This window comes from Triplophysa dalaica, chromosome 16 (assembly GCF_015846415.1).
Source record: "Triplophysa dalaica isolate WHDGS20190420 chromosome 16, ASM1584641v1, whole genome shotgun sequence".
In the NCBI taxonomy this organism is placed as follows: domain Eukaryota; kingdom Metazoa; phylum Chordata; class Actinopteri; order Cypriniformes; family Nemacheilidae; genus Triplophysa; species Triplophysa dalaica.
In genome coordinates, this window is record NC_079557.1 from 9,546,853 (window position 1) to 9,660,363 (window position 113,511).

Consider the following 113,511-nt stretch of genomic DNA (forward strand, 5'->3'; position numbering starts at 1 on the left):
ACAATATATATGTGTTGTGGGATCTCCAGAAAGCTCTGGTCTAAAAGCACGTTACATAATCTCATTTTTCACTTTACCCCATTTACAGATTCGGTAAATATACACAGAGCAGGATCTTGCGGTGTATGTTAACAGCCACAGGAGTCAGGTATCTACAAACACATTCTCATGGGTTAATACATTCTGATATCAATAGGGATGAAAATTGAATTGAAAGCATTTATAAAATGTGGTCTTCATGTGATGGAGAGTTCGTATGCATGTAAACTTTTATTAAGATGAGAAGCATGATGACTTATAAACGTGTAGTCACTTTAATATCTACAACAATAAAAGATCACTCTGTTTGCATTATTCACCTTACATTTTTAGTTGTAGTGTCTGTTGATATTCCAAACATTGAGGCTGTCGGTCACTAACATACCAAAATGTCTTTTCTTTCTAATATAACTTTCTAATAAGTCATACATGGAACATAAAGGAGGGTAAAAGAAATTTAGGGATGAAAGATTTTCCTTTTATCCTAAAGAGATTTAGTTTACGCAAAACTGAAAAAAACAACGGCTGTAATCATTGACTTGCATTGTTTTTGTGTCCATACATAGAAGTGAATGGGTAGCACCATTGTTCGGTTACCAGTATCCTTTTCCACAAAATAATTTTTTGTGTTGTGCAGAAGAAAGTCATACATATATTAAAATACAAGAGGTAAATATATTATGACAGAATTTCATTTTTTGATGAACTCTATCTAATTCCACTGTGTCTAAAACTCTCTATATTCACATCCAGACACTTCAGCTTTGACTATCAGCAGTATCAATCAGAGTTAATCATGTAAAATTCATGATTCAGACCACCCAACCAAGAACCATACTTAGACTGACTGCTTTAGAAATGAGTTTCACAAGAGGGCACTAGTGTCAAAATGGTAAGCATAGTCACACAGTAAATACCGTATTGTGATTGTTTCATGCTTCTCTTTACAATTTGGCATTAATGAGAAAACACATTTCCATGATCTCCCATTCAAGCAGCAGTTCAACTCTGTAAATGGAAAATGATGTAAACAGTGTCTGTAAAGCACCTACAGTATGTGGCCATAAATAATAATGAAAGTCTGGCTTTTCGGTTGTTGAATAAAATAGTGGATTTACAGCATTGCATGATTCAGCGTGAACATTCATTTAATGCTTTTCACAGACCAATCTCCTGCCTTTGATCACTCAATGAGATTTTACACAGACAGCAATTATAAATGTAAGTTATTCATGTACCAACTATTGCCACAGCAGATGAAAGCGAGTTTTGATTTAAAATGTATTCACATGAGCTCTCATATCTTACTTCAAAGTCCTAGAAGTGTGACAAGAGAAGTAAATCACTATTGTTTTGCCTGGATGCAGACTTATGTTTTCCATTAAACGGGGTAATGGTGTATTATGTTTATACCGTTCTGGTTTGAGAACGAAAAAAAGCTTTAGAAATAAGTCATTTTATCGTTTATTTCTTTTTAAGTACAAACAATTTTCATAAATATTTTCATCGGGACCTGTAACCAAAAAAGCAAATATTTGCTTTTCATTTTAAAAATATACAGGTAAACACTCATTTACATAAGTACAGACATTTACATATTTTTTGTGCTGTGCTGCCATTTTATTCATTGTTTGTCCAGTTTATTCTGTTACCTTACGATGCACCAAAAATGGCTACAAATCAAACTTTTTCTGTCACTTTAAACGATGTTGTTTGTGACTTGAAAGTAAAACAGGTCAAACAAAATAATAAATAGCACAAAGACGTTTGTAAAGTCATATTTTAAGGGAGGTTTCGTTGCAAAGTACATGATTGCCAACAGACTTTTTCCTATTATGAATCTCATGAAACGTACACACAAAATAAGACAAATCTGAATAAATATAAAAATATTACAGTGTAAAGTTTATAGCTGGCTACAGTAGACCACCTGACATCATGTGTGGTGTTTTTGCAGTGGTACAGTAATATGCAGATGTAAACATTTTCCGTTTTCAAAGGGTACGACATTATATCTCTATAGGGAAATGTTTGAATAGTGCTTGTAAAATTGAACAATTAATAAATAGTTAAATAAAGAAATGAATATTTTTATGAATCAGGCTTGTGTCTTGACTCTTAAGTTCATAATTTCATTGTGCTCCGCAACAGTAGCCTTGTTAAGGCCTTTGAGAAAACACAATGATGTTTCACAACGCACAGCGTTGCTTTAATGGTCATTTTTCCCTACGCTGTTAGACCAAGAGTAGTTTCACAAACTCTCTGAAAATGTCACACATATGTCAAACCACAGCATGTCCCCCAATTAACTTGTTCTTTTATTTAAAAACCGCAGTGGAGAGTGATTGGTCTGTTCACTACCTTTTGCCGATCTCATTTTGTCTGAGGAACTGAATGTTGGTGACGCTGTCCGCTAGCTCAGGATACTGCTCTACTGAAAGCACGTAGTATCCATCATAGCCCTGCACCCGTCCACTGCTGAGAAGCTGCCTCTTCTCTCCCTCCGTCCACAGTCGAGATGCCTCCTCTCCGTTTCGTACCCGCTGCTGCTCATGCATCCATGAGTTAGCCAGAGCTCTCTGTCTGGCCAACTCTAAAACACGCACGCGTTCCTCATCAAGGGAAGCACCGTAGCGCACGTGAAGGGTGAGAGCCCCCCGCTGGAACTCCACATCTGCGAAGCGGCGGGTGCGGCCGCCCAGCACAGCTGTGGACTGTGACACCGTTACGTTCACAGAGTTCTCCAGCTCTTTCCGTCCGCTGGTGAGCCGTAGAGCTGCCAGGTCTGCTTCAGGAGAAGTCATTTTCACAAAGTAGTGCGTGTCTCTGCTGTCAATAATAAAGTGCAAGTCTTTTAAATAAAGGGCTCCGTTGAGGATGTTGGCAACCTTGACGCAGTCCTCGTTGGCCAGGCTTAGCGCTCGAGTTATCACAATACCCTTGTAGAGAGCCAACATGATCCCGCGACCTATCAGTGAATCGCTGGAGGCAAACCACAGCCAGGGTTTGTCAGCCCTTTGGCTATGACCAAACTCAAGCGTTGGCAGATTTCCAAATGTTAGAAATGCTTGAGCTTGTCGGATGATGTGCTGCTGGACAGCAAAGCTGGTCTGGAAAAGATGAACAGTCCCTGTTAGACTAAAGCTCTAGTTTCAGTTGATGGAAAAATAAACCAAAGGGAAGACTAAATACATGATTCCATTTGAAAGCCTAAATTGTAAAAATAAAGATTTTTTTGAGGCAAGACACTGAATGTGAAAAGGGTAATTTTGTTAACATGATGATAGTATTGTGACACTTTACCAACTAATTATTTACATTAGTATTTAGTAAGTATTTTTTTCAGTATTTTCTAAATCTTATTTTAAATAAAATATAAAACAATATAATGTTTGAAAATGTTATTTCATTTCAATAATATAGAGTTTTTGAATATCTGATTATTAATTAAAATTACTATGTATTGTACACAAAATTATATATTAAACATTGCTTTTTTAATTTAAAATGATATTAAATATGAAATAAGCTTCGTGTGAACAAATGCTTCTATAATAAAAATAAGAATCGATCAGTTTTCCTTTCTTTCAGTTTTATTCTATTTTAGCATCATTTAAAAAAAGAATTTTTCCTTTTTATTATTAATTTAAATTCTTAAGTACATGTGATTTTAAATAATTATCTTTTTAACAATTTCTTACGAATAATGTATCCTTTCTTGCTTTGTGAATCATTTCTAGGTAAAGCACTTTGAATTACCTGTGTGTATGAAATGTGGTCTATAAATAAACGTGAATGAACATGGAAAGTTTGGCTTATGTAAGTGCAACCCAAATTGATGTTTTTGACCCAAAGTGTTGAGAATATTTTTCTGGAAAAATTAGTCTTAAAGATATTGAGATTCTGTATATTGGCTTTCCTCGGCCTGCAGTTTTTTGTGATATGACAGAGAACAGAGACTGAGCTTTTCAACTGTATAAAACAAGAAATCGGCAAATGAAAGGTTAAAAAAACACAGGTTAATCTACACTGAAATATTTTAAATGTTAAATAAAATATAAAATAAAAATAACTAAAATCTGATAATTGACTGGTGTGCTTAAAATTACTTTTTTGCCTGTAGTCTTTCACCTTTAATTGAAAACAATGTTTACAAATTATATAAAAATAATATTATATTAGCAGATTTAAAAAATATATATTCTCATCTAAAAATAACTTACTGTTAGGTCATCCCACATTTGACTTTTGTCAAGTTCATAAGAGGCTTGGGTCATCTCAGATTTAGGAATTGGGAATCCAGGAATGCTATTATGGAGATGGAACCCAAACGTGACCAGCCAGCTGTTCACATCTGTAACAAATATCAATAATACAATTAAAGCATGCAAAACTTAGTTTAAGATGCTGTTATAATGTGGGCAATAAAACCATGCCATACCTGTTAAGTATTCCCAAACATGCTGCACTTTACTTATAGGGTTGTTGTTTCTGAACATGTACAGATTAAACGGGCCCGGCTCCTTGCCGATTTTCTCCCACAGCATGAAATCAGGTGCAGTCCAGCGACCTGACATGATGTCATAGTCCCGTACTCCAAAATGAAGTAGTTTTGTTACAGGGTCGTAAAGTCCACCGTGAAACCCAATCACCAGCTGAATATCAGTGTTTGAGTCAGAATACACCTCCCCATAAGCCGTATAATGAACCTGCTTGAGGAGAATGCCATCACTCCCAAAGACAGCCAACGGGGTACCAATATTATCACAGGCTATGTAGAACTCTGCCCCGTTGCTGATCTCCATGGCAAACAAGTGTCCCTGCAGGTCATAGTATAGAGAGGTAATATGTGAGCTCGAGTGGTTATACACATGTGTTATTCTACTTGGGTAACTCAAATCAGCATAGAAGAACTGCAGGTGCTGTCCCGTGCTGGATTTCGTGGAGACTCTTCTTCCCAAACCATCGTAACGGTACTGTACGCTCCAACCGCTGGTCTTGCTATAAACCCGTTCCAGGTGACCATTAGAGTTGTACCGAAAGATCTCAGATCCTCTCTGACAGAGAAACCCATCCTCGTCCAGCTCATACTGCAGGTCACCCAGGCGAGTTATACGGTCTCGTAAGTCGTAACGGAGAGGCATGATTCGCGCATTGTTTGCCGGACTCCGCAGATGTATGTTCCCATTTAAGTCATAGCCATAGCGCCATGTCATTTTGTCATTGAGGTACACAGCCTGCAGCTGCCCGTCCACGTCGTATTCGTAGCCGTACTTCGTAGCGTTAGCGAAAGGGCCGATTTTCATCTCTCTCTTAGTAACACGACCCACGTCATCATACTGGATGGTGATCCAGAACAGCAGAGCGCGGAAGAGCTCGTACTGAATTTCTCGTATCCGGCCGTGTCCGTCAAAGTGTTTTGTGTACGTCATAACCGAGGTGGAGATGATCTGGTTGATGTCATAATAGATGACGCCGAACTTCCCGAACTGTTCCACCTTCCCTGAGATGTCGTCGTACTGATAGAGGTCAATGGGCAGCGGAGTCTCATTGATAACACCTTGAATACTGGTCACGCGCAGGCTGCTGTCATAAGCGTAGTCGAAGCGGCCGTTTACCATCCCATCTTCGCTAAAGCGGTAGATTTGCCGGTCTATTAGTGGGCCAAGCTGCCTGTATCTAATGGTGCAAATGAAACCCTCGCTCTGCAGATTGACCGTTTTCAGGACACCTGCGGTCTCATCGTAGGTGAAGGTAACACGGGTGCTGTCGTACAGAACCTCTGACAGTTTGTTGTGCCAGCGGTAGCGGTAAATAACTCTGCGACCCGTGCCCAGTTGTGCCACTCTGAGGAGCCTCCCATCTTCACTGTAGTCCACAGCGACAGAGGCATTGCTTTCAGGCATACGGTAAAGGTTACGAAAGTAAGACACTGAGCGGATGGTCTCCATAGTGTAACGGGCCACACTGGGCATGGTGACTGCAGAGAGGCCTCCCTGAGGGTCATATTCAAAGACGTACTGCCGCTGACTCGCCATTATTAGCACTGTGGACTAGAATGTGAAAAAATACATTATTCTTAGAAAAAAAATACAAATACAGTAATAGAGAAAATGACAAACTGACAGAACATCAAGGGTTTTCTTGGCTTTACAAACATACAGTTGTGGCCAAAAGGGATGTCCAGATGGCATTATGTACAATATTTACTTTTAATGCTCCCTCAGATTAGATTCAGCCATAAAAATATAAGGTATATGGAACAAATGGAGAGAACAATAAACAAAGTATATACAAAAAAATGTTTGGCGGAGACCACAATGTATCATGGAGTGTGGGTTTCGAACATGTAAAAAAGGAAAGAAAAACAAAAACCCTTCCTGTCCTGTAGACATCAGTCTTGGCTACTTTTTCATTTATGTGAATATATCTAGTGGTTTTCTTTATTTTGTTAACATATATATCGTTGTTGTCCTTCTGAAACCAGGAGGTGCTATAGCAGTTTTTCAGGAAATGTAAAAAAACACTGTACTTCTAAAAATACTGTGTCGTCAAAGTAAATAAAATACTTTTTATTTATTACTTTTATAAAAGGTGAGTAACAATAATGATTTACGGCTAAAAATAAACAGCACGAAACACGGAGATACAAGGTTTCAGAAAGACGGCAGCAATATGTTACAGTAAATATGATATGTAATAAAAATAAATAAATTAATGCATGAATTGGACAAAATAATAAAGAAATAGCAACGAATAAAAGTCGAGTATAGATCAGCACTCTATTAACACTGTTTATGTATTTTATATAAAAATGAAGTTATTATAAATATGTTATTTAAATATGAAACATACTGTATACAGTATAAATATTTTTTTTGACCAACCCAAAACTAACAAGTGTTTTGTTCTGAATCTTAAAGCTGTTGATTTCTATAAATTTGTGTTTCTATAGCTGGTAAAGTACAATGCTTGCAATTTCAAGGTCATGGGTTTATTTACTAGGGAATTCAAGGACAAAGCAAAAAACATTTCCAGTAACAAGGATGACCATGTGACATTCACGCCTTTCAAGCATCATTAGGCTGAGTAAATGAAAATGCCATGTATTTTAGGGTTTTTAAGTGTGTCCTGATAGCATTATATATATTTTTTTACAGACTGCACGTTAACTAGCACTGGTGCTACATAGGTTTAAAGTTTTGTAGCACAGGCCAAACAGTTGTAGCACAAGTATAGAACGTCTGTTAAAAAATATAAAAATATTGATGTGTAGTTTAACACATAAATAGGCAGGTAACGGGTGAGACATTAATGTTACAGTTGGGAAAATTAAGGACGTATAATTTCGTTTTTCCAAAGTTCCTTAGAGTTCTTTGTTTCAATTCTTTTACCATACAATAATTACATATTTGTCCACATACTGTAGGATACTGTTATATTATTTACAATGGCAAACTGCAGTATATTTCCTCCAAGTTTAGTAAATATTAAATAACTCTAGTGTTTATAGTTTATCCATTTACTTTTAGTTTACAACAATTTATCATTATTGTTTATATGGTTCATGTTTACCAGACTTTTATTTTGACGGGTCGTCGCAAAGAGTGAGGTGTTAGATGATTTTACAGTGAAATGCTTATGAAATAAACTCTTAGCTCAACTCTGGAGATGAAGTTCATGTGTTCATGTCCTCATACTGAGATGCAGACAAATGCACGAGCTTCAAGTGCGTATAGTAATAGTTATGTTAAACTGAGCAGCTCATTCACGCAAAACCAGCAGGTGACATATTCAAAAGGCCGGATAGCGCCTCAACTATTCCTTCCCTGTTTCCACATTGAGGAAATCACAAGACTCTAGTTATGGACAAGTTTTTAATGCAAAAACAACTATAATAGCGGTGCACCGTTGATATACATCACACACAAAGACGACAAAAACATCTTGCATAAACAAGGGGCTCTATCTAAAACATGTGCAAAACTGTATGCATGCTACACTGGTAAATTTATCCTTAGCACAGACAGATTTTGTCATAGCATTTGCGATATATATGAACCCTCGCACGGTACTAGTACACATTTTTCAGTAGATGTTCTGTGAGGTCATAATTTTCATATACTTGTGGAAAGCAGTGAATATGTGAGAAATGACAAAAGCTCTGGACACTTACATACTGTATATCATAGTATATCATATCTATCATAGTATATGACACATAAATACAACATATCATATATCAATAAATCAATTTACACCGATCTTTACCTTCTCCAGATAAGTGTAGCTCCAGGTCTTCCCATCAGGGAATGTTCTAGACAGCAGTCGACCTTGTCCATCATACTCAACCCTCTCTGAGACCGAACCCCAGTGAATGGCACTCAACTGCCCATTGCTATTGCGTGTGAGGTTGACAGGCAGCAACTTGCTACTTGGCATCCAGAGACTGGGCTGACCTGCCATGTCATAACCAATCTTCAAAAGAAATTTACGGTGATCATCGTAGATCTTTTCAATCCTCAGCGCTCGGTCATAATCAACAGACAAAATGTTCCGTCCATTTACCTTCGAGCACAGGTGGAGAAACGACACAAAATTGGTACAGCAAAAGTAAAATGGCAGAAAATCGTCTACAAAATGATAGATTATTTTTTGCCTCCTGCCGGAGTCTTGGCCGATGCCAAAAATCGTTTGATTGATATTCTTTTTGTGAAAATGAGTCTCTTGATTAATAGTCTGTTCAAAACTTTATAAAACCAAGACACTCAGGCACTTGTTCAAACTATTAAATCATCTTCAAACCTAGTCAACATCAATTCTGAAACAGATTTGTTTTGCGGTAGTTAAACTGTCGTATATTCTTAGTACAGCTGGCTGATATCTTCATGCAAAATTTGACATCGCAATCATTTACAGTAATAAAATCCAGTATAGCAAGAAATCTTGCTTGATCATTTTAAATTATAAAAGTTAGAGTCATGTGCTCAATGTTAAAACAACGTGACATACCCAATTATGAAAAAATACTTTCTGGTTTCATTTTTAACCTTTATAATTCTGGCCTTTATTAATGTACCTTTTCAATATGATTAGAAAAAGATTTCTTTCATCTCCGTAATTAGATGTCAGTACGTACTCGTAACTTGCGTCCAAACACTGTGACCTTCGTTCGCGTCTGCTCTTTGCGAAAACGCCATTCCACCAGGTTCTGTCCGCTGTCGTCAGGTAGAGTCATGTTCCTGCAGGCCAGTGTCGGTGAGGAGGCACCTGACAGAATGTGTGGCTCTGTCTGGAAGTGTGTGCTCATCCCATTTGCATATAGGATCCAGAATGAATGGTCATAACCCAACACATATTTGTTCTTCAGCTGGTCTGCAAAACACAGACGACACATTTACATTTGGCATTAATGCATTTTCCAAAGCAACGTATACAGAACATATTGTCAATAGACACATTTTTTATTTTGCATTCAATGTAAAAAGGGTTACCTTGTTGTAACGTGAGCACACTTTGGATGGCTGATTGGTTTGAAGTCATAGTTGCAGCTTCATCTCGCTCAAAACTTTCGCGCTCTACTTTAGAGACAGTCTCCATGTCATATGCCAGGCTGGTCACCACTCCAGTAGGAAAAGTTACATTGGTCAGTCGCCCTTCTGAGTCATAGCTACGAGGAAGATTGAAAAGTAGAGAAAGATTATCTGTGCTGCACTGAATGAAATTCAATAAAAACAATGTTTCTGAGTTTTTTATTTTTTAAATCATTTACTTGGCTTAGCAGTCTTGTCACACATGCTTGAAATGAGAGAACCACAAACACTGGCAGACAGTAGACCTTATAAAATAACAATAGATTTTCACATTTTCTGAAGAAAATTATATATAGTGTTGCTAGAGCATTGGTTGCTATGCGGTTGCTAAGATGACTTGAGTGTTTTTGCTATTCTTGTAGTTGCAAGGAGGCTTCTATATGTTTCCTATGGTGTTCTGAGATGTGGGGTTTATGGATTTGTTGAAATCATATAAAGGGTAATTTCACCAAAAAATGAATAATCTTTCACCATTTACTCATCCTCATGTCTTTTCAAACTTGTGCTCTTAAAAAAAACATTAGAATTTTTGGTCTAAATCTTTCTATAAAGAACCTTTAATATCGGGAGAAAATTTATGTTTCACAAAAGGTTCTTTGTGGCGAAAATTGGTTCTTCAGATTAAATAAAGGTAAGAATGAGATTGACTGAATGGTTCTTTGTGGAACCAAAAAGGTTCGTCTCTGGCATCGCTGTGAAGAACATTTAAGAACCTTCATTTTTAAAAGTGTGTATGACTTCCTGGCCTCTGCAAAACACAAAAGAAGATATTTTCAAGGATGTTGGTTACAAAAAAACATTCTCATTTGACTTCAAAACACAAACCCACTTAGACCTTTCTCAAAATATCTTCTTTTGTGTTCCCCAAAATTTTAATTTTTAAGTGAATGAGTTTGTAGTAATATTAATGCTTATTGATCGGTAAGGAAATATGACTAAGAAGCTGAAACTCTTGAACATCCTTACTCATAGAATGTTGTCCATCCATTGGCAGCACTCTTGGTTGCCAAGAGACCGCTGTTGCCATGGTAAGTGAGCAGCACATGTTCACGCCCCTGTGTGCCCAGGGTCTTCAGCCCACCGCTCGAGCCTACAGTTAGCCATATAACCTGGTTGTCAGGTGCAACGATGCGGACGGGAAGTCGGCTGGTGTCCCTGCGAATTCGCAGAGTGTTTCCATAACTGTCAGATACTGAGGTCAGATCTCCCTCATTGCTATAGCTAAAGTTATACTTGTAGTCTCCAGTGATCAGATTGACTGTATGCTGATGCGTTCCGTTGACATCAAACATGTACAACTCCTGCTCCGCGGACGAAGCCACCTCATACAAGCCCATGCTGTTAAGCGTCGGCCTGTTTTTTCCAATCATGCGTATCCGTATGTTTCCCAGGTCGGCTATGTACAGAGTTCCATCCGGAGCAGCAACGAGAGAGGACGGCCCGTTGAGCCGAGCATCTTTAGCGAAGCCGTCTCCCGTTAGGTAACAATCGCAGTTGACGTCCGTCTTGCAGTCGCAGTCTGAAGGCGCTCCAGCCAGGTGAGTGATCTCGCCATCTGGTGCCACTCTGCGTATGCGACTCATCTTCCTCTCATCTGTCTCCACGATGTGCAGGACTCCACTGAAGGAGACAGCGATGGCGCTGGGGGATTCCAGATGGGTATGCGTGGCTCTCTGTGTTTCTGTCACTGAGATGTCTGTAGAAGGCATGGGGCAGTGCAGGGGTCTGCCTGCTGCCACGCTGACCTGCCCCTCTTCGGTGATCCGCAAAACCACACTGCCATCAAGCACGAAGAGAGAGTTATCCATCGGACTAACAGTCAAATCCGTCGGCCATTCTAAAGACACCTAAAGAGAGAGATGAATAAGCACAATAATGCCACTTTGAATAAGCAGTTGTTTGATTGTCTGATACGCAGCTGTTGTTCGTTACGTCTTCTTGTATAAATATAAATTTTCTAGTATGTTGTTTTATAAATGGGATTGGATTAAGTATCGTATAAACAAATAACAGCGTTGGATCTAACAGAGAAACACAGTCTAGAACACATTTGTCTTTAAAATCCTGTACAATTTTAAGTAAGAATTTCATTGCGGGGGAAACTTGTTTCCTCACTGGGCATATGACAATAAACACTTTGAGGATAAAATTGCATAATCTAATTGTGGGATTAGGAGCATCAATGTAGTCATAACTATAAAAATGACAAACATAAATCATGTGTTTATTGCTATATTATAAAGATTATAATTGTATAATTATATGACAGATGTTGAGATTTTTAATTTACAATACGATCAATGTTTTAATCATAAATGAATGATTTTATTGATACTGTTTTATTATTTTGGTAATAAATTCAAAATAAATTGATGTCCTAAACATTCATTTTAATCTTTGATGTGGTTTATGTCAGTATTAAAGATATTCACAGAATGATATTTGCATTCTATAAGATGATTTGATGTAGAAAACAGTAAAAAAAGATTCAATTTTTATGTTATCAGTAGTGCGGGATTCATATATTTGGTGTTTTTAAGCCATTTGACAATATATATATACTGTATTTATTTGCTCTTTAGCTTGTCAGAATTAATTTTCAATCGGTTAATGTGCAAGAATACTGCCAAAACAAGTTAAAATACATGTAGAAGGATATTTTCAGTATTCACTAAAGAAACAAAAGAAATAATGTTATCTAAATACTTTTTAATTTTATAACAAATGTGTATCAATTGAACATTTTCCATTGTCACCTGATGAATGTCCATAACTGAGTCACAGCTCAGGGGACGAGCAGACGCAAGGTCATTGGACCCCAGCAGGGTCGAGATAATGCCGTTCTGATCCACCTTCCGGATCACAGTCCCGTCCACGAAGTAGATCAGCCCGTTCCTGTCAATGCCGATCCCTGGAGGGAAAAGAGCAGAGGAACGAAATGTGCGGGTCACACAGCTGCGCTCTCCGCTCGCCTGATGCAGGCAGCGGGTACATGTGTCGTGTTTGGCTTCCCATTATTCAGGTCACTGCAGAAAGCATTGCCCTCAATTATTCACATCTTGCTTCCCACTGCTGAATTATTTCTTAAGGAGAAAGTGGAATAGGATGTATTAGAGCATCTCTCCCTCCCTCTACTTTTCTTCGCTCCTTGTCAGTTTGTCTGCTCCGGGTATCTGACAAAAGCTTGGAGTGGGAAAGCATCAAATCCACTTTTAAACCCAAATTATGAAAGTGAGGGTTGCTATAGTAACTGCTTCTTGGTAAATGTGTCCCCGGTGGAGTAGTAGCACGGAGGGGTTGTGTGTCTGATGAAAACACGAGTGAACTGACGGCCATGGCAGAAATCTCAGTCCCACCTGAGGAAAATGCACGAAGGCACCTTCGTATCGTGGTGACGTCCACGACGTGGATCGCCACTCGCTATAAAAACGTCCCATCAATTGGATGCATTTCATACCTGTCTACATTACGTTCGTGTGTGAAATATGAAATCTACATCTATCATGCCGTAGACCCATTCATGTGTAAATGATGGTTTATTAGAAAACTGTGAAAACTGATTTTTTTCCGCATGGAGAGTTGCATGGATGTTGCTGAAAAAAGTTGTCTATATTCTGCAGACAAGAGTGGCACTTTATAATTTATGTCGGTGGAGTCACAAATCATTCAAAGGAGCTTCATCAATCTATTGTGTCTGGCATAGTCAAATAATTTAGTGCCTATCCTGGGAACGTCAGTTCCCATTTCCCCGGTTGAAGCGCCAATCAAAAACCTCTCGACATAATACAGTGTTAAATTCTTACAGTGCTTTGGGATGATCTTTCATGTCAATCAAAGTGCATTCTGCGCCTCAGACACTTGAGTTCCTCAATTCGGTCCTGTTGCCAAGTTGGAACCACCACTGAGGAAATCACTCCACTGAATTTTTTACATTTAGTACTGACAATCCCACAATGCACTTTTGCAATACCTTTGGGTCCCGTGAGAAGTGCCTCCGTGGCCGGTCCTCCATCGCCGCACTGCGCTTCATCAAAAGGCAGACAGTGATCTCCCGTTCCTGCCACCACCTCTACGTTCTGCTGGGGCGCTGACGTACCCGAGAGCGCCCGCGGGCTGTAGATGCGTCTGGAGTTGGTGTCCGACACGTACAGCTGCCCCGTCACTGGATCCGTGGCCAGATAATACCGGTGAGCGGGGTTGTTGCTTGGGTAGAGACATATAAACAGTTGGAAATTATGAGAGAAGACATTTGATTGCTGTCAAGCCCGAGCAATGCGACTCATAAATTATTGGTTTGACATTGCAATTGGAGATGGCAGATGAAATGAGAGACTGATTAGAATATTAATATCATTAAAGACGTTGAGAGAATTGCGGAGTGTTTTTTCGTGTCTATCAAAAGCGAGCGAGCCCATGACAGATGGGGGGAAGAAAAAAGAACGCCCAAAAAGGAAATAAATGTGATGTGACTGGAACGTATTTGCTGAGGCTGTGATGACGACTTCAAGACAGCCAGATCATTTCAATCATTTTCCGTCCCTTGCGGGAAAAGGTTCTCTGAGATGCGGTGATGATGTGCACATCTTAATGACTGTCAACAACTGATGGCTTTTCATAACGCTATGCTTATTTGCATTCATTAATTCCGTCTTCCAATCAGTCGGCTCCTTTCTGAATGAGTTAGTGCAGCCTCTCCAGACGTGTCATTAGCGGCTAAATGACCACGCTGTGAGACTTCGCGCAGGACGGTGCAGAGATGTGTGACCTTCTCCTCGGGGATTAAATAAACCTTTTCACTTTTTATCAAAAGCGGTTTTAAGGGATGCCAAGTGTGAACTATTCAATCGATATCCTGTTTGAAATCCAATTGTCACTCGAAGGCACTGACCTGTGTCAAATCTTAATGTGAAAATGTAAAACAGTTTCAGCCCAGAGTGTTGGTCATCGCATCATAGTTCAGCGTGCACTTGGATGGCTCGAGCAAAACTTTTTTTCGTGGACGGTCATAAAAAGATGATGTATAAACATTTCACAGAAAATGCGCTTTGACATCTTCATGCGTTAATAACTGGACCGGGCACCCTTTAGACATAAAATTTCATTATTTGTAAATATTATAATAAAATTGCCCTAAGGGTCATGGGCTGAATGACAGTTCTGATAGGAAGAATTATGTTACACCATCTAAAATCTTGTATAAAACACATTCACGTCTCTCAAGAATCACTTCTGCATGTAGTAAATACGCATTGTTGTGTGACTTACCTATGCCTGAAATCCTTATTTCTTTGGTTAGTTTGAAAAAGGAAAGGAAAACACATTAGTTTAGGTAAAACAAAATACTATTCTACAAGCTTCGTACTAGTGTCTATCAACAGCCGTCTTTAATCAGCATTTCTGAGTGTATTATGGCAATTCCAGTCCAGTGTCTGTTGAATTTCATTTGAAAGAAACCTCAGGAAAGTCACGCAACAGCGACGTGAAAGACTGAGAGAATGCAAAGATGCATGAACATTGTGAAAAAATCAGCTTATTCCATCATTTATTCGTATTTTTAACTGATCCTAAAATTTGTGTAAAACATCGCTATTGTATGGTTTGAACATGAATATTAACTTGTTTTTTGCAAGCGCATGGTCTAAAGCGCAAGGCACAAGTGCACTTTGGGCATGTCTGAAACCACTTTTGCTAGTTTAAAGATGGGAAAAAAATTGTCTTAAAATGTTATCCCTTTTATCGTAATGAGCCATGGGTATGTTTTTGGCAAAACATACAGTAAACCAATCAGAGGCTCATCTCTCATTCCCTTAAAATGTCTGTTCGGATTCGCTATTTACATGGAGGAATTTTCAAAAGCAAAGACTGGACTTCTCCAGAAAGGAAACCTATCTACTTGTGCGAGAAGTTAAAGCACGCGAGCAGACCAACCATCTACAGGACAAGGCGGATTTTTATCTTTATTTCTACAATAATAATCTTTTAGATTGTAATCCATTTAATTGTAATATAAACGGGCGTAAATGCATTTGCTATTTAAAGTATGTAGTGCAGGACGTGAAAATGAAAACAGTGTCAGGCTGAAACTAGCAAAAAAACATTTGCATTGTGCCTGTGTATGATAGGGCCCTGCATCGTTTTTTGTTTATTTGGAATTTGAACTAGATCACTAGTTCACAGAATTTACTACCTAGAAACAGTAAATCCAGAAAACCTAAAAAAAATTCTTAATTTTTCAGCAGCTATAAACCTTTAAATCAGACCACATATTCAGTGCTTTATCTACACAATCCAACAAAGGATCCAACAGCAATTTCACAATGTTTTCTTAACAGTCTGTGTGATAGTTTGTGTTGAAAGATCAATGGATGACAAATAAAAATGGCAAAAAATATGTATAACTGAAAAAAGATACAAAAGTGATGACAGGGAAGAAGTCTAAAACTTCTAGCTGCTATACTGTTCAAAGAGTTTTTTACAATTTTACCTCAAAATCTCTCTACAGAAACAGAGAATTCTGAATAATGTTTATTATCGCCCCTCTGCTTCACTCACCTGAGCTCCATGACACTGCTCACATTGCCTGATGGATAGATGCGTCTAATGTAATTGAAGTCGCCGACGTACAGGCTGCCGTCAATGCCCCATGCGAGAGCCACGGGAGCCAGCAGTTTGTTGCCCTCTGCCTGGCCATTACAGCTCGGGCAGGAGATGCTCCTGCGTCTGCCATTGCCCATAATGGTACTGATGACGGGAGGAAGCTGGGAAAGGAACACATTCTCTCCATCTCCTTTATACAGAATACCTGAGGTAACGGAGAGAGACAGAAACAAACAACATTTTTCATCGTCTTGTCATTTCTGGATAATTTTCTTTCAATAATTTGTTTTATAGATTAAGTTACTGTGATGTCACACAACAGGAAGCCGTGATTTGGGTCCTTCAAGTGAACAGATGTTAGCGATGAGAGCGCCTGAGAAATGTGACATGTGAAAGTAATAAATAAAAACACCCCACAGATGAGTGATATTCATTTTTATTGTTAAAGAAGCAGTTGAAAAATGTACACGATGCTACGTTTCAAAGGAAATGCAAACATTTGATCTGCACCGCATGTTTTTATTCATATCCTTTTAATACAGGTTAGACGTGTATAACAGATAACTGATGGCTTTTTATTTGGCATTACTGTATACAGTATTTATCAAAAGTGTGCATATTGAGGTTAAAAATTTGCTGTTTTAGTCTAAAGTGTTTGTGTGATGCTTTAAAGTCCCACTGCATTTGATAATTTTAAATATATTTTAAGCATTAAAATAGCATATGTAAAAGTTTTTTTCTGAGATAATACTTTCTTCAAACGACTTGTACGTTGAACGTTACACCCTTGTTTCTTTTAGTATAGACCGTTTCATCAGAAGAATAGAATGCGTGCCTGACCCCAGTTAACTTCCGGTTTGTGTTTGGCTAGTGTTGATAATTTAACTATTTATATTTGATAAAATTTACGTAAATATTAATTTGTATTATTATTTTACTGTACACCAATTGCATTAAATAAACGATTTGTTGAATTCCATTGTATGTTCATTTTATTAAATATGCAATTTGTTGAATGGTCCTGTAGTTCGTTCCCATTTAAACTAACCGTAGGGTACATTCATTGACATTAAGCGTTTGAGTTTGGTATCGGAGTCTTAATTGGAAATATCCGAGAGACAAGTTTAGCCAAAAAACACCCCGGTTCATCTTGTTTTATTTTGATTCTTACCGGAAGTTCAGTTGGGGTCACATAAGTGCGCATGCAGAGTAACGTTTGTTTATGTTGTTAAGATGAAACCGTCTATATGCAGATGTATTAATATTCAAATGAATCCCCGCCTCCATTTGATCGGGTGAGCTTGGATCATATAGATGCCTCATTCGACATTTAAGAAGTGCATGCTCGTGTCACAGAAGCTAAGCTGAAACATCAGTGATCATTTCTGTACCGAGTCTATGCACCATCCTAACATATCCATGGCACAAATCTGTTAACATGATTGAATACAGGGTCATGATGTCATAAACAGAGGTGGTTTCAAACTACATTTTTAAACTCTTTTTGGTCAACTGCAGTTCTATAGAGAAAATACTCTGCAATGGTTTAAAATGACGAATTTGCACATGGTTTATTCCATTCCATTCCATTTTCTACCGCTTATCCGAACTACCTCGGGTCACGGGGAGCCTGTGCCTATCTCAGGAGTCATCGGGCATCAAGGCAGGATACACCCTGGATGGAGTACAAACCCATCGCAGGGCACCACATGGTTTATATTAAAGCATATTAAAAACACCAAATAGACATATGTGGCCCTGGACAACAAAACCAGTCCTTTGGGTCAATCTTTCGAAATAATCTGAAAACTGTATAAATAATTCTAGATATAAATAAGTTCTATTGATGTATGAGTTAATAGAATCGGACAATATATGGCTGAGATACAACCGTTTAAATCTATGAAATCTGAGAGTGCCATAAAAATCTAAATATTGAGAAAATTGCCTCTGAAGTTGTTAATCAAGGGCTCTGTGGCAGGCCATCCACTCACAATAATAAAGCTTTTATTATTTATCATAGGAAATTTATAAAATATCTTCATGGAACATGATCTTTACTTAATATCCTAATGATTTTTGGCTTAAAAGAAACCCATACCATGTATTTTTGGCTTTTACTAAAAATGTTCCCGTGCTACTTAAGACTGGTTTTGTGATCCAGGGTCACATTTAAACAACGTTAAAAGTTGATTTTCACCACAGGGTACTTTAATAAATTAAAAATCTATCAACACCAGCAGCAGGGGAAATCAGATCGTGTTAGGAAATAGATTATCTTGACGACAAAGATGTGGAAAACCCGGAGGGAAACAACATTTTGGAAATTACACAAGGTCTGCATGGGCCACTTTCAGTGTTTGGCAAAATTTGGAGAGCTAATTTAAACCTGCTCATTTCCACGATGTCTAAAGAACATTTAAGCATGTTTGTTCATGAAAAGCTATCTCCATCACAAGCAGGTTAAAAAATAAAATCATATTGTGTCCACAAATGTAACATATGCTTAGGTATGTCATTCATGTCTGACTCCACAACTTCTATATACTGTAGAAGAGAGCTATGGAAAAGGCTAGAAAGGTTTTCTTGTGTATAATAGGAGGGTCTTAGCGTATCACCAGACTGAAGATAGAAGTTCTTACAGTACCATGGACATCTTCACGAAAAGGGGCACTAAGAGCTGCAATCTTACCAAACTTTCGTCAGCAACTCCATTAATGTGAGCCTTAAACTAGCACTTTGAAATGGAAAGATTCAGAAAGAATAAAGCTTCTAAAGGCATGTGAGCTTCCATAATGAACATATTCATGAATATGGATGATTAGAGTTCAACTTTTAAGATGATTCAAGCACTTCAGCAGTCTAGTTTTAAGCAGAATGGCATTCTTTTGGTCTTGGTTACTATAACATTCCATTATCTTCACATAATTGAGATCTAAAACAGTCATCATGTTTGTGACATTTCAGCACATAAAAGCAACAAACTACAGCACATAAACATTCCTTTTGACCACACAATAGCAATGTTTTGCTTGCAAAAGTACAAAACATGATTGCATTTTATGTTTGAGGGTATTGTGTGATGTCTTGCAGACCATTAAAGAAGCTGTCAAAAACGACCCCCCCCCATAACCCCCCCAACGGTCCTCAAGCATTAAATGTAACAACTGGAGACACTCTGCTCACCTAAGAGCTGTCTACACTGGTGTGTGCTTTATTTTCCCGTCCGCACCCGGCCTAAAACCTTTGATCGCTTCAATCACTTGAACACCACTTTCAGTCCAAGATTGTGTAAGGAGCTCGGGTCATTACAGATAAATATTTCAGTCCTGTGAAAATTTAACTTGTTTCTTTTTGGGGCTGGCTTCAAAGAGGAACTTCAAAGGGATCTGCCATGCCCAAGGCCATAAATTATTCATACTGAGCAACATGTTAGACTTCCAACACTTGCTTTGGTCTATTAATCGCATCAATAACGCTGCACTGAACTGCGCTCTCATTGGCCGTCCGCCTTTATTTAGCTCAGTAACTAGCCGCCTCAGTGGCTCAGAGGTTGCGCATCATCAAAACTATACTCTACAGCTGTTCTATTTCAAATACATTGTCGCATCTCAGGCGTCTAGGATTTATTTATTTCAATTCGGCGGCGTAAACAAGACAGGAGCAGAAGCACGGCAGAGATCGTTTTTTTGACTGTCTGCTAAAGTGTGGTCTATTCAGAATTGGATAACAGTCTGTGTTTTCTACTAGACACTACGGCGCCGCTATAGCACACGCGTCCTGGCTGTCAAAGTAGAAACTAATCAAGTGCATCCTGTGCCAAGCCTCATTGAGCATTCTTCTTTAGTGTGATAACTGTCATTTCAGCTGCAAATGTGCTATACTGTCACCGGCTGATACCAGCCGTTAATTCGCACAGTGCTTAAATGGCCCAAAACCCTCTGCTATGCCGAAGCGTGCGCTAATGTCTTTGTGTGTGCGGCTAAGCGGGGTGCATAGCAATTTGTTCTTGCTTGATTAGGCCCTGCCATTGATTAATTGATTGAGAGGAGGACTGGAATGAAGACATGGTCAGAAGGGATCTTGCGCACGTCCGGCCCGATAGAAGTCTCTTTTCTCATTCAAAGCTCTACGATGTTCCGTTAAGTAAGATGAATTGGTCTGGGTTGCCACTTTTAAGTGTGACTCCAAGAAGCCATTGACCTTGATGACAAGACAAACCAATGACACTTCTTCTCACTTACTCTTACTGCATGATTGCTGCGTCGCATTGCTATAATCTCATTATGCACACAATGAGCTGCTGTTCAAATACACAGAAGACGATAATGAACCCTTCCTATTACAACTATATGCATTACGATTTGTCTGCAATTGGATGCACGCTGCATGCAGAAAAGTTTGACTGTGAGAAAATAATGTGGCTGTATTTCTTCATGTAAACAGTATTATGGCTATATCATCAGTTTTTTTCTAGGGCGCTGCTAAGATGTTCTGAGTGCTTGTTTTATGATAGACTGTTCCTTATGGAAATGTGATTTGTGTTAGCATTTTACACGTTTTAGTATGTTTTTTAGTAGAAGTCCAATTGCTTAGAAACGAGATAGTACCCCTCTTTTAAATAAGTTACTGCACACGGTTTTAATATTGAGACTTGAATACTTAGAGGTTTTGAAAATATCACAACTCTGTGTGCCTAGTGGTGCTATAATATGGAGACTAGCCCATGACAAGTTAATAATTACAAGAAGCAAAATGTAAAAAGTTTGAAAAGTTCAGTTCAGTTGCTGCCTTGAATTTTAAATTCCAATCCAATTGGAAGTATAAGTCATTTCAGCTCGCTCGAATTTAAAGGGTTAGTTCACACTAAAATAAATTTCATCATTTGCTCACCCTCACGCTCTTGTTTTTTATAACCTGTATGACTTTCTTCTGGAGAACACAAAAGAAGATATTTTGAAGAATGTTGGTAACCGATAAAATGGCCCTTATAGACTTAGACTTAAAGAAAAGACTAAAACTGGTTTTGTGTCTGTACAATAGTTGTGAATGGGTGCCACCATTGCTTGGCGTTCTTTGAAATACATTTTTTGCTAAAGTAAGTCATACAGGTTTAAAATGAATTGAGGTTGATAAATCCATCCATCCATTTTCTACCGCTTATCCGAACTACCTCGGGTCACGGGGAGCCTGTGCCTATCTCAGGAGTCATCGGGCATCAAGGCAGGATACACCCTGGATGGAGTGCCAACCCATCGCAGGGCACACACACTCACTCATTCACTCACGCACTCACACCCTACGGACAATTTTTCCAGAGGAGGTTGATAAATAAATGATAAAATAATAATAGTCATAAAAAATCTTGTATGATTAATAAAAAAGTTTTTTCTAAAGATTGATTAAATTATTTATTTATTATGGCTGAAGGTAAAACATGTTGACATGTCTTGGATCACACTAAGATGGACACAAAATATGAATCACATTAGAGCGAATAATTCATCCAAAACCAAAACTCCTATCATCATTTATTTACCCTCATGTTGTTCAAAACCTGTTTATGATTTTGTTCTGTGTAACACAAAAGAAGATTTTGAGAAATGTCACTTGGTTTTGTGTCCATACAGTAGAAGTCAATGTGGACAATGTTGTTTGTTTACCAACACTCTTCAAATTATTTTCTTTTGTGTTTCCAAAAGAAAGAAAATCCTACAGGAATAACATGAGTGTGAGAACATGATATCATTTTTTTATGTATTTTTTTCATTAGTAGCCTATTCCTTCACAGTAATTTAATTACATGGCATATTGACATTCACTGTGGCTTCATTAACCGGAGACTTAATTTAATTTATTTGAGTCATCCTCAGGTATATGTACTCAAGCATCTATGAAGTGCAACAAATTCCAGAAATGGATGTGATCTTTGGTAATGCAATGCTTATGATTATCGATTATTCATCGCGCAAATATGCTGATCAAATAGCAATGAGGTAAATAGCACTATTTGGTAAATGTCAAGCAAACAAGCTGAATATTCAATCCTCCAGGTGTTCTCCAGCATTTCTAAAGATGCTTCAGTCAAAGTACTCGCTTTATTGAAAACTTTACCTCGAAAAGTTTTGATACAGACGCTTATATAAGAGAGTGTGATTAATATTTAAAAGCCCCAAGAGTATGGTTGTGTTATAAGGACAGCTGAAAGCTCAGCAGTGGGAGTGAAATCACAGGGACATACATACTCATGCACACAGTGTGTTGACTACTAATCCGACGTGTAAGTCTATATGAACACATATGAGTGCCTCGGTAATATGAGGCAGTGAGACAAATGGGATTGTTCAATAGGGGTCCCCCTTTGGCAAACAGACTCAATTTCTCACATGTTCTTCATGCTTTTCTTAATCTTTGATTTCTATGCATGCTCTTTGATATACAGAAATGCACTATATCATAAAGGAGGTATAGGCAGCATGCCAAAATGTGCTAAAGCTTTCATCTAATTTATGTACCTCTGATTTACCGGTGGAGTCAGATTTATATCTTAAGCTTGTATAAGAGCTATTTTTCCTTCAATTTTTAAGAAGATTAACAGCTAAAGACAAATAATGAGTCTTTCAATATAAAATTAACCTTACCACAAACTAACAGGTAGTAGCTATGAATTAGAAGAAACAAAACAGCAGATCATGTTATGGATTTATATTTAAGAGTGTTGAAATCTTTAGGACAGATGCTCCATGGCTCAGTGCTCTCCATCAGAATATGCCATTCCTAGGCTTTTTGCTTCCGTTGCTTTTGACTGTGTCTGTGAGACTTTTGACAGATTTAGTTCACAAAACTGGCAAAAACAATGCAGTTAATCTTCAATTCAAAGTCTGTGAATTTAAGAAGCTAACCAAAAGGCATGAACAGTACAAACATCATCAAAATATAAAGTTTCATGAAAATGTAATGAAAGCATTACAAAAAATATAGAATGAAATAATTTCCACCCGCCGCATCCTATAAGATTTGGCAAAACAATTGAATGTGCTATAAACAGATGATGATCAGCATTAACTATTAAATAATACAAAGCCAACATCAAAGCGTCTAATAATGTTCTAATCTATAATAAAATAATGATATAATCCTCTGTATCTCAACAAATCTTCAATTATTTTCAAAGATGTAATCCATATGGCGCTGGAGGTGTAAAATAAGAACTTAAATCTTATTGAACAGGATTGGTGCTTGTAGATAAACTGTGTAGAGGTGCGAAAATAAGAGCTGAGCAGGCGGTCATGACAATTTGTTCGGCAGGTCGTGGGATTAAGGATGATGGAAATCCCAAGGCCGCCTGGCATTTACTCTGCAATCAAAAAAGGCTTAAAATCCTTGTAAAGCACTGGTTTAGGAAAGCAAAATCAGATGGTTTTACACTAACTAACTCCGGAGTAACAAGCTGAAACAACCGCACCTGTGTAAGTCTTATCTTGTGTTTGTAGGATGTTCAGCAGAGTGCACATTCAAAAAAGCCTGCTGGATCCGACTCAAAATTTGCACATCGTTTCCAAACAATAAAAAGATGCCATTATGTATGAGGATGTGAAGATTTAAGATGACAGAATGTGCTTCCCTGTCACCCCGTTTCATTATGATGACAAAGGAACAGGAACCGTCTGGTGGAATAATGCCACATTTCCATATTCACAGTTGTGTTTTAATGGCACTTTTATTGAATTAAGCTATAAGTATGCATTCTCTGCCTGAAAACTGGATAAAGTTCATTCAGCCAAATCATGTCCCCCCATAATGTTAGAGAGCACAGCTCTGACTTGGCACGCTGTGTTAATGGTTCCGATTTAATCTGTCACCACTGTGAGCGATTAGCCCTTTCAAACTCGCCTTTATTATGTGCAAATGAGGCAATGAACCATATTTCACTTTAAGATGAATATTTATGGAGATGAGTGTAGGTAGAGGCGCTGACCCCTGAGTTGGCGAGGGGACGTACGCCACCGGAACCACCATGCGGGGAATAATGAGCCATTCTCACCGTTCCACACATCCAAAATGTGATGCTTTTCCAGGGTCCAGCTGCCTAGGTTGGAGGCATCCAGCTCGTATCCCTGCAGGATGACAGTCCTCTTTTCCCATAGGATCACATTTAGACACGATTCATACTCAAAGCCGACGGACACTACGGCATAAAAAATCAAGCAAAATCTGTCAATTACACATAAATAATGATTTTCGATACATCCAAATGGATTCATGCTAAGCAATTTCAAAAAATATCCGACTGTATATCAAGTAATACTTTTTGAAGGGTATTATGTGTTTTGTGACACTTTATCTGCACAGCATGTGAGGCATTGACAAACAGCGTCATTTATCTTGTCTGGACTTTCCATTTTAATGGGAAAACGGGTGCAGTAACGATGTCAGATACAGAACGAAGGGAAGATATACTTTTGTCCGGTCATACAGAAGCAACAAATTCCAAAATGTGTGTGTGACCTTCTAAAGGCTGATATTTCTCAATCCGCTTCATTTGCACGGTAATTATACATGCAAATAGCAGTCAGCAATATACATATGATAGATTTGAAAAGTGTAGCTGCTTATAGATTTTATTTATTGCCTGAATATAACCCTGTGTTGGTTGAGCAAAAGATGGTTTAATTTAAAGATGGAAAACATTTGAGTTCATGCTGTATATTCAACACAGTCTCACAGGAATTTGTGAAATTGTGACCAACCGTAATCTATTAATTCGTGTTGATCAACACAAATTACCTCCTTTTTCGTGCAATTTTTGGGCGTCACCCAGCACGACTTTCCATTAAAAGTACTTTAATATGCAATATCTTTCATATGTATAAATATATATCAACCCCATTTGATGGGAATTCATACCTATTTTACAAGGTGGCCCGTTCATGTGAATTCCTATTTTTAACGATCTTATATGTATTTTTTTGTTAGGATTTTACTTTCCCTGTGACGTTAGGTTTAGGGGCGGGGTTAGGGGAGCGATTTATCACTGCTTTGTCACGTCGTGAAACTAGCATTTTTAGCTAAATTAGCCTTTGCATCTGTGATTTTAGGTTTTGAGTTGAGGTGCTGGTTAGCCAACTCTCAAAGTATTTGCGACTTCTGTGGATATTAAGTTAGAAATATATAAATATACATACACACCCGGTCTGTGTTATGAAAAATTGTTGCGCTGGTGACACGAAAAAAATAGGAAATTCATGTTGATGAACACAAATCAATAGATTTACATTTCGTGACAATTTTACAAATTCCTGTGAGACTTGGCTGGTATATTTAACCGGACAGAAGTTTAGCTTTCCCAAAAAACCTGTTTATTTTCAGCAAGGTCATGCATTTTGTGCAGGTATTAAAATACTTAAATCCCCTGTATTCATTTCCATTAACAACTACTTTAAAATTCCTAGTAAATGAAGTTGAAAATAAAATAAGGCATCATTGCGTAATCGTCTGGACTTTTACTATCAAGATTCATCTCGCAGGTGTCAGAATTATCTGGGTGGAAAGATGAATCATCTCTCTTTTTAAAATCAGTCCAAGTTAATAATATATTCATACATAGAAGGCTTTATATAGAGCTCAGTTTCCTCTCATTGTTCCTCTTCTTACCTACAGCCTCTGATAGTCCATATACTCTCTGGTTGTAAGCATCCGTCTTGTCCCAGATAAAGCTGTAGGACAGCCGTGGTGAAGACGGGAACTGCTTCTGAAACATTCTACCTTCCACAGCCACCAAAAGGTGGACCTTTGCCAAGCCGAAGGGCACGCTGGACTGGGTCATGATGACCTTCAGAACGGGTTTGTAGGCCGATGCACGTGAACTTAAGTATATTAAACGTAAATCACTTCCAGGAATGGCTGTCTGCTCATGAAGCACCTGTGATTAAAATGTGTGCAGGAGACAAAGTTAATAGCCTGCGGTATGAATATACTTGTTTTCCTTCTTTCTAATAAAGGTGGGGGAACATTTAGATAGTTTGTGATGCCAAATACTGGAGCTTTAATTCTTAATCTTTTTTAATATCAGCTGTGTCATTTTGCCGATGTAAAAATAATTCAATGGTCTGTCATCATTTACACATTCTCTGGTCATTTGAAACCTTTGTGATACTCTTTCTTCCGCAGAACACAAATTAAGATGTTTTAAAGAGAGTTGGTAACCGAACAGCACTGGAGCCCATTCACTTCTATTGTATGGACACAAAACCAAGTCAATGAGGGCCAGTTAACAATCCGTGTTCTGCGGATGAAAGGAAGTCATACAGGTTTGAAAAAACAAGAAGGTGAGTAAATGATGATAGGATTTTATTTTTGGGTGAACTATCAACCCTCATATTATCCTAGGGGTCAATTTGACCCTATTCAATCATTGATCATACATGATTGACATCATTTTTCTTGCTTCAGAATGAATGACTTTTCCTTATTTATTGGGGACATCTCAATAATCCAAAAAATTAACATGATGTGATTTTTTTATGTCCCGTTCACATTTTGTATCATCAGTGCTCTTTAGGGTCAATTTAACCCCAGGCTCTGCTAGCTGTATAAAAAAATACATTTTAAAATTTCACACATAATTAATTTTGGTAATATTGAGGTCACTATAACATGCTATAATTTCATAATATTTCCTATCATTTTATATTTTTCTGTAAAATATTCAAATAACCCAACATAGTTTTGCGAGAACCACTGATATTTCACATGACATGGGGTTAGTTGGAATTCGAATTCTCACAAGAACTTCCCGTGCCATGGGTGATGGAAAAACTAAATTCTTATGAGAACTTTTATATTTCCTTTATAGACTCCTAGTGTTGACCCTCCTGTGTTCTCTCAACCACCTGTAGACAAATGCCTTCCAAAAATATAAAGTTATTATGGTTCCGCTCCAAACTTAAACATCAGGGTAGACTTAGTGCTGCTAATGTCAAGAAAATGGTTCCAGGGCCCACCAGATATGCTGTCAGCTATGTTCAAGATGTAAAATCAGCATTTGAGCTTTTCACTACACCATCAATTGAAAAGGATATAATTGAAATGACAAACTTAGGGGGAAGGAGGGTATATGGGGACAGCTGGAATGACTTTGATGTGTCTGACTTGCAAGCCTACATTTGGTTGCTCATTTTGGCAGGAGTGTGCAAGTCATAAGGAGAATCAACAGCAAGCCTTTGGAATGCTGACACTGGGAGGTCAATATTTCCGGCCAAAATGTCTCTGAAGACATTTCATGTTTTCTCCCGTGTTATACGCTTTGAGGACAAAGAAGCAAGACAGGGCCGACGGGAGCGTGACACACTCGCAGCAATACAGGATGTAAGGGTCAAGTGGGTCCAGCGATTACCCTTTCTTTATAATCCAGGCACCGACATCACTGTGGTTCCATTGAATGGAAGCTGTCCCTTCAGACAATACATGCCAAGTAAACCAACCAACTATGGCATAAAAATATGGACCGCATGCGATGCACAGTTCAACTACGCCTGGAATATGGAGGTGTACACTGGTAAATCCCCTGGAGAAGCACCCGAAAAAAATCAGGGCATGAGGGTGGTCTAGACATGGCTGAGGGACTGAATGGCGATAACATTACATGACTCACCAAAGATACAAATTACCTGACACAAACATTTTTGGAAAAAAATCATAGTCTGGTGGTTTAAATTGCCAAGGGGTCAAATTGACCACAGTGGGTAAAAGATGTTATCAGATTTGAGGGTAACAGGAGGGTTAAAGGAATAGTTGACCCGAAAATAAAATTCAATCACCATACATACCCTCAAATTGTTCCAAATCTATGGTACCCAATGATTGCCAAGAACTGTTTGGTTAAAAGCATTCTTCCAAATATTTAAAATATTAAAAATAAAAGTGGAGATATGGAAACCCTGAGAGCAGCACAGATGCTCTACACATAGGAATTTAGAGTTTCATTTTCACTGGCTTTTCAAGGTCTTCCACAAGGTGGAATTATTTGTGCCACAGGAACAAGATATAGGAGACATTTTCATAATTAATTCAGAAGCAAAAGCAGTGCGCAGATGATAATGTCTGGTGTCCCTGACTCTACAGTATATGTGGAAAATCACAGAGTTCTCTCATATTTTGTAGTGTCATTCAATTATACAGCTGAGATAGGCTTAAGGCACACGGTTAAATTTATTTTGACCATACCGAGGCTTATTTTACTCTCGGATGACTCACCTGTGTCTCGGGAATGATGGGGCTGGCCTCGGGTCTGCTGCGGTAGAAAGTGGAGAGCGGTGACGCTGTGATTTGGGGAGAGGGTCTGTCGAGGCTATTGAACTCACAGGTTGGTGGCTCTCTCTCTTCTTTCCTCATCACCAGCGTGTCCATCACGTAGAAGACTCTCCACGACAACCACACCGTGCGATATACAGTGGGGTATGGGGCGCGTGCAAAACTTAACGTCAATGCCGTGCCGCCATTCACTAATAAATCAAACCTGTTGGCAGGTAAAAAGAGCACATTTATTCAGCGCACAGCCTATATGTGATTGAAAATACATTATTGACTTTAAAAAAATAAAAGGTTAGCGATAGAAATATTTGGTCATATGTATTACCACAGAATGATGTATGACCATACAGTTATATTCATGACCTGTGGTGTTTATGTTAGTCCAAGGAACCATAGTAGTACCATGATGCATGTACCAAGCATGACATTAAGTATTAACAATTTCCAAGCTACATGTCCTGAAAAAAAATGTTATTTTAAATATATACAGTATATATATATATTATATTTTATTTATTAGAACGATGCTAGTTTGTTTATAAACTAGTTGGCTTCGAGATAACTCTCGTAGACAATGTAGTTTCACTTGCTTAATATTTCATAAGGTTTTGCTTTCAGCCTATTTCACAATTTGTGTTTGTGCAAGACCATATGAAGGCAACAGGGTAACTGTTATTCGTAATTTCCTGTTATCATACCGACAAGCGCACGGGTCCTCTACAAATTACATGCTTTGTTAGCTTCATCACGCTTTAGTTAGTCTGCGTTCCATATCCATTGCTAAAACGTAGCCGCTTTATGCAGCGAATAACTTGAAAGTCAGATAAAAATAAAAGAGATGAATAACAGGGCAGGCAATCGCTTTTATCAGAAGTTCACTGGATCACTAAGATGTTCTATAAGTGGATGAGGGGAAGGGTAAAGATGCATGTCACTTTTTACATAAGGGGAAGTTGGATGAGAGATTTAGAGGTAGCGGTTAGCGCAGGACCTATTTTAATTAGCGCAGAGTAGTGAGGAGGTAGATACAGATTTGGAAATGAAGGGGCGTCTCTTTGAAGTTGTGCTCTATATGAGCGTCTGACTCCCCTGCCCGGAAGGGGAGAGATGAACGACGCAGTGACTTCACACACACACCAGAGATACACAGACACATTCACAAACATACACATCTGAGCAGCACTGCTATTTTAAAATTCGAGCTATGTCCACTGTTCAGTCTGGGCCACCGTTCCAGACCATCAGCCCTTGAAGCTGTTTCTTCTTCTCTGCTTCCCCTCCGACACGCTCGCCGACCAAACGCAGACACCAGCACTGAACAAGCACGATTATCTGAAGCCCGTTCCCCTGTGTGCAGGTTTTAAAAAAGGATTTGGAAATATCAGATAATCCCCAACATAGGCACCTATTCTTTAGAGATGTATAGCTATCTCTTGAGATTTTTTTCCTCTTTTCATTTAACTCTATTGGAGAGAATTTTCTTTAATGTATATGTGAGTGAAAGGCTGGCGGTAGCCACACACACACACACACATACGTGAACTTCCAGAAATACGTGACTGCGAGCAGATGACTCATATTAACTGCCGGTCTGTGTAATGATTGATAATGACTAAAGGGATTATTATAAAGGTACAAGGAGGTCAGTAAGACCCAGAATCAACTCGGAAGAAAAAGTTCAACTTTTACTGTTTGACTACTTTAATGACTGCTTTAAAGTAGCATTTCCAACAACGGAATATGAAGACGTTACATCCAATTTCAATCTTTTTGGATTATAAAAGGGCATTCTTAGGTCATGCTATCGTGTTCTGCCTGGGAGCTAGAGAAACATTAGCATGAGGTTTGGGGTGAAATTGTATGTGCGTGGGAAGTAGGAAGATGCACACAATTTGCATAAACTATGCAAAAGGCTTTCTCACTGACTAACTTAAGGATGGGTATTAGCATAATTATGTGTATGTACATATTGTGGGTATGTCAATGCCTGTCGACGTCTATGTAAAACATATTTATACGTACATGCCATCCTGTCTGGTGATGGTATAACCCTGTTGGGGATAATGCAGGAGGGACACGTTCACCCCAATCAGTGGCGTGCCGTCGGTGGTCACCACCTGTCCTCGCACGACTGACGCCAGGCTGTAAACACAAACAACAACACGGTCAATAGCATTTTTCAAGGTCAGCTGAAACCAAGTAGGACTGAAAGAGGGTAAATTTAGGTTTTCTCATTCTTCACTGTCTGATCAATGTGACCTCTGACACACCGGACCTTTCTCTGCTCTTCTGTTTTGATAGTCTTAACAGGCGTAATTACAGCACAAATTATTACACCAAGCACCATTTAGTGGCTGACCTGCAATCTTGTATCTTTAGACTAATTGCACGATCGTTCCTGAATGTGCGAACAAAAAGAACCCCAGGGCAGATGGGCGGGATGGGATGTTTCCTCATCAAGGCATAATCAAACGCTTCATCAACCAAACACCAGGAAAATCTAGCACATCTTTCTCAGCTGGTCCTACTCTAAGGAGTTAAGAACAAGCAGATATTGTTAACTTTGCCCGAGAAGAGCCAAAGGCCGTATTCACAAGAGAGTCCAACTTGAAGTCGCGAAGGGGATCCGCTCAATTTTTCCACTAGAAAAAGTAATCATTTCCGAAAGTGCATGCTTTGTTAGCTTTACGTACAGCCCTTGCCAATAGTGCGAATGACTTTTCTGTGTGATATGAAGGCAGAAGAAATTAGATAGGACAACACGAAGTCTTCAAAAGGGGAACATTCGGTTCTGAATTCTAATCAAAGGGGAAAAACCTGATTGTTTATTCTGTGAGAGTGTGAGAGGCTTGCTCTGTTTTCCCATGCTGTTAGATCTGTGACCCCAAAACGTTACAAAAAAACTGTTAGATTGTTGGAAATATTGTGAAATACATCAAACAGCTTCATAATAATGTGCAGAGCCCAAGGACTGTCTATGTATATATATATTTTAATATGTTGCATCATTCACAATAAATAAAATATGAATAGACACATAATCAGGAAAACAAGCCACGTAAGAGAGGCTTAATATTATATTATTTTTATTTTTTCACAGCTCGACAGTCAATCCAAGTATCAAAACACAGGTGAGTTTTCTTGTGCATCATCATACACTTACAGTAAGTGTTTAAATTGGCAAGGCTTGAATGAGTTTAGTTTAAACAGCAACATGTGCTGTTCAGGACTCACCTGCATTTGCGAGCTCAAACACCCGGGTCATGAAAGCATAAATGTCTGGTCATATTGCAGCATACATCAATCCTAATGAAATTTGTCTGTTTTTTTATTTGTTGTAGGTATTAAATGTGTATCCATCGACAAACATACTTAAGCTGAGTTTTGTCAATCTGTTTTACGCATTATAATTTTTGACGAACTATATTATAAATGCGTTGTCAGATTTAAGATGAGTCTCAAGCACATGCCAAACCGTTGGTGGAGAAAGGGAATTTTTTACCGAGAACCGTTACATCACTATTAAATACGATACAATAAGGGATGCACGATAAATTATCGGCCATATCGGTATCGGCCAATAAATGGTCATTTTAATGTTATCGGTATCAGCTGATGATTAAATTTAGGCCATAAATTATAGCCAATAAATGATAAATCATTTTCTCTGGTTAAATCACTTCAGCTGGAAGCTGCTCACAGTTAAACTCCAATACAGTCCTGTCTTTCAGTCATAATCATTCACTTACGGTTATTAGCAAAACATAGGTACAGTGTGTGGATATTTATTAATGTGTAAATTACAGGCTTTTTGAGCCGATTGGTGTCTGAATGCTTTCTCTCTTGACACCAGTTAGACATGTGGCTATTAAGAACACTTTTCTGGGTTGCTCTGTAAGAACATCAACAAATAGTTCATCAAATAAACCTACCAGAAAATAACCCTTAACTAGCGTAAAGTAGGCTTGGTACATGATTTTTATGGAAAAAAGAGAACTAGTGGTAACCTTGTTTTCCTTGTTTTTCAATCTCAGAAAATTTTATATTAATATTTATATACTACATATCGGCAAATATATCGACTATCGGCTACCAGTGTTAAAAATGATCAGTTATCATTATCGGCCAAAATTTACATATCGGTGCATCCCTAGATGCAATACATTTCAACATGAATATAAAACCTCTACAAAATGCAGGTTCTTAAATAAGGAAAAGATAAAACTGTAAAATTTCTTAGCTGGATTGTAAAAACCAAACAGCTCTCTATTCCACTGGAGGACAGGTCGTAATACCCTTCAGTCTTTCAAAATCAAAACCTAGTTGACCAATTTTGATCAGTTCAAGAGCTTCTAACCTGCTGTTAAAAGTGTTTTCTCCTGGCAGACTATGGGATCCCCCCGGCGCCACCAGAAAACTGATGCGTTGATAGAAACTCAGAGAATCTGCGGTATATGAGCTCCTGTGTTGCATTGTGTTGGGGTCTGGAGCTCCGCGGCAGTAGGTCTGACCCTGACAGCTGTTGTGAATACAACAGTCTGGGTCCATACAGTCCACCAAGCCATCTGAAAAAACATTACATTATTTAAAAGCTTTTGAAGTTATCTAGATGTATAATAGTATAGAATAGATGTATGTACATATATACAAGGACTTTTTCATTGTCCGTTAGAAGCATCTCTCTGAACACAAACAAGAAGTTCTCAATTTTCCTCACCCCCCTCGTTATCCTTCCCATCAGAACAAAGGGTTTCCATAGCGACATCACACCCGACCCCTCTCCATCCAGACTGGCAGAGGCAATGCCATCCGTTCTGGTCCAAAATGCACCTGCCGTTGTTGTTACACAGCCCTGGACAACTATCTACCGGGACAAATTCATCAGTTACACAGACTGACCAATCAGAGGCCGGGACGTGTCATGGATTGGGAAGCTTTTAAAATTTATGAAGGGGAAACATGGTGAATGTGTCTTAGTCAGTCAAACGTTTGGCACTTGACATTTTAAAGACATCGGACAGGACTCAGGGACAGCTGTAATTTCACATGAAACGGTTTGTGGTAACATAAGCTAAAAAAATCGAATGAATGATGAAACTACATTTCTATTCCTTTCTATGCTGTTTCTGGGAAAATAAGTCTACGCTAATTTTTTTTACGTGGAATGAAGCGTTTATTTTTTGAGGCAATTTTTTAAATCCTTTTGCTGAATAACATCAGATTAGCAGTGTCCATGTGAATCAACAGCATGCTGAGCTGAACAGCACAAGTGCGGAGAGAGTTTATCAGACAGTATACTGGGGTGCTCGATCATATCCTTTGTCACAGAATGTGTGAAGTCAAAGGAAATTAGAGAAGGAAATGCTTAACTAAAGGAGCTTAGCAGCTGTTAAATATTACATTAAGAGACAGTGAGATGCACGACAATGGGGATTCGGGACAGTATGTGAACGTATATACAGTATGTGCATGGACTGACTGATGATCGTGTGCGTGTGTCTGCCTACGGTTACACTTTACAAAACAGGAAACCTGGAATCGAATACACGGAGGGACACATTAATACACAGTACATAGACATAATGAATGTCATGCTTGAGAGACAGAGGGGTCAGAGCCACATGCTCTCTTCAGGGCAGCATGACCTTTACCTCTATATCCTATCCAGTCTGCTATCATGAAGAGACATTCAGGGAAAAGAATTAAACATGGGGTGTTATACTGCAAACGCGGTGATCTTAGTGTCAGTCATTTCTATCAGACAACCCAAGCATCCTCTGCTGGTTACACATCCTAATATGCCGCGCCGTATCCTCTCCTCGGCAAATATGACATTTTGTGATATTTGCATTGCACTGTTCAAGAGCTCGATTAGAGAAAACCAGGGATGATGGTTTTATTTCATTTTTATCAGAAGCAGAGTGCATGCCCAATAATCTGCTTTTTGTTTTAAAAGAGGTTTATTTCCACAAAAATGCCATTTAAACGGTATTTCAAATATAATTAAGACGGAATTATGTTTATTTCACAGGTCGCGTAGAAAGTAAAACATGATTGATGAAAGAAAACACTTTACCTTTTATTCTACTGTCCAGAAAGTGAGCTGAAGTGGTGAAAAACGTGAAAGAGAGAGAAGAAAACAAGTCATTTACATTTGCCACAATAGCTCTATACATTTTATTATTATTACATTATTATTAAAAACGCAGCTTTTCACAGCTAGCAAATTGCCGACCTGTCAGCTCACATAATAAATTCATGGAAATGCTGTACTTTATGTTGACAATGTGCTTGATTTTAAAATGATCAATATGATGACACTTTTCATTATAACTCTTTTCAAATCAATCCCAGCCAAATTTGTAACGTCACTCACCAATATTGCAGTTTTCGCCGGTCCAACCCTGGTAACACTCGCACTTTCCTTTTCGACACACACCGTGCTCCCCACACTGACAGAGCTCCTGTTCACACCTTGTCCCCGACCAGCCCTCCGCACACCGACACACACCTCCGACACATACGCCGTGAGGACTGCAATCCGTCGTACACATTTCTGAGAAAAAGGATGCGGCGTGTAAGTCAACAGACACGTGCGAAACCCATACTCATAAAAGCACATGGCCTCTAGCAATGTAGGTCATAATATTGTCTGTCAAAATCCAAACCTAGTTGGCTGTTTTTAGAGCTCCTAAAATGTGGTTTACCAAGAAGAGGGATTAAAAGCAACACTAGAGTATCGGAACATATCAGAACATCTGAAATCTTTGTGCTTCATCTACAGCAGGGGTCTTCTACCTATTTATTAAAACACACCAAATTATATTGTATTACTTTACAAAAGTTGCTGATAGAATTTATGTTCAAAAAACAATAATCGACGGTGTTGACCTCTCATCTACAGGTTTTCTGTTTTGGCAAAACAAATGTGAAACTTAATCTCTTTTACAACTTCACAGTGTTAAATTTTAAGCGCTAAGATTGACTGCATCTTTGGCATTTTAATTCTCACTGATGGATTGTACTTGAATGTTTGGGTATGAAATTGGCAGTAATCCGCTGATAGTTTTGTGCTAACGCCAATACACAATGGCTCTGAACTTGTCATCCTGCAAGCTGTGACTGCTAACATTCTCGAGCTCTCCGGAGCATCTATCAACAAATACTATACACTCGCGTGCGCAGACTCACTCATACAGGGCGTCTCAATGACTCGTACACATTTTCAAGGGCAAACTGTAATTTTTCAAAAATCAAAATGTGTGTCATGTTTCAATGCGTACCAAAAAATAAAAACTACAAGGTTCCTTGTAGAAATACTATAATAGAATTCAGCCATTTTCCATTCAGTTGGAGGGTTGAGGGTCAAGGGAGCATAAGGAAATTAATTTAATGAATATGGCGTTATGCCAAACAGTTTTTTTACATATTTAATAGATAATTACAACCATAAAGCATGGCCATATTCTGCAAATGTCAGCAAACACTGTGCATTCTGTTATCCTACAGAGACATTCAAATTGGAAAGAGTCCATAGATGGTGCTATAACAACTTCATTACTCAGTTTATATTATACATTCAATTTACCTTCAACTTAAAATTTCCCAGTGGGCTGCAGACCATTAATCTAAATGAATTAACATGCACAGTGTAGAATTACATCTGCATGTCTGCTTCCAAGTCAGACACCGATCTGCATGTATTTAAACAACCTACGGGTCAAGATTCCGAGCGTTTGTATTCCTGAGATTACATCTGCATGCGTCAAACGGCACATTGCGTCTGTGTTTCAAAAGTGCATTTAGACTTTTCATTATGTATTTTTTGCATAAATCCATATAAATCAGGTATTGTCTGAGTTAGAAATTCAGCTAGAATCATTAAGGGAAGAGAAGTTCTCCGGTAGCTTCAAAGTATGCTGCAACCAGACAGCAATGCGTAGGCCCATCTAAACATCCCGATGCTAGATAACAAAGGAAACAGAGCTGACTTGCCCCCATCCACCTTCATTTTGACTAATCATTATGTCCTTAGAACTATCACCTCGATGACTCCTTAAACCCTTTCGAAATAACACCGCCCAGGGCAATTTTGATTTTATAAGGCCATGCTGGAGCCAATTTATCATTGCGGAGATATTACACCTGTGTCTTTTTCAAACTTCTTCACTGGTGCCTTGAGCAACCTTTCAGGCAAGTTCAGAGCTGGTCTTCCATGAAGCCATTTAAATCTGTCAAGCAACTTTTGGAGTGAAAACAAGTCCTCCTAACAAAATCCAAATAAACAAATAGACCAAACTAAAACTGAGTGAAACGTAAGTGAAGTCGCTCTGACGTCTGTACGCCGGAGCTTTATTTGTCGAGAGGAATCTTTTCCTCAGTTGTGAGACCTTGGAGGGTCTGATTAGTCCGTGCTGGCTCTCTGGAATATTAAATTGTTCTAAAAGGGTGAAGGGGTGGTCGAATCATTCAATCCTTTATTTTTTTTAAACAGCCTTCTTTTCCACGCCAGTCGATGCAATCAATTTTTCATTAGCGGCAAGGTGTTTATCTGTTTTTAGCACTTCCAGGTTCCAGCGGGAGGCGGGTCGATCCACGCCACACACCCGTTAATTAAAGTTTATTTAATTGAGGTGGAACAGTGGAGGTAATGAAGAGACAAAACCCCAACTGTGCCAGCAACTGGACTCCTGTGGCTCTCATGACCAGACCTGCAACTTGAAGTGGTCCAAATCTAAGCCCACAATTACTCTTGGCAAGCATGTAGCAAAGCATCTTCGATATTTTATAATCAGTAAAAGTTTCAATTTCACGTTTAATAGAACATTTTTGCACAAAAACATTGTTAAGTTCATCATAAATTTATGCAATTCATTGCTAAGAAGAATCATTGATGGTAGTTTATAAAAAATGAATTCCTTTAATACTAACCAAATTTGAGCAGTTTACCAAATTATTGGTTAACTTTAATTGTATGTAAACCAATAAAAATGCTCATTGAACTTGAGGTAACACAAAAAATATACATTTAAACCAGATCAGACTGTAGCAGTCTGGAATATCAAGCACATCACACTGGATCTGTATTGCTCTCTATTTTACTAACACATTCTGATAACTGCAAGAATAACTGATCCCTTCAAATTTACAATTCACAAATTCCCATATATCCAGCGCCTTAGCCAGCACTTACATTGACATAATTCTCAAACCACTCTCTTAGGGAACAGCCTGACAGCTGCATTTCTCTTTCTTTTCACCAATTACTTATAGACATTAACCAGGGATTACAGCATGAGAAGATTCTCACCATTTCGGTAAAGATTGATGCGTTACATACAGATGTGTCACTGTCACGGGAACTGCAGAATGAAAGTTTACATACAGCTGGCACATAAGCATTTGTGCCCTTGACAACATTCACAGCCCACAAACAATTCCAATGTCAAGTCTCAATATTCATTTATGAATTTGCGGTATAATGACATAATGTAATAATATTCAGTTGTGTCCTTGTAACTACTCTTCTCCAATCAGATTCAAGGACTGGATCTAACGGCCGTATAATACAAAGCATAACAGGACTAATGTCAGTAATATTCAAAGGAATCAGTGTCGTACCTGTTGAGCAGTCGGGTCCAGTCCAGTTCACCTCACAGATGCAGGTGCTGGTGTCACTCTGGAACATGCCATGGCCAGAGCAGTGTTCTAGACAGACAGAAAGCTGTGTCTCACAGTTAGCTCCGGTCCAGCCTGAGTTACAGTGGCACTGGCCATGTAGACAAGTACCACGGCCTGAACATGATGGGTCCACACAGTCCACTGTAGAGAAATATATATTCTGTCTTTGAAAATGCATGTGAAAGAGCGCAAAATGTAACATTAAAATAAATTGTTACATTGAAAATGCTCAGCTATTGGCTAATATCATGACACTGCCCATAGCGACACATACATTTTTGAAAGTAACAAAATTTCAAACTAAATGGCATCAGATAATACAAAATAATATAATATATGTCAATACTGTTATATTGACACCGTTTAATGTCCAAATACTTGTTGGAGCCCAATATATATCTTTCAATGCATTTATATAATTTGATAACCTTTCCACAAAACATAAAACTATTCAGATAAAGAAAACATGTTTAAAGATAACATCTGTTCAATCATCTTTCTCTACTGCTCAGGGGCTGAGGTGTCATGCTCCTTATTCCTTTCTAGGTTATGCATTCATGTTCGCTGACCTTGAATACAACGCTTCTGAATTGTAGCCCTGCGATAAATTACAGCCTTAAGAAACTTGTGATGTACAGTTCTTGCTGAGAACGCCAGAGGTGCCGTGGCAGAGGTGCTGATTTTATTCTTACTGTTTTTTGAGGTTGCAATTTTGTGAGATTTAACAACTTTCCTCTCTGCGTGTTCCCGCAGGTTTAAAACTGCGACTACTGTTCCTCATTGCCTATGCAGTCACTTTGCAAAATGCAGTCCACTGTTCCTCTTAACACACTTTTTTTGTAACCTATCTGCTTGCTATCAAATCAGCAAATGTTTCAGCTTTGGTGAAATCAAAAAGTCAAGTGTGCGTCATGCTTGAAAACTCACATACTGTATCAACATGGTAACAAACTCCAGTCGCCAGGCGTATTTTATACCCACACAGATTTTTGATTGGCAATCAACATAATGTGACCACTGCAGCCACATTTGTGATTGTAATTGAGTTACTTTAGTTCAAAGCATCTTTTCACAGTAGTGTCCTTATTGCTTGTATGAACGTAAAAAATAACTAAATCACTTCCTTAAAAAAGGTATATGCATTTGTTCCTGAAAGCATTATAAACAATTCATACCAAGCCTTTCCATTTGGATCTCTCTCTGTCTTCTCAACCTCAAGGTGAGACACATTCAATTCAATGACAATTATAACATTGGTCAGGTGACCCGAACATAGACATCTAAAGAGTTCATTCCTGAGTCTATAGAATTCGGATCAATACACTCAATTGGATTGACCCAAAAAGAGCAAGAGGAAAAGAATCAAATAGCAGGACATTTTGTGCGCTGTCCTTAAAATGTGGGCTATTTTCTTGGCCGTCTGCCATTTTGCGTATTCCCGTATGTAAAATCCATTTCAGTCAATGGATGCTGTTAAATGATGTGGCTAATTTATCAAAACAAAAACCAGCCTTTAAGTCGGTACACTCATCCATGTAATTAGCTGCTTGGTGGTGTTGAAAAAGTGCTGGCCTCTACAATAATGAGCTTGATGTGTTGTGGTTTCTTTGCATTAACACTGACATCTGTCTAGTTACCTTGGTCGCAGTTGTCACCTCTGTAGCCTGGGTTACAAATGCAGGAGCCCGTAACGCACAGGCCGTGACCCCCGCACTGAGCATCCATACACTGAACGCTGGGCACATCGCATTCGATCCCCTTCCATCCGCTGTAGCACTGGCAGCGCCCCCCATTGTAATGACCATTGCCGCTGCACAGTACTGGGCACGCCGCTAATACAGGAGAAGAAAAAAGCTTGAATGTTTAAAGTCCCCCTGTGGTGAAAATCAAGCAATTAATGTCTGTTTGGTGTTTTATATGCTTTAAGATAAACCATGTGCAAGTGTTTAGTCATTTTAAACCATTGGGGAGAATTTCTCCATAAAACTGCAGTTTACCAAAGACAGTTTAAAAAAAATGTAAGCGGAGGCACGTATGTTAATATGATACACTGAGCGTGAAAAAAGCGTTGAACGCCGGCACTGAGACTGTGGGAGAAAACGGCAGCTGCTGGAAACAGCCCCAATCCGTTCCAGAACTTGCTTAGAAGGGATTGGCGCGATGGTGGAAAAGAACGTATCTATAATCAATGGAGCTCACATGATTTGAATGGAGGCGGGGACTAACTTGCATATTCATAAATCAACATATACTAAAAAAAGCAAGGGTGTAGTAGTTACTTTCAAGTCATTTAAAGGCATAAAGCAATTATTATCGCAGGAAAAAACTTTTACATATATTATTTAATGCTTATAGATGAGTTTTAAGTGATACAATGACTGAATGCAGTGCGTCTTCAAATAGGTGAGGAAATCTTATCAAACATGAACAGGTCACATCGCGCACAAAATGTATAAGATATTATGTTCAGCGTCAACCAAACACTTGTGCTTAATAATTTTTCTAAACCATTGTGACATCATTTTCATGGCCATTTAATCTCAAATTCTAAATACTGGATCATAAATTGGATACTGTACATGTTTTCTGTAATTTTCAAAATGTTTAATGGAAAACATTCTCGTGATGGTAATAATTAAATATTCAGCCAAAAGAAAGTGCAAGCATTACAACCAAGATATATAAATTACTTGGCAATTTGAGTAATGTAGCATTATACATTGTCGTTAAAGGAATATCATAATATTATTTTTGTCTGCTGATTATAGAGTGAAATATAACCTAGACATGACAGGTTTCAGGGGATTAAAACGTAACCACACACACCTCTCGAACAATACGGCCCAAGAAATCCAGGGAAGCAATTACACGTGCCTGAGACACATTCTCCATTGCCATAGCAATTGTGTGGGCATTCCATCACTGACTCTGCACAAAAAAACAGATAATACATTGATCCATTTTAACCACATTTGAACATGTAAATCACTTTATATTTGTGTTCTGACAGACAACAGTACAAAATAAGAAAAAACGTACAGTAGGAATTAAAGTCTCTTTATGTGTTGCCTTCACTGAATTCCCACTTACTGTAATAAATCTATAAATAATTTAGAAATGCTAGCACTTTCCTCAAAATCTTCTCCATGACTGCATACCAAAAATAAATTCATATTTGAAGATGAAAACAATCAGCACAGAAGAGCAGCTCTAGGCCTAGAGATTTAGTCTTTTGGCTTCCATATTCCCTGGCCTGACAGAAAGAGATAGCGGTCGAATCAAACTTATTGATTAGCCAACAACTCAGGGCATGCTTCTGCACGCCTCATTATCACTGCTGCACTATCTCAAGCACTTGAGTGCAAGACAGAAATATAAAAAAGGACATCATAAGGCACCTATATGTAGGCTGGCTCTAATGGCCTAGTTGTTCTGTCATCTGTCACATTACACAATAGTACACAATATGGAATGTAAAGTAATTTTTTGAGCAGAGCTCAACGCTAAAGATATTTTCTACTGGCCCAGTCAGGCAAATTATATAGATTTTTTCCTGGCCCTGCCAAAATTTCCACTGGCCCCAGCACAAAAAAAGTAAACAATATTGTCTAGAAGGGCTGGGCGATGTGACAATGTTATCGTATATCGCGATGTCTCGCAAATATCCCAGTGTCGATTACAACAGACAGATACCAGATAATAATTGATAATAATGGAAAATACGCGTTTAAACATTATCATGCGATGTAGGTTTTAGCGTGAACGTTCATGTTCATATATCCAGGCAGTCAGTAACAGTGACAGAATTTTGGAAACGCTGTTTTGATCGGTCAGTTGAATGAGCTGCTGTTTTCTGTCGGTCGCTGTACAAATAGACTGAGAGAAAGACGAGCTGCATCGGCAATGCAAAACCTCATGGTCTTCGAATTGTCCTACACTGTCAGATTTTCCTACCGCAGGGCAAAATTTTATATAATCTTACCCACATCGACAAAATAAACAGGTAAGATGATTGTACAATGCAAAATACACTGTCAGACTGTCCTACCACCTTAAAATAAACATGTAGGATTAATTTAAAGCGCAACGCCCAATCAAATTGTAATATAGGTATTAATTAATATGTAGAATGATTTGACAACGAAAATACACTATTACATTCACATATAAGTATAATATAAGAGCAAAAATGACGGAACATTGATGTGCGCATGCATGGTAGGATAATCTGATGGGTAGGATGATATTTCGGGACACCTGCAACATTTTTCTACTGCACAAAAGCTTTATGGTTTATCTACGCGCTTTACCTGATTAAAAAAGTAACCTCAACACTGGTTTGTGCGCGTGGCGCTCCTGTGTGTGTGAGCACACGTGCCTGCGCGTTTGTTTGTTTGGCACTTGGTGGGTCCAGAACAAATTCTCTCCCGGTCCGTATCCTCAGATTGATCTTCTGCGCAACATTGCATGAAGTCAAACACACCCGATATTATCGATATATTTTTTTAAACACATCGCCCAGCCCTATTGTCTAGTCATCTTAATGAAAAAGGTTATTATGCCATGAATACTATTAGCCACACAGTAATTTCAAACATTTTTGAAGACAACTAACCAGTAAGGGATAAATTAAAAACAAGTAATCCAAATATTTTGTAGAAAATATACAAATAATCAGTGTTTTGAATGAAATATAGATAAAAACGTATTATATCTTACTCTTAGTAAGTCTTCGTCATTTGTTGCTTGATGAAATACAAATATCTTTATTATGCTGCTGCCCCTTTAAGAGATTGCATGAATTCTATTTCCAAATTATTTACATTAATTTAAGACGTAATGGATTAATTTTACAAGGATACTTGCTAATATGGGCATTTTGGCATCATTTTATGTGCATTTGTCTGTTTGAAAGTAAGAAGACTTGAAAGAGAACTCAATTTAGTATCTTGCGCGTTGTGTGAGTTGTGGCTCTCAAACACCCTGTGAGAACAGATCGAGTTCTCTTTTGCGTCTTTTTGAGAATATTTAGATGGCAGTCCTGATTGTTGAGCCCTGTTTAAGCTTCATTTTGTGGAAAATACACAGAAAAACAAACTAATCAGCAATTCTCTGTGCCCAAAGACAAATGTGCACATAATTATCTACATATGGTTACATATTAAAACTACATTGTGGTAATCTGTGCTAACCCACCCAGTATTATAGTGTTGTATGAGACAGGCTCTACGGTGCGGCCATCATTATAAAAGGCCAGGTGCCACACACCAGCGTGCAGGTACTGTATAAAACCTGCTTGCTGAATGCTGACCGGAACCTCCAGCCTGTCCCTGATATCCGGATCCATCTGAACACGCTCTCGTGAGATAAGCCTACTGCCGTCCAGAAGCTCCACAAAGTCATACTAAAAAAAACATAATTAAATGTAAGTGCTTTGATTCAGCTGTCAAAAAACCCCAAGCATACTGGCAAAGAAAGCCCTGATAATAATGGAAACAAATGCAAATTCAGCATCCAGACACTATGACATTCAATTTACCATAACCCTGTCTGGTCCCAAAATATCTTCACAAGAAATCTTTTAAAACAGACAGGAACAAAGAAGTCTTCTTGCTTTTTTTGGCCTCCCAGAGTGTGCTTTTCACCACACTTAAAAAGGTAAAAATATTATTTGGTACTTCTGTCTTGTTTGCCGGTAAAAATATCTAAATAACCTTTGAATTGACTTAAGAAAATTAGAAAATATATCTTGAACTACACTTATTTCCCTGACCCACCTGTGAATGATTAATTCAAATCCTACCAACAAGGACCATTTATCTTAGAATAAGATTTGGGCTTTAAAAAGAGTATACAATTTGCCAGCTGGACAAGAAAAATAAACTTTATTTTGCATATATTCTTTGAAAACAAGTTTTATTATTGCATACTCGTTTGTTTCTCTAGTCTAGCTTATATTTTTCTTGTTTAATGATGTTAGATATTTTTACAAGCAAACAAGAAAAACACCTAGTAAGGAAATCATTTCTCGCAGTGCATAACTTCAAACAGAACATTAGACTAAACAGATAGATCTACTACTTAAACTCAAGACTCTAAATTAAACTTTCTGTAATTGATTTCCTACTGGGCAGGTACAAAAAAGCAATAAAGAGACGCACAGCAAATTGGAGGCAGGACTCAATACGCTTGCTTTAGTTTATTGTGTTGGCTTTGGGAACACATTGATTGAACATCTACAATAAGTTGGGCAGTTTTCTCAGCCCTTACGAAAGATGCTGCCTCTATTGACAGCTGTGATTGTTAAAGACCCGGCCAATCACGAGAGACAGAGAGAAGATGTCTTTCTGTTGACGCGCAGTTTGTTTTCTGTGATTAAAGCAGGATTTGTTCTTTCTTATGTACAACCTTTGAGAGCTGAGTCCTTCATCTCGTTTCAGTTTTTATAGAATAGCTTGTGTCAATACTTCCCAGACAAGAGCATTGTCTTTTGTTTGATAAAGACAAAAGAATAAAGCTGCTTCATTCCTTTCAGAAGACAAAAACAAATCATTTGACCTTAGCATTTATAGCTTTCAATTGCCAAACATCACTGTGACTCTGTGATCTAAGAAATCAATTAGTTTGTACACAAATCCCATTTTAAGTTGTTTTGTTGTATATCAAACCTGAGGACCTCGATATTGTATCACCTGGGTGTGCGAGGGTGGGAGTCCTCGTCTCCCATAGACTCCAATCAGGGCATTTTTCTGGATAGAAATGTTAAATTTGAGGAAGTGAGGTTCATCAAAGAGAAGCCTGGACCTCCAGAAGACCGCTGGTGGAATAGCCTGTGTGACCTGCTGACCCAACTCCACCAGTCCTGTGTCCAGTGTGGAGTTATACTGAAGCATCACACCTAGCCTTCCTGTGAACAGACACACATGACGATGATTGAGAAAAGCAATTAAATATGTAGGCCTGGTTTACATCATTTGGCCCCAGTTAAACTGACATGGCTTAAGGCTAGTCCCAGACTAAAATGAGTGTTTGACCTGTCTTTACTGAATATACAACTTGCCCAGAAATATCGTAAGACATAACAGTGCCATTGTTTTGTCTCGAGACACACACCAGTTGTGTATTCTTCTAAGGCATTTATATAAAAGCGCATAAATATCTTAATTCAACTAAGGTATAGTCCTGGCATAAGCTAAGCCATGTCTGTGAAACCGCGATATTAAGTTTATTCTAATTAGTCAGCGGATAAATGATACTGAGCCTAGAATCCCAGAAATATATGTCATTTATATCTATATAAGTGAACTATTGTTTAGCGCTGATGCAAATTATGGCTATTTATCATACGTTTGTTTGCCTCTGCCTACCCACAGTTTACTCCCAACAGCTGATCCAGTCAACTACAGCATCCTATCAATCTAGAAAAGACTCATTTTAGCCTGACTGAATTTGACAATCTCCATCTGACCTAGATAGCTAAGGAATTGTTTCTCTTTTCAAGTCTACAAAGGAAAATTCCATTAAAATAATTTTTAATGTTTCTCTCTATATACTCAGATATAAACAGTAGCTTCAGTGGTTTTCTCTGACGAGAGCCTTTAAATGTCAACCATTACCCTAAAATTTGCAGTAGCCATTTTCAATGCTCTTTAATACTCTCCAAAGGCTAATGGCCTATCATTCAGACAGACAAAACAATACTGACGTATCTTTATGCGGCCCCTCAGAGAGCCAAATAGAAGAACCATTCCAAAAACAATACGGTGAGGCAGGTTCCTACTTGCAAGGAGTCTTTTATAGACTTGCTTCATACCGATCCTTTTCTAAACTTGTTAATTAGCCATATTTAGAAGACAAACCTAGCACAGGTCTCACTGTCCTTTGGGGAGAGTAAGATACTATCACCGCTTATGATTCTCTTTCAGTAAAGTGTTTTTTTTGGTACTTCGACAATCTTTTAAGTCAACTTTATATGATATACGGAGCTAAGTAATAAGAAGCTGAAAAGGAAAGTCATTTCAGAGACAGATTAAGTTATTCAACTCTATTAAAAATGAATAAGACTAACTATTTAAAAGACAAAGCGCGCCCTGATGAATCTCACACAGAAAAATAAGGAACATATATTATGAATCCATTTTGATTTTAAGGTGACCATAACTCTGCTCGGCTGGTCAGGGCCGTGGTTTCAATATAGTGAACACCCTCAATAACTCAATCATTTCTTGCACTCCTTCACTGTAGTCTTTTATTAAAAAAATTCTGCTCGTTGTTTGGCGACGAATGTGTGTGGTGGGGCAATAAAAATTATACATATAAATGATAAAAATTCAATCGTGTCCTTGCGTAAATTTAACATTTTTGAAATATTACCGTCTGCAGAAATTGCAGTCACAGTGTTGGTCGGCAACGCCACTGGTTTGGCTCGTCCATTCTCAAAGGCGTGATTATCAGCATCCTTCAGTTTCCAGTTTAGGCCAAGAACATGCATGGCTGAGTAAGAAGGAAATTCAAGTCATGATTTAAAACAGCAAGCACCCTGCATGTACTCACTCCTTCTCATTTGCCTAATGATACTGTTTAAAAGCTGTTAAAATCCAAACCATCAGAAGATAATTTACACTTTCTGCATGTGTGAAACATACAGTAAGTGCTATAGATATGGTAAAAAGTAAACTCATTCCTCATAAGAACCTAAATTATACTTTGAACAGTGTGTGATGTCATGTTCTGCTTTTTGAAGACATTTGCTTTCGATTATCACTGCATGGGGCATACACACTGATTTGCATTTACACCAGATTAGTCTTTAGCTTGTCATTGAAAACATTTGTCGTGATAATATGCCATTGATTCATCGGATGCAATAACACAGAGCTGGCAAAGATGAAATTGAAGTTAAAAAAAAGAGAGATGTATGCTGGAAGATCAAACCTGTTTGCATCATATCAGAGCTTCTCTCTCATTCTCTCTTTCCCTCTATTCCACTCTCTCTCTCTCTTCTCTCTCTCTCTCTCTCACTCTCTCTTCAAGACATCCTCTTCTTCATGAAGTGCTGCTGTTAAATCTTAGGCAAACAGTTTCTTCTTGTTTTTTTTAACCACTCGATGTGTGTGAAAACAGCTTGGGAAAAGTCTCCTTCAAAGTTCACAGCGAGGGAGCTTTCGGAGGAGGCAGCGCTTCACACACCTCTCTTCCTCTCAGTTTGATCTTTGGGGGATGAATGTTTCTAACAGGCCTTCTGACTGCGGCAAATAACTCACAGTGGGGAAACAATGTAAAGGATAGAGAGAAATGAAAAAAGTAGGAGGAGGTTGTGTAATGTTTGCCGAGGCTAACAGACTGAATAAAGAGCGCTGTGAACAACATAATCAGTTCATCTCCCTTTTGCTTTATTGCGGTCATTAAACGCTTAACTGATGTCTTTCTTTACTGTGGGTGTGTGTATGTGTGTGTTGAAGATGTGTGACTCCCTCTGTGAAATCGGGAACCTATTTAGAGCAGGGAACCAGGTGTTTTGGCCACAGATGAAGGTTAAGGAAGAAAAACTCCACTTGATGAGCTATTTCACTATCTCTTCTGGGAACAGGCAAGCTAACACAGCCTGCACCTGAGCACCTCATGGTCATATAAGCAAGAGCACAAACACACACACACAAACGCACACACACACATACACACACATTTGGGTTGCCTTAGTTACCTATACAGTAGCAGAGCAGAATTGTCAGTAGGGTAGCCACGCCCACAGCACTAAGAGCGGTGCACTTCCACGAACACCGTTTAGATGACTTGTTAAATTTGAATGCACCTCTTGATAGTGGGTTGCGAGTTAGGGGGCGGGCTGGTGGAGAGTAGACAGCCCCGGTTGCCATGGTATAACCTGGATTAGGCGTCGTGAAGAGAGATGTGGTACCTGTTCCAGTCTTCAACAGGAAGTGCCTATAGGGAAAGTATAATAAGAAACAGCAGGAAAGAAACACAGAATGATCAAACATGAAATCAAATAATTATCAGGTACACAAAAACTTTCAGAACAACACTTCAAGCACAACAGAGAAGACTTGCTGTGTTTTTTTTCTACAAGTCACTGACAAATGGATTACTTTAGAGATCGATTTTGAGAAGGCTTTGATTTTGTTGCCGTATCACAAAAGAAGCTGGAGTTTTAGCTTTACGTCTGGCTTTGTTTTTAGAACTATTTACTTACACAAACGCAGAAGCTAAATCTGCAACTTTCTTCAGCATCTCTGTTTGAAATATGAAAAGTTTGTTCATGTACTTATCTTTACGTGGGGTGAAATGATATCAGACTGACATGTTTAACAAAACTTTACCGGAATAATCTACTTTAAAATCATTATACATTAAGGGGATTAGGAGACCGTTTTGAAGTGTTTATGTTCTTGTTCAATAAATTATTTTTACATTTAACCAAAAAGTTAGGGATCGCAGCTTTAAGTCCTAATGACTGCATTGATTGAAGTGATCAATGAGAAAAAGCGTATTATTCATTTTTTGAAAGCATCCAACACTAATACACTGTTTAAGTGCACTCTGTATTTTTCGTAAATGTCTTGCCGCCTCTACTTCATCCCTGTGGTTTTGGACTTCATGTCTAGACTTATCAGTTTGGATGCAGAATGTGTATTAACTGCTGCCGATTCACATCAGGACTTTGTTTACGTTTTTGATTTGGAGCTTTCTGTCTATGGCTGATCATGTGATATCATCATAGCGTCCCCCCTGAGAGGACGAGTTGCTCTGTGTAATAGAACAACTCTTTCTAGGTCGCTGATCCAGTATGACTGGATTCTTCATCTCATGCAGGCTTACATCATTTTAATCAGATTTGTCCAATGCGCTATTCATTGCTTTATGTATACGTTTTTCTAAACAAGGATAAATTACTGTCTGCCGTTTGCTGTTTGAATGTAAGACTCGCAGGCTACAGCATTACTCTAAACTTCAGTAGGTCAGGACTCGGACTATTGTGCTTCTGTGAAAGTTTCAATACAGGCCTGGTTTCAAGACGCCTGCTTTCAATTTCGATGGGCTCTATTGTAAAATGCTCGTTTTATAATCTGAATGGTTATGAGCTTCTGCCGCAACTCCAAACACACACACACATTTTCAGAAGGACTCGGATAGGTTCCGGGCCACTGCACACTGAATGAGGCACATTTAAAAGCCTTCACAAACGATTAACAAATACACTGACAGTGTGCCGTTTTGAGGCCAAACAATCCATAATTGATTAGTGGAAGTGTGACGGCGGGCAGAGAAAATGACTAAACTAATCCTCATCGGCCCCCTTTACAGTGTGTGAAAGTGTTGTTCGCATTACGACGACTAAGAAGTAACTTCACCCCAAAGAGATTTCTGCTCTTGTACAATTTGTTTCTTTATTGGCGTCCCACCTTTCCTTGACATTGGGTTGACATTTGGAATGCTCCGGTACAACACAAGCCGACCATACAAAAGGAAAGATTTAGAGGCTGAAAGAAAACGGTCGTCAATAGAATAAAAGTATTGATATTTTCTGCTTTAGCTATGCAAAAAATGTGTTTTAAGGCCAGTTGTTGACTTTTCGAGTAAAGAAATTTAGTATAAAGGTTAAAAAGTAAGGCAACTGACACGAAAAGTTTTAAAGAGAATCTACAGAGCTAGACGTGGTAGATATGCACACACAGACAAACAGGAGACACTTTTAATGAGGAATCATAGAGAGGGAAAATCTGTGAAAAAACTGGAGAAAGAGTGAAGGATTTGCACACTTCTCAAGTCTAACTAGAACTCAAGCATCCTCACTGAGGCAGAAGCATCTGGCATATCGGTAGGAGTCTCGGAGCAGCAGGTGCCTCTCTAGCTCTCGGCAGAGTGGCAGTATTTTAAGACGCTCCCTGGAGGTTTCTGCGACACTGCCATTTTAGGACAGTCCCTTTCTGTTGACATGTTAAGATCAGAGTCTTTATGACAGAGAGCAGAGTGAAAAGTTTTTGAGATAACAGAATGAGAAAGGTAGAGGAGCTGAGAAAAGAAAAATGGAATAGAGAGAGAGAGAATAGCACTCTCTATTTCCATTGGGTTCATTAATAACATAAGTTTGCTTGCTCTGTCTAGATCTAGATAAGTAAAAAAGATTCTTCACTTGATGTGATTACAAAACATCTTCATATCCATATGGAGCATACTCTTACTGTAGTTCTTTTGCTGTTGTTTTTTGTCCTCTACAAGTCTACATAATGAAGCACAACAGCTGTGGCCCACTAAAGATCAAAAACCTGACACGCTGCGTTGCCAGCACTTCAGATTGTAATGAATGTGAATAGTGATACTGTAAGGAGGCATCTATTTTCCATTAAGTCATGAAATTGGAAAAATCTTACACCAAATTTGTTAAGACCAATATATTTGACACATATCTTTTAAGAAAAAAAATATAACATTTAAAACCCTGTGCGTGTTTAGATAATCAAGAACTGACAAGTGCTACACGAATAATAAACGTGTGGAAGGCATTTCGTAATAGTGAGGTAAATTGAGTTTGTGTGCTTGTGACTGGTCAGATTTAACAAACTTTCGTTCAACACTTTGTTTATACACCACATGCTGTATGACTGCAGTACTTTTATCTGATTCATTTAGTTTATTCTAGCCCACGCACACTGCAATCATTTTATGTCAGGGAACAAAAGTGAATTGCATATATTTTTACATTCGCTTCAGATAGCAAAATAGTGTTTGGTCAAATTGTTATGATGATTGTAAGAAACGCAGTACAGAAGCACGTCAAGATATTGGTCAGCATACATTACGCAAAAGTCACACACCTTTTAATGTACAGAAATATTCTGAAATGAGACTGTGGGCACTTTAAAGCTGTTATACATCTTGTTTTACCTTTTGAGTGGGTGGCAGCTCCAGCTCCTGGGGGTATGTACAGCAAATGCAGGGTTATATATATTGTGCCATTATGGTATTATCCTTAATATATCACCTAGGAATGCTATAAAAAACTTCTTCATACTGTTATTTGTCTGAAGTTATTCATGCTGTAAATCTTTTTTACCTGGGGCTTTTATATATCTAATGGTTTCCAATAAATGTTTTTTGAAGTTTTTTTAGTTTTAAAACTTTTGTTTTTTATAGTACAAGTAATGTTTTTTTATCCCAAAACAACAGGCAAAATTTGATTTTTCATAAAACGAGCCCTTTGAGCACAATTTTTTGTTTTGATGCTTCATCAACTTAGCTCATTGTGCCGACATGAAACTTATTGAATTTATTTAGTAAATATTTCAATAACCTTTTGCTGAGAAAATAAAAATGTCATGCACTTTTCTTTGTGGGTCCACTACTTGGTCATTTAATTTTACGCATCTGCATAGTTACGGTATAGAATTATATGGATAAAACAATTCATTATAGAAATGTAGGCTTGTACATCATGACGTTGGTGTAATTAAGTCTATATCTGATGTTTTTGCATTAATATTCGGCTTCTGCAAGATCCAGTCTACCGGGACTATTCTTTTCAGCCCTTTGAAGTGAAAATGCTGATTTTAGCATTTTAAAATCAGCATAAGGGTGTAGAAAAACTATGATGCAGTACATTACTATTTACTCTGAATCTGTTATGAAAAATATCAAAGACTCAATTTATGAACACCTTTTTTGCACATAGACTGTTCAACCCTTTATTTAAGAAATGTGTCTTCTCATTAAACAATAAGCAGCTTAATAACAGGCCTTGCACACAATTACAATAAATACATTTTAATGCCTAATTATGCTAAGTTCTAAAGTGTATGTGTGTTAACAGGCAAAAGCTTTAAATGGATACGATGTTTTAATAGATATTAAAATATAAAGTAGCCGAGGATGGAAAAAATGTATGCCCTGTATGATACTCATGTCCCATATTAATAAATTGACTCTGTCAAGTAGATGTTAAGTAGTCAGCCCTCTGCTTTAGCAATACACCTCATTATATCTTAAGTGACAGTGAGTTGCATTATACGGTATGAAGTCGGGTCTCTGATGCCTTCACTACAGTATTTGCTCTAAAATTAGTAGTAATAAATACATAAGGGGTAACCCACAAAAGACAACATAAAATACGTGTCTTATCCATTATGACAATAATATTTATAACAATAATGAATATTTATTCGACAGAAAAACCTTTTCACCTTTTGTAACAAAATGGCGCAGTACCAGGACATTGACTCATTGTACGGGGTTATATTTGAGGGGGATTAAAACTTGTCTGTAAACATAACTAAATATAAAACCATTGTTGGAATGTAGTCATGTTTTAATCAATAAACTGTATACAATTAAAATATGTGACAATAACAAAATATTATTGCCCTGAAAACAGTTTAAAATTTCACTGACAAACAACCTTCATTTATTTAGTTGTGTATAATACAAAATATATTAGTGTGAGTATTATAAATACTACAATTAAATAACATAAAGTATATAATTCATGACTTTGTATTTAAAAAAAATACCTGTTCTCTAATCCGACGTTGCCGCCCAGCATCCAGTTTTCCTGCAGCTGCACACATTCAGACGCGCTCTGAAGCTCCGCCGCCTGATTGGCCAGTGATTGGTTGAGGGAGGTGACTGACGGATGCTGCTTGTGTTGGTGTGGAGCAGGTGGTAGAGGAGGCGGGCCTTGTTGGCTGGTACGCTGGTCTATTAGAGGAAAAGAGGAAGAGGTATTTGTGAAGCTTGTTATAACATTCTGCTTTACACAAAGGGCGATCAGATTATGTGCCGGTTTCATTCTGAATCATGTTAAATGGGATTTTGTACTGGATGATTTGCTCCTGTGAATGCTATCAAATCCGAACTTTCCTTTGTGTAGTTCTGCTTGTGTGAGACAGAGGAGAAACACTACATTATGGAAATTCAAGCATTTAATTACACTGATGATTTTTTAAATATCTATATATTGTAAACATAAAAAAACATCTCCAGGAATCTGACTTGGATTGAGATTTTGAATCATATGACTGTGCCGCTTACAAAGTCCTGAAATCGTGAAGCGAAAATGGTGTGATGCTTGCCGACTTTTCGACTGAGCAAACGTAAGTCTCCGCAGGCCGTCGCCGGGGAGCAGATGTTTTATAATGGGCTCTTAAACTAAACGCTTCACGTTTGATTACAGCCAGAGAGAGACTCTCGTTTAACTAATGACCGGAACTTCCATTAGGACAGCAGGAAAAAAACAGGTTTTCTCATTTCACTCCAAGCTGGGTAATTGCCCCCCAAAATGACACTGTGTGATTATCTCACTGTCCCATCCTGCCGCCGTGCTGACAGGTCTGTTTCGGTCTGACTACGGGTGTCCAAACATATGCTGTCAAATGCCAGACTGTCACGGGAACGTATCTCAGAAATTCAATATTTGCATTACTCTTATGTAAAAAAACTACGAGAAATAATGTGTGGTATCAGAGAAAGTGCTCGTGATCATTTTTTCTTCTACATTTACATATAATTTAATGTAATGTCACAATGATAATGACAGTGATCAAAACTTATTAGTATTTCAAATGCATCAATCACAATGTGACAAGACAGATTTCCCCCCTCATATAACATTTAATTTCACAATTTTTTTGGGAAACCAGAGTCTCAAATATATCTATTGTTGTAAAATGTCAAGTCTAATATCTTTTTGAGATGGTTTTCTTAAAAAAGGTGCTTGTACTAAATTGTCACTTGGTCACTTAAGATTTTGCTAATGACTTTATTTGTCATATAAGTGTGTAGGGTTCAAATAAAACAATTTGTACTTTGAGGGTAATAATAAAATGTATAAATGATTTTTAACATCAATCACAATTTGTCAGTCTACATTAAAAATGTGTATTTATCATAAATATTTTATAATATTTATAATGAATAATAAATATCCCATTACTATTAGTATTATTTTTATTGAAATTCTTTCTTTTTTTAAATTGAAAAACAAACTATTCTATTCTTCCTTTATATTCTTGTTCTCTCATTTCAGGTTTAAGATCACAGGTTAAGATCAGGTTTCAGAATATCATTGAAATACTGTAGCAATTAGAATCAAACTGGGTGCCGAGAACTATTCTGTGTTATGTGGGAGAGGCTAAAGTGAGGGAAGAACAGGAATTATTATGACAGGTGTCTTACCACATTTATGACAGAGTTAAAATAGGCCTCTGTGACAGCTGCATTAGATGAAGTGTTCGAGAGGGAAACACGGTACTCGCTGCACTCTGTACTTCTGACACAGAGAGGTCACCTGGTGCAAAAATGGTGATTTTATATCATGCACAGACACGGCAAACTCCTTTACACTTTGATGTTGTTTGAATCCACAAATACATCAAACCAGCCGAGACAGAGGTAGGGAATGGAAAAGCCAGCAATCTTTAGAGACAGTGAACTTTTTGAGGTGGCACAATTTGCTTTAAATGCACCCTTAAGGTAACTCATGCCTTTTGAATGCGACTTAATGGAAAATTGTAACAAATTATTTCCTTCAATCTAGATAAGGAGGCAGCGCTCTGATTCAATCTGAGCGCTGCTAGACCCCACATACTAACAAATGATTACACACAGCATGAGCAGAATGTTAAGGCTTTCAGCAGGCTTTCCATCCAAATCTGAGGCAATCAGCTTCCTTTAATCAAACTCCCTTAGCAATAAAAAACAATTCTATCCCTTGTGATTGGACGTAGACACGCAGATTTTGCATGAACGTTCATGCGTAGGTTTATGCTACAGTTGCCACGACTTTCCCTGAGATGAACCGACTAAGGACGGAAATGTGTTTTTCATAAAGTTTTGATTTGCAATCGGGTAAGACGGATAGTGCAGGCATCAAATTTTTCAATGTCAAGTTGCTCTACCAAGATTTAACAAGATGCTTTAGTGGGCTGTTTTGATTAATATTGGATGCAGTGGCTGAAACGACATCACCATTTCGCTCTTAATACTTCAGCTAATGTCTGTCTATGAAGCACTGTAAAGGGGTCATCTACCTTTTCCTACCCGTAGCTGAGAGCTAAAAAGGACATAAACATTAAAATATTGGATTAACCTGTACCGAGACAAATTTATGCTTGCATCAATGGCAGGCAGGCATAAATATAATTTACATCTCATCTGATGTCACTCACCTCTTTGAATCTTCCCACTCTGTGTCTGATCACTTGCTGTTTGAGCCAACACTAAAAGATTAGAGCCGTTTTGAAGAGATGTTTCTATTTGGGTTGAGCAAATAAAACCGTGTCTTTTACAGCTAAATGCTATACCAGATGATGCCACTCTTCTGCCTCTTTTGTTCATCATCTGAACATGAATAGAATCTTTTTGATTAAATAAAATTTGATCAAATGCACACTGGTTAGTGCGGCAGGCTTATAGCGTAAACTTATTCATCAGGTCTTTTTTAGGCAAAATCACATTTACAGCGAAAATGTTCTATATGCAACATCTATCACTTATCTATTATTTATCCATGAATAAGAAAAACAAAAAAAATGATGTCCCTCGCAGTGACAGGAGTGTAAAATAAATTGTGTTTCTTTGATGAGATTGTACCAAGAGGCTTGGTACTGCATTTCTGTAAATTATGAAAAGATTCCTGCATTTATTTATCATTTTTTTCTGTAAGATACATAATATCCTATGCATGCCTTAAAGGGGCTATTCAATTATTAGTGACTCTCAACACAAAATGATGCAAGACATGAACAAAATGTCTGTGATCACAGGAAAGAAAGAAATGTAGAACTTTTTACCCTCTAATTGATAGTCTTCAGGAGAAATAGGTCCACACGCAGCAACTAGCAGGCATATTTGAAGACAATAAAAATGATGGGTTTGCAACGACCGCACATTATTTGAGCATGTCTCTGGGGTCAAAGTATAATTTTGCACAATTTCTTTGAAACGTCTTGGAGAGCAATTGCACTTATTCCAATTCTTTCACAGACAGATTTTAACCCCTCTGCTCCATTCTTGATTGAGCACCACACTATATTTAGACATCTCTGCTTAGCTCTCCTTCCATTGACTTTGCCAGTCGTCCGTCCAATCACTTGAGGGAAAATGTCACAGTTAAAATAACTGTCTAGAGCAGCCCTTCCCAAAGTTTCGGACCGGGAGGAATTTCGTTCCAGATCTGCCAAGTTCCAAACAAACAAGCATGCAGGCACTACAGCGTGCCACGCGCACAAACCAGTGTAGGGGGCCGCTGTTATTGCTGTTAGACGCTCCTCTTTTTTAATTGTTTTCAGTTGGCAGAGAGCGTTTTGCGCGCTGCTTATGCGCGCTGCTTATGTGCGCCGGGCATCTTTAGTAGTGTTTAGTGTTTGGCGACTTCTTCAGGTAAAGCGCATAGATAAAATGTTGCCGGTACAGCCCGCGAGCTCGTTGTTTTGCTTTGCCGACTCAGCTCGTCTTTCTCTTGGTCTCCTGTATGACATATCGCTTGTTGCTCCCTAACTCTTTGTAAGTCGCTTTGGATAATAGCGTCTGCTAAATGACTAAATCTAAATGTATCTGTGCAGCGACCGGCAGAAAACAAAAGCATATTCAACCGAACGAACAAAACAGCGATTCCAAAACTCTGTCACTATTTCAAACTGCCTGGGCATATGAAAATGGATTCAGTTTGTCTTTATATATTTGCATAGTTTGTTGCCCAGACGGACATTTATGCTGCACAATTCACTAAAAGTTACATTGAAGTACTATTTCATAAGCAGAAAATATGTAAATGACAGCCGCTTTTTGCATTTTGTTGCATAAAAATGCAGCGCTGTATGTAACAGTTAAGACAGTAAACGCAAGTACGACTAGATGACGCATTATGATGATTAGCATATAAAGAGTAGATTTGCAAAAATTTACTTGTACACAAGATGTTCTAAAACAATGATTTTATTTAAATGAATATTGATGAAACTGCAGTTGAGTTCTTTTGTTTAAGTGATCATTTAAAATTACAGCTAACTAACACAATAAAAACATGATTTTTTAACGGAATAATCTGTTTTTTCCAAATAAACTTTATATAGAGTTGCATTGTTTTTTAAATGTATTTAAAGTTGTTTTAAATGTTCAATAAAAGCATGTTTTGTAATATTAAATTGTACCGGACCTTTGACGTTGACAAGAATTCAGATTCGGACCTTTGATTATAAACATTGAGAACCCCTGGGCTAGAGGATGAAATAACACAAGTCCCAAGTACACATGTTTTTACTATGTCTTCCCTTAGTCATTACAAAATATACCAAAAACTAAACATAAAAAAGAATGTGTGATGCTTAATAATGTATGAATAGTAATGTACGTTATGCCAAAGTTATAAAAGCTTGCCGCATCTGATTAAAAAAGGAAAGATACATAGACAACTTTTGTTATAAGCTTCTGTTACAGTATGTCATCATCAATATATCAAGACAATCTGGTTCACAAAATAACAGTACAACTCAACTGAAATTCCTGTGGCTCAGTGCTTTAGTCCGAGATCACCTAAGAGGAAACATTTAAGCTAGTAGCAGTGGAGCAAGGCCCACCTACTATGTGAATAAGAGTTGTGGAGGAGTTGGCAGTGTTAGACTATAAATCTACCATAATGGTGAAACTTGTCTACCTGCCATGACAGGCTATTCAGGAGGCATTCAGAGTCCAGCGTTAAAGCAGAGCACAAGCATTTAATCAAAGTCACACAACCGCAGAGCTGAAAGTGTTCCCAGGGACTAAAACCTTCCTAAGAAATATTTCACACCCCCTTTGTGTTTTTCTGTTGTGTTTTTCTTCGATGTGAGTTCTTTTAACTAATGTCTGAATAGTAACACTGGGTGGAACGTTCTGGTTTAAAGTAAAAAAAGTTAACGATTTTTGTCTGATTCTCATAATTTTCTCTCTGGCGATAGCTTTAGGTAAAAATGAGTGATTTTTTTCTGTGATGCGATTGCCCTCAAGCCATTCTGTCTGAAACTGACATCAGCAATCTGTTACTACTGTAAAACGCCAAGAACCCAGTAAAGACATATCATACCTACAGCCTACCTGACATGTTGCTGCTGAAAGCCAATGTTTCATTCAGCATTTGTCAATTATTCATTTTCATCCTCTAACTCAATGGAGTATTGGTCTTTAAACCATATTAAATATGACTGATATTATTAATTGTTGAAAATTATACTTTACTGTACCTAGACATTCACTACTAGAAATATCATTATTATTCTTGCTTTGTCTCCTACAGCAAATGTAGCTTTTACATACAAATCTAGATTTACCTTCAGTATGCAAGTTTCGTGTGTCCAAATGATGTGAATCTAGTGTAAATTCATGTTTAATTAAATCATGATTGAACAATGAATTAATTCAACGAGCTAATTTACCATGCTTGAATGCTATTTTCCCACCAACTGTTGTCAATAAAAGTATTGTTATGCCAGAGCGATGGAAAATGATCTGTTCCCATGATAGTTTCTCAGCATTTGATAAGAGCATCCATCATTCTGCATAGTTTTGTAATAATACAATTTTCTCTTTTAATCTATTACTGTGGCAAGTGCATAGATCTATTTAGGGTCATCTTGGGACTATATGAAGTCTTCAATTATTTCTAAAGCCTTTAAGTAAACTGTAATGCATATTGTTACTAGAAATAGCAAAGCAGCTGATACGAAAATGCTATGAACAACATAGCACAGATATAAATAACAGCCTCGATGCAACATTTCTCTATTCAAAACGAAAGCCCATTTCTAAAGTTGTGTTTCTGAATCATAAAAGTCTTATTTTTGAAACAACATCGAAAAAAACATTGGTGATGTTCTCCATATCGTTTCAATGTGATATATGATGTTTTGAGTCACCAATCTACCTGGGAAATTCAACTATTACAAAACTGTAAAAAAGAAAGATGAATGTCAGCAAAAAAAACCTGCTCAGACAGTGCCTGCAATTCAGCCTGGGAAAGGTCATGCATTTGTACATTACCTTTGATTTTTCATCAGTAGAATACTTAAAAACCAGCTGTGGCAAAATGTGCTTGGATCATCCAATTTAAATGCTAAACTTCTCAGGGAGAGATTGAGGCTTCTCCTTAAATACACTGAAAACAAATCACTTGGCCCACTTTGAGGAGCTGGGTGGGAAATTGAATGACCCTAATGTTAAGGTGTATTGTGTCTGGACTGGAGTAATAGAGATTCTGCTGTCCGTCTGGCCTTATAAACCGTTTCATTCCCCCTTAAACGTTGTTAGTCTTTTAAGTTCCACTGACTTGGAGTCTTTAAATTGAGTTAGTATTGATAGAGCTTTTTGCACTCCACTGTGCCTAATTCATTATCGTCTCTGCTTCATAAGGTATGCGCTCAGCCACCTAATATTCCTGCTTACATAGGAATGAATATGCCACGGATAACATCAATGGAGTAAATGCGTTACTTATTTTGCTTGTTATCACATTTGCGAAATGACAACAACATCAAACTATACAGAATTAAAAGGGCATTTTTCTACGCCGCATGCACCAGAAGAACTGCACTCAGATTACAAGATGGCTGAATGTAGTTGAAGTCTCAAAACTCCACTTTTCCATGCCTCAAAAGATCTTCTGATCCTTTTAATGTACAGCACACTCCACATTCTCAACGATCACGATGATTCAAGCTCGCGCTCCATGTTCCTGCACTTTGCAACTCGGCAGACACCCTGACAACTTTCAGACGGTCTCTAAAACCCCACTTTCAGTAAGGTTGGTTTCACGCCTCAGGGTAGAGACTCAGACCTTAAGCTCTCTTCGCATGCCTTAAGAAAGCACAAAGATAATCCTGGTCTGACAGACCTCGACGCTGTGTACTACTCCGGCTGCCTCCTGAATAATGAATCCAGCGCTTCTTCTAGTCATCTTCTATGGAGCTGAAATAGCTCCGCAGCAGCCCAAAAAACCCCCACCGCTGAGCTGGCCTTTAACCCTCTCTATAATCCCCAAAAGCAGACAAGCAGTTCACCACACAAGCGTTCAGATTTGGCCTCAATCACATCGGCTATCAGGTTATATGTAGAAGGGGCTTAAATGCCTTTTTTATCTAATGGGAGAAATCAGTATGAAAACAGTGTAGCCAACCTCTTGAAAAATTGACTTTAACTATTTGACAATTGGGTTGAAAAAAACTTAAAATAATCATATTAATTAAAAGCAATACATTTATTTATTAAAAGCTATTTACTTGATCAGTTCGATAAAAAAATTGAAATAGAAAATTTAATCAAAATACAATTTTTGCCAAAATATATATATATTATGCAGTAAAAGGTGGGATGGAGATTTTTAAAGGCCTAATTATTTATAGTACTCCACCTTATTTCAGGAATTCCTTGGTGAGATCTCACAGACACACCACTGCGAGCACACACGCTCAGAACAGTAATACAGGAATAAGTGTCCCTTCATTAGAAGATCAAAGAGTCTTTTTCCCCCCAACTATGGCTGGGATTAATTCAAAGGAAATGGGTCAGGGTGAGCGAGCACTGAGCCGCTGTGGAGTCTGACACATCCAAGATTAGCCTGATCATACTGAGTGGATAATCATTCAGCGAGAAAACTATCACCCACAAAACACTTAAATTATCCATGTGTTATTTAACAGATTAAGAAAATACCACTATTACACCAATAAACTCAGATTTTCTGTTCTTTTTTTGGGAGGCGGGTGCTGGTTTCAAGAAAAGCTCACTACAAGAGAAACTGTATTTTTTTGAGAAACAGAGAGAGGATGAGAGAGCAAGAGACTATTAATAATTGACAACATTGATATAATTTCTTTTTAATGATCCAGTCTTCTAATGTTTGGCCACACAGGCAGTTCTGCCCTAGACTCACGCCACTGGTTAAGTCAGAGTGCCTAAACACACAGAGTGATGGTTTAAACTGCTACAGATCCATAGTGTTTACAGTCTTTAGTAAGTCAACAAATGTCTTATTTATTGTCTCAGCACATTTGACTGCAATGGGAGAATGTATTTAACATACAAATGTTTTCACAGTAAAAAATTTTTTGACTTCCTAGTTATTATCTGGCAGTCTTATTTATATGTTGGCATTCTTTTTTAAAGCAGGCTCAGAAGAAACTGGTGCTGTTTTGAAAACACCATAAAGAAGAATCAATGGGCTTTTAAGATCTATGGCTATATTAAAACATCATGGGCTTGTAAATTCTTTTTGTGCATCTATTCAGGCAACACAAGCTTTGTGTCTGAAACACACATCAAGCACAAGTAGATGCAAGTGCTCATACACAAAGCTGTGGTGCTCGCACCGGCATTCCACATTTCAATTTGGCTTGTTACATTTATCTACATTCCCTCCCCCACCCCTCTATTTCTGTCCTCATACTGCCGTACCTGTAAATAAAAGTGCCAGAAAGCTCACAGCATAATAAATGAGCTCTAGGAGAAAAAATGCACAACAGAACTGCCTACTTAAAGAAATCATGCAAATTACAATGCTTTAACATGCAATAAACTAATGCATAATGTGCAAACAGGTGCAGACTGTACATATATGTAGTCATCATATCTCAGGTCTAAGAAAAAACAATGCTACACACCTCACCTCTTGACCCAAGTCGTAAATCAAACAATAGTCCTGCACAGGCAATAAAACATTGTAATATAACTCTAGGGGCATAAGATCGTGTTTGCCTTTGTGTTAGTGCTTGAGTATGGAGACCTCTGTCATCTTTAAATATATGTGGATTTGCGTGCATGTGACCCTGTTCGGCTCTGTTGTTCATTCCAGCTTGATGTATCTGTTCTGCTTACTCTGGCCAGCTCTCTGTACACACCGATTACTCTCTGTCCCCGATGCTAGTGCTCTGCTAAGCACTTCAATCCATCATTGCCACACCTGCCCTGGTGCAGGCCCCTTGTTGAATCATAGTTTTCCATACCTGGACCTACAGGACAGGGCAGGGCAAACTACAGCATTACAACAATGCATTTCTATTGCTTAGCCGCTTCCGAAGTGTACCGCATACTGTTTGTCTGGTGTGCTGGTTGACAGATTGGACAAGCGATAAAAAAATGTACCTGCCTTGCTAACATTTTCACTATCCACAGCCCAAAATAATCATAATTTTTAGGCAATTTAATTTTTTAAGCTCTGCCATCTGTCCAGGGTATACCTTGCCTGTGTTCCAAGATGCTGGGATAGGCTCCAACCGTGCCACAAACCTGCGGAGGATAAGATGGTTCTGAGAGTGGAGATGGATGGGCTTGTTTAAGCAATACACAGCACCAATGGTGTTCCTATGAGCTCAGAACTATTATTTGTGTTTGAATCACAGAAGGCTAAAATGTAATGATCCATTCGTAAATTGATTGCCTCCAATTTACTTCAAATGCACATATACTGTTGCCAAAGCCTCAATGTGTTAGACTGCAAACAGTGTGAGTGTTGTGAACAGCAGGACTTCGAATACCCATTCCCCTCCCAAAGTCTACTCTTAGATATTCTTGGCTAATGAGAAGGTGTCACTTTAAGTTTAGCTCTCAGCTAATGCAAACACATATGACATCTAATTCAAATCCACCGGACCTCAAACTGCATTGTTGGTCTTTAAATAATAGTAAATAAAGTATTTTTTTCTTTCCATGGCAGTGCAATAAAATCGTATGAAACATCAAATAATGGACCTCCCTTTATGAATTTCACATTTATTGTTTGCATTTAGTGGTTTGTCTCCGTGTATTACTCTTAGGCTAATGTTCTTGACATCTATTTCAAATTTAAATGGTTTTATTAAATCGCACCTTTTGTTGAAAATGACCAGGTTTTATATGGCAAATGTTTAATGTGTTTAATGATAACAGATATCCAATCAGGGGGTGTTTATCCTAAGCTTTAAAACAAGAACTCCAAATTTGATCTTTGACCTTCACTCTGCGTTCACTTAAAGTGCGCGCTGTGTAAATGCTGATCGCAATATTCAAAGCTATTTAAAAAAATAGATATTAGCAAAACTACTGTGTACATCCATGCAACAAATAACCAAAGAAAACTATGAAAAATTAAATTTTCATGACGACAAGTGTGATTTTGCTGCAAAGTTCACTTAGCGCACAAAACAGAGTGCTATTGTTCTGATATCAATAACAGAGCACTGGGGAGAAAATCTGGCATTATCACTCTAGAGTGTCACATATTTAGTGCATAGTTGCCTTTTGAATATGATAAATGCCTTACTAATGACTCTCCTATCGCAACAATTCAGAGATGAATTGGGAATACAGCAAACAAAGAGGACATATGTTTCATGGCACGCAAAACCCAAGAGACAACCTATACTGCATATCACTCCGAAGAAAACCTCTAAAACTCTCAAAGCGCTACATTACAAATAGCCTTAATATATAAGGCATTTTAAGGTGTTCCAAAAAAATACGGTGTCAATCACAAAATCCTATGTAGCCGTTGTTATAAAGAAGCTGCAGTTTCCTGTCTGCAGGATATTTCTCGTGCAGAGGTCTGTAATTGGAGCTGCGGTACAGGAGATGGATTGGGGTCGGACTGTCAGGCAGATAAGCATCAGATCAGAGGCACAGTCTGGCAGCATGATCTCTTTGCCTCTACTGATTCCTCGCAGCCGGGCCAGGATTTACTTGAAAGCCCACTGTGACAGCCAGCCACACACGTAACTACGCACACCTAAATACAACCACCATTGATTCAAGTGAAAGAAATTGTGTTGAGATGGAGAGACAGATAAAGACAGATGTTGAGCATGCTGCATCCTTTCCATTCTGTTCCAGGATACAAACATCTTTCCAAGGGCTTTGCTTGACATCCTTATCTGTAGTGTTTGCTAAATACGAGTCCTTAGTTTGGATGTTATATATCCTGCCTGTAAGAACAAATCATAAAGGTGTTTCGTCATCTGCCCGTCCACTGCTCCACCGCTCATAGTTTAGGCGTGTTTGTCCTTGGCTTTTTTCTGAGGACACACATAATCAAATCTGCCCGCCATTAAAGAAGTTGTTTTGAAAGATGCGCACATAATGACGGGAGCTGAATATGTGAGCTATGCTTTTAGAGACGCATACATTTTCAGGATGGGTGTCAGGATGAAGGGTTTGAATTCAGAGGAACAGAGGCTCAGTCAGAAGCACAACCAAGTTATGCATGCATTAACTTTAGAAATGCTGCATGACACGCTGCCGGAATGTAATGCACATCTACCATGGAAGAACAAAGTGTCTGTTTGGGCTCTCTTTTCAAGTGCTTCTTGCACCTGTATCAGTGTTTAGAGGACAGCGTCTGCCTTGCTGAGATCTGATCTTTAATATGGATAGCAGCAGGGGTTCCCGTGCAAAAATAATCTGGATTAGAGCAGGCAGTTGACAAGGATGAGAGCGGCAGGGACGAAACCCCACAGAGCGCCACGTCAAAATCAACCCAGGGGGTCTTTTACGCTGCACCTGGTTCTCACACTTACCAAAAAGGACTGGAACTGGGCATAATAAGAGGTGCGTGGGGAGGGGTGTCCAAAGAACCACTTCAGCTTTTCATCTTGACATATAAAAAAAATGGCACGACGGCTACTCCTACACTGCTGAGAAGATTAAGTACGGTCGCATTTAAATAAATCTGATTTTGGATAAATGCCAGTGAAGAGCGACCAGGTGATTTCCTGTTTCAAAACATCAATCCAGAATCAACTATACGCCATTCAACCCAGACTCCATTAAAAGCAGTGGGGAGTTTTAAGGCTATTTGACTTTTCATTATTCAGCACCTGTTAGACAGTGTGGCAAGGGGACTTTGTTTCGTAGGTGGCAAAATGGATTTATTCAAATATAGATGAGAATGCTGTTGCGATTTATTACACATTTGGTGGTTTATTTTCTTGTTGCTCTCTCAGGAAAACAATTCAACCTGGCAAGGGAATACAAGCAAAACCAAGTCACAGGGAGCAATTGTGTCGCTCAAATTGAATGTTACATTCTCTAATAAACAGGTCATGGCTAAGAAATAATGGCACCTTAAAAATATATCTACTTGAGTTGTGGAACATGATAACAAAGCTATGGAGGTGACTGCAGTAACAAATCAACAATTTCATAGGTGAAATGACTTTGAGAGCCCTGTAGAATATCTCTCCGAAACAATCTAAAACCATTGGTCTCAAAGAATGAATCTCAAGGTCATTGGGCCTTAGAAAAAGCCTTTATTGTTAAATTACCCAACAATGGTGTTAACTTTGATAACTATTGATGCAGGTTTCGAATATTCCTTTCCTCTTTTGCGCAGTGTGGTCGATCTCAGTATGCAGAGATGTGAAGGCGATACATGTTGCCTTTTAAGCCCTTGCCATTTTCTGATTGACCTGTGTTCAATAACCTGATTGAGGCTAATCATTACACCAGCTTGCTGAGACAATAACTTTCCTTCAGACAGAGGGCTTTGCCAAGGACTCTGGGGATTCAATGTTTTTCCTGTGGTACGCCGACTTATGGCTTAAGGCATTAAGAGATCTCCCTACACACTCCAACCTGCACTCAAGACATATTGATAATCAGAAGGAAGTGTTCTTTCACAAACTGTCTGTGGCTTCATTGTTAATAATAATAACAACAATAATTTATTAATAATAATAATAATATACTGTAATTATTTGTATTATTACTTTTGTTATTATTATTATTATCACTATGATTATTATTTTTAAGAATATATAATGTTGTTGGCTTAGTAATAAAAAAACGTAATATATACATTTATTAAAATTAATACTTAAATAAAAACGAAATCAAACGTAATCAAAATGACCTGATTAAAACTATTTAAAGGCGAAGATTTTTGTGGGATGAGAGCTAGATTATATTTGTGTTACATAGGGAAATACTAAATTCCAGAACATTTTAATTTTGGAAGGGTGTTATCAATACCACATTGTCATAATACATTGTGCATCAAGGGTAGATCGTGTAAAGAGCACATTGAGAATATAAAGCAAAAGATAGTGAATAATGCTTTGTCCCACTCAGCACTTAAAGGTTGGATCTCTATTACCAGCTGAGATAAAATGTCATTCGTGTCCCCTGGAAGAGTGGATTGTGATATTTAATGGTGGGTCTTGGGACTTGACTTTCGTTCCCAGAGCTCTCTGTCTTCCTGCTACATTATTCACGGCGCTGTCAGTGAGCACCTGGCCAACATTCAGCTGCACCTACGTCTTCAGATGCAATGAAGGGTAGAAAATGGACTCTTCACCAGCAAAGAAAGGGCCTTTATTGAGAAAAAGGTTCTTCCATGATGGCTTTACAGATGCAAAGATAGTGTCTTCAAAACGCCAGCAACTAAAAAGCCTGGGTTTTTTTTTCACTGGTCTTATTTTCATTGATTGTAACTGCACATTTTCTCCGGACTATTTCAGAGAAAAGATTGTTGGGCTGTTGAGCAACATAATTGGGCAAATGCTGACAAAATATCTACAATCTGTTTGGATGTTGTGGCAGCGCATTGTGTGAATCTGGTGTTTTCTAATGTCAGAAAACCTTAACACACCATCTGCTTATCAGACTGTTACAGATTATGTCTCTAACACATTGTTAGTCTCTAAATGCAAATTCATCTGAGCTTTTTATGAACAGTATTAATCGGGACTAAAAAAACGGAAAAACCTTAACTCTTAGACATGGGGCCAGATTCACAAAACATTCTTAAGAAGAATATTCTTCTTAACAGCCATGTTTTTTAATAAATTCAAATTTACGAAAAAAGCTGGGAATGTTACGTATTCCCGAAGAAAAACTTCTTTAGACGGATCTTAGAAATGTTCTCAAGATTGATTTTAGGAAAAAATTGAGAAGAATCCCACGAAAGCGTTCGTTAATATCATCGTAAAATTACGACAGCCTCATGGTTGTCTTAAATCTCAAAAGGTAGAATGCTTAATACATATATTTGGTTATTTCAGATGTGACGTGTATTGTTTTGAGCCATAATAATAATTTTGATGTTTACTTGCCATTAAAGAATATTTATTTTGATACAATAATCATAGGTCTAGCTCCCTCATTTTAACTTTCATTATTAAACACGGTGTGCGTTTTACATTATTCTGGGGCACAAAAATTATTATAATAAGTATATTTTTTAGCGCCTGCTAAACACATAAATATATGCTATATAAGAATGTGAAATGCTTGTTGTTACACACACAAAAAATGAAGATGTTCTTTAGAAAATATTTGAGAGCGTTTTTTTTTACGTTTTTTCACATCCGTCAAGCATTTTGAATACCCTTTTCTAACAATTCAGAGACACCGTACAAATGAGAGCCATATTACGAAAAAACAATGTTACACAATGAAACTAACTACAAAAACCTGTTACAAAATAGATGAACATTATAGTTTTTTAAAATGCTGATAGTCAATCATTCTGGTCATCTCTAAATTAAAAATGTAATGATGTAGAGTAGTGCAGTGTATTGATGTATATCTACCACCTGTGTTTACAGTGGAGAAGATGAACATTCAGCTTTTTGTACTATTTTTTACAGCAGCTGCTTAGTTTATTGCCTACAGGTTTATGCCCAATCAACCCTTTGCCACATGTGATGAATAAAATGTACAAGTAGTGTAGCCTACAAGAAGAAAAGTTCTCTTTAAATGTTTGAAGGACCATAGTACATAATTACAGTTATTTTACCTCATGGCAACTTGTTCCAGCTCTATTATTTACCTTTTTTGGGTCCCGAAATAGAGGCCTTGAAAGCTTTCGTGAAGTTTGTAAGAAATGTCAGACAATCAATCATTTTTTGCGAGTGCTTATTTTCGCTTTCCTGGCGATTTTGTATTGTTTTGGAGCATTGTTTGTTTGTGGTGCTGCATTTGCATGTTGTACAAAACAGAAAAACTCAAAAAATCCATCATTTTATGAGATAGATTAATAGAGTTTGCTGCTACATTTCTGAGTAACACTCAGCCATGGCAAACTGAGTGTGCTGCCCAGCAGAGAGAGGAAAACAAATCCAACATAAAGCAAATTTAATGAAGTCCCAGACGACAACCATAAAGATTTACTCTTGTTCTAAAGATAAGAAACATCAGAAAACAATACACACTGTCCTTCAATGTGCTTCTAAAGTGATGCAGAAAGTGAATAGTGCAATTGGTTGTGCCAATGGAGAAAAACTGGAGAAAGATGGAATAGATAGGGAATGGAAGATGGACATGGAGTGCTGTTTTTCTTTAGAAATAAAACAATAATTAAATACTGAATAGAGTTTTATGGTCCTATTTTAACGGTCTGAGCCCTTGGTTTAAAGTGCAAGTGCACTTAGGGTGTGTCCAAAACCACTTTTGCTAGTTTAAGGATGGGAAAAGTGGTTGGCACACCAGGCGCATGGTCTAAAAGGGTAGTCTCTATTCTCTTAATGAGTGATGGATATGTTTTGGGCAAAATATGTAGAAAACCAGTCTAAGTCTTATCACCCATTCCCTTTAAGAGCCGGTTTCGATCGTGACATGGCAGATGGACGATTTTCCAGACAGGAAACGCATCTGATCAGACTATCTACAGGACAAGCCTGATGTTTTATCTTTATATACACAATAATAACCTTTTACTCCGTATTCCATTTATTTGTAATATTTTGCATTAATGTGTGCTGCTGCGTGTCCCTATGTGTGTAATAAGCAGAATGTACGTGCGCTGTTGACTTTAGACCAGGTTTCAGTAAGTCAATGGCGCTGTCTATTTCAGTTGCCTCAGAATAGCAACGCGCCAACAATGCACCTGAACACACCTCATTTTCAGACAAGCATGCCCATGGGCGCAAAAATGGGCGCAAATGCTATTGCAGGTTGCAGGATGCCAAAATGAAAACTGCGTTGAGCTGAAACTAGCAAAAAAGACTTGAGTCGCACCTGGCGCCGCATTGCGCAGAGTGCATTATAAGGCTCTAGATCTGATTAAACTATCTTTAGAATACAAATTATTGAATGCGCTTTAAAGTCACATTAGAAAAAAATATAAATGCAGATGCAAATGAATGTGGATTTTTATACATGATCTCGCTATACTTCAATCTATTAGCATTTGCTGAACTTCTTTTGACCTGTCTGTTATATTATGGTGGAACAATATTAAAGTCATTTTTTCGTTCAGAAAAGAGTGTGCTACCAAGCGAAACAAAAGTATGTCAATCAGAATGCTGTTCAACACAGACTCAAAAAAAAGATATTTTTTGCTGTGTGCACTGCCAAGTTGGGCCTGAGCCCATCAATAGTGCCAAAGACCTGGTAGACACTGTTCACAGTTTCTAGACAACTGCACAGTTTCACGAAAGTTTAAAAGAAAAATTCGTTTCAAGGCTCCAAACAAACTTGCAGTCTCATCAATAAATCAAACTGACATAAAGAAATAGAAGGTAATGCTCTAATATATATCCATTGAAGGAATGAAGCAGCTCTGGGTAAAGCTAAATGTAAAATAAATCCTGCCTTTTCACAATGAGTATGGCCGCATCCAGACAACACTAAAATCCTCAGAGCAATCAAACAACATCCAGATGGCAATAGTAACAAGAATCAAGTTATAGCCAAAGCAGTAAGATCACACCACTATCATTAGCTTGTTAACCAACAGCGTCATGCCATGAGTTTGGACATTTATGGATCCGCAATGATGGATGAATCGTAGCTAAGCTTAGAGTCATCGTCCTGCAGAACACTTAAATTACATTGTGAATGACATGAAAATAATAATGTAATGCTGTGACATTCAGCATGTAATGAGATGAGAAGAATCGATCTAAGGGCGATTTACAGTTGTGTCTTGAGATTAACTTGGTTTTATAATCCATGATGAAGGATCTAATGGCTTGGGCCTGTGACAGGTCACAAGTAGCGTGCCACGTAGCCCCTTAGCTTGACCTCCACATCTGACTCCACTCCGATTGACACCAAAAAGATATAAGAAGGGTAAATGAGTTGTGACCCTAAAAGCAGCCGAGAGGCAACTTCCTCAATTTATCTCTGTGACCTACAAAGTGAGCAGTAGAGGTTCTGACCTGCACACGTCCCCCCTCGCACAGTCAGGCAAATCAATATCTTACAGAAGGAAAAGTACCTAACAGACTGAAACATGGGTTGGCAAAGTATTTGAAGCCTGTTTTTGGTTGTGAGATAAAAGGAGAGACCAATTCTCAAAGAAATGAAAAGCGGATGAAAATAATCATTTGCATGCAATCAAATATGAATAAATAAACTGCAGCACTGCTATTACATAGAAGATTATTAATAGACATAAACAAATTCCTCTCCCAGTAAATGAGAGTTTGGATGATTGGTTTTGGCAAGCTCATCTGTGTGTGTTACGTATTCAGGTGGTGAGCGCCAGATTTCACATCCCCAAGTGAAAACTGGGAGAGTGGGTGGAAGCTTTTATTTGTTCGACGAAAGCGAAAGAAGAATGATAGATTTTGTAACACCAACAGATTTGTCCGCATTCCTTTCTCTCAACCCGTGACGGGAGATTTAAAACCTTGACTCTGTACTTATTTGCGAATAGAAATGTTTGTGTTTGTTGAAGTGAGAGATGATTATTGACCTGCTGGATAGACTGATGTAGTTGGTTTACAACATATCAATCTGCCCTAGGAACAAAGCTGATGTTCTCAGTTAGCAATCGCACGCAATCTTGTGCAATTCTTGTGGGGGAAATATATATATACTCTACACATAGGAATTACATGTTAAAAAGTGTTTTTAGTACATGTTCGAGCAAATGTGTGTGTGATTGAATCCAAACAATCAGTGTTTTTTTAACCGACCTTGGCTGGATTTCCCAAAGCAAATGAAGAATTTTTGTAGCTTGTATAGAAGGTTCTGTTTAATCTCTACGGCATGTTTCCCAAAAGAACTCTTTTCTAAGTAGTTCTTAAAAAGGTTTGTAAATTAATAAAAGCCTCAAGACCACTCTTAAAATGAAATACAAAATAAATGGATTTTGAACCATGCTTTCACATTTAATTTGAGGCAAAGAAAATGCCTTAAATAAACGATAATATTAATCCATTTTGATTAATGAAAAGCCTTTTAAATTACATTTGAGAGTAACATGAAAGACAAATAGGTATTAGACCTACTTTTATATATTCCTAATAATAATTATTTAATAATTATCTGGGTAGCTACATTCAACATCTAATCATTTAAAGTCCTGTCTTACCAAAATCATAATTATTTTCTTGGTCAACTGAAAATACTTTTTAAGATAATATCCGTTTTTTATATTTGTCAGGTTTTGCTTTATTTTTCATGCTAGGGAGACTAACAATTAGAGAAGGTGGTGATGGTTTTGGCCATAGTTCAGCACCTTATGGGCCTGACAGCTCCTGTGAAAAATGCAATTAATTTTACCTAATAAGAGCAATCTGCCGGCTGGTTTGGGAAGCAGACATTGCGGGATCATAAAACGCAAAGTTAGTTAACATGATCCTAAAAGCGTGATAGAAAAACATTGCCCTTAAAACGTCCTGTATCTTTCTACAGTTACAATACTTTCCGTAACTGTGAAAAAGACACTGAATGAGTGAGAGAAAATAATCTATTTCAAAGCACTGCAATATCCATAAAACGTAACCTTCATGCTGTACATAGAATTGTATTAAACCTTACTGGTGCATTTTTCAGCAAATAATTGAGATGCACCATAAATGCTGTTGAAATTACATGTAAAAGTATGTGTTTTTTTAGTAAAAACAATTTTTACTCTTATTGCTCTGTTTACTTGTTTTTGTATTGACTTTTTCCCATAACAAATTTTATGCTTCGTAAGGTGTGAAATACAATGCAACTGCACTGCACGATGAAATACAACAATGTGAACCGTTGCTCGTGTTTTATAATATGAGTAATGCTTTATTATTACAAAATGGTAAGAGGACACATTCTTTCATTTTCATGCCAACGTTCTAAGACTTCCTCTTATCAAAAAACATAGCAGTCAAGGCTCAATTAGCAAAAAACAAAAAGGTCTAAACCAATTTCTCAAATTGTTTCCAGAACAATATTGCAGTCATAATTGAGAGAAACATTTTTCAAAAACCCCAAAGCCCTGATAAAGACACGCTCCATCTGGGCTTTGGGATATAGCAAAGACCTTTTGAAGAATTGCACTTCTGAGCCTGGCATCTTTTTTTAGGCCATCAAAAGCTAATCCTACTATAAGCCGATAAATTGTATTATATATAGCTGTAGACTGTAACCTTTAAGGCAAAGGCTCTTACTAAACTGTAATAGAAAAAGCAGAGCAGAAAAAAACACAATATGACACACGGTAATTATTTCTATCAGTCCTGTACTGCTTATGAAACTATAGCCGCACTGGCACTCTGTATGACCTGCTTCGCGGTAAATCAGTCACTCAGTACTGACCTCTCATGGGTGTTAACATAGACCATCAGTCCTGACCAGACAATCCTACACGTTCCCTGCCACCAGTAGTAATGAGAATGCATCAAACACAGACCTCATCATTCATTCTGTTTGAAGTTTTGCACTGCAGCTCACAGAAAATAGGAAACACTGCGAAAACTATATACTTGAATAGCTTTACTGGCCATTTTGTGATCGTGCCCAATTCTTTTACACTGCTAGAGAGGGTCATTGAATCTCCAAGCTGTCGCAGATGGTGGTACACTCCTGAACATTCTGGGCATTGTTGTGGAAAAACAGAAATGCATATGGAAAGCAAGTTGACCTTGTTGTCCGCAATGATCAATGGAGCAAACGTTGATGTCATAAAGAGGGTTCGGCGATTGGTCCCAGCCATGACAGATGGTTGGATAAGCATCCTGCCGAAAGGTGAGGGAGCGCCTACGTAGAAACGCACACCCGGATCTGCCTTTCTCTTCCTCTTTGAGAGTCTGAAAGCTTTAAACAGACGTCTGCTTGGAATTTGTTATGCATTTCCATAAAGGGATTTTTCACATCCAAATCCCTATGCCAGATATAGATCATAGGAGCATTGTGCTAAATGGAAATGTAGAGCAGATACTACATGCCACATACAAGAAAAGAGTTTCTCTCTGATCTCATAATGATGTTTCAGAACTGAGACTGCATCCCCCATTGGCCTTAGGGGGTGAGAATATGTACACACACATAGCCTATATACAAACCTCTCATGTGAAAACACAAGTGCAAAAACTCCACACATAGGGGAAGACAAAAAAAAGGAAAAGAGAAGCTTCAGAGGCACTGTAGATCTTGATAGGGGTCATTTATCCTCTGGTAATAGCGACCAGGCCAGACAAAAGCAGGGGGCAGCTGGGTTTCCAGGCTATTTCCTGGCCAAACGAAGAGCTTCTCTAACTTTTGTTCACAGTGATGACTTTTGTCACAATGTCTTACTTGGCCAGACTGTGGAGGCTTCTAACATCCCTTACAGGAATACAAATTAGCTAAAGTTCCTTAAAGGGAAAAAAAGTTCTCCCAACCTGGCTGATACATTTTCTTTTGTATGAGGGAGGTCTGGCTTGAAGGTTCACTTACAGTAATAAGTACCGCTCCAATATTAATTAATTCCCTTTATAGTTCTCTAAATATGCAAACATGTTCACTTAGTATTTTAAAATATCTTTCAGCCCGCTGATTTGTCTTTTCTAGCATTATAGCATTTTATTTAAAAGCAGAAGATATTACTTTTTCACATTTCTGTTTCTGGATAAAACAAATAAAAGATGTGGCAGTTGTTTTACGCCATATTAAAAATCTGCATAAAGTACAGAATTGGGATTAATATCAGAGTGGAACAAATTTTCATGCAAACAAGTTAAAGTTTACATAAAGCATAGAATTGAATATTTTCAACTTAAACTTCAATTGCCTCAATTTACAGTACAGTTGGTGCTCTGAAATGCTGTTTTATTGACTGTTGAAAGCAACCCTGTTTATATAGTCCCTGAACCACCACTATATCTCTTCAAGTACAGCCCTAAACATGCATCATCCTAAGTGATGCCAGCAATGAACCTGGTTGGGAGCTAAAACAAACTCTGATATGTGACTCTCTATGGAGCCTGAAATTCACATTTGAAATAAGAGGGAATTCCCTCTTTGAATGTCGCATATGACAGAAATGTATTCACTTTTTGTGGAATGCAGTATTTAGTTACAACAAGACATTTTACATACTGTTTTGTTATCTCATGAAGATCTGCTTTTCTCAATATCCCCCTCTAATTTTATTCAACATATTTTAAACTTCTCAAAATTGTATGTACATAGTGTAAATATATGTAGTATATATCTATCATTATGGTCCTGATAAATTGCTTCAAAGCAACTTTAACAGTTACTTAAACATGTAGTGAATTATGCAATTTATTAGTCACAAAGGTTATATAATTACAGAAGCGAACAGAATGTACTAACAGTACCTGACAGAATGCACTGAAAATGTCAAAAAATAGGAAATCCTTAGAAGGATCTCTGGGGCTTAATCAGTTATGATTTATAATCGCATAGATAATGATTTATTGAGTCTTAAACAAAACCGAAACAGGCAGACACAAAGGGGAGAGAAACTCTCAGATAGGGATACCAGAAAGAGATGTGCTTTAATGGGATAGTTATCCCAAAAAATATACATATTTTTTTCACATTCATGCTGTTCAAAACCTTACTATGACTCTTCTTTCTATGGAACACAAACGATTTTGAAAAAATGTCAGTGGTTTTGTTTCCATATAACTCCATCGGGCCCAATGTTGTTTAAAACATTCTTTAAAATATCTTCTTTTGTGTTCTGCAGAAGAAAGAAAGCCGTGCAGGTTTGGAATGTGGAAGTAAATAATAAAATCTTTGTGCACACTATCCCTTTATCGATGAAGAAGTGGTTGTTAAGGCCTGGTTGCTGCTTATTTCTAAACTGCTGTATACAGCCATGTCACAGCACATGTTGAAACACGGGGGTCTACGAAAAAAGACCACCGTTTCTGATGATGCAGCATGCAGTGTAGACGGTTTATTTGATTATAAGGAGTCTGTTTAATCTAGTTATAATCTAGGTTTGCCCAGGAGAATGAAGCAGAATCACTGATTTACCTGCAACGATTGGGGCTTGATTTTTCAAGGGTTTATTAATGTACTAATATTACACTTGTAGCCTGTTTAAGTGTGTAATTGTTTGTAAATTTTCCCCATTATGAGTGTGGAGCTTGTGGGATTGATTAAAAATATGCACAATGCTGCACAAAATTCAAACCCTGCCCTATATGGGTTGCCAAAGATACATCTCGGCACATTTTACAGTCGGCTTCAATGAGGTCTCTGTGTAAACTCATCCCACAGATTTAAAAGTGTGGCTTAACAGTTTAGTCTGTAAATCAAACTCTAAACATGCATTTACATTAATTATTCTGTATCAATAATTATTATATATTTAAAAAAACGATCAAAGATTTATGAGAAAACGATATGAAAATACACATTTAAAACACTGGACATTTTGTCATTCTGCGAAGAGAATGAGAGTCTGGATACATATAGCATTGAGCAATGATCTCACATTGCTTTGACATGGTTTTTGCATACAGCAGTCTGAAGAGGGCTGGAGAATGATGGGAAGATAGTCTGAGAATGACTGAAGCTGAACGACCAGAAACTTGGCCTCATTCTCCTAATGGAACGCTCTGAAGCAGACAGCTCACTCTCAACTACATCATTATATTTTAAATTGAATGGACAAGTGCCAAAAAACACACAGGTATTTCACAGGTACAAGTAGCAAGAATCTTGCACATAAAACTAAATGAATGCACTTAAATGCTATATGGCTTGATTTATTCTTTAGTCACAAACATGCGCATATGACAAACTGCTCTTATTATAGCCAAAATTCCTCACAAGTGAATTCTGTTATTATTTTAAACAATATATCAGACCAAACGAGGAAGCAGCAGCCGTAAATACTGTCTAATGTGACATATAAATTGAGCGTGTGCGTTCCAGATGCAGTTTCCTTTGATCAATCCAGTGAACGTTGACATGAGACACTAAAGAGCCTCCATTAAAAATATTAAGCCTACATTCAGTAGCATTAGAGTTGTGATTTCTTTACTCTGTTTTAAATAATATTTTCTGCAAGAAGTATCCGTACCAATCTGTCAGAAATACAAAAAAAATGTAAACCTTTTTTTCCCCAAACAATCGTGCATATGCCTGCAACAATTCAGTAGAGAGTAGCTAAATTTAAATTAGAACAAAAATGTTTTTTTTATGATTTTTTGGCACAGTTGGGGACATTCTTTTTCCCAAAGCAAAAACATGTAGATGCGTCACAACAAAAGAAAATAAACCCCATCCAATACAGCCCACTGCGCTCACCACAGGAAAAAGCTATCAGGATGCCTCCTCGAAAATCTAATTAAAATAGCAATGTATGCTTTGAGATGCATGTATTTCATATATAGACCATTTGCTTTTTCAAAGGCACTTCCTAGTCCATAAGGCATTAAGGTTTTCTACGAAGACCAATTTGCACTTCAAACCAGTGGGCCCCTCTTTATCCAGTGTAGCGTTTGTTCACGGCCCAGCTACACCCTCTGGAACAGCACACGGATATGAGTGACTTTAACAAAGCTAGCTGCAATTCACCACAGACCCAGAGGAAGTGTCTAAAGCAGCTCTCCACCGTTTGCTCAAATGCTCCAGGAAATTATGTTATTTTTTCTGAAATGCCGACAACTCCCACCGTGCCCCTAAGGGTGCAAACATAACCAGTCGGCCCATTAATATTGTCATCTTAACCAGTCATTGGCCAACAATTGTTACCTCTAGCCAATTACATCACCCGCCCCTGAATGACTCAAGGTGACTTTGCTGTGAATTCCTTATGGGTATTTTGCCATTTTTGTGGTTTTGAAGACGTACGTGACCAGCATTTATCTTCAGTGAGTTTAAGGTTAGGGATGAAAATCGGTGGGACTCACCATTCTCCTGGTCTGATTTATTGTCCTGCTCCGTGTCTGTGAGGGTTAAAGCAGAGTTGGACCGACTGGAAAGCCGTGAATCCCGTCCATGTGACTTAACCCACAGCAAAGCGCAGTCTGGAGAAATGCCCCCTGCATTCTGGATATGGTCCGTTCCACTGAGTTGTGTGTGGTGACTGAGTCCAGTCTCCGCGCAGAAGCTTAGACCGCGACGAGGGGCAGGGCCACATATTCCAAGCTGCCTCAAAGAAAGACTCTGACCTGAAAGATTCAAAGTACTTTTTTATTAAAAATAGAGGAAATAAACAAAGAGAAAACTGCAATCTTGCTGAAAACGAATTATTACGCTGCACATTTAACTGTATTTTAATATCTTGTGATTTTCTAAACTCAACAATTATTTTAAAAGTTTGGTATTAAAGATGCTGCAACACAACAACTACTTTCCCAGGTTCATTTTTGTGAATTTCTATGTTGACAATTCTGTCACAATTTTTATGTATGCTTTACTTTTTTTCTGCTTAGCAAACATAGTTTTAAATAATACAAAAAGAACATGGGAAAATACACACAAAAATTTATCAACACATTAAATATTAAGAACAAACAAAAAACAGAAAAGAATAAACTACTGTTTAAATATTTTACCTGTTTTGTTCGTTTTCGTTTTTTATCTTTTCATACACTAAAATGTGAATTAACAATTTGTTGTAATTTAGATAAAAAAAAATATTTAAAGAATAATTGTTTAAAAAATAAATGATATTAACCTCACAGACACATTTTCCTTTAAAAAGTGTCATAGAATGCAAACCAAACCGCACAGAAAAACAAGAGTGTTTCTTCGCATCTAAAAAAACGTGTCATAACACAACAGATACATTTAAAATTAAAACATTATAACATTTTTGTAAAATCCTTTGGACTTTCAAACGTGTTTAATTCAAAAACATAAAACCTTAATAACACAAAATCTAAATAAAAAATAAAAGCAAACGTTTAGGAAAACATTTAGTCCAACAAAAGAAAACATTGAAACCAATTTTTAACAGCTCTTGAAGTCATATTCTTCTACATACGTACTAACATATGTTGGATGCTTAATGACAAAAATGCAACAGACTAGGTGACACATAAAAATGAATAAACTGGAGTTCGATTAATAAGTACACTCGAGATACACACAGAGCAAAATAACTCAAGTACACGTGCTGACATTAATAACCACATAAGGGCATTAACTGAAATACACAATCTGTTTTTCAAGACTGCAATCTGTGATAAACAATGCAGGGCCAAACGCCATGATTTAGGCAGGCTACGATTAAATTCTTATGGTGGAACATATGTAACACAAAAAAAGGGAAAATCTTTATATCTACCCCAGTCGTTGCTTTTGTGCAGATCAGGCAAACACAGTCGCTAATTAAAGACGTCCCCTTAAGTCTAAAGGCTTGAGGTTATGAAGCGCACTATAAAGCACAATCAACCAACTAAAGAGTATTTCTAATGAAATTAAATTTGAATGAGCAGTATCCTACCCTTCTACTCTTTTTTGAGGTGTAGTCATGATAAACCATCAAATATTTATAAAATAGTTAAAGGACTTTGTGAGTAATCAGCAAATAAGGGTCAGATCTGTCAGTGGATAAAATTAAACAGTAATTCAGAATGAAGGTAACCCATATGCCCCAGCTGAATACAACTATCAAATAGGAGCTGGTTAACTGTGGAATACTAATATTAAAGTGCTTTGATTTGTTTCTGTCTCGCAAATAACCGGTTGAATATTTATTTGACCGTGTTTTATTAATATGTAATATTTGTCTAGGCGTTAGATTTGCTCTTTATATTATTTTTATATCCAAGTTTTTCACAGTTTAGCATGCTGAGAATTTTGAATATTCATGCAATATTCATTTTTTAATCACTACAACTTTTTATAATTAATTATTAACCATGCATATGCTTATCTATTGGTCTATATATGGTTTTATATATAAAAATATATATTTAGGCTTTTATTTGGTAGTTTGCCATGGGTCGGTTAATATTTTACGTTATTTCTTTAAACGTTCCATCAAAAAATTGGATTACAAATAAAATAATTGCGTTTTATGGTCTAAAAGAAATTGATTATCAAACCATAATGTGATATCATTTCCCAAAGAATTACACGTATTTATGGTTGAGATAAATCTGAAGATTTGATTTATGTTTGGGTTAGACCGAAAGGTGAAGCTGGGTCACATTTGCTTTGTGATATAACACAAAAATGCCAAAAATGCCAAACTAGCAAAATATGTTTGTATTTACAGTATTTACAAATTAGAAAGCTATTCAAGCCATTCAAATATTTGTTATTTTTATATGAAAATGTAGCTCATCTTACATTAGACCTAAATTGTACAAGCTGTACATTGAACATCGCTTTTTTATATATACAGTATAGAAAATTATTTTGAATATTTCAGACCTATTTGTAAAAAAACTTCATAACTAAGTTAAATTTAATATAAAAAAGCCTGGTGGGTCTCAAATCTCTTCTTTTCATATGCTGAATGTTAAACAGTGCTTACCTGGAGTTCTGTATTCCTCTGCATCCCTTGGCACCATGTCTGGCATACGATGCCCATAAAGCCCCTGGCTGGATGGGTGCTGATCAAAGGCCTTTAGCGTCTCACTGGAGCTATAGGACTTCTGGGTAACCACAGAAGATGAGGCTGCATTACGACGGTTACAGGGACCCTCCCTGTAGCCCTCCCCCTCTTCTTTATCTCCTTCCCTCTCCCCGTCTCTCCCTCGTTCTCTCCTGCTCCGGGAGAGGGAGCAGTAAGGCCGGCGCTCCTTCACCTCCATGCTACATTCATGCTGTGTCTCCCCTGTTCCTCCTCTTCTACACCTTTCACTTCTCTCTCCCTTCTGTTTTTCTCTCTCTCCCGATCAAGTTTGCTTGTTACTAGTGGTCTATTTGTTTACCTCCCTCGACGCTGTAAGTTCCACTCCACCTGCTTGGAGAGAAAAATAAGCATTTTAAAAAAATTGGTAAATTGAAATACATCTGTATGTGTCTGTGTGTGTGTGTGCGTACGTGTATTTATCTATTGAGATGTCAAGACAGCCTCTGTAATATGTCTGTCTGTGTCTTCATTGTGTTTTGATTTTGACTGATATATAAATGACTGGGTTGCTCATGACGTCATTACACTGAAGCAACCGCACCGCCTTTTTGGTATGCCCAAACATTCTATTAAATGAATAGGGAATTATCACATATTAATGAGAAAACAGTCACTTACCAGTCCCCGTTTTTATATCTTAAGTCTCACAGTAAATTCTTACAAGGCAAATGTCTTAAGAATGTAAATTGTTAATTATTTAAAGTTCGGGAATTTTTCCCTCTTATTGGATATAGAGTAAATTATCTTCATTTTCATTGCAGTTATTTACGTATCAGATCATATGAGAACATATGACAGATGTGCTCATTCTGAAATCTAAATATAGATAAATACAGGCTGTATATGTTCTTTAAGTCATAAAGCTTTATTTCTAAACATTAACACATGTGCATTACAACAGTCTGCAACTGACCTATATTGATTTCTAAACGTCGCAATTCTGCCCAAAATAACATAAACATTGAAAAAACATCATAAGTAATAATTAATTTAAACAAACATGTTAATTTAAAAATGTATAGCACACATAATAAGCTGAAATTACTGTTATTTTAGATCTTCAATTTGACTGTAAGGCTGCGTCCAAATATCCCCACTTGCGGTCCTTGCACTTGACCACTTGACTACTTTCATGACATATTTCCTGTTTATGGCCCTAGTGTTCTAGTGAGCGTGAAGATCCCAAGTGAGCATTTAGTATTTCTAACATGATGGAACACACTTAGCAAGTGCAAACATGTAACGGTAATTGACGTGGTGTTTAATAATGAGATAAAAAGCATTTTTACAAAATACATAACTCTGGAGTTTTCACCAATTAAATATGTAACACAACATTTTACTACGAAATTACATGTAATATCTAATTATATAGTCAAGTCAAATCGCTTTATTTGTTTTGTATCAAAGCAGCTGTATCGAAAAAACAAAATGTGAGCACAGATTTTAAAGCAAGACTTTGAATTTTGATGTCAATTACACTATTGCACACGCATATATTTCACAAAGTATTTAGTTTAAGTACATCAAAAGTAACTGTAATTAAATTACAGAAAACATATGAGTAATCCCTTACTTTACTTTTTCAAGGGAAAAGTAATTAAAATACAGTAACTAATTACTTAGTAACTAGTTACACCCAACACTGGTTGAGAGACAGACTGGGGTGTGATCTTAAGAACCGATCATCTCCGAGAGGAATTTAAAACGCTAATGGGCTTGGTGAATGGCACACGCACGCCAGTCTCCGCCCCGTAAATATGGGTATAAAAGGAAGATGGCGGTGGTCATTCATTCACCCTTTGGGATGAGTAGCCTGAGAGGTTTCGCCCGGTCGCTGCAGTGGATCGGTGAAGCATTGTGGCATGAAGACACAACGTCTCGTTCGCTCCATCAGGGAACGGAGGTTACAGTTGTAACAGAGATGTTCCCCTTAAGTCGGTCTCTCAACGAAGTGTTGTGCTGGGGACATATCTTTACATGCCATGGCGCTGAGCCGTATTACGACCTCAAGCGAGGCGACACTGACTAGACTAGCGAGTCACAAGTGAGCGCTACAGCGAGACGTAATCTTCCAGATGAAACAGTAGTGGTCATACTAAGAAGCCTGTCCTGACAGTCATCACGGACAGCAGCGTTCACCTCTAGTAGGGAGAAGGCGCTTCCGTAGGCGTAAGCCCAGGCCAGATGCCTGTCCTATACGGCAGTAGCGTGTAAGACATGGGCTGTCACTGGTTCCACTCTAAGCCCAGCATTACATATGTCTGCCAGAGAGGCGCCTTGAGCCAGAGCCCACAAGGAGGCCATACGCCGAGTGGAGCGGGCTCTCACTGCCAGTGGGTATGGTCGATCTTGGGACTGGTATGCCAAAGTAACGGCACCCACAATCCAATGCGCCAACCTCTGTTTGGAGACAGCCCTCCCCTGGTGCTGTCCTCCAAACCAGAAAAAGAACAGCTCAGAGCTTCTAAGGCTCTAGGCTCGTTAGAGGTTGGGTTTTCCTCCCCAGAGGGGAGCGCCTGCAGGATCACCACCTTGTCCCGGTAGGGAGTGGTGGGAACCTTGGGCACGTGTGACCGGCCCGGTGTTTTAGGATAACATGAGAGTTACTGCCTGAATTCTAGGCACCCATGGGACACAAAGAATACTCAAGGTCCCTTACCCTCTTGGTAGAAGTGAGTGCCATCAAGAGCGCGGCCTTCATCAACAGATGAGGAGACTGGCGTCTCTGAGGGGCTCGAAAGGGGCAGTACCAAGGCCCTGTAGGACCATGTTACAGTCATAAGAGGGTACGGAGCGCGGCCGAGGTGGATTCACCTCTCTCGCTCCCCTCAGGAACCTGGTGACCAGGTTATGTCAACCAAGAGTCTTACCCTCCACGAGATTGTGATGAGCGGCAATAGCGGCTACATACACTCTCAACATTTATGGGGAGAGATTACTCTCTACTGACTGTTGTAAGAAGGTCAACACTGACCTGATCAAGCAACTCCGTGGGTTCTGTTTGTGGGAAGAACACCAGGATGAGAAGAGGCACTTATAAGAGTACACACGCCTAGTGGCGGGGGGCTCTAGCCTGCAGGATGGTTTCTGCGACCACCGGCGGCAAGCCACTCAAAGTCTCCTCGTCTAGGGGCCAGGCATTGAGATTCCAGAGGCCTGGCCTGGGGTGCCAAATCGTGCCCTTGCCCTGCTATAGAAGGGTTTGTCAAGGGAATAGGCCAAGGGAGGGCTGTCGTCAGAGCCACCAGATCTGAGAGCCAAGTCTGGTCGGCCCAGTAGAGCGCAACTAACAGATCTTGATTCCCCCCTTACCTGACCTTGCACAGAGCCTGTCTGCTAAGGCATCCGTGCCAAGGGGACCCTCGGTCAGGGTGTACTAAAGCAGGCTATGGGTGGAGTCCGGGGAGGCGACGGGCGAGTTGTGACATCTGCCGTGAGCGTATGCGTCCTTGATTGATGTACGCCACGGCAGCCGTGCTGTCCGACGGATCAGTACGTGTTTGTCCTGCATGAGGCGTCGGAGCCTTCTCAGTGCCAAAAAGTTGCAGCTCGATTTCGGAGAACGTAGCCAACTGTGACCGCAACACCTCAATCGCTTTTCCTTCCTTCTCATGTGGCCGAGACCGCGAGTGGGGGAATTTGGACACAGCCTAAATCTATGGCGCTCTCTGTCAGTTGGGCATATCAAGATGGCTGCGCAATCGCTTCGGGTGGCTTTACAATTCTGTCATGTACTGTAAATAGATCTGTGGTATTTTCTCTTCCCTCCTTAGTTCACATGAATGTTTATTAGTTTCCATGTAGTTCTGTTCTCCTTGATTATGTTCTTCAGTGTATTTAAGCCCTGTGTTTTCCTTTTTTACTCATATTACGTGTGTCTGCTCCTGCCTTTTTGCATGAACTCTATTGAAATACACTTTGTCATCCTGCCCTTTGTTTATACTAACGTTCATTTCATTCATTAAGTAAAAGTATTAGAAAATGTTAATTTTCTTACATTTTGGTCATTTTAATATTAAGGAGACAAATCACAAATGTATAAATAGTAACATTAAAAACACTGTCATTGTCAAATTTGAGCAATTCAGATGAAGCATCCATTCATTTCCTGTCCACAATGGTCTCTGTTAATACAGAAAAACAAAAGTCTAAATGTCTGCGCCCAGAACGCAGCCCTGTGCCCCCAAGACCCTCTTACTTTTGCTGATAGCGTATATTGAGTTTTATATGTTTGACCTCGTGTGATTTTACGGAAGTAAAATGTTATCAACTTCCGGGGACTTTAATATTTACTATGGTACGATTCAAAATCACTGTAGATTCTAGGAATTTTACTACAGTTTACTATAATAAATAATAAAGTATACTGCAATATTTTTTTTATTTGGACTGGCACCTTATTACTATTAATAAACACCATTACATGCTTTTTATAGCTAAGCAGTGATGATACCTTTACATCACATGTCAAATGGTTTGTTGAGCCCCCTCAAAAAAATTGTGCACGAGCCGCCACTGGTCAAAATCATCCAACAGAGCTCTTGGGGATTGACAAAGTCTTATGGTGTGTCATAGTCTTATCTTGAAGCAGTCAACACACAGAAACAAGTGGAGAACATACTTTCTGTCAGTTTTAAGGAGAATGAAGAGGATAATGGAAAAATGAGAATGATAAAACACAGTAGAAGGGAAAAAAGAGACTACGTCAGCATTACTGCATATTACAGCCACAGTAATGGGATATGATTGGGGTAAAATAAACGGTGCACTTGTATCAAAATGTTCCTGTCAGAATGATTAAGTGAGCTGCTTTATTAGACAATATTTCAGAAAGATAGATTGAACGTTATCAAACTTTTAATTTTAGACTCAGGAGTGAATGTGGTGTTGTGCAAAGGTAGACTGGGCCATCTGAAGAGACCATCAGAATCTTCTATCCTTCATTGTATTGGACAGCACCCACAGAGTTGTCCTCGGGTAACACAGCCCTGTATTCAGATCAATTTAGATTAGCCAGGGGCAAGTGAGGCTCAGACACAGTGGTTCAGCCCTAAAATAATTCTTACAACTGATCCCAATATAAGATTTGAATCTAATTCATTAGCACAACAAATCACGACAACATCTACCAAGATAAACTTACTGACATCAATTATGTGCTTTGATTTTTTTCCTATTATTTCTGCAGTCCCTCTTTAGAAAGCTGAAACCTTCTGAATCAAGGACACCAATCATGGTAGTCTGATTTGAGCAAATACAATAATCATCCACTTAGAATTTTAAAATGTGAAGGACTGAAAGCAGCAATATAAATCATAGGACCGCTGTAGCGGTCATATCATGCTCAGATGGGCACTGACCCATGGGGCCATTGAAAAGCAAAGACTCAGCAGTAAGCAGAGGGGCCGGTGGGATCCATAGCAAGAAGCGACCAGGCAAAGAGATGTCACTTAACTGTACCACACTTACAATGATCTAATGCCAATGGCTACACTAAATCAGATTGCTGGCCAGCTGGTATAACTGAAGATAAGTGAGAATAAAAGTGTGAATACTGACCCTCAGGGTTTGTCATTGACCAACACAAAACAACAGATTGTAGTGCTAATCAAACCAATCTGCCAAATAAAAAGCAAATATGGGATTTTTTACGTTTACAATTCAAATAAATATCTAAATAGTTTTCCGATACCTTCAGTAACCTCCCAGTAAAATTAATTGTATGTAACATTCTGTTTACATATGCTGGTTACCAAGCAAAACAAGCTAAGCATTTATTTATTTACCCCAAATTAGTCTGGAAACCATTACTTTATGGTTGTGCAAACCTTATGGATTCACAGCCGGATAAGACATGACTTTGAACCAACGCAGTCACCCATGGATAAATAAATTGGTGGCAACCTTCATGACCCATCTTTCTTACCAAAGCACATTGGATATTCTGCAGATGGTGTGAGAGTGTGGGTCTGACGGCTGAAAGTGCACATCTATAGCAAGCCTCTTTGTTCAGTAATTACATTTCATTGGGACTAGCTGTGGATATCGGATTACACCCTTGACCCCATACTCCATAAATAATGATCATCATAGCAGTGTTAGCTGACAAGACCACTACTCCCATCCAGATATTGTGTCCTCAACTTTATATCTTCATTTTAAATCCCTTCATCCGTCTACCTTATCCTCACATCCACCTTATCAAATTTATCTAAAATTTCTTTTTAGCTTGTATTATAATTAACTACAAGGTTCCCATAATCTAATCATATTTGTACTGCGTTTTAATGGTCACTCTGGGATTTAGACTGATCATTTCTTAAAAAAAGATTACATTATTTGAAACATAAATAAAGGGTTTCCTTTAGACTTTTTCTACTATTCTAACTGTAATCTAGGGCGTATTAAAAGTGTAAAAATTAATTGAAATGATGAGGTTAAAAATATGACCTAACTAGTGTGCAAACGTTTAAGCAATAATGTTAGTTTTCCCCATCACTGAATGTTTGATAATTTTGTTATGGAAACTAAATAAAATATAATTATTTTGAGAGACCACCCTTTAACAGTATCAAGTTACTTCTTTGGAGTATATAAATAGCTTCAAAGCTGCTCATCCAGTGAGACATTGGATGGTAGTTTGGTGAGAGAAGGCCAAGGGGGAGATGGTCTGTACAAACTCTAGCAAAAAGAGCCAGCAGACAGGATAACTAACAAGCTTTTCAACTGGAACATTGCGTACAATCATCCTTGGTCAAATAAGTTTTGAGCGTTTTTTAAGAAGCTCATATGTTTCAACTTTAGGAAAATTTCGCAATACAGCATCAGGGTAGAAATAAACACACGCTGCGTCCGAAATCGCATACTGTGACATTACGTACTGAATTTAAATAAGTACCTACTTATCGGTAAGTTAAAACAGTACGTTCTACAGTATATAGTATGAGTGGGAGCAGGGGCGCAGATGGGATATTTTTTACTGGAGGGTTCATGCTGTCAGTAAATGATTTCAACTCAGCTAGTCATTTTTGCGTAATCTGGGCTTCAACCTGTGTTGGGTAAATTACTCTGAAAAAGTGATTAATTACTAGTTACTAATTACATATTCTATAGTGTAATTAGATTACTGTACAAATTACACTCTCCAAAAAGTATTTAATTACTTTTTAATTACTTTTACCTTGATTAGTTAAGTGATTCAAGGATAGACATGAAACAGCTCTTTTAATTCATTCAAATAAATAATATTAAACTACATAAAGTACTCTTATTAACTAACTAAAGTATTACAAATGTGAGAAAAGCATGGATTTTAAAGTTAAACTTTGAATGTTTAGCTCAGTTCCACTATTGCTCACACATATATTACACAAAGTATTTTGTTTAATTACATCAAAAGTAACTAATTAAATTACAGAAAAAATAAGAGTAATCCATTACTTTGACCTATGACGTATTAATAACATCCTGTACATGAGCATTATAAAAACATAATTTAGTCACGAGAAATTAATTTATTGGCACTTACATTCAAAACAGACATCCGCCAAAGTTTTCCACTATATTTATTTGGTTTAGTTTTGAAATTTGACTGTTGCTCAGGTCCCGTGACATCATGGGATAGAGGAATGTCCATCCGATCCACACTCAAGAATCTCTAAGTAGTAGACCATCCGTGTATTACTCTCCTACTGTTTTTTGCATACTGAGCAGGTTTCGGAAATACTATTCATGACTCACTTTCGACTACTATATTGTATGGAAGTAGGCGATTTCGGACAGAGCGATTAACACAAATATACTGAAAAATAGGACAATTTGAATAAAAATTTAATTCGATTTAAATTTAAATGAAAACACTTGTAAGCCTTATGATCTTCATGGTTTCATATTAATTATACAAATAAATCTCTCAAACTGTGTAATTGTACAGAATCAAAATAGGCCTAAATGTAAAAAATTAAGTCACTGTAGAGACAAAAAAGCTCATGCACTCAATATATATTTATAATTTTGCTTATAAACCAAATAACATATACTACGTTTACTATTTTTGTAGCATTTAAAACATAGTGCATAATACAGCCCTATGCAGGCATCCGACATATGCAGAAAGCCAGAGACTAAAACTCACAATGAAGAAAACAAGAGTGAATTCCATACTTATTTATATATTTACCAGATGCAACTAAAGAATGGGTCAAATCATATATCACTCCAAATGAGTTGCCTCTGGGGAGAGGGCTGCTGCAGACAAAAAGCATCCAATAAAGTAACCTGATGCAGTAAGTTCTGCCCAACTTCTTGAAAATAACTTGGTATTCATTAATGGCATAGTTTCACCACATAGACAGTGAGTAATCCTGCTCATTATTTAATACAGTGTACATAATAAATTCTCTGAAGTAGTCTGTAAAAATCTCTTTGCACCAGAAGCCACAATGATTTTGTTAACGTCTATGGCAGCAATTGTTAATTTATGACAATGATTATATAGGTTGAACAGCCATACATTTTTATCACTCCCAACATGAGATTAAGAATTAATAGAACACCGACCATTATACACATTGAAAAAGTGAGGATCGCTTTTGATTTCGCTATCATTTCATTAGGTTGCATGACACTTTAATTCAATAAATTCAAGTCTAATGAAAATCATTTTATGTCTGCATCAGCAGTGTCCTCCTTCATTCATCTCTGTCTGGAATTCCCTCTTTAAGTCTAGTGCACAAATACTTAAATCGCTCACCACAGTCTGCAACCAGACGCTAAAGTTCGCTCAAGGATACTAAGTGCACATAGCCCGGAGAAATGCCCCTCCATCACTGTTCCCCACCCTGCCCGTCCTAAGCTTTAGTGTGGCCGCCGCCACCGACGACAGCTTGCTTTGACAGCTTTGCATAATTCATGCTCTGCACTGCACTCCTTGAGCCCAGCCCAGCACCCAGCCACTCGCTCACTGTGAGACAACGGAAAAAAACGCAGACAGGAAACAAGGGCACACTTCCATTAGCCAGTGCCTGTTCCCACACTACACTGCTGCACCCTGGGATAGTGCCACTTTTGTCTGGTGGTCGTTGCTTTCACCGCTGCCACATCATGGTGGAGATGCTAAGCGGCAGACACAGATGTGCACAGGCCTGGAGGAAGACACATCCACTTGTGTTCCTCTTTTTCAGTATTCATGACCTCAAGGCTGTGTATTTCCTGGACTTAAATCATTTGAGTAAGAGGTTTTCTGTGAGCTTTAATTTCGAGCATTTACAGTCAGATGTGCTTCCCACATCTATACCAATCTGTGCAATACTCTCAGTGAATTGATAAAGTGATCTTAAATCACTCTTTAACACCAAACAACGTACCCAATCTTTTAATAAACTGCACAGTAGTGAACAAATAATGTAAGACTCAATCTCTCATGCAAGATGATAATGTCCTGAATGGCAAAGTTAAATTACACCAATTCAAGAGCTTCAATTCCCCTCACATTTGATATTCATCAAATGTTTTAGCATTGGCCTCGAACTGACCAAACAAAACTTTTACAATTCTCCTCATGTAGGCATATAAATAGGTGGCAACAGAATACAGAGATACAGCTCTTATTAAAAAAACATCACAATGAAACGTTGTGCTTAGCAGTCCCATGGGCTTTTTACTCTCATTCCTACAGTTATAAAGACCCCAAACTCTAAAATACATCATAGGATTCCAGAAATCCTACGTGCCGAAACAGAAAAGCATTTACATGCATACCTTGGCAGTTTTCTTATACGGATGAATGGAAGTCAATGGCCTCCATGCTGCTAGACTTCTGCGTTTCACAGGAAGAATACAAGGCAGTGTCAGGTTGGGAAAACTTACGGAAGATTTATTTTAAGAAGAAATAGAAAATGGCGCAGTGGCCGGTAAAACACAGCAAACTTGGTGAGTCACCCCGAAACCAGGACTTGTACATGTCGTTCATGGTCTAATATTCTTTGTGTTGCAACAATGCATATACAGTAGTTACAGAACTTTTTCTAAAAATTAACGGTAATAACCTGGTTTAAAAAATAAAAAAAATATTACTCCACTTAAATTAGTTAAACCAGTTGACCCTTAGTTCTAATTTCATGTTAAATTGCAAATTTATTTCAGTGACAAACCTGCTGTACAGAAAGTTAAGCCTGAATAAATAATAAAATCTTTATTAAGTTCTATGTGCAAAAAAAAGTTGTTAAAATTGTTAATAATTTGAAAATAAATGTTTTTTGAACTTCAGTTTAATTTTTAAATATTGTTCAAAATATTTTGATGCGTAACACTTTTCCATTTCTCTCTGCTTTAAGTCTCCCCAACCGGAAACCGGCTAGGGTTCTTTTTGTGAAACACGGAAGTCACACATGCATATAGCCCATGAAACAAAAAACTCTTCTCATTTACATACGGTATGTGCTTTAAATTAAACACGGAACAGAACACATATGGAGTATTGACCAGCAGTCATTTCCAATGAAATGCCAAAATTCTGATTAACAACCACAACGTCATCTGAAAAAATCACTGTACCTATTCACCTACATTAATGTACATATAATCTATGATTTTGCCAATTTTACAACTATATTTTTCTCTCATGCAGCCCACAGGCTCCATCTTGGTAACAAACTACGTATATTTATGTTAACACGTCCAAACAGTCAAATTAAATATTCAAATTTAAGCTGGAGAAGCAAACAATATACAAATAAATGAGTGGGAAATCCTGTTTTGTCCTCATTCATTTACGAGTCAGCTAATGAACGGTCAGTTGAATATGTTACTGCTTCCGTCTGCATCTCCGCTCAGTGAACAGAAGCATATGTGCCGGGAAAGTAAAACCCCATGCTTGCAAGGCAGACACTTCTCTACTGAATGAAAACTACGATTTCAGTGTTTCCCCACAGGATTTTGAGAGACTGTGGTGACGTCACACACTAATAAGTAAAATTGAGACTTCATCACGTTGTGTTTGTTGTCCATTTCGCTTCTACTCTCTGATCACATTATATTGTATTTTAAACACATATATTGTTTTTTTCACATATTACCTGATCTTTTTTCAGACATAAAACAAGTATAAAATAGTGACTAAACACGACCCAATTTTTTTTAATTATTTAATCCAACCAGCTGTTGCTTTAACTGCCTGATTCATGAACCTGACATCTTTTGACAAAATCACCATACATTTACATTGAAGAGCGGATACATGAGGTGATTTTGCCTATATTAGCCTATCGTTACTTGTTTGTCTCATGCAGCACACAGCCTTTACAGTTGTTTCTCTTCTCATCAATGTGTTGTTGTGTTATTATGAGTGCTTTTTTTATTTTAAATGCGAGTAATAGTTTTATTGTAGATTGCGTATAGCGCAGACAATTTGGGCGAAAATTCAGAAATTTGGAAGAATACACTGTTGTTGTTACAGAGATTAATAACTACAGAACATGCAAGTGCACCGCTCTAGGGCAAGATTTCGCACATAGGCTCACACCAAGCATGTAGAGAAAGGTTGTGTGTGAAACTCTGCTTACCTTCCGTTAAGTTAGCGATAATGTACAAGTAGCTGGTTGTTATCACAGAAATAAGCCCCGACAATGTGATCAGTACCCAACGCGAAGCGGAGGGTCTTGTTTCACACTAAAGGGGCTTATTTCGTGATAACAGCTGGCTGCTTGTACATTATCCCACTTATTGCACAGCTTCTTGCCACATGAGAAAAAATGGAGATAAAGGCAGGGCAGTGCTGGCTTGCTCATTGTGAGACTGCATATATTTGTTTATTAGATATTATTTAGTAGAATGATCTTGCTTGGTCTACTGTGCTGTGTTTTACCTTTCTGTGCTTATCTGATTTTCTTATTTGCTCATGCAAAGCTTCTTTGGAGAAATTTAATTGGAAGTAATTAATAAATAAGGATATTAAACCATAAGCTCACAGAAATTTCAAATATTGTTAAAGAAACTAACCAGTAAGTGATAAAATAACAACAAGTAATTAAAGTATTTGTCGCACATATACATATACATATGTATTATTATTAATGACCCTAACAGGCCTCCATAGTTATTAAAGTGTAAAACACTGACATATATGGTATTACTGTAAATGTGCTGAGTGCTGGTAATCATACTGATATGCAGTACAACTGAATGTGGGTTGTTAACAAATAAACCCCAAATGGTGTGACACAGGGCTCCAGACTGTGACCAGTTTTCGAGACGGCGCAAGCATTTTTTACAAGTACTCGCACATCTGCGACCTACATATTTGGAATTTCTTCTAATTATTTCTTGTGATAAGACGAGTAGAACACAACCTCCCACCAGTGCAGGCTGTGAGTGATAGTCAACTGCGCGGGTCACTCGCATCACTGATGTTTCCCGCTACCGAAGACTCGCAGAGTCCAGTCGTCAATGATCACGTTTACATGCACAGTCTCAGGCTGATTATGCTTAATAAGCTGATATATGTAAGGTCATATAAACACGTAATACGGTTTTCCTTTATCGGGGAAAGGTCATAAACGGCGTAAGCAAAAAACGATCGGCAGAGGTATTTTTTTTGCCCATTACTCCGATTTTGTGCTGCATGTAAACGCCGTTACCAGTTTTCTCTCAGTTTTGTTTATGTGCGAATGATGGAAAGCGCAGCAGTAAAAGTCCCAAATGTAAGTAATAGTAAAATAACGTATAAAAGTCAGCTCTCGAATAATGCAGTTGATGTAGAAACGTGAAAATGTAGAACTATTGTTGCATATGCAGGTACTGCGGACATGAGAAGGGATATAAAATTACAGCTTCTGACCGTTTTCCAGCTGCATTTTTAATTACTAAACAGACTATCGGCGATGACGTTACTGCACGCGATAAATCGGCAAGTCTCAAACTTCCATGTAAATGCGGTTTTCTGCATAGCCGGTTTATTTATATGCATGTAAAAATGTGAAAACGGGTTTCTTTTTGACGTCATATTTACAAGTGTTGTGTGACCATGAGGAAATGTGTCCTTAATACACAATAATATAATCGTAAGAACGTAATAACACAACACCTTTCATTTTTTGTTTTAATGGGTAACACCGTTAACAATTAAATACATACTTATTGACAATAAAATTTCTGTTGGTTCTGATGAATTCAGATTACAGTCCTTCTATTTAGCACCAATTAATAACAAGGCTTCTCGGTAGGCTCTGTCATTTTTTAAATAAGCAGAACCAAATCTGCGGTCATCAAGTAACTTGTCAGTACCAGTAATACAGTTATTTTGAGGAAAATAATTGAATAATTGCATTGCAGGCTGACTGAAGGTGTGCCCCTTTTTTTTACTGTGCTCCAAAACATTTCAGTCAGGGGCTACAGTGCTCCAGTAAAAAAATGTTGCTGCCACACATAGGACGGCACATGGTACAGTTTATATGTGTAATATATGTGTAATATAAATGGGTTTTCCATTTCCCACAGTGCTAAAGAAAAAATGATCTTGCTTCTAAAAACCCGCTCTCTTTCCTGCAGGCAAAATCACACAATCCATTCCCGATTCTAGTTTATATTGCGAGAGACAACCCAAACACTTTCAAAAACCTGCTCCTCACCCTTCTGCTCTTTACCGTTTACATTCTTCGGTTGTTTTCATTACAGAGAAGTATTCACTTACTTGATGAGCACCATATCGCCTTGCATTTCTCAACCTATTTCCCATAATAAACCCTCTCTGTCTATTACTCTTCAGTTTCTGTTCTGATATATAGCATTATCCTTTGACTGTCATCTCAGTGGGACATTAATGTAAATCCCTTGGTTCCAGAGCTGAGGCACTTTGGAAAAGAGATACTGGCGAGTTTCCTTGCATGGTCAGCGCACTTCCTGCCTGTGGCAAATCATAGGCTGCCTCCAACACAGCAGGAGGCAGGCAAGAGAGCTCCACAGCAAATTGGAGAGGGGCATGGGGGATGTGAGAGGGTGGGTGATGAGGGGAGAGAGAGAAAAAGAGGAAAAAGAAATTTAGGAAGAGAAATAAGGATGTTATGGGGGATGAAAAAAGTGTCCTGTAGGCAGCCGAGTCCGTCATGGACTTTAGGACATCTACAGCTTAAGTCATAGACACAGGGAATGTGTTTAACTTTAAGCAGTTTGCTGACACAAACAAAAGCACACACAAAACCCACCATGTTCTTAACCCTTAGGCTATAACAAAAATGCATGACCAGAAATGCATACAAACACTTTTAGAAAAAAACGTTACAAATAAAACTGTAACGGCAATACATCACGCCACAACCTTTTGTAAAACCATGTAAAGTGTCATGTTAAGATGGATGAGTAGCAATCCATCACAATTCTGTACTAATAAGCACATTCCTTGAGTCTGAAACACAATGCACAGGAGACCTTGGCTGACATTTATTTCATCATAAAAGGTTGTGACATTGAAAAAGCCTGTTTCTTTTAGTTGCTAAATCAGATTTGATAAACCATTGTATGAATGATTTTGGGGAGTTTTGTGTTTTTTAACTGCTTAAATTCAAAAAATGTGTTCAACTATCAAGTAGAAACATTACACAGTTCTTAATACGGTAAATTACAGATCCCAAAAAAATTACCTACAATTTAAAAACCACATACCTGCCCTGCAATGTTGAACTAAACAGCTTCTTCTGAAGGACAGTTTTTTGGTCCGTGCGTCAATCGTCAGCATTAATTACTGTATTTTAGCCACTTCTCCGCCTGAGAAAGCATACACCTTTTGGTTTGTGTCTGTGAATTTTTTAAAATCTTGATTTGTCCTCTGCTCAGCTATAGTGGCAAACCAATTTTAAATGACATTAGTTTAAAGAGTAATCAATATATGTAAAGCCTTGTTGACATGCTGGAGTTCACGAGGGAAATCAGATGTCAATTTGGCCGTAGGATCTTGCAAATCAAATTGTTGACAGTGCTTTGTATGGAATCTCCAATTATTTTACAATGCTTTTAAATTGATTAGCCATTATTTCTTGGAGCTGTTAACCTGCATTACATTGCTTGTAAACATTTGTTTGTGTGCTTGTTGGAACATTTATCAGCTAAAATAGAGATAAGTCTAATGCAAATGGCATTATCCATAAGGAGATGTCCAAATCCACTACAATATAAACACAATACAAACACACTACAATTAATTTATCATATTGAGAATTCTTTGAGAATTGAGAATTCTTTGGATGGACGATAAATCAGATAAATCCTTTACAAGCTGTGATAACCTGGACAATGTTAAGCCGACAGAGATCAGGTCTGTCCACTATGATTATGCAGAATAAATGCAGTGTAAATGTGATACGCATAGGCTAGCGTTCTGGCAGTGTGTGTTTGTCAGGGTACATTAACCTGCGCCTGTTTGCTTAGCACTGTTGAAATAGGCACTGATGGCTGAGCTACTTTCATAGTCTCTCACACACTCACACACACACACTTACTCATTCTGTGTTGGACTAAAAACTAACTTCACTGGGAGTGTTTAAGCAAATAAACAAATATTGAAAGAAGTGACCAGGGCTCTTCTGTTAAATAGACTGCCAAAAGTCTCATTGTGGCATTGACCAGTCTTTATTGCCACCCTTTTTTAAATTAAAACAAGCAAAAATGTAATTTAAACTGGTACTGAAAAGACTGTATTTTAACTTTAAAATATCTTAATTGGTCTATACTGCAGCATATTAAAAACTGATTTTACTAATTCTACGAGGCACAATAAATAAGAAGGCCACAGGATTTTTGTTTACGCTGGTTAAATGGAGCATGACTGAATGCTGTTATTTCATTGGAGTTTGACTATAAACTCTTCTTCGCAGTGTCCCATTGTGTAACTTCAAAGAATTACCTAAAGTAAAAAGCTACAAAACCCTGACTGAAAAAATCATGAGACAGACAATATATTTTAAATAAGGTATTGATAATAGCCATTTCTTTTATGTTACTGTTGTTGTTCATCCCTCTTTGTCCCTTTCCCCCCAACCAGAATAAGTGTTTTCACCTAATCAGAGGATGATTCTCTGCAATCAGTGGTCTGTGTTCACAATGTGACCCCTATTCCTGCCATGTACCAAAAAACAGTAAGATCGTCTAATAGACTGTCTGAGTATTTCTGGGGCTTGTGAGCACTTTGTTATTCACAAAGTGTCAATGAAAAATATGAATTTACGGATATGGAATATAAATCAGCTGTTTTGTATCAAGATCCAGACCATGAAAACACAAATCAAAATGGCAGGGCTCTGCTGTGAGTATCTTTAAGTCACAAAAAATCCTCACAATGTACTTCCTTCATTCTGTCATGTACAGTACCGTTTTTCTCGTTTTCACTGTTATGTTGCTCATACCATTGCTAGCAATGGGATTTTATTAGGATAAAAAAGTTTTACTTCAACCGCAGCACTCTTTGGTGAAAAAAATGCAGGGTGGTTGGAATGAATAGACTGTATGCCCAGCCAATACAAAAAATGTTAAATACCAGCCTATCCTCAATAAAAGTACATTAAAACCCTTGTCACTGTTTAATCATCTGTCTCTCTGAGTTTATAATGCCTATATTAGTGTTTTTGTTATTTATTTTTTGTATATCTTTTAAAACCATGGCCGCCCTTGTTGACTAATGAGCCTATGCTCATCAACAACAGTACTTTTACACAATGATGTAACTTAACTGTAACCAAGTTTAATCAAAGGATGGTTACTCCTTATTTATCCTTCGAAGAGTAAGCGACCATAGTAAAATTGGAATTAAGTTGCTCAATATTCTGTGCCCGCGTTTAAAAAAGCAATAAAAAGACAGAGCCAACAATAAAACTGTCCGCTGTTAAGCTGTTATTCTGACTAATCCTATAATTGAAATTTTGGTCTAGTTATCACGCTTCACCGCTGCTCTCAACTCCTCGCGACGGCTGTCGTCCAGTCTGCGCGCGCTGGGTCCAGCATCGGGTCATTCGCGAGACTCAGCTTGATGCACTTCAATGATAACAATCACCGATTTTAATCAACATCTCCTGATGTGGAGGTAAACAACATCTTTAGACAGATAACTACTCAAATCGCTGTGGTCTATCATTTTACGTTAACCGAGTTTGAATACAACATTTGTTCTGTTTTGCCACCGATTATAAATCTAATGTCCAACTACCTGTTCATGTTCTGTGACATTTGTGGACAATTTTAGCATGTCAGCCACGGGAAAGGCTACGGGACGGGATGGAGTCATGCATCCTGAACAATTTTTATGTGGTTTATTATCACGGGTTTGTGTCTTGTTATTTCAGTGCACCATTAGGATGTTTAAGGGTATAACAACTTGCCAAATTACAGCTGAAAATGGTTCAATAAATTACCCGAAATCAGGTTTCTTACAACCAGTTCTTTCACTATGTAATGCCCCACATTGCAAAATACTGTAAGACGTACCCGACCGAATAGAAAGTAAGTATAACGGCGACATTAAAACAAATTATTCTGACACTAATTCTTCAAATGCGATTTCTTACCTCGTTTAATTCGGTTTAGCTCCTCGTTGTCGTGGAAAAAAACTTTACTGCAGGTATCCAAACTTATTAAAAACAGAAACTGTGATGTGAGGTGAAATAACCGTTAGGACGATAAATTTCCCGCAGTCACGCCTTCCCGCGCCTCTCACGAGACACACTGTGCGCGCTCGAGACGGGGCAAATTCCTCCGCAAACGGTAAGCCTCAAGCACCGCGTGAATAACGGGGCGATGATGTAGACTCGAAGAAGCCAGTGGCACTAAGTCCAAACCCCGTGAAAACCGTTCGTTGTATACTCGGAGCCGACTGTACCACTCCTCTGTTCTCCCTGTGTGTGAGCTGCGGTGCTGAGGAGAGGAGTCGACTGCGCGCGCGGCACCCGCGCGATACTAGTGAGGCAGTGTCATTAACAGCACGTGTCATTAACATCACTTGTATCACTTCTAGATTGGCGTTTAAGAATTCTTGAAATAATGCAGGAAATGTTTTTGTAAAACTTAGTCAAGACCTAATCGTTTTTGTTCTGTGTAGGAAGACAAAATTAAACTCATTGATATCCGGTCCATCTGGGAGACGTAATAAACATCACCGTAAATTAGCTTTAACCTGATTATGTGGACAATTTTTAAAAGCTTATTTTGCCTTAAAAAAATCGTAATCGGGTAATTATCAGTGCAGATGGTGAGGTGACTTTGTGGCTTCTCCCTCAAGTCTGGCCTGCTGTGGCATTTCTGGTGTAGTTGTCCCTGCTTAGAAGATATTAGAGGGCCTTTTGGCTTTCATTAAAGATCTATTGTGAAAAGCACATGGTATATGAATTGCATAGTGACGGCTGTGAAATGACAGTTCTTACAGTGGCTGTGTGCGAAAAATGAAGATCATTAATTACAAAAGCCCTTACTTAATCCCACTGGAAAGAGAGCTTGAGGCGTCTGTCGTTATCTTGCCCTCCTCTGTTTTCCCCTCTCCTTCTAGTCTCTTGTTTTCCTTTCAGTCGCCCCCATTTTTACTCCCCCACACCGTCTGGCTGGCCTTTGTATTTTTTTTCTGTTTCATTACAAACCCACTTTTATCATCTCATTCTTTCTTCTGAATTACACTTTATCTGCTATTGCTATCGGACTGTCTTTCTATGTCTTGAGGAGTCCTGTGTGGATGGATTCAAGAGCCTGGAGGTCTGGACTCTTCTTGCCCTCCTCCTGCGTCCCAAACCTCAGACATCATGCTGAGATGGAGTTATCTCTCAAGGCAAGCTGTTCTAGCACCAGAGCTTTGCTTACAAGTCTCCACGCCCAGTACATCAAACCTTCTCCCATCAGGAAGTGCTATTATCTGCATGAAAGACAGTGTGATCAGTAGTCTGGGTTACACTACAAGTGAAGGACAACAACAGAAGGAGTCGGGCTTGCCCAAAGTAGCAGCGTATACCGATTGCATTGGTATGTAACATTTGACCATAAGTGCGATTTTTGCACAAAAAGTGTCAAATGAATCAGATAATAGTTATTTATTATTATTCACTTTTAAAGAATTAGATCAAAACCACTATTTATTTTGATGCTGTAAGCATGATAACGTTTTTATTATTTTCTTGTAACTATTCAAGGTCACATGAAATGTTGTTTTCTCTGAAAGTAAGGTTTTAGTTGGACTGAATTTAGAATTCAGCGATTATAAAGTGCTTTGCACTGTTTGGCAGTAACAGGCTCACAATAACGTATTACAGAGTGATAGATTTGTCACTGAAAAGTAACAGACACGGACAAATATATCAACATTCAGGGGATAAACAATCCCGCATTACAGCATAAACACTGTAAACAGTGTTAAGCCAATCAAATGAGTTCTTGAACACAGTTCTGGGAATGGTCTGACTAAACCCTCGAAACACAATTTCTGGGACTCTATTAAACGTCCCTCTTTCCAGCTAATCCATCACTTTACGATTGATGGGCTCATCTGTACCCTCTAGTGGGGAAAAGGAACAGTGTAAATGGCACATCTGCGTGACTGCAAACAAATGATTTGGAAATGTAACCTGATGGTGATATTTACGGCAAATGCATTTTATTTGGAATGCAGGCTACATCAATAAAAACAATTTCCAAAGATTGCAATAAAGGATTGTGTGAGAAAGCCATCTTGGCAGAGTTTAAAGAGCTGAAAAAATATTGTGCTCAGATTGATCAAAATTATTACAATGCATGTGTTAAAATACAACAAAGCGGAATTATTTTTATCACGCATTATTATATGCGTCCACTCATTTAATAATGTATTATAAAAATATATCCTTTTGTGTTATAACAAAGAGGTTGTACAAGAGGGCCAAGAGGGTTTTACTGAGCGGCCATGTTTTGAACAGAAAGCCAAACAAATGCATAACTACTTTGGATAAGATTAAAAGCGACCAAGCAAAAAAAGCTATATAAAATTTAAAATAGTGGAATTATAGAGTGACCCTTCAGAATCAAGGTTTACCAAATAATGCTTTTGTCTTCTGACTTTTAAAGACTCAACAAGCATATTTTAAACCTAAATATCGTGTGGTTAACAAGAGAGATAGCTTAAGGTGACACTGGTATGCAAAACCATTTACACGAAATTGGTCTTTAAAATATCCAAACGTGAGTCATTATCCCTAAACGTACATATCTATGATCATAAATATTAATTATACATAAAATATTTATTTGTTGAAGCATTTTAATTTACACATGAGCCTACACACTAGAACCCACCATGCACGTCGTTTACTATTTGTAAATTTACTCATTCAAATACCATCAAGCTAGAAGATGCATAAGAAAAGCTTTAACAGGTCTTTTAAGAACAAAGGCGGAAAACGCTTGTGTCCATGCTATGATCCCCAAGCATGAATCTGAAAACCATGGAGACGAATGACCAGTCAATAGTCATCTCCATAATCGTTAGTCCTCTGGTGATTCATCAAGCCAATGACACTTGTGTCCCTAATACCACATTTATTCAGGTTTGAGCAGAAGAGATTGCGTGCTGTGATTTTCTCCAAAATGATTGATTATATCCAGCCTCTTTTGCCCTGTCTGTGCATGCGTGTGTGGATGAGTAACTGAACAAATGAGTGCATGAGTGAATGAATGAATAAGAGATCAAGTGTGGGAAAAAGCAGAAGAAACAGACAGAAAAAAACAGACAGAAAAGATTTAGCGAACCAGCGTGACTGACAAATCTTTCATTTAGCTTGAAACACGGGTAGAACATTTAAAATCTATTTCACGTCGCTTAGTCTGCAAAACACGACCACCTGCTGCCATATTAGGCAAATCTATGCTAATGACAACATCAATCCTTAAACATTCAATTGAGTCACAAGACCATCAAAAACAATGAAACACTATAACCATCAATGCAAAAGAAGATCAAGTCCTACGTCTATGGTGCATGATTCAATTCTTCCTGATGTGTTTAATTAAAGAACAAGTCAGACTTATTCCATTGCCTTTCCTTTGATCATGTAATGCTTCTTTAAACAGAGGTCGATCAATACTTAATAATGCCTTTGGATAATACATCAGACTAGGGAAACAAAGCAGAAGGGGAGCTAGCACAACATAGGCATTTGTTCTATATACTGTCTGTAGATAAAGTAGACTTCATTGTCTGTTATTTTGATGAATAAAGTGAACAACTAAGGATTGTACAGGTTTAATTACGCATGTACAGATGCGATAATGAATTCTTTCATCTATATACATCCCCACAGCAAGAAACGGATGTTCCCCTCACGTCCGGTGACAGCGCAACACGTGCACTATAGATTCCTATTCTGAAAATACAAGACAAGCTGCCAATAGAACAGCTACCTGCGGTTGACTGATGCATCTGTGCATGTGTGTACTTGTGTGTCAGTCTGGGTAAAATCAGCCTCTTCCACATCTCCACAGATCCATTATCTCCCATCATCCTCGAGCAGCAGAAAACTAACAACCCCGACGCTTAAAAATTCTCAAGATGGCCGTTCAGTCTGTGGCAAAAGTGAAGTTTGCAATTAAGGAAATAATTATGTCCATATCTGCTTTGAGATGTGAGGACAGGGGCCTTCTGGAGACTTGTGATAGAGCGATACTGAGGACCTTAACAGTGGGGAGTTGATTTAATTGAGTCCAAATTACGCTCTCATGGCAGTGGCACTTTCCTCTGAGCAGTAATGGCTCACTGTGCGGTTGTCAGGGCTGCATTGTACGTTTTAGCTTTTAAGGGCTGGAGGTAATATCTGCAGACTTAAGGTAGAATAGATTTATTCCTTTTTAATAATGCAGGAAGCATTTTGATTTGTATCCATTTTGTTCTGAGGAATTACAGGCCTTTTTGAAATCGTCATTATCCACCATAAACTGCGATGAGTGATTATGAGTGAGTCTCCGTGATAGTTCAATCTGTTTTTCATTAGTTTAGAATTCATAAAAAAACTGTATACAGAATAAAGCTGGAAAAAAATACTGGCTCAAATTCTTGAAGGGGATTTAACAGTGTACAATACCGTAGCTGTGCTGATTTAAAGTGATATATGAGTATACTGTAGGTACTTTAAAAGACAATCGGTATAGTGACTTTGAAGGACTTTCAATTTAGAATAATAAATTAAAAGTAAATTAGTCAAAACTAAGAAATAACATAAAAAACATAATGATTCAAAACAATATTTTATATTAGTATCTTTAAAAGTATTTAAGTATCTTTCAAAGTAGTAGCCGAGTTATATAAGTTTTCTCTCGGCATTGATTTTATTCCAAAAAAAAGAAGAAATGTATTCAATATTAAATGTTGGCATGTATATTTAATGTTATATAATTAAATGTTGACAATTATATTTTTGTCTATAAAACGAATTGCAGATAATCATACGCATGCACAATCAGATCAAATATTTTTAAGATCATAAGAAATTTCCTGTTCAAGTGACCCTTAACTTTTAAAGAGTACTACAGGAAGTTTATGCGTAAGTTTGAGAAAAGCTATATTATTCTTTCTTGTTATTAATGCACCTCTAATTCCTCCAGCATCCCTCTTCCACCTCAACATCGCCAACCTTCCAGCCGTAATTCTTCCCAGACAGCAAACCAATTTATTTTACCCTTATTTCACTGTGCAGAGTGGTGGACTTCTAAACTGTTTCTATTGTAGTAAGTGGTGAAGAAATTTTAAGTGAGTCTCAGTTGGGACCCCTGATGAGCGACACCTTAATGTTTTTTTGGCAACTTGTATCCGTCCCTATATTACCTTTTATATTTTTTTTCTGACCAAGAAACTGTGAGTCACGACAGTTGGCACCCACCATCACAACCCCCAGCATTATAATTCCCTCTGCAGTGTCTAAGGAGATACACGCTCCATCTATCACAATACAAGCATTCTCTCTACATAGATTCATCCTCAGCCCAATTAAACTCGCTCTTTTCCTCCTTCTTATGTGAATAATTAGCCTTTCATCTCACTAGTATGCATCGTCAAGATCCTGCTCTTTCTTCGAGCGACGCAACATCAAAAAGCTGAGAGTATCTTCTGCGTTCTTTCAGCTCTGTTCCTTCAGGCCTTTAGTCAATTATTGAAAAAAAAATGCTTGGGTTTCAACTGAAAAGGCTGGTGGGATCTTTGTGTCTTTTATTTAGATTCCAGAGAGATGTGAATTGGCACAACTGACTATCAAATCTCACGATGTGTGATAAGAATGGAGTAATAGCTTAATCTTGCTGTATAATGCTCGGTACGCACTGCATTCTGTCCACTATTTTAAATAGCACTTGAAATGATTTGTAACGTAATCATAATCCATTTAATCAGTACTCTACTGCATTATTGTCACATGACTTCACTATGTTACAAGAAAGGCCATAGCATTATGCTCGATACAACACATATTGTCATAATGTATAGGTCATCTGGTTATTTTATGCATATAAGCAGCAGAGTAGCAAAGTAAAAGTACTGTATTAGTAAAAGTATTTTACCAGCTATTTTTAAGCCATCTTTTAAAAATGCTAAAACTAAGAGTAGGTGCTTTTTCTCTCTTTGACCTTCTCTATACACTCTCTCTCATTCATACACACTAAAGCGTTTTCCACTAAAGCATCTGAAAATCAGTTTAGTGCCATCTGTATGAAATTATGGACACCTCACAAATTAAAGAAAAAAAATGTCTGTTGTGCATCATATAATATTATTTCACAATGCATCCATCTATAAAGAGGAGGGGGACAAATGTCAAATTATAAAGCCATTACTTTAATGCGGAGCAGGTCACTACTGCAAGACACCTGCAAAGCAACCTTAGGGATCAATACTCCACACACATTTCATTACATAAGTGGGATTCAGATTCATCTCTGCCTTCTGTGTTCCTTCCTTGCCAATAATTTTCCCAGCACAGAAATGAAATTGGTTTAGTAATGATTACCTGACTCAGGTAAAACTAATAGTCCTGTGGCTTATTAACAAATGCAGTGACAAGGGCATGATGGGAGTCTGCAATTTGGTAGCTGTTAGCTTTTAGCACACTGGACAATGTCACATTTCTACAACCTCTGTAACCTCAAACTGTGTGGACAGTGAAATGTCACTTTAGGCTTATTTCTACCTCGTGAACAAAGAAAACAAAAGCAAATAGTTTTGGAGTAAGTTTTTAAAGCTTGTTTTGACATAAGTGATCTGTTCATTAAAGGTGCTATGTGTGGAGGATATATTGACAGAAATGCAATATAATACACATACTGTATTACACATGTTTTTATAGGTGTATAAAGACCTTACTTAATAAAGCTTTATTACCTATAACCTTTTATTACCTTAGAATTCGCCATTTTGTTTCTACAGCAGCTCTAAACGAACACATTTTTGTAAATGTTTCGGCAATTTGTTATCTTCTACGGCAAAGAAGTGAAAATGTGAAAACATGTTTGTCCTGTGAGAGCCACTGTAGTGCTTCGAAAGGGATGGGTGGAGTGAGTCGTTGGTTGCAATTCGCAACCGATAGATTTACATTAACATTTACTTGGCAGATGCTTTTATCCAACTCGTACTAGTAGACAGTATATACAGTAGCACTAAAAGTGGTTCTTGGCTTGTATTCATAGGAGAATCACTTTAAGTGCTGAACCATATTATTGTGCTTCATTGGTTCGTTGGGATGATTGAGGTCCTATATAGAACCACTGAAGAACCATACAGGGCCTTAACTGGTTCTTTATTTGGAAACGGTGCTGTATATATAGCACCTCGGTCACCCCAGAGAACCTCTGAAGAACCACTGAAGAACCTAGATATGCTATATATATGGTTCCCCTATGATTACGAGCAAATAACCACTTTTAGTGCTATAAAGCACCAATTGTTTTTGAGTAGAGGTGTAGTGGCATTGATCTAACCTGGCAACTTGATGATTGCAGGTTCAAATCCTGATAAGACCGATTTCTGAAGTGAGGAATTCTTGAGCTATATCACAAGTAATTTAACCATATGATGCCCCTTTGTTAGTCATCAAATATGACAAGTCACTTTGGAGAAAAAGTGCCAACTTAATGACAATAACCAACCACTACACTCATACAATACAAATCTTACACGTACAGATTTGAACAGCAAGCCAGTAAGCCGCTTTTGACTTTCACGGTATGTGAGATCAGTATGTAGCAAAACTGGATAATTAGAGCTGGTCCTAAACCACCACAAAAACTACGGCTGGAACATCTAAAGCCTCTGAACAATTTAGAACTGGCTGTTAAAAATCAAACAGAGAAGAGCAGAAAGCAGCCTTAAGGCAATGTGAAAGTATGGAACAGATGTCAACTGCTTTGAAAATAACAGCACGCTGAATCAAGCACCAAATGCTTTTTATGAACATACCAATTAAACATAAGCCTATGCGCTTAAAAAACAGAAGGCAACTGGTTTCAGAGGTATTAAAAATGCAAATACATTTGGCCAGACTAAATATATTGTCACTGTAACTATGATGCAAGACAATTTTTGTTGTAAGCAGATTCTCCCTATAGCGACAAACATTTTGTGCACAGGTTTGTTAAATTTTAAACATATTGATGTTTAGCCAATGGTGACATATTCAAATAAAAAGGTAAGAATATATTGTCTTGCATTGCTATACGTTGTACCTTGTGGTATGTACAATTATCTGACATCATATTCAAATATAAACAAATATTTAATTAAACAGAGATGATAAATTTGGCACTATTTATTTGGTCAAAGTCCTTCTTTGATGTCAAAACAACATCCAACTGTCAAACCTTATCAACATAAAAACACATTTGCATAACCACGATAAATGCGTCCATCATAAATGTTGCATGCTTCAGCCTAATGCTAATTAATCACCTTGAGAATATGATGGAAAGAAGGAACATATTTGTTGCACAGCAGGACATCATTTCTTCCAGGGTACCTGATAATCCTCACACGTCTAATAGCAATAACAGCACTGTTAATAGACAACATTAAATTTGTTTCTATAATATAATATTCCTGCGCCTCTATATGTTACAAATTCCTACTACCTTCCTCTTACTGCATAACACAATTTCTCCATTCACCCGTTACGTATTCTAAACAGACATGGCTACAAGCGCAGTGATGGGTTTTGCATTTCCCATTTCACCTTGCTAGGGTTACAGTTTGATTTACATTGTCGCTGTGGACAAGGAACGTTCAAAGTTGTGGTGCACAAAGACGTCTTGGATCTCACAGGCCACCCGCTGCTCACCCACAAATGAGAATCTCACTGGCGCTCTTGCTACAAGTTTAATCACTACTGTTCCAACTATGGGAACCTTATCCACAGAAAATCATTCCTATATCAAAGATAAAAGCTGTCTGTTGTGTAAACTCATTCTATCATCTGTTTCTGATAAATGTGTCACAAATATTAAAGGAGTAGAGGAGAGGATGGGGGTGAGAGAAGATGAAAGCTGTCTGTGACCTCTCACTTGCGTGTATGCGCGTATGTCGAACCTTACATAGGAATCGTAACACCAAAAGCTGATGCAATTTTCGTGATGTTAAATTACTTTCCTAGCTTCATATGCAGAGAGAACAACAAGCAGGCCATTTGTAGTTAGATTTTCCTGAAATGTGTAAACACGATGGTTATCAAAACATTGTTTACTTGGGTGACCTGTCCGGTCTACACAAATATGCTTAAATCCAATACATGTAGTGTTTTTATGTATTCATGACACAATGTAACATTATACAAAGTGCATTATACTGTCAATAGCTATAACGGGGCTCAAATAAATGCCCTCATTTCCATTCACCGTTTCTTCTTATAGCAAACTACTGAATGTGACTTTACTATATAGTGTAGTACTAGTTAGTAAACGAGTCAGCACTTTTGGACACAGTATGTGCATGAATGTGTAAAAATGCCTTTGTCGTTTATATTCTCGTGCGTCTTGCCAGTTCACTGCAGCGAGGTGTCATGAGCACACACGGAAATTCGTTCTCTGTCTTTCCACCCTGACAGCAACTCTCAGCTGTTGTATGAGGAAAATCTGTTGCCATTATGCTGACGCTTACATCATTACTAGCCCCAGATGGAATCTGCTGATATTTTTCAAAATGTTCTGCATTGGTTTGGGGGTAGCTGAGCGTTAATCAGATTAGCCAAAATATTTAATAAACAAACATGCTAGGCTTGGGGGTTGCGTATACAACGCTGTCTTTAAAAAGTAGGTCAGATTTTATCACACGAAAAACATTTTTAATAATCAGATTTAAACTTATTGTGGACCTTCTTCGTCCAACCAATATACTTCCTAAAAAAAATTATGTATCTTTAGATCTGCACACACATCGTTCCTCTGCAATGTAAACAAACCAGTGACTGTTCACCTTTGAGATACATCAGAGGAAGTGCGATCAGGATGTTTGGCGGAAGCTGTAGAATACTGCTCATAATTTTATAAATGACGTTCAGTTTACATTTACCACATTTACATTTAGTCATTTAGCAGACGCTTTTATTTAAAGTGACCTATAAATGAGGTAAACAATGGAAGCAATTGGTACAACATAAAGACAACAACATGCACAAGCACAGTAAAACTGGTCTCATATAGCCTTCCACAGTAAAGCTACGTTTTTTTTTTTTTTTTAAGAGAAAGAGATAGAAGTCAGAACTAATCGGTCAGGTGCTGACGGAAGAGATGTGTTTTCAGTCGATTCTTAAAGATGGCTACAGAATCTGCTGATCTTTTAGCAGCGGGCAGATCATTCCACAAATGTGGAACTTATACAGAGAAGGTACGTAATAATGATTTTTTTCCTTTTTGGTATGGCACTACAAGACATCGTTCATTTGCAGAGCGTTAATCTGGCGGGTACATAAGCCTGTTTTAGCGAGTGAAGATATGGGTGTGCCGAACCAGTGGTGGTCTTCGGTTCATTGAAGACCACTCTTGTCGCTGCATTCTGGATAATCTGTAGAGGTTTGGTTGTGCAAGCTGGAAGTCTAGCCAGTAGCGCATTACAATAGTCCAGTCTGGACAGGACAAGAGCCTGGACTAGAACTTGCATGGCATGCTCGGACAAGAAAAGTCTAATTTTCCTATCGTTGTAGAGGATGAATTCAGGACCGGGTGGCGCTGGCAACCTGATCTGTGAAGTTAAGGCGATCATCGATTACCACTCCCAGGTTTCTGGCCGTTCCGGAAGCCGTGATGGTCGATGAGCCTAGTTGAATGGAGAGGTTATGGTGAACCTTATTTCAAATAACAATCGATTTGCTTCACAAGACAACGATATCTCACCAGGAGGCCTGGGGATCACCCTCGAATGGCCTGGGTTACTAAATAAACAACAAATTTGAATTCTAGGATGAACGGTTTAGATACATCAGCGTCATTTCACCTGTCACTCAGGTGGCCACGCCCTTGATTATGTAGAACTTTAACCTAAGACTAATTTAAAAGGATAAATGATAAAAAAATCACACCCTCACAGTTGTTATGAAGGACAAAATTTGCTATACATACCAAATCCACTTTTTGAACCAGGCTGTAATTATTTTTAATATAAATAAAATTATTGTAATTATTGTATTTTTTTCTGCTGTGAAATCGAACATTTTAACATGGGGTGTCTGTGAAATGTTGTTGCCAGTGGCTTTGGGATGGGCTGTTTCTCTGACTAATGTTGGAGCTGGAAACCTGACTACGGACTTCATCTCAAAAGTGTGAAATGAAAACGCTATTAGAAAACCAAACTAAAATGAAATGAAACCATAATCTTTGTGACCTAATGTGCAATACAGTATGATAGTCCAACGTGCTTTAAAAAAACTGATAAGCACTGATGTGACTTTAAAGAGCATTCATGGGCTGCTGCAGTGATTCATTTTTTAAGACAAAAAAAAACATTGATCAATGCCGCAAACTACCACAAGTATCAGATGTACTGTGATTGAAATTCTAGACCGATCACACCACGAGTGCCTTCATTGAACCTCCTACTGTTTGAAAGGTTCACCGTAAAATGTGATATTGGACTATACGCCCAAAGGGGAAAATATTGAAAGGACAAAAAAATGAATACCTTAGTGAGAAGAGCCATTTTAATATCAGACACCCCTGAGGTCTCACCATCAACTATTAAATGAATCTTCTTCAGCTAATTAAAGATAGGAGGAAAAGCTTTTCATGGAGAAATTAACACTCACCAGAAGCACAATTCTCACAGATGGGTCTTGACCATCTCAACACTGTCTTTCACATACAATTTTGCCATTTATTTCTGCCTCTGAGCTGTAATGATCCAAAGAGTGTTCGTATCACAGCGGGGTGCAGAGAAACACTGCTATTTTGGGTGAGGAAGGGAGGCTTGTACTTAGAGATGGAAAAGCATTAAATTACACTGCAGAATCAATGCCTTGAGAGATGCCAGCTTGGCAAAATTCACAAGAGGAGAGGATGGGATTCTCAGTAAGCCACGGATCCATATAATCCTGTTGAATTTTAGGCAACACCTCACTCAGTTCATGCTACTCTCTATATATCTGCCCCAATCATTAAATTCAATATCACCCACATTGTGAAAATGAATGCATTCTTAATGATGATAATCTTTGGATTTGTTTATGCAAATCAGTTTTGCTAAAAAATGATAGAGACAGAAAATAGCAATCTATTTTACAGGCTCACATGCTCGTGCGGTACAATCCTTGAGAGTGAGAGAAACAGATTTATTCTATAATTGTAGAGAGATATATTTAAGCTAGAGGGATATGTGCAACTAACGCAAGACACTTGAAGTACGTATTTTCGTGATGTGTTTGACAGGACTAGATGAATCCTCGCCTCAAACTTGTTTTATAAATCCTTAAAAACCCATTTTGTTCCATCAGGGCTATTTAAAAACAATTAAAGTTTCTACATTTGCATTAGCAACTACACTCTCACACAAAGGGATGAAAAGGCAATATCAATTTACAAATCAAAAATATATCAAAAAACACAAAAAGTATTTTTTGCATTCATTTGAAATTGTTACACTACTCGCAACTCATTAGAATGGTAAGCAGCTGCTTGAAGTAAGACAACATGAGGCCAACAAGAATAACACGGCATTTCAAAGCCCTCTGAGGTTTTATCTAACCTTAACCTCAGATACAACATATTAGAGCCCTTACGACTGCAGCCTTATCTGTACTGAACAGACAGAAGGTGGAAGAGAGCGAGGCAATGGAGAATAAGTCAACCATTCAAGTGGGATCACAAACACCGCAGGCCCCTGTGTTTTCTTCTGTTTCTGATAGATTACACTTAAAAATATACAAACACCAGTGCTGTGATTACTTACACATACAATTTAGACTGTTTGCCAGCCATATCCATATAAAAGAGAAAGAATAATGAAGCCAGCTATAACAGATCTGGGGGTAATATTCCCGGTTACGTCCAACATTACTTCAAAGAATGTATTAACAACTCACTTCCAAAGTAATCCCAAAGCAATGACTGAAACACTCATTACATCAATTATATGTATATTGTGTACTGCTGTGACTCTACAGCCCCATCAACTGGTCAAAGAATAGGTGGTAACTAGAGATCTATTAGAACATTTACATTTTTAATTTAAGTGCCATTTAGAATCAAACATCTCTCTCAGTTCAATTACACAGCGCTCTTCATTCCAAATTAATATTTTAATTTAATCCGGATTTAATTTAATCCTTTTACTTATTGCATTTTTAAATCAAGAGATATGTTTTTTATATTGCTGCCCATCATGTTTCAATTGCCAGAGTCAACAAAATCATGCAGTATTTATAAAAATGTTACCAGTTGCCTAGAGAAACCTCTTTCACCTACTGACATTATGGACCGTACTGAGAATCTTCATCTTTAGGATTGTTTCCCATTTCCACCTGAAAGAAAAAAAATTAAGATGCTTTGTTAAATAAAAATACATAAATGGTTTAGATGTTCTGATGAGCAGAAAACAATGATGAAAACAATATTATAATAAAAATAGTATAAACTATTTGATTTGGTCTAGAACAATGACAAGAACACACAACAAAACAATGCAAAAACGTTTATAATAATACATATTCAACATTCAATATTTAAATGATTCAGTTGTTTAATTTCTTTATTTACTATGATCATAGTTAACATTTTCTGAGTTTGATTCTCTCTCAATGAGATACATTTCCTTTGCAATGTTTCAAGAGAAGATTATTTTGTGTGGGCATTCGAATTCAATCATCTCATCTCCAGTTACTGTGCTTCAACCTGCATCATTAAAGGTCTACTTCCTTTTTGTTGCTAATTCAGCAGAGATGGAAGCAAGCTGGCAAACTCAGTGCCATATTTCTGGTCGCTCGAGTTTTGCCAGAGGCCATCATTCTACATTAATGGTGGTTGCTGGGAGTCGGGCAGGAATGAACCCAAGATACGCAACAAAAATATGGAGCTGCCCCAGGGTTGACTTTCAGTTCAAAACACAAATCAGTCCATGAGCGGACAGCTGGCACATGCAAGGTACAGTAGCTGCAGATGTGGCATCCTTTTCCTCATTATCAGAGTCATCATTGGTGCATCATTGACCTTTAGGTCTTTAGAGACATGAATTGTCCCATAAGGTCTGTAGACCTACTGCAGGAGGAGGACTCCAACTGTTAGAAACAGCTAAACTGTTTTCCTAATTGAGTGTGTGAAGTTTTGCTTCATACTTGTAGAAGTTCAGATCAACCTTTGTTGACTGCTGGTTCAACACCATGAAATGGTCTGAAAAAAACTACATTTTTGTTTTCAGACAGAAGGCATAGGAGATCATTCACTGAAAGAATCCTGTAGCCTATTATTTAACGTAATCTTCACTCATAGAGTATTGGCTATAAGAGCTTGTGTGAAATAAATAGGATTTTCTGAGTTGAGAGCTGACAAAGGTTAGAATCATGCAGCTGTTGACACACTTAATGTTAAATCTTGTAAAAAAAGAAAATGCATGTATCTTATAGAGTAATTTTGACTGTCATTTTATACAACGATAACAGCAAAAAAATGATACTTAATACAGTGTTTTTATTACATTACTTTTAACAGATATTAATCATTCTTTTAAGAAGTAGGTCACAGTCTGTTAAATCATTACTGAGGGATTTAGTCTTTTTAGGACATCTGTTGACCTTCAAACTCTCGCTTTCAAGCAATTTTTATAATTAGCATTGTTCTTGGCATTATTTTGAAAGAAATAACATTTCTTTTTAAGGCAAAATAAACAATTATGTCCTCTTGTTAGAGCTGTTCAGTTACCAAACCTTTTTTCAAAAAAAAAACTGAGATCTTCAGATGGCAGATCTATCGCACTAAATGTTAAGTCTCACACCAAACATTGATATTTGATCGCAGATTTCACCATGATTCAGGTGACTGCTGTGTAAACCCTTTACAAACACAGTTTTACAGTCAGTATTCAAATAAAAGTGTGACATTATTAACTGAAAACCTCAGACATCTGTTTAACAGTTTGAATATTTATGCAAGCAAGATATTGATAAACCTTGTATAATACAGAAACGCGATTGTTGTAGTAATCAAGCATATTTTCATTATTTTATGGCATTTTGGTAAGACGTTAGAAAAATAATGGTTTTAACTGCACTTTTAAATACATTTGTAACTTTCGATTTGTGAAGAAATACAATACTAGAAAAATTCAGCACATTAATGCATGTTAAATGTTCTATAACCGTATAACCATAGTAATGGTACATAAAGAGAGCAGAATAACATTAATTCTTAAGAGGCAATTTAGCATCCATAATTTACGACGGCAGGTCTAAGGAGATTAAATAAATATACCATAAAAGGGTTAGATTAACCCTTTATATAACCCTTATGCTTTATATGCTAAAAGAAGCATTTAGGGAGAATCAGCAGCACAGACAAAAATGTATCGTCATGGTCAAAAAAATAAATAAATTAAACAGACAACATTATAAAGATGCGTTGTACACAACAATGACTGTGTTGATGTTTATAGTATTAAGATGCAATCAATCATTTTATTGCTTCATGAGTCCCCAGTGTGTCAAGGCACATTTCCCTTGGAAAGGTATGGGAAATTTGTTTCAATTTTATGTTCAGCCATTTTAGATGTTTAAAATGCTATAGGACTCTGCTGACTATATTAAAAAACAAGTCTGTTAACTTCTCTGAATGTTTACCGGTTTACAAAAAAGGCTGCAATATTACCATAAAGATATTGATGTTTGCTTATAGATTCCTAGAGATTTTGGTGAAGTCACTTAAAGTTAGTAGTGTTAGATCTGTCTGTGCCCTCAGTGTTTTTAATAACTGTTTCAGGGCCGTCCTCAGCCCCTCCTCTAAACTCTAACACCCTCCTCTGGTGCACACAGACTCTTTATCAGGTATTATTGTATGAGGGCAAATCCATGAATAAAATATGCCAGAAACTGTATATTCATTTTAATGAATAATGTAACAGAAAATCCAATATAT

At 37.8% G+C, this 113,511-nt stretch overlaps 1 protein-coding gene across 3 annotated transcripts; it reads right to left on the reverse strand.

The window, feature by feature from the left end:
• Window positions 1-1,487: 1,487 nt before the first annotated feature.
• Window positions 1,488-97,826, reverse strand: si:dkey-237h12.3 (teneurin-3). Of its 3 annotated transcripts, XM_056769395.1 has the most exons (31): window positions 97,491-97,826; window positions 79,840-80,271; window positions 77,261-77,521; window positions 52,745-52,931; window positions 47,926-48,164; window positions 46,596-46,715; window positions 44,915-45,129; window positions 43,419-43,626; window positions 41,049-41,150; window positions 39,860-40,054; window positions 38,163-38,363; window positions 34,918-35,097; window positions 34,618-34,644; window positions 34,193-34,210; window positions 33,259-33,405; window positions 32,899-33,106; window positions 30,564-30,683; window positions 28,485-28,746; window positions 25,884-26,151; window positions 24,274-24,417; window positions 16,185-16,434; window positions 14,898-14,918; window positions 13,603-13,835; window positions 12,389-12,543; window positions 10,599-11,479; window positions 9,534-9,709; window positions 9,179-9,414; window positions 8,311-8,607; window positions 4,481-6,092; window positions 4,263-4,393; window positions 1,488-3,149 (listed from the first exon to the last, which is right to left on the reverse strand). In XM_056769395.1, exons 2-31 carry the CDS (start codon window positions 80,117-80,119, stop codon window positions 2,397-2,399), a joined length of 8,127 nt encoding a protein of 2,708 aa, XP_056625373.1. In that variant the 5' UTR covers window positions 80,120-80,271; window positions 97,491-97,826; the 3' UTR covers window positions 1,488-2,396. The 3 variants fall into 3 exon arrangements, with proteins under 3 accessions (XP_056625373.1, XP_056625374.1, XP_056625376.1); XM_056769396.1 differs by lacking the exon at window positions 34,193-34,210; XM_056769398.1 differs by lacking the exon at window positions 14,898-14,918.
• Between the last annotated feature and the right edge of the window lie 15,685 nt (window positions 97,827-113,511).

Bases quoted from the DNA above. Each gene is read 5' to 3' on its own strand.
- si:dkey-237h12.3 (XM_056769395.1), bottom strand. From the start codon at position 80,119: ATGGAGGTGAAGGAGCGCCGGCCTTACTGCTCCCTCTCCCGGAGCAGG. The intron at 41,151-43,418 runs GTGGGTTAGCAC...TTTTTTGTGCAG, and splicing joins ATACAACACTATAATACTGG to AGTCAGTGATGGAATGCCCA. The intron at 34,645-34,917 runs GTGAGTGACGTT...TCACCACTTCAG, and splicing joins CGGCGAAAACTGCAATATTG to CTCACTTTCTGGACAGTAGA.